This window comes from Hyperoodon ampullatus, assembly GCF_949752795.1.
Source record: "Hyperoodon ampullatus genome assembly, chromosome: 10".
NCBI classification, from domain to species: Eukaryota; Metazoa; Chordata; class Mammalia; order Artiodactyla; family Ziphiidae; genus Hyperoodon; species Hyperoodon ampullatus.
The window spans coordinates 41,163,876-41,295,015 of NC_136923.1; the positions used below are offsets into that span (position 1 = coordinate 41,163,876).

General features: G+C 46.3%; 2 protein-coding genes across 3 annotated transcripts; one reads left to right on the forward strand and one right to left on the reverse strand.

The window, feature by feature from the left end:
• Positions 1 to 29,002: 29,002 nt before the first annotated feature.
• On the forward strand, positions 29,003 to 67,858 carry SCAP (SREBF chaperone; the record flags this gene model as incomplete). 2 transcript variants are annotated; one of them, XM_079713725.1, is made up of 22 exons in its annotated part: positions 29,003 to 29,124; positions 42,761 to 42,890; positions 53,732 to 53,889; positions 54,704 to 54,924; positions 55,111 to 55,216; positions 56,049 to 56,221; positions 56,619 to 56,745; positions 58,164 to 58,276; positions 59,294 to 59,388; positions 61,253 to 61,351; positions 61,513 to 61,731; positions 62,442 to 62,818; positions 63,357 to 63,545; positions 63,629 to 63,830; positions 63,919 to 64,034; positions 64,116 to 64,641; positions 64,720 to 64,805; positions 66,369 to 66,451; positions 66,558 to 66,724; positions 66,906 to 66,986; positions 67,176 to 67,382; positions 67,465 to 67,858. In XM_079713725.1, 22 exons carry the CDS (start codon positions 29,003 to 29,005, stop codon positions 67,708 to 67,710), a joined length of 3,843 nt encoding a protein of 1,280 aa, XP_079569851.1. In that variant the 3' UTR covers positions 67,711 to 67,858. The 2 variants fall into 2 exon arrangements, with proteins under 2 accessions (XP_079569851.1, XP_079569852.1); XM_079713726.1 differs by having other exon boundaries at positions 64,119 to 64,641.
• A 322-nt stretch (positions 67,859 to 68,180) lies between these two features.
• On the reverse strand, positions 68,181 to 108,472 carry PTPN23 (protein tyrosine phosphatase non-receptor type 23; the record flags this gene model as incomplete). Its single annotated transcript, XM_079712602.1, has 25 exons — positions 68,181 to 68,888; positions 68,969 to 69,082; positions 69,170 to 69,308; positions 69,384 to 69,488; positions 69,582 to 69,766; positions 69,846 to 71,580; positions 71,678 to 71,857; positions 71,945 to 72,096; positions 72,198 to 72,352; positions 72,433 to 72,744; positions 73,054 to 73,199; positions 73,571 to 73,636; positions 73,731 to 73,845; positions 73,960 to 74,039; positions 74,221 to 74,279; positions 74,407 to 74,463; positions 74,874 to 74,921; positions 75,006 to 75,137; positions 75,233 to 75,313; positions 75,550 to 75,681; positions 75,835 to 75,884; positions 76,501 to 76,577; positions 76,819 to 76,946; positions 100,136 to 100,210; positions 108,389 to 108,472. The coding sequence occupies 25 exons, from the start codon at positions 108,470 to 108,472 to the stop codon at positions 68,409 to 68,411; spliced, it is 4,887 nt and encodes a 1,628-aa protein (XP_079568728.1). The 3' UTR covers positions 68,181 to 68,408.
• Positions 108,473 to 131,140: the final 22,668 nt, after the last annotated feature.

The window sequence follows — 131,140 nt, forward strand, 5'->3', positions numbered from 1 at the left end:
TATTTCTGTTTTGTTGATAAGTGCATTTGTACCTTTTTTTCTTTTCTTTTTTTTTTTTTTTTGTGGTATGCGGGCCTCCCACCGTTGTGGCCTCTCCCGTTGCGGAGCACAGGCTCCAGACACGCAGGCTCACTGGCCATGGCTCACGGGCCCAGCCGCTCCGCGGCATGTGGGATCCTCCTGGACCGGGGCACGAACCCGCGTCCCCTGCATTGGCAGGCGGACTCCCAACCACTGCGCCACCAGGGAAGCCCCATTTGTACCCTTTTTTTAGGTTCTACATATAAGCGATATCATGATATTTGTCTTTCTCTGTCTGACTTACTTCATTCAGTATGACAATTTCTAGGTACATCCATGTTGCTGCAGATGGCATTATTTCATTCTTTTTTATGGCTGAGTAATATTCCAATGTATATATGCACCACATCTCCTTTATCCATTCCTCTGTTGCTTCCATGTCTTGGCTATTGTAAATAGTGCTGCAGTGAACATTGGGGTACATGTATCTTTTCAAATGATGGGTTTCTGTGGATATATGCCCAGGAGTGGGATTGCTGGATCATATGATAGCTCTACTTTTAGTTTTTCAAGGAACCTCCATACTCTTCTCCATAGTGGCTGTACCAATTTACATTCCCACCCACAGTGTAGGAGGGTTCCTTTTTCTCCACACCCTCTCTAGCATTTATTGTTTGTAGATTTTTTGAAGATGGCCATTCTGACTGGTGTGAGGTGATACCTCACTGTAGTTCTTATTTGCATTTCTCTGATAATTGGTGATGTTGAGCATCTTTTCATGTGCTTTTTGGCCATCTGTATGTCTTCTTTGGAGAAATGTCTATTTAGATCTTCCACCCATTTTTTGATTAGATTGTTTGTTGTTGTGACATTGAGCTGCGTGAGCTGTTTGTATACTTTAGAGATTAATCCCTTGTCAGCTGCTTCGTTTGCAAATATTTTTTCGTATTCTGAGGGTTGTCTTTTCATTTTGTTTATGGTTTCCTGTGCTGTGCAAAAGCTTTTGAGTTTCATTAGGTCCCATTTGTTTATTTTTGTTTTTATTTTCATTACTCTAGGAGGTGGATCGAAGATCTTGCTGCGATTTATGTCAGAGTGTTCTGCCTATGTTTTCCTCTAAGGGTTTTATAGTATCTGACCTTACATTTAGGTCTTTAATTCATTTTGAGTTTATTTTTGTGTATGGTGTTAGGAAATGTTCGAATTTCATTTGTTTACATGTAGCTGTCCAGTTTTCCCAGCACCACTTATTGAAGAGATGGTAGTTTGGTTTTTAAATTCTGGGGGAACCTCCGTACTGTTTTCCATAATGGCTGTACCAATTTACATTCCCACCAACAGTGTACAAGGATTCCATTTTCTCCACATCCTTGCCAACATATGTTCTTTTTATAGAAGCCATCCTCACAGGTGTGTGATGATACCTTATTGTATTTTGATTTGCATTTCCCTGATCACTAATGATGTTGAGCATCTTTTCATGTACCTGTTGACCACTTGTATGTCTTCTTTGGAAAAATGTCTATTCTGGTCCTTTGCCCAGTTTTTAATTAAGTTACTTGTTTTTCTGTTTTGTTTGTTTTGTGTTGTTTTGCTATTGAGTGGTATATGTTTGGATATTAACCCCTTATCAGATATATGGTTTGCGAATATTTTCTCCCTTTCCATACATTGTCTTTTCATTTTGTTGATTGTTTCCTTTGCTGTGCAGAGCCTTTCAATTCAATATAGTACTTTGTGTGTGTGTGCGCGTGTGTGTTTGTGTGTGTGCTTTTTATGCCTGTGCTTTTGGTGTCATATCCAAATAGCATTGCCAAGACCAGTGTCAAGGAGCTTATTCTCTATGTTTTCTTCCAGGATTTTATGGTTTTAGATTTTACACTTAAGTCTTTAATCCATTTTAAGTTAACTTTTGTGAGTGGTGCAATATATGGATCCAGTTTTATTCTTTCGTGTGTGGATATCCTGTTTTCCTAATGCCATTTATTGAAGAGACTGTCCATTTTCCATTGCATATTCTTGGTTCCTTGTCAAAGTTTAGTTGACCCTACATGTGTGGGTTTATATCTGGGTTCACTGTCATGTTCCATTGGTCTGTGTGTTTGTTTTTATGCCAGTACCACACTGTTTCATTACTATAGATTTTGTCGTTGTTGAATTTTTGAATTTTATTTTATTTATTTTTTATACAGCAGGTTCTTATTAGTTATCCATTTAATACATTTTAGTATATATATGTTAACCCAATCTCCCAATTCATCACACCACCACCACCCCCGCCCCTTTCCCCCTTTGGTGTCCATACGTTTGTTCTCTACATCTGTGTCTCAGTTTCTGCCCTGCAAACCGATTCATCTGTACCATTTCTCTAGGTTCCACGTATATGTGTTACTTCACTCTGTATGACTGTCTGTAGATTCATCCACGTCTCTACAAATGACCCAATTTTGTTCCTTTTTATGGCCGAGTAATATTCCATTGTATATATGTACCACATCGTCTATCCATTCGTCTGTTGATGGACATTTAGGTTGCTTCCATGTCCTGGCTATTGTAAATAGTTCTGCAATGAACATTGGGGTGTATGTGTCTTTTTGAATTATGGTTTTCTCTGGGTATATGCCCAGTAGTGGGATTGCTGAATCATATGGTAATTCTATTTTTAGCTTTTTAAGGAACCTCCATACTGTTCTCTATAGTGGCTGTATCAATTTACACTCCCACCAACAATGTAAGAGGGTTCCCTTTTCTCCACACCCTCTCCAGCATTTGTTGTTTGTAGATTTTCTGATGATGCCCATTCTAACTAGTGTGAGGTGATATCTCATTGTAGTTTTGATTTGCATTTCTAATAATTAGTGATGTTGAGCAGCTTTTCATGTGCTTCTTGGCCATCTGTATGTCTTCTTTGGAGAAATGTCTATTTAGGTCTTCTGCCCAATTTTGGATTGGGTTGTTTGTTTTTTTAATACTGAGCTGCATGAGCTGTTCATATATTTTGGAGATTAATCCTTTGTCCGTTGATTTGTTTGCAAATATTTTCTCCCATTCTGAGGGTTGTCTTTTCGTCTTGTTGTAGTTTCTTTTGCTGTGCAAAAGCTTTTGTTTCATTAGGTCCCATTTGTTTGTTTTTGTTTTTATTTCCATTACTCTAGGACGTGGATCAAAAAAGATATTGCTGTGATTTATGTCAAAGAGTGTTCTTATGTTTTCTTCTAATAAGAGTTTTATAGTGTCTGGTCTTACATTTAAGTCTCTAATCCATTTTGAGTTTATTTTTGTGTATGATATTAGAGTGTTCTAATTTCATTCTTTTTTTTTTTTCCTTATTTCTGTGAAAAATGCCAATGGAATTTTGATAGAGGTTGCATTGAATCTGTAGATTGCTTTGGGTAGTATGGACATTTTAAAAGTATTAATTCTTCCAGTCTATGAACTTGGGATATTTTTCCATTTATCTGTGTCTTCCTCAGTTCCTTTCATCAGTGTCTGTTTTTTTAACTTACTAATTCATTTTTAAAAGTTTTATTTTTTATTTTTGGCTGTGTTGGATCTTCATTGCTGCATGCGGGCTTTCTCTAGTTGCGGTGAGCAGAGGGTACTCTTCATTGAGATGCACGGGCATCTCATTGCGGTGGCTTTTCTTGTGCAGCACGGGCTCCAGGTGTGTGGGCTTCAGTAGTTGCAGCATGCAGGCTCAGTAGTTGTGGCACACGGGCTCCAGGGTGTGTGGGCTTCAGTAGTTGTGGCTCATGGGCTCTAGAGCACAGGCTCAGTAGTTGTGGCCCAGGGGCCTAGTTGCTGCACTACATGTGGGATCTTCCCGGACCAGGACTCAAACCCATGTCCCCTGCATTGGCAGGCGGATTTTTAACCACTGTTCCACCAGGGAAGTCCCCATCAATATCTTATAGTCTTCACCTCCTTGGTTAAATTTATCCCTAAGTATTTTATTCTTTCTGATGCTCTTGTAAATGGGTTTGTTGTCTTATATCCTTTTCTGATAGTTTGTTGTTATTACATAAAAATGCAACTAGGGGCTTCCCGGGTGGCGCAGTGGTTGAGAGTCCGCCTGCCGATGCAGAGGATGCGGGTTCGTGCCCCGGTCTGGGAAGATCCCACATGCCGCAGAGCGGCTGGGCCCGTGAGCCATGGCCGCTGAGCCTGCGCGTCCGGGGCCTGTGCTCTGCAACGGGAGAGGCCACAGCAGTGAGAGGCCTGCGTACCGAAAAAAAAAAAAAAAAAAAAAAAAAAAAAAAAAATGCAACTAACTTTTGTATATTGATTTTATATACTGCAGCTTTACCGAATGTATCAGTTTGAGTAGTTTTTTTGGTGGAGTTTTGGACATATGATCATGTCATCTGCAAGCAGAGACAATTTTATTTCTTCCTTTCCAATTTGAATATTAAACAGATTTTTTCCCGTCTAATTGCTTTGGCTAGGATTTCCAGTCCTATGCTGAATAGGAGCAGTAACAGTGGGCATGCATGGGAATTCCCTGGCGGTCCAGTGGTTAGGACTCCGTGCTCTCACTGCTTGGAGCTTGGGTTCGATCCCAGGTGGGGGAGAACTAAAAGCCCACAAGCTGAGCAGCTCGGCCCCCCCCCCACCAAAAAAATGGAGTGGCACCCTTGTTTTGTTCTGGCTCTTAGAGGAAAAGCTCTTAGCTTTTCACCATTGCTTATGATGTTAGCTGTGGGCTTGTCATATGTGGCCTTTATTATGTTGAGATACATTCCTTCTATACCCAATTAGTTTTTTAATCATGAAAGGATGTTGAATTTTGTCATGCTTATTTTGCATCTATTGAGATGATCATAGGATTTTTATCTTTCATTCTGTTAATGTGGCATATCACACTTATTAATTCGCATGTGTCAAACCATCTTCATTCACATCCCAGGAATAAATCTGCTTGATCATAGTGTGTGATCTTTTTAATGTGCTGTTGAATTCAATTTACTAAATTTTCTTGAGGATTTCTGAATCTTTTTTCATCAGGGATATTGGTTTATAATTCTCTTGTTGTGTCCTTGTCTGGCTTTGGTATCAGGGCAATGCTGGCCTCATAAAATGAGTTTGGAAGTGTTTCCTCCTCTTCCGTTTTTTTTGAAGAGTTTGAGAAGGATTGATATTAATTCCTCTTTAAATGTTTGGTAGAATTCACCAGTAAAACCATCTAATCCTGGACTTCCGTTTGTTGGGAGGCTTTTGATTACTGATTCAGTCTCCTTACTGGTAATCAGCCTGTTCAGATTTTCTGTTTCTTCATAATTTAGTCTTGTTGCTCACATGTTTCTAGGAATCTGTTCATTTCTTCTTGTTGTCAAATTTGTTGACATCTAATTTTTCATAGTGGTCTCTGTGATCCTTTACATTTCTGTGATATCATCTCCTCTTTCATTTCTGATTTTATTTGAGTGCTCTTTCTTTTTTCTTGGTGAGTCTAGCTAAGGGTGTGTCAGTTTTGTTTGTCTTTTCAAAAAACCAGCTCTTGGTTTCATCCATCTTTTCTATTGTGTTTTTAGACTCTATTTCCAGTTTGCTCTTTACTTCCTTCCTTGTAAGTAGAAGGCTTAGTTTGTTGTTCTTTTTCTAGTTCCTTGAGGCATAAAGTTAGCTTGTCTATTTGAGATTATTCTTTTTTCTAAACATAGACCTTTATCATTAAAAACTTTCCTTTTAAAACTGCTTTTGCTGCATTCCATAATTTTTGGTATGTTGTGTTTCTATTTTAGTTTGTTTTGTAATTTTTAAAATTTCTCTTTTGATTTTTTCTTTTGTCTGTTGGTTCTTCAAGAGTATGTTGCTTAATGTACACATATTTGTGAATTTTCCAGTTTTCCTCCTGTTACTGATTCCTAGTTTCATACCATTGTGGTCAGAAAAAATACTTCATTCTTATGAAATTTGCTAATACTTGTTTTGTGACCTAACATAGGATCTATCCTGGAGAATGTTCCATGTGTGCTTGAGAAGAATGTGTATTCTGGTGCTGTTTGAATGAAATATTCTGTATATCTGTTGGGTCCATTTGGTCTAGAGTATAGTTCAAGTTCAAATGTTTCCTTATTGATTTTCTATCTGGACAATCTTTTGTTGAAAGTAGGATATTGAAGTCTCCTACTATTACTGTATTGTTGTCTGTTTCTCTCTTCAGATCTTTTAGTATTTGCTTAATATATTTAGGTGCTCTGATAATGGGTACATATATATTTACCAGTGTTAAATCCTCTTGATGAACTGCTTTATCATTATATAATGACCTTTTTTGTCTCTTAAATTTTTGACCTAAAGTCTATTTTGTCTGGTGTAAGTATAGCCACTCCTGCTCTCCTTTGGGTTTCATTTTCATGAAATACCTTTTTCCATCCCTTCACTTTGTGTCTTTTTGTGTCCTTAAAGCTGAAGTGAGTCTCTTGTGGGAAGCATATAGTTGGGTCTTTTTTTTTTTTAATACATTCAGCTACTGTATGCCTTTCGAATAAATGATTTAATGAATTTAAAGTAGTTATTGATAGGTAAGGACTACTAAAGCTATCTTATTAATTATGTTCTGGCTGTTTTGTAATTCCTTTGTTCCTTTCTTCCTCTCTTGCTGTCTTCCTTTTTGAATTGTTAATTTTCCTTAGTGGTATGTTTTGATCTTGATCTTTTGTCTATCTGCTGTAGTGTTTTACTTTGTGATTACCATGAGGGTTACATCAAACACCTTATAGTTATAACAATCTATTTTAAGCTGATAACAACTTAACTTCCATAGCATACAAAAATTGTGTGTTTTCCTCTCCCATTTTATGTTTTTGATATCACAGTTTACATATTTTTATATTGTATATTCATAAGGAAATTATTGTCACTGTAGTGATTTTTAATACTTCTGTGCTTTAGTCTTTATACTAGAGTTAAGAGATTAACATACTAGCATATTACAGTATTAAAGTCATTCTCAGTATCTGCGGGAGATTGGTTCCATGACACCCCTGCCCGCTATGTATACCAGAAACCGTGGATGCTCAAGGCCCTTGGATAAAATGGAGCAGTATTTACATATAGCCTTTAAATCCTCTCTAGATCACTTATAATACCTAATATCATGTAAATACCATGTAGATAGTTGTAAATGCTATGTAAATTGTTACCAGAGTGGGGCAAATTCAAGGTTTGCTTTTTGGAACTTTCTGAGTTCTTTTTGTTTTTTTTTTTTCTCAAATATTTTCAATCAGTTGGTTCAATCTGTGGATGTGAAATTCCTGAATAGGGAGGGCCAACTGTATTTTTTTTTTTTTTTTTTTTTTTTTTTTTTTTTTTTTAGCGGTATGCGGGCCTCTCACTGTTGTGGCCTCTCCCATTGCGGAGCACAGGCTCCGGACACGCAGGCTCAGTGGCCATGGCTCACGGGCCCAGCCGCTCCGCGGCATGTGGGATCTTCCCGGACCGGGGCACGAACCCGTGTCCCCTGCATCGGCAGGCAGACTCTCAACCACTGTGCCACCAGGGAAGGGAAGCCCCCAACTGTATTTTGAATGTGACTATATATATACTTACCTTTAGCAGTGTGTTTTATATTTCTATGTTTCTATGTTATTAGTTAGTGTACATTCATTACAGCTTGAAGAACTTTTAGCATTTCTTGTAAGGCAGGTCTAGTGATGATGAATGCTCTATACATTTGTTTGTCTGGCAAAGTTTTCTCTCTCCTTTATTTCTGAAGGACAGCTTTGCTGGGTAAAGTATTCTTGGTTGGAAGGTTTTTTTTTAATTGAAGTATAGTCAACTTACAATGTGGTGTTAGTTTCAGGTGTACAACAAAGTGATTTGTATACACACACACACTGTGCCTATACAGTAGGTCTTTGTTATTTATCTATTTTATATATAGTAATGTGTATCTGTTAATCCCAAACTCCTAATTTATCCTTCCCTCCATCTCCCACTTCCCCTTTAGTAAACCGTTGTTTGTTTTCTATGTCTGAGTTTTTTTTGTTTTTGTTTTTTAACTTTTCATTTCATATTGGAGTATAGTTGATTAACAATGTTGTGTTAGTTTCAGGTGTACAGCAGAGTGATTCAGTTATACGTATACATGTATCTATTCTTTCAGAAATTCTTTTCCCATTTAGGTTGTTACATAATATTGATCAGAGTTCTCTGTGCTGTACAGTAGGTCCTTGTTCATTATCCATTTAAAATATAGCAGTGGGGGCCTCCCTGGTGGCGCAGTGGTTGAGAGTCCGCCTGCCGATGCAGGGGATACGGGTTCGTGCCCCGGTCTGGGAGGATCCCATATGCCGCGGAGCGGCTGGGCCCGTGAGCCATGGCTGCTGGGCCTGCGCATCCGGAGCCTGTGCTCCGCAGCGGGAGAGGCCACAACAGTGAGAGGCCCGCGTACCACAAAAAAAAAAAAAAAAAAAAAAAAAAAAAAAAAAAAAAAAAAAAAAATATAGCAGTGGGACTTCCCTGGTGGCGCAGTGGTTGAGAGTCCGCCTGCCGATGCAGGGGACACGGGTTCGTGTCCCGGTCTGGGAGGATCCCACATGCCGCGGAGCGGCTGGGCCTGTGAGCCATGGCCGCTGATCCTGCACGTCCGGAGCCTGTGCTCCGCAACGGGAGAGGCCACAACAGTGAGAGGCCCGCGTACCACAAAAAAAAAAAAAAAAAAAAAAAAAAAAAAAAATATAGCAGTGGGACTTCCCTGGTGGCGCAGTGGTTGAGAGTCCGCCTGCCAATGCAGGGGACACGGGTTCGTGTCCCGGTCTGGGAGGATCCCACATGCCGCGGAGCGGCTGGGCCTGTGAGCCATGGCCGCTGATCCTGCACGTCCGGAGCCTGTGCTCCGCAACGGGAGGGGCCGCAACAGTGAGAGGCCTGCGTACCACAAAAAAAAAATAAAATAAAATATAGCAGTGTACATGTCAGTTCCAAACTCCTTAACTATCCCTCCCCCCCACCCATCCCCCCTGGTAACCATAAGTTCCTTCTCTAAGTCCGAGTCTGTTTCTGTTTTTTTAAAAATAATTTTTATTTATTTATTTTAATTTATTTTTGGCTGCATTGGGTCTTCGGGCTGTGCGTGGGCTTTCTTTTAGTTGCGGCAAGTGGGGGCTACTCTTCATTTTGGTGCGCAGGCTTCTCATTGTGGTGGCTTCGCTTGTTACAGAGCACAGTCTCTAGGCATGCAAGCTTCAGTAGTTTTGGCGCATGGGCTCAGTAGTTGTGGCTCATGGGCTCTAGAGCACAGGCTCAGTAGTTGTGGTGCACGGGCTTAGTTGCTCTGTGGCATGTGGGATATTCCCGGACCAGGGCTCAAACCCGTGTCCCCTGCATTGGCAGGTGGATTCATAACCACTGTGCCACCAGGGAAGCCCTAGTTTCTGTTTTATAAATAAGTTCATTTGTATAATTTTTTAAAGATTCTGCATGTAAGTGATGTCATATGATATTTCTGTTTCTCTGTCTGACTTCAGTCAGTATGGCAAGCTCTAGGTCCATTCATGTTGCTGTAAATGGCATTATTTTATTTTTTACTGGCTGAGTAATATTCCATTGTATATATATACCCCATTTTCTTTATCCATTCTTCTGTTGATGGACATTTAGGTTGATTCCACGTATTGGCTATTGTAAAAGGTGCTGCAGTGAACACTGAGGTGCATGTATCCTTTCGGACCATAGTTTTCTCTCGATACATGCCCAGGAGTGGGATTGCAGGATCATATGGAAGCTCTGTTTTTAGTTTCTTTATTTTAATATTTATTTATTTATTTGGCTGCGCCGGGTCTTCTTTGTGCCTTGAGGGATCTTTTAGTTGCAGCATGTGGGCTCTTAGTTGTGGCACGTGGGATCTAGTTCCCTGACCAGGGATCATACCCAGGCCTCCTGCATTGGGAGCATGGAGTCTTAAACTGCTGGACCACCAGGAAGTCCCTGTTTTTAGTTTCTTAAGGAACCTCCATACTGTTTTCCATAGTGGCTGCACCAATTTACATTCCCACCCACAGTGTAGGAGGGTCCCTTTTCTACACACCCTCTCCAGCATTTATTGTTTGTGGATTTTTGGATGATAGCCATTCTGACTGGTGTGATGTGATAGCTCATTATAGTTTTGATTTGCATTTCTCTAATAATTAGTGATACTGAACATCTTTTCATGTGACTCCTGGCCATCTGTATGTCTTCTTTGGAGAAATGTCTCTTTAGGTCTTCTGCCCATTTTTTGATTCGGTTGTTTGTTTTGATGATATTAAGCCGCATGAGCTGTTTGTAAATTTTGGAGACTTATCCCTTGTTGGTCACATATTTGCAAGTATTTTCTCCTATTCTGAGGGTTGTCTTTTCATTTTGTTCATGGTTTTCTTTGCTGCACAAAAGCTTTGAGTTTAATTAGGTCCCATTTGTTTATTTATTATTATTATTATTATTTTTGCATGGTATGCAAGCCTCTCACTGCTGTGGCCTCTCCCACTGCGGAGCACAGGTTCCGGACGCGCAGGCTCAGCGACCCTGGCTCATGGGCCCAGCCGCTCCGTGGCATGTGGGATCTTCCCGGACTGGGGCACAAACCCGTGTCCCCTGCATCGGCAGGCGGACTCTCAACCACTGCGCCACCAGGGAAGCCCCCATTTGTTTATTTTTGTTTTTATTTCCATTACTCTGGGAGATGGATTGAAAAAGATATTGCTTTAATTTATGTCAGGGAGTGTTCTGCCTATGTTTGCCTCTAGGAGCTTAATAGTGTCCCGTCTCACATTCAGGTTTTTAATCCATTTTGAGTTTATTTTTGTGCATGGTGTTAGGGAATGTTCTAATTTCATACTTTTACATGTAACTGTCCAGTTTTCCCAGCACCACTTATCGAAGAGACTGCTTTTCATCCATTGTATAGTCTTGCCTCCTTTGTCATAGATTAATTAACCATAGGTACATGGATTTATTTCTGGGCTTTTATCCTGTTCCCTTGATCTATATTTCTGTTTTTTGTGCAAGTACCATACTGTTTTGATGACTGTAGCTTTGTAGTATAGTTTGAAGTCCAGGGGCCTGATTCCTCCACCTCTGTTTTTCTTTCTCAAGATTGCTTTGGCTATTTGGGGTCTTTGGTGTCTCTGCACAAATTTTAAGATTTTTTGTTCTAGTTCTGTGAAAATTGCCATTGGTAATTTGATAGGGATTGCATTGAATCTGTAGATTGCCTTGGGTAGTATAGTCATTTTGACAGTATTGATTTTTCCAATCCAAGAACATGGTATATTTTTCCATCTGTTTCATTTTTGATTTCTTTCATCAGTGTCTTACAGTTTTAAGAGTACAGGTCTTTTGTCTCCTTAGGTAGCTTTATTCCTAGGTACAGTATTTTATTCTTTTTGATGCTGTGGTAAATGGGATTGTTTCTTGAATTTCTCTTTCTGATCTTTCGTTGTTAGTGTACAGAAATTCAACAGATTTCTGTGTATTAATTTTGTAACCTGCAAATTTATCAAATTCAGTGATGAGTTCTAGTAGTTTTCTGGTATTGTCTTTAGGATTTTCTATGTATAGTATCATTTCATCTGCAAACAGTGACAGTTTAACTTTTCTAATGTGGATTCCTTTTATTTCTTTTTCTTCTCTGATTGCTGCAGCTAGGACTTCCAAAACCATGTTGAATAAAAGTGGCGAGTGGGCATCCTTGTCTTGTTCCTAATCTTAGAGGAGATGCTTTCAGCATTTCCTCATTGAGTATGATATTAGCTGTAGGTTTGTCATATATGGCCTTTATTATGTAGAGGTATGTTCCCTCTATGCCCATTTTCTGGAGAGTTTTTTTTAATCATAAATTGGTATTGAATTTTGTCAAAAGCTTTTTCTGCATGTTTTGAGATGATCATATGGTTTTTATTCTTCAATTTGTTGTTGTGGTATATCACACTGATTGATTTGTGGATATTGAAAAATCCTTGCGTCCCTGGGATAAATCCCACTTGATCATGGTGTGTGATCCTTTTAATGGATTGTTGGATTCGGATTCCTAGTGTTTTGTTGAGGATTTTTGCGTCTGTGTTCATCAGTGATACTGGCCTGTAATTTTCTTTTTTGTGTGTGGTATCTTTGTCTGGTTTTGTTATCAGGGTGATGGTGACATCATAGAATGAGTTTGGGAGATTTCCTTCCTCTGAAGTTCTTTGGAACAGTAGCAGAAGGGTAGGTGTTAGCTCTTCTCTAAATGTTTGATAGAATTCGCCTGTGAAGCCATCTGGTCCTGTACTTTTGTTTGTTGGAAGTTTTTTAGTCATAGTTTCAATTTCAGTACTTGTGATTGGTCTGTTCATATTTTCTGTTTCTTCCTGGTTCAGTCTTGGGAGATTGTACATTTCTAAGAATTTGTTCATTTCTTCCAGTTTGTTCATTTTATTGGTATACAGTTGCTTGTAGTAGTCTCTTATGATCCTTTGTATTTCTGTGGTGTCAGTTGTAACTCCATTTTCATTTCTAGTTTTATTGAATTGAGTCCTTTTCCTTTTTTTCTTGATGAGTCTGGCTAAGGTTTATCAATTTTGTTTATCTTTTCAAAGAACCAGCTTTTAGTTTCATTGATCTTTGCTATTGTTTTCTTCATCTTTATATCATTTATTTCTTTTTATTTTATTAATTTTTATTGGAGTATAGTTGCGTTACTCTATATCATTTATTTCTGCTCTGTTCTTTATGATTTGTTTCCTTCTACTAACTATAGGTTTTGTTTGTTCTTTCTGTAGTTGCTTTAGGTATAAGGTTAGGTTGTTTGTTTGAGATTTTTTTGGTTTCCTGAGGTAAGATTGTATTGCTGTAAACTTCCATCTTAGAACTGCTTTTGCTGCATCCCATAGGTTTTGGATTGTTGTGCTTTCGTTTTCATTTGTCTCTAGGTATTTTTTGATTTCCTCTTTGATTTTTTCAGTGATCCATTGGTTGTTTAGTAGCATATTGTTTAGCCTCCATGTGTTTGCACATGGTTGTGTTTTTTACAGTTTTTTTCTTGTATTTTATTTCTAATCTCATAGCATTTGGGTCAGAAAAGATGCTTGATATGATTTCAGTTTTCTTAAATTTACTGAGACTTGCTTTGTGGTCCTGTTTTTGTTTTGTAAATAAGTTCATTCATATTATTTTTTAGTTTTCACATTTAAGTGATATCATGTAATACCTGTCATTCTGTCTGACTTACTTCACTTAGTGTGATAATCTCTAGGTCCATCCACATTGCTGCAAACATGGCCATATTTCATTCTTTTTTTAATGGCTGAGAAATATTCCATTGTGTACATATATATATACACCACATTCTCTTTATCCATTCATCTTTTGATGGACACTTAGGTTGTTTCCATGTCTTGTGTATTGTACATAGTGCTGCTAAGAACATTGGGGTGCATGTATCTTTTCAAATTAGAGGTTTCCTCTTTTCTGGATATAGGTTGGCAGTTTTTTCTTGCAGCACTTTGAATAAATCATTCCACTGTCCCCTGGCCTATAAGGTGTTTGCTGAGAAATCCACTGATAGCCTTACAGGAATTCCCTTGTATGTGAGGAATTTTTTTCTCTTGTTGATTTTAAAATTTTTTGTCTTTGGTTTTAGATGATTTCATTATAGTGTCTCTTGGAGGAGATCTTTTGGGGGACCTGTAAGCTTTTTTTCTTTAAATAAATTTTTAAAATAAATTTGGACGTCCAAATCTCTTCCCATATTGGGAAGATCTCAGCTGTTATTTCTTTAAATAAGCTTTCTGCCCCTTTCTCGCTCTCTCCTTTGGGGACTCCAGCAGTGCTTATGTTGTTTCTCTTGATGATACCTCATGATACATGAAGGCTTTCTTCACTCTTTCATTATTTTCTCTTTGTTCACCTTGATCTGGATAATTTCAAATGATCTGTCGTTGACATCATGGATTTTTTTCTTCTGCGTGATCAAGTCTGCTGTTAATACTTTCTAGTGCATTTTCATTTCATCCATTTTATTTTTTTCAGCTCTAGGATTTGTTTGGTTCTTTTTAATGATTTCTGTGTCTGTTAAATTTTTTATTTTGTTTATGTATTGTTTTTCTGACTTCACTGAATTGCCTTTGTGTGTTTTCTTGCAGCTCACTGAGGCCTTCTTTAAAACAACTATTTTGAATTTTTTATTGTGCAGATTGCAGATCTCCATTTTTTGGGGGTCAGTAACTGGAAAATTACTGTGTTCCTTTGGTGGTGCTATGTTTCATTGAGTTTTCACATTCCTTGAAGTCTTGTGTTGCTGTCTTCGCATCTGAAGCAGTCATCTTTTCCAGTCTTTACTGACTGGCTTCAGGAGAGATACACCTTTTGTCGGCCCTGCTAGGGATTCCGAGGCTTTCTCAGTAAATGAAAATTGCATTAGCAGATATTCCAATTGCTTTTTAAATGGTTATCAAGTTTTAGAATTAACCTGTAGAAAACACACGGAAGATTTTATTTTATTTTATTTTTTGGGTTGACTTAAACAACAACATTTATTTTCTCACAATTGTGGAGGCCAGAAGTCTGAGAGCAAGGTGTCCACTGGGTTCATTTCTCCTAAGACCTCTGTCCTTTGTGGAAATTTTTATAAGAGTTGAAAAAGTGAATATGAAAAACCTTGACAATGTATGAAGACATAATCATTAAAATAACTAAAATCAGAAATACATTCCAGTAGTCTTTGATAGAAATGCATGTATACCACTTTTTTTTTTTTTTTGTGGTACGCGGGCCTCCCACCGCCGTGGCCTCTCCTGCTGCGGAGCACAGGCTCCGGACGCGCAGGCTCAGCGGCCATGGCCCACGGTCCCAGCCGCTCCGCGGCACGCGGGATCCTCCCGGACTAGGGCACGAACCCGTGTCCCCTGCATCGGCAGGCGGACTCTCAACCACTGCGCCACCAGGGAAGCCCTATACCACTTTTATAAATGAAAAGTAATGACTGTTGCAGCTCATAAAGAGGAACTTTGGGGTGATACTTTTACTTCTTGATTGAGTGGTATTTAGATTAAATGGCTATGTTTACTTTCATGGAGCTGCTTGCTGTTAATTTGTATACTTTTCTGTAATATTTAATGCGAAGCTTTAAAAGTTTATTTAAAGTTAAAAACTCAGTACTCTTCACTTAAACTGTCTCTGCACGTAAGCATATCACATGAAGACCAACAACCACTATTAACATTTTCTTCCATTCTTTTGTGCATTTTTTGCCTATAATCTTTATTTAATATTTTTTTGTTTTGTGAAAGTACATGCTCTGTACTTTCACAGAGCACAGTGGATTGATGATATGATTGACGGAAAGATGCTAAGAACCATAGTATGGGAAGTTTCTTTAATGGCAGAGAATCCAGAAATTTATTAAGGTTTTTACATTAAAAATATAAGGGTTCTGATTCTGGTCAACATGTAGTAAGCACACTCTACCCTTTCTCTCCGACTAAATACAATTAAAATCCTAGGGCAGACTACATGGACCAGCTGTCTGAGTACCGTGAAAGATAAATGGTAGCAGATGGAATGGGAAATGAAATTGTTTTTGTTTTTTCTCTCCATAGAATACCTTCCAGCCTGGACTCAAAGGTAACCCAAAACCTGGAACTGGGCACTATGTGCAGACAGAAAGAAGTCTGAGGGAAGCCCTGTCTTTATAGTCTGAGGAGTGAGAAAGGGGATTCTTAAAGAGGTTGGAAGGAAGGGATGGAGGAAGAGAATTTTTTGTGTTTTGTTTGCTTTTTTTTTTTTTTTTTTTTCCATTTTGTCCTGCTCTTGTCCCCCATGAAATTCTGTGGTGGTGAAGGCAGCAATGACATTGGCAGCCAGGTGGGAGCAGAATCCTTTTATTTATAGGGATTATGGTCCTAAGAGCATGGAGATATTTGCTGATTTTGTCCTCTCAATTCTCACCACTTTACCCGGGAAGCAATCACAGTTGTGGGAGGTGCTCAGCAGAGCAGGAAAACAAAAGCCCTTCCCTTCTAGCAAGAAGACCCAGAAAAGATCCTCTAGGAGCTGGAATGTCTTGGGAGGATTGTAGAGAGGAAGGAACTCAACAAAGTGAACCCATAATACTGTGTATGAACTCCTGGGTTCTTTTCCAAAATAGCATATGTGCATCTGACTCTAAACAGCTTGCCAAAGGCTACACTACTGCCCAAGTCCTATGTTGGCCGTTGCACAATATGCATGAGACAAATCAAAATGGTACTGCAAGGGCTTTGAAAACCAAACTGACATTGGAACCACAGCCCAGGGAAATTGGATAGGAATTTGTGGATTGGACTTAATCAGGTAGATTGCTGCTAAAACAAAAATCCAACATTTTCTGTTGGATTTAAACAAGGTTCAGAGTAACATAGCGTAGTATCTAAACATTCAAAATTACTCCACATATAAAGAATCAGGAAAATCTCACCATCTCTTAAGAAGAAAAGATAGTCAACAGATGGCAACCATGACATGACATAGATGTTGGAATCATCAAAGAGTTTAAAGTGTAATTATTAATTAAAACTTTGCTCTAATAATTGAGGTTAAACCTCCTTGAAGCAAATGGAAAGTTATACATTTAAATTTAAAATTGGAAGTTTTGGGACTTCCCTGGTGGTGCAGTGGATAAGACTTTGTGCTCCCAAAGTAAGGGGTCCAAGTTTGATCCCTGGTCAGGGAACTAGATCTCATACGCATGCCGCAACTTAAAGTTTGCCTGCCACAACTAAGGAGCTCGCCTGCCGCAGCTAAGGAGCCTGCCTGCTGCAACTAAGGAGCCTATGTGCTGCAACTAAGGAGCCCACATGCCACAGATAAGGAGCTGGAGAGCTGCAACTAAGGAGCCTTGGAGCTGCAACTGAGCCTGTGAGCCACAACTAAGGAGCCCCTGCCGCAACTAAGACCTGGTGCAACCAAATAAATAAATGTATATTTTTATAAAACATAAAAAAATAAAATTGGAAGTTTTATAACTAAAAACTAAATTTAAAATTCATTGAGTGGTGTCAGTGACAGAATAGGGATATATTAAGTCAGTTAACTTGAAGGTAGAATAAAAACTATCTAGTCTGACCAACAGGGATTTAAAATAAACTGAAGAAAGATGAGGAGAGCTTCAGGGACCCATGGGACAATAACAGAAAGTTTATCTTTCATGTTATTGAAGTCCCAAAAGGAGTGGAAATGGAGTGGTGCAGAAAAAGTGTTTGTGGAAATTATAGAAAGAAAGAAAGAAATATGTTTCTATTTGCAGTTGACATGATAGTCTGCTTAGGAAATCCCAAGGAATGTACAAAAAAGACTGTGGAACTAATTAGTGAGTTCAGCACAATTGTAGGATACAAGATCAACATATTAAAATCAGTTATATTTCTTTGTACTAGCAATTAACATGGGGAAACTGAAGTTGAAAACACAACCACTCAAAAAACTATTAGGCGTAAATCTAACAAAACATGTACAGCGCTTATATGCTGAAAACTATACAATAATGATTAAAGAGGGAATTCCCTGGTGGTTCAGTGGTTAGGAGTCCACGCTTCCATTGCAGGGGGTGTGGGTTCGATACCTGGTCAGGAAACTAAGATTCCCACAAGCCATAGCTTGGCCAAAAAAAAAAGAAAAATGGTTAAAGAAATCAAAGATCTAAATAAATGGAGAAAGATATCATGTTCATAGATTGGAACACTAAACATAGTAGTGATGTCAGTTCTCCAGTTGATACATATGTTTACTGTAATTCCTATCAAAATTCTAGCAAGATTTTTTTTTTTTTTTTTTTTTTTTTTGGCGTTACACGGGCCTCTCACTGTTGTGGCCCCTCCTGTTGTGGAGCACAGGCTCCGGACGCACAGGCCCAGCGGACATGGCTCACGGGCCCAGCCGCTCCACGGCATGTGGGATCCTCCCGGACCGGGACACAAACCCACGTCCCCTGCATCGGCAGGCGGACTCTCAACCACTGTGCCACCAGGGAAGCCCTAGCAAGATTTTTTTTTTTTTTTTTTTTTTTTTGTGGTATGCGGGCCTCTCACTGTTGTGGCCTCTCCCGTTGCGGAGCACAGGCTCTGGATGCGCAGGCTCAGCAGCCATGGCTCACGGGCCCAGCCGCTCCGCGGCATATGGGATCCTCCCAGACCGGGGCACGAACCCGTATCCCCTGCATCGGCAGGCGGACTCTCAACCACTGCGCCACCAGGGAGGCCCCCTAGCAAGATTTTTGTAGACATAGACTAGATTACTCTAAAATGTATATGGAAAGCAAATAAACTAGAATGGGTAAAACAATTTTGAAGAAGAATAAAATGGAAGGAATCATTTTACTCATTTCAAGACTTTATAGCTATTGTAATCAAGACTGTAGAGTATTGGTGGAGGGCTAGACGCGTAGATCACTGAAACATTATAGAAAACCCAGAAATAGACTCAAAGTACAGCCAACTGGTTTTTTTATTTGGTTGCACTAGGTCTTTGTTGCAGCACGTGGGCTCCTTAGTTGCAGCTCGCCAGCTCCTTAGTTGCAGCATGTGAGCTCCTTAGTTGTGACATGCAAACTCTTAGTTGTGGTATGCATGTGGGATCTAGTTCCCTGACCAGGGCTAGAACCCAGGCCCTCTACATTGGGAGCATGGAGTCTTATCCACTGTGCCACCAAGGAAGTCCCCAGACACCTGCTCTTTGACTGAATGTTTGTGTCCCCCCCGCCCCAAGTTCGTATGTTGAAATCTTAACCCTTGGTGTGATTGTATTAGGGAGTTGGGGCCTTTGGGGGGTAATTAAATCGTGAGGGTGGAGTCCTCATGAATGGGATTACTGCCCTTATAAAAGAAACCCCAGAGAACTCTCACTTCCTTTTCTGCCATGTGAGGACACAGTGAGAAGATGGCCAATTATGAACCAGGAAGTGGGCCCTCACCAGAAAGTGAATCTGCCAATGCCTTGATCTTGGACTTCCTAGCCTTTAGAACAGTGAAAAGTAAATATTTGTTGTTTAAACCATCCAGTGTATGCTATTTTAATTATAGCAGCACAAAGGACTAAGACAGGTGCCAAAGCAATTCATTGGAGGAAAGGTAGTCTTCTCAACAATTGGTGCTAGAACAATTGGTTATCCATAGGGAAAAACAAAACGCAAAAATCCTAGATCTTATCTCACATTTTACAGAAAAAGTTACTCAAATGTATCATAGGTTTAAATGTAAAACTATGAAAAATTTTAGGAGAAAACCTCAGAGAAAAAATTTAGAATTCTTTTACATGACACCTAAAGCATGATCCATTCATTCCACCTAAAGGAAAAAAAAAGATAAATTAGACTTCATCAAAATTAAAAGCTTCGGCTCTATCACAGAGTCTGTGAAAAGAATTTTAAAAAGAGGTTATAGATTTGAAGAAAATATTTATGAACAACATATCTGGTAGAGACTTACATCCAGAATATATAAGGAAATCTCAACAACTCCTAAATACCAAGGGGATCAAAGAAGAAAGTACAAGAGAAGTTAGAAAATACTTTGAGGTGAAAGAAAACAGAAATCACAAATACAGAAACTATGGGATGCAGCTAAAGTAGTGTTTGGAGGGAAATTTACAGCTGTAAATGCCTGTATTAAGAAAGAAGAAAGAGTGGAGACAGCAGAAGCTAGAAGAACTACAGTCCTGCAGCCTGCGGAATGAAAACTACATTTACAGAATGATAGACAAAATGAAAAGGCAGAGGACTATGTACAGATAAAGGAACAAGATAAAACCCCAGAAAAAGAACTAAATGAAGTGGAGAAAGGCAATCTTCCAGAAAAAGAATTCAGAATAATGATGGTGAAAATGATCCAGGTCCTTGAAAAAAGAATGGAGGCAAAGATGGAGAAGATACAAGAAGTGTTTAACAAAGACCTAGAAGAATTAAACAACAGAGGTGAACAATACAATAACTGAAATGAAAAATGCACTAGAAGGAATAAATAACAGAATAACTGAGGCAGAAGGACAGATAAGTGACCTGGAAGACAGAATGGTGGAATTCACTGCTATGGAACAGAACAAAAAAAGAATGAAAAGAAATGAAGACAGCCTAAGAGACCTCTGGGACATTAAATGCACCAACACTCATGTTATAGAGGTCACAGAAGGAGAAGAGAGAGAGAAAGGACCCAAGAAAACATTTGAAGAGATTATAGTCGAAAACTTGCTTAACACGGGAAAGGAAATAGCCATCCAGGTCCAGGAAGCACAGAGAGTCCCAGGCAGGATAAGCCCAAGGAGAAACACGCCAAGACACATAGTAATCAAAATGACAAAAATTAAAGACAAAGAAAAATTATTAAAAGCAACAAGGGGAAAATGACAAATAACATACAGGGAACTCCCATAAGGTTAACAGCGGATTTCTCAGCAAAACTCTACAAGCCAAAAGGGAGTGGCATGATATATTTAAAGAGATGAAAGAGAAGCACCTACAATGAAGATTACTCTATGTGGCAAGGATCTCATTCAGATTCGATGGAGAAATCAAAAGCTTTACAGAGAAGCAAAAGCTAAGAGAATTCAGCACCACCAAACCAGCTCTACAACAAATGCTAAAGGAACTTCTGTAAGTGGGAAACACAAGAGAAGAAAAGGACCTACAAAAAACAAACCCAAAACAATTAAGAAAACTCATAAGAACTCACATATCGATAATTACCTTAAATGTGAATGGATTAAATGCTCCAACCAAAAGCCACAGGCTCGCTGAATGATACAAAAACAAGACCCGTATATATGCTGTGTACAAGAGACCCACTTCAGACCTAGGGACACATACAGACTGAAACTGAGGGAATAGTGAAAGATATTCTATGCAAATGGAAATCAAAAGAAAGCTGGAGTAGTGATACTCATATCAGATAAAATAGACTTTATGTTTTAATAAATTTATTTATTATTTTAGTTTTGGCTGTTTTGGCTCTTCATTGCTGTACACGGGCTTTGTCTAGTTGTGGTGAGCGGGCGCTACTCTTTGTTGCGATGCAAGGGCTTCTCATTGCGGTGGCTTCTCTTGTTTCAGAGCACTGGCTCTAGGTGCGTGGGCTTCAGTAGTTGTGGCTCACAACTCTAGAACACAGTCTCAGTAGTTGTGGTGCACAGGCTTAGTTGCTCCGCGGCATGTGGGATCTTCCCAGACCAGGGCTCGAACCTGTGTCCCCTGCATTGGCCGGCAGATTCTTAACCACTGTGCCACCAGGAAAGCCCAAAATAGACTTTAAAATAAAGACTGTTACAAGAGAGAAGGAAGGACACTACATAATGATCAAAGGATCAATCCAAGAAGAAGATACAAGAATTATAAATATATATGCGCCCAACATAGGAGCACCTCAATACATGAGGCAAATGCTAAGAGCTATAAAAGAGGAAATCGACAGTAACACAATAATAGTGGGGACTTTAACACCTCACTTAACACCAATGGACAGATCATCCAGACAGAAAATTAATAAGGAAACACCAGCTTTAAGTGAGACAGTAGACCAGATAGATTTAATTGATATTTATAGGACATTCCATCCAAAAACAACTGATTACACTTTCTTCTCAAGTGCACATGGAACATTCTCCAGGGTAGATCACAACTTGGGTCACAAATCAAGCCTTGGTAAATTTAAGAAAATTGAAATCATATTAAGCATCTTTTCTAACCACAATGCTATGAGATTAGAAATCAATTACAGGGAAAAAAATGTAAAAAACACAAACACATGGAGGCTAAACAATACATTGCTAAATAACCAAGAAATCACTGAAGAAATCAAAGAGGTAATCAAAAAATACCTAGAGACAAATGACAATGAAAACACGACGATCCAAAATCTATGGGATGCAGCAAAAGCAGTTCTAAGAGGAAGTTTATAGCAATACAGTCCTACTTCAAGAAACAAGAAAAATCTCAAATAAACAATCTAACCTTACACCTAAAGGAACTTGAGAAAGAAGAACAAACAAAACCCAAAGTTAGTAGAAGGAAAGAAATCATAAAGATCAGAGCAGAAATAAATGAAGTAGAAACAAAGAAAACAATAGCAAAGATCAATAAAACTAAAAGCTGGTTGTTTGAGAAGATAAACAAAATTGATAAACCTTTAGCCAGACTCATCAAGAAAAAGAGGGAGAGGACTCAAATCAATAAAATTGGAAGTGAAAAAGGAGAAGTTATAGTGGACACCTCAGAAATACAGAGCATCCTAAGAGACTACTACAAGCAACTCTATGCCAATAAAATGGACAACCTGGAAGAAATGGACAAATTCTTAGAAAGGTATAGCCTTCCAAGACTGAACCAGGAAGAAATAGAAAATATGAATAGACCAATCACAAGTAATGAAATTGAAACTGCGATTAAAAGTCTTCCAACAAACAAAAGTCCAGGACCATATGGCTTCACAGGTGAATTCTATCAAACGTTTAGAGAAGAGCTAACACCCACCCCTCTCAAACTCTTCCAGAAAATTTCAGAGGAAGGAACACTCCCAAACTCATTGTATGAGGCCACCATCACCCTGATACCGAAAGCAAAGAAAGATACTACAAAAAAAGAAAATTACAGACCAGTATCACTGATGAATATAGATGTTAAAATCCTCAACGAAATACTACCAAACAGAATCCAGCAACACATTAAAAGGATCATACACCATGATCAAGTGGGATTTATCCTACGGGTGCAGGGATTCTTCAGTATATGCAAATTAATCAATGTGATACACCATATTAAAAAACTGAAGAATAAAAACCATATGATCATCTCAATAGATGCAGAGATAGCTTTTGACAAGATTCAACACCCATTTATGATAAAAACTCTCCAGAAAGTGGGCATAGAGGGAACCTACGTCAAGATAATAAAGGCCATATTTGACAAACCCACAGCAAACATCGTTGTCAGTGGTGAAAAACTGAAAGCATTTCCTCTAAGATCAGGAACAAGACAAGGATGTCCACTCTCGCCACTCTTATTCAACATAGTTTTGGAAGTCTTAGCCACAGTAATCAGAGAAGAAAAAGAAATAAAAGGAATCCAAATTGGAAAAGAAGTAAAACTGTCACTGTTTTCAGATGCCATGATACTATACATAGATAATCCTAAAGATGCCACCAGAAAACTCTAGAGCTAATCAATGAATTTGGTAAAGGTGAAGGATAAAAAATTAATGCACAAAAATCTTTTGCATTCCTATAACAACGAAAGATCAGAAAGAGAAATTAAGGAAACAATCTCATTCACCATTGCAACAAAAAGAATAAAATACCTAGGAATAAATCTACCTAAGGAGGTAAAAGACCTGTACTCAGGAAACTATAAGTCACTGATGAAAGAAATCAAAGATGACAGATACAGATGGAGAGATATACATACCATGTTCTTGGATTGGAAGAATCAATATTGTGAAAATGACTATACTACTCAAAGCAATCTACAGATTCAATGCAATCCCCATCAAATTACCAATGGCATTTTTTACAAAACTGGAAGAAAAAATCTTAAAATTTGTATGTAGACATAAAAGATCCAGAACAGCCAAAGCAATCTTGAGGGAAAAAAACAGAGCTGGAGAAATGAGACTCCCTGTCTTCAGACTATACTACAAAACTACAATAATCAACACAATATGGTACTGGCACAAAAACAGAAATATAGATCAATGGAACAGGATAGAAAACCGAAAGATAAACCCATGCACTGGTGGTCAACTAATCTATGACAAAGGAGGCAAGGATATACAATGGAGAAAAGGCAATCTCTTCAATAAGTGGTGCTGGGAAAACTGGACAGCTGCATGTAAAAGAATGGAATTAGAACACTCCCTAACACCATGTACAAAAATAAACTCAAAATGGATTAAAGACCTAAATGAAAGACCAGACACTATAAAACTATTAGAGGAACACATAGGAAGAACACTCTGACATAAATCACAGCAAGATCTTTTTTGATCCATCTCCTAGAGTAATGGAAATAAAAACAAAAATAAACAAATGGGAACTAATGAAACTTAAAAGCTTTTGCACAGCAAAGGAAACTACAAACAAGACGAAAAGACAGCTCTCAGAGTGGGAGAAAATATTTGCAAATGAATCAACAGACAAAGGATTAATCTCCAGAATATATAAACAGCTCATGCAGCTGAGTATTAAAAAAAACAAACAACCCAATCCAAAAATGGGCAGAAGACCTAAATAGGCATTTCTCCAAAGAAGACACACAGATGGCCAAGAGGCACATGAAAAGCTGCTCAACGTCACTAATTATTAGAGAAATGCAAATCAAAACTATGATGAGATATCACCTCACACCAGTTAGAATGGGCATCATCAGAAAATCTACAAACAACAAATGCTGGAGAGGGTGTGGAGAAAAGGGAACCCTCTTGCACTGTTGCTGGGAATGTAAATTGATACAGCTACTATGGAGAACAGTATGGAGGTTCCTTAAAAAACTAAAAATAGAATTACCATATGACCCAGCAATCCCACTACTGGGTATATACCCAGAGAAAACCATGATTCAAAAAGACACATGCACTCCAATGTTCACTGCAGCACTATTTACAATAGTCAGGACATGGAAGCAACCTAAATGCCCATCGACAGACGAATGGATAAAGAAGATGTGGTACGTATATACAATGGAATATTACCCAGCCATAAAAAGGAACGAAATTGGGTCATTTGTAGAGACATGGAAGTAAGAAAGAGAAAAACAAATATTGCATATTAACGCATATATGTGGAATCTAGAAAAATGGTACAGATGAACCGTTTTGCAAGGCAGAAATAAAGACACAGATTAGAAAAAAAACTTATGGACACCAAGGGGGAAAACGGGGTGGTGGTCGTGGTGGTGGGATGAATTGGGAGATTGGGATTGACATATATACACTAATATGTATAAAACAGATAAACTAATAAGAATCTGCTGTATAAAAAAATAAATAAGAAAGAAGAGCTCAAATCAGTAACTTTAAGAAACTAGAGCAAGAAGAAAAAGAAGAGCAAAATAAACCCAAAGCAAACAGAAGGAAGAAAATAATAAAGGCTAGAGTGGAAACAAATGAATAGAGACTAGGAAAATAATAGAGTAAATAAAAGCAAGAGTTTGCTCTTTTAAAAGATCAACAACTGAGAAAAAAAGAGGAGACTCAAACAGCTAGAATCATTAATGAAAGTGGGGACGTTAACACCAAACTTTTAGAAATGAAAATGATTTATAATACTTTGAACAGCAAATATTATGCCAATAAATTAGATAGCCTAGGTGAAAATGGGCAAATTCCTAGAAACACACAAACTAACAAAATTTACTCAAGAAGAAATAGAAAATCTGAATAGATGTAACAAGTAAAGAGGTTAATAGTTTATAAACTTCCCACACAGAAAAAAAAAGCCCAAGGACTTCCCTGGTGGCACAGTAGTTAAGAATCCACCTGCCAATGCAGGGGACATGGGTTCGAGCCCTGGTCTAGGAAGATCCCACATGCTGCAGAGCAACTAAGCCCATGTGCCACAACTACTGAGCCTGTGCTCTAGAGCCTGCAAGCCACAACTACAGAGCTCGCATGCCACAGCTACTGAGCCTGCGTGCCTAGAGCCCGTGCTCTGCAGCAAGAGAAGCCACCACAGTGAGAAGCATGCACACCACAACGAAGAGTAGCCCCCTGCTCTCTGCAACTAGAGAAAGCCGGCACACAGCAACAAAGACCCAATGCAGCCAGAAATAAATAAATAAAATAAATAAATTAAACAAAAAAAAGCCCAAGATCAGATGGCTTCACTAGTAAATTCTACCAGATGTTTAAATCATGAACTGTTATATAAAAGTACAAAGGAGCACTTTCCAAGTTATTCTACAAGGCCAGCATTACCCTAATGCCAAAGCCAGACAAAGACATAAAAAAAGAAAGCTACACACCAGTATCCCTTATGAATATAGATGCAGAAGTTCTCAATATTATTAAACAGAGTCTAGCAAAATTTAAAGGGATTATACCCAGGAATGCAAAGTTGGTTCAATACGAGAAAAAAAATCAATCAGTGTAATACACCTTATTAGTAGGATAAATAGAAAACCACATGATCATCTCAAAAGACACAAAGCATAATACACTATCATGATTAAAAAAACAAAACACTCAACAAACTATGAATAGATGGGGACTCCCTCAACTTGATAAAGGGCTTATATGAAAAACTCCCATGTAATACCATACTTAAGGTGAAAGACTGAATGCTCCTTTCCTAAGATCAGGAATAAGATGCATTCTGACCACTGCAATTCAACATTGTAACAGAAGTTCTAGCCACAACAATTTTACAAGAAAAACAAAAGGCATCCAGATTGAAAAAGAAGTTAAACTATCTCTATTTGCAAATTACATGATCTCATATATATAACGTCTTAAGGAATACACACACAGACACATGCACACATGCACAGGTTCAGTGTCACTAGCCATTAGGGAAATGCAAATTAAGATCCAATAAGATACTAATATATTCTTATTAGTACAGCTAAAATAAAGAGTAGTGACAATACCAAATGCTGGTGAGGATGATAAGAAATGAAGTCTCATGCTGCTGGTGAAAATGTAAAATGGTATGGGCACTCTGGAAAATATTTTGGCAGTTTCTTAGGATAAATTTTGCTTTGGAAAAGCTTTGTGTTAAAATGAATACAGTGGAGTAAAGATGAATAATTCCCCTCTTGCTCGGTTCAGGTAGGTGGGCTGTGTAATGAAGTAGAATTTGGATTTCTTTTTTTTTTTTTTTAATTTTGTTTTCCTGGTGCTGTGAAAATTAGCAATTAGTATAACTAATAAGGATTAATGGAAACTGGAAACGACTAAGGTCATGTCAGAAAGATTTGTATTTGCTGCAGAATTGAAGTGGGATGGTTTTTTTCTCATATTAGTAGTTCCATGTATAAGAGAACCCACCCACACCCCTGCCCCCTGCTTCTTGTGTTACCGATTTGTGTGCGAAGAGGCCTGAGAAGGAGATTAGGATTAGTAGGATCGCAATTTCCTGGAGGGCTTGGTTTTGGGACACTTAAGGGAAGAGATGTGGGGCTTGGCAGAGGACTGAGGTTGGAAAAGCTACAACTTGTTTATGGCCATCAGTCTTCAGGGATCCTCTTGACAGCGTCTTTCCACAGGCATATATCTCATTAGTGTTGTTTTTCCCCTTGAAGTAGAACGGAGGGTTGGGGACACAGGAGCAGAAACGTTGCTTCCCTTGAGTCCTTGTTTATGCTGGGTGGTGAGCACTGTTGCTGGTGCCCTGCTGCAGGTCTACTGCTTGAGACCTTTCTGAGCTGTTCTGTTCCAGGTGAGCCTTGTGAATGGTTGAGCTGTTGTCAGCACCTCTGCTCCTCGGGTCAGCGTCTGTCACCTGCCCATTCCTCTATCTGTTGCCTTCTGAATTGACCCACAGAGGGTTCTTTGTACTATTTCCTTGGATGGTTCTTGGACTGGAAAATTGCATGTGCGCCTGAGACTTGTGCTTCCAGGAAGGTGGATGGAGTGGTAGCCATTCCTTCTTGTGAATTGGCTGTGGTGTGACTCCTTTTGCTTCTCCCTTCTGGTCTCAACACTTCTGAGGAATCATCTCCTTGGCCTGGGTTTTCATCAGTGAGCTGAATCAAGCCAAGATACATGTCTGGGCAGGTTCCCTGCAGCACACACCAAAGAAAACAGCAACATGGAACAGGAGAAGTGGATTTAAACTTGAATTTCATCGGCGAGCTCAGTAAGGAAAGGAATTCTAGATTCTTGGGCCCTTCTGCTAGAGTTTTCTATTCTGATTTTATTTGTTTAAGTTTCTCTACTTGGAAGCAACAGAAATTAACTGGCTCACACAAGCAAAAAGAGTATTTATTGGAAGGATATGGGGTGGCTCACAGACTGGAAAGAAGAGCTGATGAGCTCGTCTTCAGAAAGGGCTGGAGCCAGAGCAGCCCGTGATCTGGGGAGCAGGAACCTCTTGGGGAAGAATAAACACCACCGTATCCAGTTTTGCTTCTTTCTGCTCAGAAGGCAAAGGCCAGGGAGAGAGGCCTAACCAGCCTGGCGGGGGTCAGGGAGGGGCACCTTAACTGGCTGTTATGTCCAGGCCAAATCCTGTGGAGAAAGGTGGTTCTCAGAGCCACACTGGACTGCTGTTACTCCAAGGAGGAGACAGCTGCTGGGCAGGCAGAAATAGGAGGGGCCCTTTGCCCTCACCCTCCCAGGAACAACTGGGGAACCAGGAGCAGAGATGTCTACCCAATACCACTGTCACAGTGAATTTTGTTTTATGTCAGGGGCCTAGGCTTTTTGGTGTTTTTGTGTTGAGGGCTGACCCCACTGGACTTTCTTTATCAGTGAATCACTGTTTGTGTGAGAATGTTTTTTGAGGGATCAGACCTTGTATAAAGGTTTTTCCCAAGGATTTCTCTCGGTCTGGCCTGTGCACAGAGAATGGAGGGGGGCGGTTTCCAGAATGTCCATTTGGCCAAGAGCAGCTGAAGGTGCTGTCTGTTACACAGGAGTGCTTTCCTGTGCCACGTGTGAGAAAAATGCCCTCTAGGGAGTGGCCTTTTAGAAGTGCCTAATATGGAAGAGGATTGAGAGTTTATTACCAGAGCTAGAGAGGCAGTTTTTTTGTTTCTTTGGTTAGACTTACTTAGACACTACCCACAGTCACTAGGAGCCGACCAAGATTGTGTGTGTATGTGTGTGTGTGTGTGTTTTGGGATTGATGTCTCCAGATCTTGCATGTAGGCCTCCTGATTCCCTGTCCACGTCCCTGCCACCTCCCCCAGCAGCCCTAGTGTTGAGAGCCAAGTACTCTTTGTTAATTGGCTTTTCTCCTTTCTTGCCAGGTGCCTGCCTGCAGATGGTGTCCATTGTCAGTGCTGTCCAACGTGTGCCAGGCTGATCCATGGTCACTTTCCGGGATGGCAGCAAGGTGACTTCAGCTGAGGATGACCCTGACTGAAAGGCTGCGTGAGAAGATATCTCAGGCCTTCTACAACCATGGGCTGTTCTGTGCGTCCTACCCCATCCCCATCATTCTCTTCACGGGGCTCTGCATCTTAGCCTGCTGGTATGTTTCCAAGTTGCCCTGGATATGGTGGGCCAGTGCCTTGGCACAATAGATTTCCTAACCCTGACTGTTCAGTAGCCCTTACACCGTGTGCTTTTTACACAATGGAACTTGAGGCTCATTGGATCTGTCGAGTGGAAAGCTCTAGTCCTGGGGTGTTTAGCCACGACAGTAAAACAGTCCAGGCTGGCCCTGACTTGGTGAGTCACCAGATTTGTTCACATTGCTGGTAATCTGTCTCAAAATAACGTTTAGATGTTTCTGAGAAACTGCAAGATAATTGAAAGCATGATCTTTTAATTTTCCTTCTCAACAGTGGCAGCTTCCTTTTGGTACCTGGTTAAGAGCAGGAGCCTTGGAATGTTGCAAGGCAAAGTCCATTTGAACAGTTCCTTGGACACTGTCTTGTAGGCTAACCCCAGAGACTTGGTTTTCTACTCTCTAGTCATTTTCTTGTGTTCATGTGGACCCTCCTTCTGACCTCTGGTTGATATTTGGGGCCTGCTGTGCTCATCAAGGACTGTTGTGACTGTCATTCTGTCATAGGGCCCCATAGAGCCCTGAAGAGTGTGGCTGATGAGGACATTGTGAAAGGAGACGCTTGATGTAAGATGATATCCAATGGTCCCCTTGGCTCTCAAACAGTGACAGTCATGAAAAGAGCCTAACTGATTATCTTTGTCTTTGGAAAGAATTATGGTTTCCAGATTCATTGTACATCTAACGTTTATAGATGTTTTCAGTGCTGTGCTGGAAGAAGGATGGTTCAGGACTGAACTCGTTATTCAGTTGTTAATGATCACAAGTTCTTCCCTAATTAGGACAAGGAAAGATGAGCATATTCATTGAGAATTTCCTGCTGGGTGCTGTGTTGGTGCTTCAGGTATCTAATTAAATGTCTCGTTAATCCTCATAAAAACCTTGGGAAGTGATCCAGTTATATTTCCATTTAACCAGTGGGGGATGGAGGATTAGAGGCTTGCCTGGTCTACACAACTAATAAGTAGGGAAACTGGGGTTCAAATCCAGCTTTAAAGGGATTCTGGTGCCTGCACCTGTGGCACTCTGTTCCCCCTGACTCTTCTCACTCTGGCTCAGTGTATTTGTACTGATGTTTAAACTTTGTTAATTTGTGTTGTACAAGATTAGACACTTGTGGCTATGTCCTGTAACTGATGAATTAGGAGTGTTCTGAGAACCCAGCTCTTGGATTTGCTTGGGTTTTTTTCCTGTAGGTTAATTGACCCATCTGTCTCTTTCAAAATCATACTTTTCTAGGCCTGGCCCATATGCTAGGGCAGTGGTTCTTAAACCTGAGCTAGCATCAGAATTACCTGGAGGGCATGTTAAACAAGATTGCTGGGCCCTACCCCAGTTTCTCATTCATCAGATCTGGATAAACCCAAGAATGTGCATCTCTAAACAAGCTCCCAGGCCTGGGGACTACATGCTGAGAACCACTAGGCTGTGTGTCTTTCTTGAAAATTTCTCTGAAGTTCTACCGTGTCTCAGCTGAAAGTATTTTCTCTTTTATTCTAACTTCTAGAGCAGCAGTTTGTGGTGACACTTATGGTTATCATTACGCATGTTGCCTTCTGTTAGAGGTGGGTGGGGTCCTGCTCCCCTTCATACATTCTCAGTTGATAGCTTCTTTATATGTGTATGTGTATGGTAAGTAAATACATAATGGATGAATACATTGAATTAAACTTGTGTTCTCTATGGCAGGGGTCCCCAACCCCTGGGCCACGGACCAGTACGGCCTGTTAGGAGCCGGGCCACGCAGCAGGAGGTGAGCGGCAGGTGAGCGAGCAAAGCTTCCTCTGCGCTCGCCATCGCTCGCATTACCGCCTGAACCACCCCCACCCACCCCCACACCGGTCCATGGAAAAATTGTCTTCCACGAAACTGGTCCCTGGTGCCAAAACGGTTGGGGACCTCTGCTCTATGGGCAGTGTAAGTTGAGGAGGTGGTTGTGATTCCTCTTCCACAAAGATGGCTCTAGCTACCGGAAAAGGGAAGGATGTTTCCTCTTTGCCATTCATCTTCTGAGGATTGGATTTGGCCAGCTGGGACCAGGCAGCTTCCTGGACAGGGAAAGTAGGCTATGTGTAGCAGCTGCAGTTGTAGCTGGGTGCAATTGGCCTTTATCTTTGAATGAATAATTTGATATCACACAAGTGTTTCAAAACAGATTGTCCTTGGATTTATGACTTGGGGGCCTCTGGTATGAAAACTTTATGAGATGGCTAAGGTCTCAAGCGTGGAAGACTCCTTCTCGACTCTGGGTGAATTAGAATGGGATGGAGGATGGGGGAAGAGGCAAATGTGATAATAACAATATTTAACAACCAGTACAGCCCCAATGCAGCCAAGCTGGGCAGACACCTGTCTTATATCCCACAGGTGTCTTGGCTGAACATCAGTCCTGAGAAGGGAGTGGGTGAGCCTCAGTGTAGGATTGGGCTGATAGGAGGGAAAGGAAAACTAATCTTCACTGAGCACTGGCTTTGTGGTCAGGTGCTTCCACACACAGTGTTTCATTTGGTCGCCTAACATCCTTGGAGGAGGTGGTTATTCCCTAGTTCTTTTGCTGATGATGAAACTAATGTGGAGAGATAGTAAGTGGTATGTGCTGCAACTGGCCGGTCTGTGTGGCAGATCCAAATCTGTACTTTCTCCACTTCGCTGTGGCGACATGAACTTTATGAAGAACACTGTTTGGTGCTGATACCTTTCATTGCAGGGAGTCTGCTCCTTGAACGAGAAGCCTCAGAAAGAGAATCTCAGTTGCAGTGGGCCAGGGACAGGGCCTGGCGGGATCTGCCTAGACAGAGGATAGAGAGGCTTTTTGAAGCAGTGGCCCTACATAACAGAAGTTGAGGAGAGAGCATAAAATTGGGTTTTACAGCCACCTCAATAAAGATTGCTATAATATATGCCAAGAACTGTGCCAGACCAGTGATGCAGAACACAGTCCCTCCCACAGTCTCAGCCTGAGAGAGCTAACTTCAGTGCCATTGGGTATTGTGCATAGCACATTTGACCTAACCTTGGTGCAAAGGGAGACAGCGTTACGGAGGCTTCCAGGGAGGAGAACACCTGAGCCGAGCCCTACAGGAAGAATAGGTGGCATCTTCCTTGCCTCCTTTCCTGTTTATGGTTGTGTTCATTCAGCTCGCCGCTCTCCCAACAAAAGCACAGGGAGGCTACTACCCTGGCGCACCCTTCTGAACCTGCTGCCTCTTTTGGTCCCATTCTCTAAGGGCACTATGGTTTCCTCTTATCTTTACAGTCACTCTGTACTGGGGTGTACCGTCACATTCTTAATGCTGTGCACTTATTTTTTCAAACCAGCATCTTTGTTATGTGATTGTAAAGGAATTTAAAATTTTTCTTAAAATCTGATTGGCTTAGGAGAAAATTTCTAAGGCTAGATGAAGTCCCTCAGCCTCCAAAGATGATAAAGGTTGTATCAGAAAATCCAGAGATTCTGGGCCTTTATGGACAGGAGACCAGATATTGTGGACCCAGGGCACAAGCCTCGCTATCCTCTTCTGTATGGGAAGCTTTTCTATCCAGAGCATCTCCCCTTCTGCCAGAGCTTCAGGTTGCCTGCAGAAAATAAAGTGTGGTTAATAGATAGGTTTTTTTTTCATATTCTGTAATTTTTTTAAAATTGAAGGGTAGTTGATTTACAGTGTTGTGTTAGTTTCTGGTGTACAGCAAAGTGATTCAGTTTTATATATATATATATATATATATACACAAATTCTTTTTCATATTCTCTTCCATTATGGTTTATTATAGGATATGGAATGTAGTTCCCTGTGCTCTACGGTAGGACCTTGTTTTGTCTATTTCATATATAGTAGTGTGTATTGTCTAATCCCAGACTCCTTACTTGTCCCTCCCTGACCCCCCTTCCCCTTTTGTAACCATAAGTTTGTTTTCTATGTCTGAGTCTGTCTCTGTTTCATACATAAGGTCACATTTGTGTCATATTTTAGATTCCACATATAAGTGATATCATAAAGTATTTGTCTTTCTCTTGCTGACGTCACTTCGTATGATCATCTCTAGGTCCATCCATGTTGCTGCAAATGGCATTATTTCATTCTTTTTTTATGAGTAGTATTCCATTGTATATATGTACCACATCTTCTTTATCCATTCATCTGTCAAGACATTTAGGTTGTTTCCATGTCTTGGCTATTGTAAATAGTGCTGCTGTGAACATAGGGGTGCATGTATCTTTTTGAATTTTGGTTTTCTCCGGGTATATGCCCAGGAGTGGGATTGCTGGATCACATGGCAACTCTATTTTTGTTTTTTTAAGGAACCTCCGTACTGTTTTCTGTAGTGGCTGTACCAATTTACATTCCCACCAAGAGTGTAGGAGGGTTCCCTTCTCTCCACACCCTCTCTGGCATTTATTGTTGGTGGATTTTTTGATGATAGCCATTCTGACTGGTTTGAGATGGTACCTCATTGTAGTTTTGATTTGCATTTCTCTAATAATGTTGAGCAGCTTTTCATGTGCTTATTGGCCATCTGTATGTCTTCTTTGGAGAAATGAGTGGACAGCTTTTAGTAGTTTTATTAGATACTCAGATTCCATTTAACTGCTTACCTTTATTGTACCTGGAATGAGAGAGTTGTTCAGCTTGAACCGAAAGGACTGCTGCTCTTGCTACCTCTGTCTGGATCTAGCAGCTGCCTGGGCTGTGGACCTGTTCATCCCACTGGATCACCCTGGGAGCCATAAATGCTCTTTCCTCTGGGAAAATCTGATGAAACTTGTAGCAAGTAGGCACTGTGGCAAGAGGTATCTGTTTACATTTCCTAGAAGTTAGGCCACCAGGACCAGAGGTGTGGCTCAGCAGCAGTCCAGCAAGGCAGAGGGTGCTGTTTCTTGGGACCTGTCCTGGGAAGTGGTAGGTGTGCCATGGAATGAAGGAAGAGTGTCTGGGTGCCAGGCCAGCTTAATTGCCCTATGTGTGGGTCAGAGGTTAATGTGAGGAGTCATCAGGTCACCTGTGATTCCATAACCTGCCTGGTCATGGTTAGAGAGGGTGGATTTTAACTTGGAGAGCAAGTTGGAATCATGATGAGACCATTCCAGACCTCCTGAAGGAGGATAATCGTACAACCTGTGTGGGTATCTGAGAGCAGACTTGACCCCTTCCTCCTTCTTTTTCTCTGGAGGAAAGCAGCACCTTCAGGCTGAGGCTGGACATCTCAGTTGTGGTGGCCTCCGCTCTCAACCTCTCTCCCTTGTCTGCCTACAGCTCAGGTTTCCCCACGATCATCGTGACCCCTTTGTGGGTGGGCACACAGGAGACTATGGAACAGGCTCCCTCTTTTTGTACCTATGTGGCCACTCTCTGGACACATTTATATTCCATTTAATGAACAAGAAAGAAATCTGAGTAACTGAAGCCCTGTCTGCACCTGTGCTTTGGAGAGCTGGGCTGGATAGCTGAGAACAAAGTCCCAGAGCACCACTGACCTCTGCCCCAAAGCCTAGACTCAAGAGCCCAGGGGACCAGCTCCAGCAGCTGCTCCTGGGTCTTGTTCAACATTCCAAAGCCAGAGCCTCCCTCCAAGCAGAAGTTACCCCTGACCTCACACACGAGCTCTGGAAAAGCTCTGAAAGGCTTGTAGGAGATCAAATACTGCTTTATCACCCCAAATTTCCTCCAACCCCAAATTTCCTCCAACAGAAGAGAGATCAGGAGATCTCAGAAATTTCCCTTTATAGTCTTTCACTACCCCACCCCTAGTCCTGTATTGTTCTCCCCTGAGAAGGGAAGAGAGAAAACATGTCCCACTCCTGATGTCTCCAGAGAGGTGTCCTGTGCCACATCTCTTGAGTGTCATTTTTCTGGTTGCTCTTCCTGTATGTCTTCAGTGTCTCCTGAGCTCCCATCACAGATGACTAGGAGTGAGAATGGGAGGAGATGTAGAGCCAACATCATCATTTGTGGGACCCAGTGCAACGTGAAAATGCAGAGCTGCTGCTTCAGAAAGCAGGGGAAACGTACTGTTAAACGTACTAAAATATGCTCGGATGGGAGTGAATGAAAGAATTCCTCCTGCCAAAATGCCCATCAGATTGCTGTGGTGCAGCCAGCCTGGGATAGGCGATGGCCAGTGCCTCAGCCTGCTCCAGGACACTGCGGGGTATGCACTTCTGAACAGCCCTCCATGTTTTGGTCAGGTGCCGGCAGGGGGCAGCAGCAAATGGATACCTGGACAGGGAGGGGAAGGCCAGATCCTAGGATGCAAGTTAGCAGTGGAGCTGGTGGTCAAGCACCTGTCTCGGGGAGGAGGGACCACCTGTGAACCTACACTCCAAATCCTCAGCACATGCTCCATTGTGATGGACTTCATTTACAAAACACAAGTTGAAATGTAGATTTATTAAGAATTTCCACATATGGTGAGAATGTAAATTGATACAGCCACTATGGAAAACAGTATGGAGGTTCCTTAAAAAACTAAAAATAGAACTACCATACGACCCAGCAATCCCACTACTGGGCATATACCCAGAGAAATCCATAATTCAAAAAGACACATGCACCCCAATGTTCATAGCAACATTATTTACAATAGCCAAGTCATGGAAGCAACCTAAATATCCATCAACAGAGGAATGGATAAAGAAGATGTGGTACATATATACAATGGAATATTACTCAGCCGTAAAAAGGAACGAAATTGGGTCATTTGTAGAGACATGGATGGACCTAGAGGGTGTCATACAGAGTGAAGTAAGTCAGAAAGAGAAAAACAAATATCATATATTAACACATATATGTAGAATCTAGAAAAATGGTATAGATGATCTTACTTGCAAAGCAGAAATAGAGATACAGATGTAGAGAACAAATGTATGGATACCAAGGGGGAAAGGGATGGGGTGGGAGGAATTGGGAGATTGGGATTGACACATATACACTATTGATACTATGTATAAAATAGATAACTAATGAGAACCTACTGTATAGCACAGGGAACTCTACTTAATGCACTGTGGTGACCTAAATGGGAAGGAAATCCAAAAAAGAGGGGATATATGTATACGTATAGCTGATTCACTTTGTAGTACAGTAGAAACTAACACAACATTGTAAAGCAGTTATACTCCAATAAGAACTTTAAAAAAAGAAACCTTGCATTTTGCTTTTTTTTTTTTTTTGCGGTATGCAGGCCTCTCACTGTGTGGCCTCTCACTGTGTGGCCTCTCCCGTCACGGAGCACAGGCTCCGGATGCGCAAGCTCAGCGGCCATGGCTCTCGGGCCCAGCCGCTCCGTGGCGTGTGGGATCTTCCCAGACTAGGACACGAACCCATGTCCCCTGCATCGGCAGGCAGACTCTCAACCACTGCGCCACCAGGGAAGCCCTGCACCACCAGGGAAGCCTGCATTTTGCATTTTTGTAGAATCTTTTCCTTGGTGTTTTTCTTGAGCTTCTATTAAAAGGAATTTATGATGGTTTAAATTTTTAAACAAAACAGAAATGTAATACAAGAGTATACTGTGATGTTAAGAGGGTGGACTCTGGGGCCAGACTGCCTGTGTTCACATACTGGTTCTGTCAGTTTCTTGGGGGCTAGAGGGGATATAGCTTCTGCGTGCCTTGTTGGGTTGTGGTGAGGCTTTTTTTTGTTTTGTTTTGTTTTAATATTTATTTATTTATTTATTTTGGCTGCGCCGGGTCTTAGTTGCAGCACATGGGATCTTCATTGTGGCATGCGGGCTTCTTAGTTGCAGCATGTGGACTTCTTAGCTGTGGCACACACGTGGGATCTAGTTCCCCAACCAAGGAACAAACCCAGGCCCCCTGCATTGGGAGCGCAGAGTCTTACCCACTGGGCAACCAGGGAAGTCCCTGTGGTGAGGCTTAAATGAGAAAAAAGATGGAAGGCACCTGGCACACAGTAGGTACTCAGTGAGAGTTAGAAACCATCATCATTGTTATAGAGACAGAAATGGGCAGGTTCACCATCAGTGATAAGAACCGTGTTGGGGTGAGTACGGGGCATTTTGGCAGCAAATAGGAGGAGGGGCCTTAACTCAGACTTTGGGGAAAGGGGAGAGACTTCCTAGGCAAATGATACTGTAGTTGAGGCCTTGAAGCTGAGTTATCTAAGAGAAGAATGAGCAAGAGTGTTCCAGCAAGTACAGAGCCTCAGAAGCAAGAGGGGAGTTGTGTGGCTCCAGGGCAAGATTGGAGAATGACTGTAAGCCACTTTAAGCATTTCAAGGCCTGTGGACATTTCCTAAGAGACTTTATCCTAAGAAAGTGGATGCTCTGGAGTGTGCTGCCCTTCTTTCTCTTCCTGCTGGAATGTTTAGACTCCTGGAATTCACAGATATTTTACATATTTCAAATCTTGAGAAACAGGCTGCCTTTAGTCAGTATGTTTTGAGCAGCTACTGTATGGAAAGTGAATGTAGATAAATAAAATGTACTGCCTGCCTTCATCTTGTAGTAGAGCTAGAGCTTCAGCAGTCTTAGCTCTGGGCCCCAGGACTCCTCTCTGCACCCAGAGCTCAGGGGTCAGCCCAGGCATTGTGCAGAGCTTTCCCCAGCAAAACCTTAGCTAAGTCCAGAGACAGCCCTTGACACCTCCCTCCAAACAGTTGAACCTTAGCTTTTTGGAAGGAGCAAAAGAGAAGCAACTCTTCACATAAAAGGGATTCTCGATGGATTAATAGCTGATTTCTTCTCAGAAACCATGGAGGCCAGAAGGCAGTGGGATCACATATTTAAAGTGCTGAAAGGAAAAAAAATCAAGAGTTCTAAATTCTATAAAACTATACTTCAGGGACTTCCCTGGCGATCCAGTGGTTAAGACTGCGCTTCCAACACAGGCGGCACCGGTTTTTGTTTTGTATTTTTAAATATTTTAAATTTTTATTTATTTATTTTTGACTGTGTTGGGTCTTCATTGCTGCATGTGGGCTTTCTCTAGTTGTGGCGAGCGGGGACTACTCTTCATTGCAGTGCACGGGCTTCTCATTGCAGTGGCTTCTCTTGTTGCGGAGCACGGGCTCTAGGCACACGGGCTTCAGTAGTTGTGGCGCATGGGCTCATTAGTTGTGGCTCGTGAGCTCTAGAGCACAGGCTTGGTAGTTGTAGCGCATGGGCTTAGTTGCTCTGCAGCATGTGGGATCTTCCCGGACCAGGGCTCAAATCCGTGTCCCCTGTGTTGGCAGGCAGGTTCTTAACCACTGCGCCACCAGGGAAGCCTGGGGGCACAGGTTTGATCTCTGGTCAGGGAACTAAGATACTGTATGTGGCAGGGTGTGGGCCAAAAAAAAAAAAAAATTAAACAGTGACTCTTTCAAATTGAAAAAAACAACAACAAAAAACTATACTTCAGTAATGAAAGAGAAATTAAGACATTTCCAGATAAACAAAAGCTGAGGGAAATTGTTACCAGTGCACCTACCCTGCAATTTGAAGCCATAAGAAAAAATAAACACTAGTAAAGATAATCAGTATTGTTGGTTTGGTTTGTAATTTCTTTCTTTGTCTTCTGTGATTTAAAGGGCAAGTGTATTAAACAATAATTTAAAATCTACATTAAAGAGATTAAATGTAAAGTGTAATCTTTGACAATATAAAAGGGGAGAGACAAGGATGTATAGACAGAGTGTGTGTATCCTGTTGAAGCTAAGCTGCTCAGACTGCATGATTTCAGTTGTCTTATTTTCATGATTGCTGATCCTTTCTTTGCTCAGATTTGCCGTTGAACCCCTCTATTCAACCTATATAAGTTGTTAATAATAGAATTCCCAAGGTGACCACTAAGAAAATAACTTTTTTTTTTTTTTTTTTTTTGCGATACGCAGGCCTCTCACTGTTGTGGCCTCTCCCGTTGCGGAGCACAGGCTCCGGACGCGCAGGCTCAGTGGCCATGGCTCACGGGCCTAAGCGCTCCTTGGCATGTGGGATCTTCCAGGACTGGGGCACGAATCCACGTCCGCTGCATCGGCAGGCGGACTCTCAACCACTGCGCCACCAGGGAAGCCCAGAAAATAACTTTTTAAATATGTAGAACAGGAAAGTAGAAGGGAATCAAAAGTGGCACACTACAAAAAATCAATACCCCCCCCCTTAAAAAAAGGGCAGCAATGGAGGAACTGAGGAACAAAAATCATATAAGACAGACAAAACAAATAGCTAAATGGCATAAATAAATCCTTCCTTGTCAGTAATCACATTAAATGTAAGTGGATCAAACTCTCCTATTAAAAGAGTGGCCAATTTGATTTTACAAAGACTTTATCTACATGCTGTCTACAAGACACTTTAGATATATACTACGCTTTTTTTTTAACTTTTTTTTTTTTGGCTGCACCCCACAGCATGTGGAATCTCAGTTCCCTGACCAGGGATTGAACCCATACCCCCTACACTGGAAGCATGGAGTCTTAACCACCTGGACCACCAGGGAGGTCCTTAGATATACACTACACTTTAGATATAAGAACACAAAGAGGTTGAAAGTAAAAGGATGGAAAATGATATTCCATGCTAAACAGTACCCAAAAGAGAGCTGAAGTGGCTATATTATTATCAGACAACATTAAAAAATTTATTAGAGACAAAGAAGGACATTATATATTGATAAATGCTTCAATACAACAAGAGGATATAACCATTATAAACATATAACACCTAACAACATATCCCTAAAATATATGAAGCAAAAATTGACAGAATTGAAAGGAGAAATACACAGTTCTCCAGTAATAGTTGAAGTCTTCAATACTCCACTTTCAATGATGGCTACAAGCAGACAAGATTAATATGGAAATGGAGGACTTGAGCAACACTGAAACCAGCTAGGCCAATACATATTCTTCTCAAGTGAACATAAACATTCTCCAGGATAGACCATATGTTAGGCCACAAACAAGTCTCAGTAAATTTAAAAAGATCGAAATCATACAGAGGATCTTTTCCAATAACAGCAGAATGAAACTAAAAATCAATAATAGAAGGAAGGCTTCCCTGGCAGTGCAGTGGTTGAGAATCCGCCAGCCAATGCAGGGGACACGGGTTCGAGCCCTGGTCCAGGAAGATCCCACATGCCGCGGAGCAACTAAGCCTGTGCGCCACAGCTACTGAGCCTGTGCTCTAGAGCCCATGTGCCACAACTATTGAAGCCTGCGCGCCTAGAGCCCGTGCTCTGCAACAAGAGAAGCCACTGTGATGAGAAGCCCGTGCACCTCAATGAAGAGTAGCCCCCACTCGCTGCAACTAGAAAAAGCCTGTGCATAGCAACAAAGACCCAACGCAGCCAAAAATAAATAAGTAAAATAAATAAACTTAATTAAAAAAATAATAGAAGGAAAATTCACAAATACATGGAAATTAAACAGTATATTCTAAAACAACCAGTGGGTCGAAGAAGAAATCAGAAAGGAAAATAGAAAATACCTTGAGATGATGAAAACAAAAACACAATATACCAAAACTTATGGGATGCAGCGAAAGTAGAACTAAGAGGGAAATTCATAGCTGTATAAAGGACTGTGGACTCCTATCTAGAATATATAAAGACGACTCAATTAAAAACAGTTAAAGAGTTGAAGAGTTGCTTCACAAAAGAGGATTTATCCAAATGGCTAATAAGCACGTGAAAGAGTTTTCGACACTATTTGCTGTATATTAAAACCACAGAGAGATACCACCACCTCCTCCTCTAAATGGTTAAAATTAATTGGACTGACAATATCAAGAGGTGACAAGGATTTGAAGCAGTTGAAACTCCTATCACACTGCTGGTGGGAACATAAATTTAAATAACTACTTTGGAAAACTGGTGTTACGTACAAAGCTAAATATACGTATACTCCACAACCCAGAAATTTCATTCTATGAATATACCCAACAGAAATGAATGCTTACATAAAAATGAGTGTATACGTAAAAATTACCACAGTAGCTCTATTATTAATAGCTTCAGCTGGGAACAGCCAGATGTTCCTCAACACTGGAATAGATAGATGCACTGTAATATGTTCATTCAGCAGAATAGTACATATGGAAAAGAATGATCTGCTACATGTGCCACTGTGGATGACTCTAGTAGATGTAATTTAAGAGAAAACAGCCAGTCACAAAAGAATACACAGTGGAATGGATGATTTCAGTTATATGCCATCAGAAACAGGCAAAACTAATTTATGGTGATAGGAATTCTAATAGCGGTTTATGGTAGTGGATACTCTTCACTGGGCCAGGGCACAAGGACACCTTCTGAGGTTCCGGAGATATTTTATAGCTTGATCTAGGTAGTGGTTACACAGGTGTAGGCATATGTAAAAATTCATTGCACTATATACTTAAGATTCTTTTTAAATTTATATTTTATTTTTGGCTGCGTTGGGTCTTTGTTGCTGCATGCGGGCTTTTCTCTAGTTGCAGAGAGCGGGGGCTACTCTTCGTTGCAGTGCGTGGGCTTCCCATTGTGGTGGCTTCTCTTGTTGCAGAGCACGGGTTCTAAGCATGCAGGCTTCAGTAGTTGTGGCATGTGGGCTCAGTAGTTGTGGCTCTCAGGCTCTAGAGCACAGGCTCAGTAGTTGTGGCGCACGGGCTTAGTTGCTACGTGGCATGAGGGATCTTCCCGGACCAGGGCTCGAACCTATGTCGCCTGCATTGGCATGCGGATTCTTAACCTCTGTACCACCAGGGAAGTCCCTATACTTAAGATTTGTGCATTGTACTACATAAAAGTTAATTCTCAGTTTTATTTAAAACTGAGAATTAACTTTTATGTAGTACAATTTTTTTTTTTTTCCGCACCGCGCCACATGCGGAACTTCCCCGACCAGGGATCAAAACTGCCACCCCTGCAGTGGAAGCGTGGAGTCTTAACCACTGGACCACCAGGGAAGTCCTGAAGAAAAAGTTTTAAAAGAAGTGAAACCTGAAACAAAAGCACATCCATCTGCCAACTTTTTGATGTTAGGCCAAGCTTTTTCCTTTGCGTGTGGTAGGTCCATTGACTTCTGTTCAGCCTGATCTAGTGTAAACCACACCCTCAATGTGTTTTGCACAGTTTCCATGGTCTGTCCCTTTAAATTAGAGCAATTTGCTCAGCAGTCTGAATCAGGATCCTTCTGGATTTTTGTTTACCCAGTTTTTTTTTTTTTTTTGGCTGTACCACGCAGCATGTAGAACTTCCCAACCAGGGATCGAACCCATGCCCCCTGCAGTGGAAGCACGGAGTCTTAACCACTGGACCACCAGGGAAGTCCCTCCCCAGTTTTTTCTTGTTGTCTTACTTATGTCTAATTTGACCAGAAGTTTGTGTAGCATCTGGCCTTTATTACATCTCCAAAAATATTCAACCAGTAAACTACTTCATAAAGTAGTTTATGCATTGGGCTTCCTGTGACTAAAAGGGAGTTTGAAAAATTCTGATCTAGAGGCTTCTGAGTTTTCTCCTAGCTCTGAAGTTTTATGACTAATATTTTGTACATTTGTACAGTTCTCCTAGCATGGAGAATTTAGTGCAACTGCAGTGGTTCCTGTGTCACTGTTACCTCAGCACAGCTTCTACCTGCCATCGTGTCCTAACTCTTCTCTCCTTTTTGTTCATCCCAGCTACCCACTGCTGAAACTCCCCTTGCCAGGAACAGGACCCGTGGAATTCACCACTCCTGTGAAGGATTACTCGCCCCCGCCTGTGGCCTCTGACCACAAGCCAGAAGAGCCTAATGAGCAGCCAGAGTGGGTAGGTGCTCAGTGTATCGCTGAGGAGAGCCCTGGGCCTTGGGTGCAGACTGGCCGAGGCAGGGGTTCTGTGAGCGAGTGAGGGTGGTCAGCTTCTGATGTGTGAATACATATACTTGAATAGCTTTATAAAGGCACAGAAAATATTCAGTTATACATTTAATATATCTAGTTATACACTCCTGTTTTGAAAGGAAACACCAAACTACATAGAAAGAAGTGTGTCTGTCCGAGAAAAGCTGGGGATTGTGGTTGCCGTAGCTGTGGACAGCTGGGTCTGGGTTCATATGTAGGCTGCTCACACACCATGCACAGGTGCCAGGCAGTGCCCTGGCAAACTGGCCATCTCCTTCTTGCGCAAGGTCGTTATGGGAACCACTGAGCATCCGTAGAGAATGTTTTATCATCAGAGTCCCAACACCATTTAATATTTGCAGTGTGCACCTAATTTTTTCAAATCTGCTAGGTCCTGTTTTATCCTCACAATCCAGTCAGGTAAAACATGCAGGTTTTGTTTATCTCTTTTGCAATTAAGGAAGCTGGGGCCCAGAGTGATGATGTACCTCAGTTTAAATTTAGTTTTCTTGGGGTCAACACTGGATTAGAACTCCAGATCTCCTGACCTGAAGCCCACTGCTTCTTCTTGAATCATACTGTTCTCAGCTGACTGTCTCTGAGCTGAGCACTAACGTAAACAAGGAAGAAACAATCTTTCCAGTTGAGCGTCTGAGGTGCAGGACTTAACCCACCAGAACTCTGGACTCATTATTTGGAAATCTTCTAAGAGTGATTAGTTCGTCTCTAAAACTTTTACCTGCCAGGTATGGATGAAGTGTTCTTCCCTCATGTATTGTGCTCTGGTCCCATGGATTGGTGCTGGGCTTGCTGAGTCTGTTGTTGAGGAACAAAACCAAGCTCAGGGCACAGAGCTTTTCCTCTCCTACCTTCTCTCTGACAGTGATTACACATTCTTTCCCATTTCCTTTTTGGGTAATATAGCAGCCAGGTAACTTGTTATAAACTGTGCTCTAATGTTGCTGAAATAGAGATATATCTGGTAAGATAGGTATGTGTTACAACTACACATGGTGTCAAGAGGAAGTACACAATCCAGGCTCAATGGTACTCTGCGCATGAAGGTCAGATGTGGCAGAAACCAGTTCTGTTGCTTCATGTCTCAGCTTGACCCTTGGCTCACTATGGAACCTTACTGGATCAAGCCTTTTGCCTCCATTAACCTCTTCATGCAGTTTTACCACATAATGGAGCTGATGGTTCCCGGTCACAACAGGGTTGTCTGTGTTTGTGAATGTTTTGTGACTAGTAGAGTTCAGTGGACCGGATGGTACAGAATAGATGTTTCATGGTACAGCTGTTAGGGGTTTACTTGTTTGTGAACCCTTTAAACTTCCTTAGTGTTCTGTCTTTGGCCTGGGATGGTGATAGTAAGCAAGTGTACAAAATAACTTGAGGGTTCAGGAATTAGAAGATTGTCCCTTTTTTCTCTTTCTGATTGGGGTCCCCAGCCCCTGAAAGGTTGAGAAGGAGACCCAGGCCCTGGTGCAGTCACCTGGTGTCATGCAGCTCAGTGGTCAGTTATCTCACCTCCATTGACTGTTTCATCATAAAAATAAAGGTCAACACTATAGGAATTCTAAGGGTTGCTTTAATTATAAGGAACAGGAAACACAACCCAAACCAGAGTAAGTGAAAAGGGCATTTTTTGAGTCATATAATTCACAGCCACAGGCAGGGCTTACTCAAGGGCAGCATGGTTTAGGCCTCAGAAGGAGTCCACCTTTCAGCTCTGCCCTGTCTGGATCGCTCACTGTTGTCTCCCTAACAGTGGCTGCAGCAGATTCAGTCCCATGTTCTTGCAATATCCAATCCAGTGGAGGATGAGAGGGTGCCCACTTGGCTCTGAATGGGGTTACCTGCCTGTCCCCACGCCAAACCCTGTGGCCGAGGGAGGTGCTTTGTTGACTGACTTCATCACCTGATTGTCTTCATCACCAGGCTGGGGTTGAGAGAGGATGGTTTCCCAAGGAAAATTAGGACGCTCGGGCACTGGGCGTCTACTGCTCACACCAAGGAACCAAAATGTCCTTCATTCCTCTGTTCATTTCTTTATTCAGCACATGTTTATTGCACGTGTGCAGTGTGCCTGGCAGAATGATCTTGAGCCTCACTGCTCTGGAGGAGATCTAGTGTGCTTGGGAGGAGAAGACAAAGATATCAGTTTAAAATAAATTCAGCATATGTCAAAGGGAAACAGGAGCCAACTGAAAGAGCTCCAAATGGCCAATGCTGGAAAATAAAATACATTTTGCAACAAAATAAGTAAAGTAGTATTGGATTATAACCCACAGTGTAAAATAAATATCTGAGTCCATATGATTGAATAAATCAGTGAAGGAAAATAGACAAATCTGGGCAAAAATTCTAAATTTGTGTAGCTTGGCTTCCCCAGTGGTGCAGTGGTTAAGAATCCGCCTGCCAATGCAGGGGACACAGGTTCGAGCCCCGGTCCAGGAAGATCCCACATGCCGTGGAGCAGCTAAGCCCGTGCGCCACAACTACTGAGCCTGCGCTCTAGAGCTCATGAGCCACAACTACTGAGCCCGTACGCCTAGAGCCTGTGCTCCGCAGCAAGAGAAGCCACCATAATGAGAAGCCTGCGCACCATAACGAAGAGTAAGCCCCGCTCGCCGCAACTAGAGAAAGCCCGTGCGCAGCAACAAAGACCCAATGCAGCCAAAAATAAATAAAATAGAATAAATTAATTTTTTAAAATGCAGTAAAAAGTAATCATTGTATTAAAAAATATATATATATAGGTAGCTACTCTGCCCTCAGGGAGGTGGAATATAATCCCTCTTCCTTAATTGTGGACTGTGCATAGTGGCTTTCTTCCAAAGAGTACCGTGTGGAGAGGGGAGAAAAGCGTCTCTTTACAGTGGAGAACCTGAGCAAGGTGATGAGGGTCAACATTAACAGTGATAAATCAGGTTGATGATATGTACCCTTGATGTGTGACAAGAAGGGTGCTTTACCTCCGTGGTCTTCCTCCCAAAACCCCATAAATCCAGTCTAATCATGAGAAAAACTTCAGACGAGTCCCGATTGAGGGATGGTCTACACAGGTCCTGACTAGCGCTCCTCAAGACTGTCAAAGTCATCAAAAAAAAGAGTCTGAGCACTTCCCTAGTGGTGCAGTGGTTAAGAATCTGCCTGCCAATGCAGGGGACACGGGTTCTAGCCCTGGTCCAGGAAGATCCCACATGCAGCAGAGCAAATAAGTCCATGCGCCACAACTACTGAGCCTGTGCTGTAGAGCCCAAGAACCACAACTACTGAGCCCACATGCTGCAACTACTGAAGCCTGTGCACCTAGAGCCTGTGCTCCACAACAAGAGAAGCCACTGCAATGAGGTGCCTGTGTACAGCGAAGAGTAACCCCCACTCGCTGCAAGTAGAGAAAGCCCGTGTGCAACAACAAACACCCAATGCAGCCAAAAAAAAAGTCTGAGAAACTGTCACAGCCAAGAGAAGCCTCAAGAGACAGGACAACTAAATATAACATGGTATCTTGGATGGGATCTTGGGAGAGAAAAAGGACATAGGTACAAGCTAAGGAAATCTGGTTTCCTTACTTTTCCTTAGTGATAGTTTCTCAGACTTTCCTTGTTCTTAATGACCTGGACAGTTTTTTTTTGTAAATAAGTATTTTATTTTATATTATATTTAATTAATTAATTAATTAATTATTACTTTTGGCTGCGTCAGGTCTTCATTGTGGCATGCAGGATCTTTTTGTTGTTGTTGGGTTGTGTGGGCTTCTCTCTGGTTGTGGTGTGCGGGTTTTCTCTCTCTAGTTGTGGCACTTGGGCTCCAGAGCATGTGGGCTCTGTAGTTCGTGGCACGCAGGCTCTTTATTTATTTACTTATTTTAAAATTTTATTATTTTTTGGCTGTGTTGGGTCTTCGTTGCTGTGTGAGGGCTTTCTCTCGTTGTGGTGAGTGGGGGGCTACTCTTCATTGCGGTGCATGGGCTTCTCATTGAGGTGTCTTCTCTTGTCGTGGAGCACGGGTTGTAGGTGCACGGGCTTCAGTAGTTGTGGCACGTGGGCTTAGTAGTTGTGGCACATGGGCTTCAGTAGTTGTGGTGCTGGCTCAGTAGTTATGGCTCACGGGCTCTAGAGTGCAGGCTCAGTAGATGTGGCGCATGGGCTTAGTTGCTCCGCGGCATGTGGGATCTTCCCAGACCAGGGCTCGAACCCGTGTCCCCTGCATTGGCAGGCGGATTCTTAACCACTGTGCTACCAGGGAAGTCCCACAGGCCCTTTAGTTGAGGCGCGCAAGCTCAGTAGCCCTGCAGCATGTGGGATCTTAGTTCCCCAACCAGGGCTTGAACCCATGTCTCCTGCATTGGAAGGCAGATTCTCAGCCACTGGACCACCAGGGAAGTCCCGATCTGGACAGTTTTGAGGAGTGTTCCTCAAGTAAGATTTGCTTACTTTTCTCTAGATTAGAGTGGGGTTATGGGTTTTGGGAAGGAACACTACAGAGGTAAAGTGTCATTCTTTTCACATCTGTCAGCCTCCTAAATTATTTTTTAAATTTCCATACATTAAAGTTCAGTCTTTGTGCTGTAAAGTTCTTGGTACTGTCAGGTTTGTTTGGGTTTTCTTTAAGCCTTTCTAATAGAAGTATGGAACAATCTAGATATGTTTTTAATTTGCATTTTCCGGATGACTACTGTCAAGTGCTTATTGTATTTGCATACCTTCCTTTGTGAAGTGTTTCAGTGTTCTGCCCGTTTTGAATTGAGCTGTTTGGATTTCGTTTTATTGAACTGTAATTCTTTCTGTATGCTGGAGGTGTCTCTTTCTATATAGTATATAGTCCTCTTTCTCCCCTTTTGCTGAAGTGTTCCCCCGCAGTGGGGTGGTGTCTGCACCCTGCAGTTGGGCTTTTCTGTGTCCTCCAGAAAGGACTCTAATCAACTCTACTGGGTCCTTGTGCTCTGAGTTAGGTCTGCCCTGTGTTGGAGTCACTGATCAGTTGTCTTGTGGGTAGGGGAGGACAGTTCCCTCTGGAAGGAGGGATGTTTTTACCAGAGGAAGACCAGAGCAAAGCAGAAAGGTGAAGACTTTCCATTTCACAAGCATGTGACCTTGGGTAGGTTATGTAACACCTGTGTACCTTAGTTTCCACATTCGTAAAGTGGGGATAATAATTATACCTGCATTATACATTGTCATAGGATTAAGTGAAAGAATGCAAAAGTTAGGTCAGTGCCTGGCCCATCATTTGCATTCGATAAATGTTTCTGGCTGTCATTGTCATTGATTAGATCTGGTCGGAGCAGAGGGCAGAAGAACAGAGGTTCACATGCTTGCACTGCCCTCTGAGTGCACCGGGCATGCACTCCTTATCTTTTACTCCTTAGTTCACATCACGCTCTCCAGGAAGCCTTCCCCCGCTGTCTTGCAGATGTGTGCTCTGTTTCTCCTTGTGAACTGTAGTGTGACCTAGTTGCAGTCATGTTTCATTCAAATTTGTCCAACCTTTTGCACATAATATATGCTTAAGAAAGGTTTTTTTTTTTTGAATGATTTGTTGAATAAGCGTGGCTTATTTAGGAGACAGAGAGTCTGAAGTGAGGCATTTTTCTTGGAGCTTGATAGGTGATAAGTTAGGTGGGACCAAGTTAAATCTTGGGCTCTGGAGTTTAAATGAATTCTCTGGGCAGTAGAAAGCCATTCCCTTAGAGGCAGTGACATGATGAAAGTGGTGGTAAAAAGGTCAATCTAAATGAACTTAGAGAAACTTGGAGACTGAGTTGACCGTGCCTAGGAGGGAGGGTGAGGGGACAAGAAAGGGGAGGAGAGATTGATTTTAAAGGGATGCCAAACCAATTTTAAGAGTTTTAAGACATAATGATACAACTAGATATCACCAACATGTATTTGGCCAGACACCTTACTAAATGGTTTCTTTTGTTTGGTCCTCACAGTGATCTGCTGAGGTCTGAGAGTTTATTCCCGTTTCCCTCAGTAAGTAAGGGACTGAGGCTTGGAGAGTGTAGAGACCCTTGTCCAAGGCACACAGCCAGGGGTGGAGCTAGAATTTAACCCTGGCGTGTCCCCTGAGCCTGCCCTTCCCACCACACCCCCACCCCCTCGCCTGTCCAGGGCTGGAGAACAAGGAGCCGGAGCCCTGTTTTCCAGAAGAGCTGAGTAATGGGAGTCCTCTGTATGGTGTTGTAAAGGGAGCCCCTGGGTGTGTCAGTGTAAAGGTGAAATACCTGGAGCTCTAGCTTGCTTTCTCTAAATGTGAAGGAAGGATTGTGGTTAAAACAGCAAACTTGAGGTGTCCTGCACTGGCCTGGCTCCCCTAGACCAGGTCACCATGGAAACCTGAACCTCACACCAAGACCTACCTGCCGTGTCCACAGAGGTGGCTGGGCTTCCGGCCCAGCACTGCAGTGTTTGGTGGTAGCCTGAGCCTGAATGCAAGGTTTCCAAGGAGCCCTGGTCAGGGACCCCACAGGTCCTCAGGACCTCAGCTCCCCCTCCTGCACTGCTTGTGCTGGGCCTTTCCATCTATGTCCTGTTCTCCATGGGAACTCACATAGTTCAGAACTACCCAGGCAGGTAGAATATACCAGCTTGGGAATTAGGCGGCCCTGGGCTGTAATCCTGGTCTGCTGCCTATCAGCTGTGTGTCCTTGGGCATATCCTATTTATCTCTCTGAGACTTGGTTTTCTTATCTGGGTCCTCTAGCTCAGGGTCTCTTACAAACTGCAATCAAGGTGTCAGCCAAGGCTGCAGTTATCTCAAAGCCTGACTGGAGAGAATCTGCTTCCAAGCTCACTCAGAGAGTGAGCTGGAAGCAGGTTTCTTGCAGGCTGTTGAACTGAGGGACTCTTGTCCCTCATTGGGTGTTGACTGAAAGCCCCTCAGTTCCTTGACACATGGACCTTTCTGGAGCAACTCATGATATGGCTGACTTCATCAGAGTGGTGGCTCTAAAGGAGGGGGGCAGAGGAGGACTCGTCTGCTTTTTCCTTCCATTAAAAAAAAATTGTGGCAAAATACACACAACATAAAATTTACTCTCTTAACTGTTTTGTTTTGTTTTGTTTTTTTGGCTGTGCCATGTGGCTTGTGGGATCTTAGTTCCCCGACCAGAGATTGAACCCAGGCCCCAGCAGTGAAAGCGCTGAGTCCTAACCACAGGACCATCAGGGAATTCCCTCTCTTAACCATTTTCAAGTGTGCAGTTCAGTGGTATTAAATACATTCACGTTATTGTACAGCCATTATCACCATCCGTCTTCATAACTCTTCGTCTTGTAAAACAGAAACTCTGCACCCATTAAACAGTAACTCCGCATTCCCCTTTTCCCAGCCCCTGGTAACCACCATTCTGCTTTCTGACACTATGAATTTGACAACTTTAGGTACCTCATATAAGTGGAATCATATGGTATTTGTCTTTTCGTGCCTGGTTTATTTCACTTAGCATAATGGCCTTAAGGGTCATACACTTTTGTAACCTAATCTCAGAAATAAGAGCTCATCACTTTTGCTTTATTCTGTTTGTCAGAAGCAAGTCACTAGGTCCAGCCCACTCTCAAGGGGGATTATACTTGGGCATGAGTGCCAGGAGGTAGGGATTACTGGGGCCATGTTAGAAGCCTCCATCTAGTGAGCACTCCTCACTCTGTACCCAGGGGCATCTGTACTCCACTGGCCCTTACGCTTTCTCCATCACCCACTTAGGATACCTCGTGTTGTCTCGTGTTTCCATGTCTGTTTCTTACTTGAGTATCAAGTAGGGATTATGATAGGGCCCAGCACAGTGAGTGGTAGGCCCTGCCCACATCTCCTGCTACCATTTTCGTGCCTGCCTGCTTTCCAGCCACCAGTATCCGCATCTCATTTGTCAAAGGATCTCTGGTACAGAAGGCCTGAGGTGCTGGAGAATTCGCACCCCCTAGGAGCAGCCCTCAACCAATAACTGTAGGAGTTGGTCTGTAACCTCAGCTGTCTTCCTTTATGTGGGATAACTCCGCTAAATCCAGTTATCCACAGAGGATGCTTGCTCAGTAGCACACGCTTTGTGGGCTGCCTTCCCTTCCCTGCTCCTGTACCTACTCCCCTCCCTGTGTTTCCTCCACCTCCCAAGGAAACTACTTGTCTAAGGGCCTGCTGCTGGGGGAACCCAAACTAAGATAGTGAATGACAAGAGTTAGGCTCATGCCTGTAAATAAACCACCATAAGAAAATTTTGATGCTCAGAAGAGGGAGTTTGAGGGTACATGTATTGGACGATGAGTTTGATACAGTCATATTAAATGACTAACCCAAGATCTTGAAAAGAGCTGGACAGGTGTGGAATAGCTGCTTGGAAAGTTCAGTTGGAAATCTGGGAGGTGAATAAGAGCCGGCCAGCAGAGGGAGGTCCAGCCAAGGCCGGAGAGCGTGGCTGTGCCGTAGGCTCTCTTCTACGTGGTTTTTGTCTGGTAAGGCTTACCAGCTGAGGAGTGAAAACAAATGAGCAGTGGATTTTACCCGGGGCTGGTGGAAGGTCAAAGGAAAAAGAGGTGTCTAGGGCATAGGGGTTACATATTCTTATGAAAATCTGATGAAAACCATGGATCCTCTCCCCTAAAAATGATGACAGTGATAATAATAGATACACTTTTCAGAAGAAATATGAGTTAAGCAGGGTGCTCATAGAACTCCTGGAGCCATCCCTAGAGCCCAGAATGAGAGCTCTGGTTCTGAAGTATGTTCATTGTTACTTTGTTGAAATGGTGGCCTGGATGGTCCTGGGTGGGAAGGGGGCTGGATTTGGACTGGAGGGCCAAGGAGCTGTCCTGCCTGGAAACCAAAGGTTCAGTTGCACAGGCTCAGTGGGCCTAAGGGTGGGGGTGGAGTGTGTGACGAGGGCCGTGGGCAGAGGAGATGGTACGTGCGGAGTCACAGCCTTGTGCCCAGTGGGAACAGACCTGGATCTGGAGGCTCCACGGTGCCAGCTCTACCTGGGTGATGTGCTGTGTCCTTCACAGAGTTTGAGGATGATCCCCTGGGTATCGCTCTCCTTGTAGAGCTGTGGGTCTCTGGGCAGCTCCGTCCATACTCAGGCCTGTGTGGTGTGTTGAGTTGATGAGCTGCTGTTTGGGTCAGGACCTGTGGCAGTCAGTTCTGTCTAGGTACCTCTCTACCTCCTGGCAGCTTCTAGTGGGCTGAGTCTGCTGCAGAAGACTAAGTGGGTGAGGACTTCTGTCCCCAGAGCCTTTCATAAATACACACTTCACAAAGGCTCAGATGGGTACCTGGGGTTGTTCCTTTGCGCCCAGGGGCTCAGGGGCCCAGGAGATGTTAACTTGCTGTGTGTGCTCAGCATCTTAACCCTAGCTCGTGCCACAGCCTGGAGTACGGCATCACTGAGTGGCTAGGTGGCCTGCCTTTCATCTACACACCTGCCCTTCAGAGTTCCTGATTGCGGCACGGGCTTCAGGACAGTCCCCTCGTCCCTCGGCTCCTCCAGCCTGCTCTTGACAGTGCCTCACGCCTGTGGGCGCAAAGTCCCTGTCTCTAGGTGGGTTGCCCCTCCCTCTCAGAGATAGTCAGGGGCTTTTGTTTGTCAACTGGTTAAAATCCAGACGGCTCAGTCAGGTGTCATCCTGGCCACCTCTCATTCTTACTGTGATTTCCATTATTACCCGCCAGGACCCCTCTGTGCTGTCCAGGCTGCTCCTCAGAGGCCCTCACTGCCCCTCTTCCACCAACCCTTCCCCGCCTCCAGTCAGCTCCTCTCCAGCCACAACTCCGCTGCAGCTAGTCCAGTACCTCGTTTTGGGGGTGCTCCTTGACACATCCGTCGCTGGAAGTCATTCCTCGCCTATTACATGTGTGTCACTTTTGTCACTTAAGTGCATATTAGCTCTTTAAGGATAGATGGCAGGTTCTAGTGAGAAAAGTGTGGTGTTCAACGAGGAGACCTGGGTTTGAATCCTCACACCATCCTTCTTGAGTCCTGAAACCCTAGCGAGTCACTTTGCTTCTCATAGGACTGTTTTGGGGGTCAGTGAGACGATGTGCCACACCTGTTATTGCTAGTGTTTCCATCGGCACTTAAGTCTCTGCATGTGCTGTTTATGTGTGTGTGTGCACGTGCGTGTGCTTGTGTGCAAATCGTAGTGATGCTGCAGGGTGAATGTCATTATCTCCCTTTCACTGAGGAAATTGAAATCCAGAGAAGTCAAAAACATTTCCAAGGCCATACAGTTGGAGAGTAGAGATTTAGAACTGGGTCTATTGAGCTTCAAAAACCAGCGACCTGCAAGTGGCCAAACCAGGATCGGCAAGATAGGCTACACCCTTTGGGGAGCTTATGGCCTATTGCAGGGTCAGCAGGCATTTTGCATCAAGGGCTAGATAGTACAGGTTTTGTTTAGGTTTTGTGGGTCATGCCACCTGTCGTGAACACTCACCTCTCATTGTTGCATGAAAGCGGAACAGTGCAGAAGGGGTGGGTATGGCTGTGTTCCAGGAAAACTTTATTTAGAAAAACAGGTGCCAGGCTCAATTTATGGCCTGTGGCCATAGTTTGGCAACCCCTATTCTATTGGAAAATGTGTAGGAAAGTGGTCCATTAAGTGGTAAGAGGTTCCTTTGGACATCTTCATTTTTGAAGGCCTGTCCTGTTGGCCCCGCATTGCTTTGCCCGTAGTAGGTGCTCAGTAAATGCTTCCTGAGTACAGGCCATGTTTCTCCCTCTTGTGCTGAGCTGACCTTTCTAACCCTCCCCCATTTCTTCTGCAGTATGTGGGTGCCCCGGTGGCTTATATCCAACAGATATTTGTGAAGTCTTCAGTATCTCCCTGGCACAAGAACCTCCTGGCAGTAGATGTGTTCCGCTCACCTCTGTCCCGGGCATTCCAGCTGGTGGAGGAGATCCGGAACCATGTGCTGAGAGACAGGTATCCCTCCCTGGGACCGCAGCCTCCCTGATCCAGCTCTGTATTGAAGGGAGGGAGCAGCCCTCAGTGTAAGTCCATTGAGCCAGCCAGCTCTGTGGAAGGTGAACAAGTGAGAAAGAGGTGGGTGGGCTCACTTTGCTTTTCTCAGGACGCTTGTGGGTACACTGTGGCTGTGTTCCCCTTGGACCTGTGCAGATGGCACAGGTAGAGCCCTGAGCTTCATCGCCAGGTCTCAGACAGACTAGGTATCCACTGGGCCAACCCTGTGACAAGCTGAGGTCTGTTTGACTCGTGACCCAGAGGGCTCACTGCCTAGGGGTTGTGAGATGTGAATCTAATGGTGGTGGCCATTCTGACAAGAAGCAAGCTGTCCCTGGGGGTACACTTCTGAAATCCCAGCCCACCAGTGATTCTCTGGAGTGTGCTGACTTTGTAAGCTGCCTCACTGCTGGGTTTTAGTTAGCTGAGGGCTTTGACAGGCATTTTGGTGAACAAGACAAAGCCCTTGATTTTCACCCTATCCCCTCTGCCTGCTGAACTGGCCAAGGTATTCTAGTGAGTGGGGCTGTGCACACTCCCAGATCTTGCTTCTCCTCGGAGGTGATGGGCTTTTGGGGTCCACATGCACTTTGAAGGTCAGACAGCCACATGGTTTGGTTGTTGACCACCTGGAAGAACCTCTCCTGCTGCCCTGGTCCTCAGGCTCTTTGAGATACCAGGCATCTGGGAGCCTGATGACGGAGACCTCGTAAGCGCAGTGGGCCTATCCTGTGCTGGCAGACACAGCAGGTGCCTCGTCCTGTCTCCCGCACAGCTCCGGGACCAGGAGCCTGGAGGAGGTATGCCTGCAGGTGACCGACCTGCTGCCAGGCCTCAGGAAGCTCCGGAACCTCCTCCCTGAGCATGGATGCCTGCTGCTGTCCCCTGGGAACTTCTGGCAGAATGACCGGGAACACTTCCATGCTGATCCTGACATCATCGGAACCATCCATCAGCACGAACCTAAAACCCTGCAGACCTCAGCCACGCTCAAAGGTACCCCCAGGGCAGGTTCCTTGAGAACCCGCCAGAGGGCCTGTTGGTCACCATGTCCTCTTTGATGGCTTGCTCTAGCAGATCAGGGGTTACCGCTAGTTTCCAAAGATGGGGGTGGAGAGGGGTCCTGGTGTCTCTACAGTAGCTGCCGTTCCTTTGTCAGCACCTGCTGTGTTCTGCCTGCAGACTTGCTGTTCGGTGTCCCTGGAAAGTACAGCGGAGTGAGCCTTTACACCAGGAAGAGGCTGGTCTCGTATACCATCACCCTGGTCTTCCAGCACTATGATGCCAAGTAAGGCCATCAACGCTCAGGGCTCCTGACGGGGCTGTGGAATGACAGGAGGCTTTGACTAGTCCTTGTTCTGGTTAAAGTGTCCAGAATGCCCCCTGGGAACTTGGAGTTCTCAGGCCTCCTATAGAAATGTTTATATCCCTTAGGCTGAAGGGTGCTGTCTGCTGACACTTGAGTGGGATGACCTGACAGCTGGTTAAGAATACGGGGCGATGAAAAAAAAAAAAAATAGAATAAGGGACTCTGGGACTTCCCTGGCGGTCCAGTGGTTAAGACTCCGCACTCCCAATTCCAGGGGCGGGGGTGGCGTGGGTTTGATCCCTGGTCGGGGAACTAAGATCCTGCATTCTGCACTGCATGGCCAAAAAAATTAAAAAAAAGAATAAGGGACGAAGGCAGGGCTGGCACATTCAGTGTCCTGGTGCCTCCAGTGGTCTCTCTTGAGCCTAGGGCAGGGGTCCCCAGCTGGTTACTACTGAGCCCCATGTGACCTCAGAACCTTCCCAGCAGACCGCTGCAGATAGCTCCCAGCAAGGGCCCGTAGGATGCTGCTGATCGGCTGTCCTGGGCCTTTGGCAGTCGGAGCGGGGTGATAGGTTGGGAATGGGGTGCTGAGGGGGAGGTCCTGAGACACCTTTGCCAACTTTTTAATTCTTCCAACCCCCCACTCCCACCCCATGCTGGAGACTGGAGGGAAGGTTAGACACCACAGAGAAGCTCCCTCCAACACAGGGGGAGGAAGGAAGCCCCGACAGACCTTCCTTTCAGGGACTGTCTGTGTCCCCTGGACCAAGAGGTACAGTCCATCTACCCCACCCCACTCCATGACCAGGTTTCTGGGCAGCCTGCGGGCCCGCCTGATGCTCCTGCACCCCAGCCCCAACTGCAGCCTTCGGGCAGAGAGCCTGGTCCACGTGCACTTCAAGGAGGAGATTGGCATCGCTGAGCTCATCCCCCTTGTGACCACCTACATCATCTTGTTTGCCTACATCTACTTCTCCACGCGTAGGTCCATGGCAAGGAGGCTGGGGCTTTCTCTGAGCTAATATGGGCATTTCCAGATCACCCCCTTCCCTGCCTGTGCAGGTGGCCCAGGCAGAGATGTAGAACGTGCTTGGTGGTTACAAAAGCTGGGGCTTCACCACCCCCACAGAGTCTCAGGGGCTTGGGTGGGTCCAGGGCGCCTCTTACTTCTCAAGAGAAGTCCCTTCTTGGGTAAGGGTTCCCAAAGGGCACGCTACGCCCCTGAGACTGGGAAGTGTACACCTTCTTTGGTCAAACCGGGGCCTTCCCTTCCTCAACTGTCAGGGCACGCTCCCCTCCTAGGAGCTCAGTTTAGAAGGGCCTGTGTGTGCCAGGCTCTGGGGAGATGCTATCCTGACGTGCCTTCTCTGCCCTCCAGGCAAGATCGACATGGTCAAGTCCAAGTGGGGGCTGGCGCTGGCCGCCGTGGTCACAGTACTCAGCTCGCTGCTCATGTCGGTGGGGCTCTGCACGCTCTTCGGCCTGACGCCCACCCTCAACGGCGGGTAGGTCCCGAGCAGGCTCCACTGGGTGGCAGGGTGGGACCGCAGGCAGGAGGACCTTGCACCTCTGGGCACTTGGCCTCCCCTGCACTGGACACTTGCTGTTACCCCATATTCTCACATGGTTATTTTGACATTTAAGAGGTACATTTTTTTCCTCTTTAAGTTACCTGATTTGTGTTCATACATATGTATGTACATAGTATATCTATATTTACATATAATACACATATAGTTATGTGCATGTATGTACGTTCATGTGTAGATTTCTGTGTGTGTATATGGGGTAGGTATTTATATATGCATATATGTATGTTTATGCATATATATGGGTATGTATTGTATGTGTGTATAGGGTATATGGGGGTGTATGTGTGTATTTGTATATTATGTATACACGTGCAAATTGCTTCTTGATGGCTTAAGCCATAGATGGGTGTGACAGAGAAGGTACATTTCTTCCTTTCTTACTATTAAAACATTTAAATGCCTAATAAAATAGGTAACGTTAGAGTGAGCTTTTTAAAAGACATAGGACATAAACACATTCTAATTTGTCACCTTTCCACGGTTTGCTTTCCCTGCCATTTCTCTCTGAAACTTGGTCTGAAAACCCTTCCCTGGGTGTGTCCTTGGGCTTCAGTCTCCTCAGCTTTGCTGGGCCCCACTTGCCTGTCCGTTAGCGAGTACTGCCAGTTGGCCTGTGCCCTGCCTTGGCTTGTCAGACTGGTCTCAGGAACAGCGATTTTGTGTTTTCTGTTACCTTCCTTGCTCAGAGAACTGCTTCCTTTCCTAAAGGTGATGGTGCTAAACACCCCCTCCCGCCAGAGCTGTCTGCTGTGCCCTCAGAGCCCCCCACTTCCACTGCTCTCCAGTGGAGACCCCAGTGAGGTTTGCCTCGGCTGGTGTTCTTTGTGCCTAGACTTCCCTCATAGACCGTTACTGGTAGTGGGAGCCTCTAGTCTCAGAGAGCTATAGGAGAATTTTCTTTAGAAACAATTGCTCGTCTCCAAACACAGCTTCTCCACAGAGGCGAGTAGGGCTTTAGGCTGGTCTCCTTCCCCTTCCATTTTGTCCTGATGGCTTGTCTGGGTGGTCTCTGGCCAGTGTGGGAGTCTGGTGTGGGGAGGCCCCGAGAGCTGTGCTCTGGCAGCTGGGCAGCCCAGGGGCCTCTCTCCGCTGTGCTGGATGGATGGAGATGGGGGTGGTCGCTCTCTCCCCGCACAGCTTCGAAGCTGAGAGCTGTGCAGACAGAGGCCCTCCTGGGATGGGGGTCGGTCTTGTGCTGTGCAAGTCGCTCAGCAGCCCCCACTGTAGGGTGCCAACCCCACAGCCCCCCGGGACCCAAACCCGTTGAGAACCAGCTGTGTGTCGGGGGCCCTCCTCAGTGCACTGCTCACCCTGTCCCTCTCTGTCCCCAGTGAGATTTTCCCCTACCTTGTGGTGGTCATTGGGCTCGAGAACGTGTTGGTGCTCACCAAGTCAGTGGTCTCCACCCCAGTGGACCTCGAGGTGAAGCTGCGCATCGCCCAAGGTAACAGGTGGGGAGTGCGGGGTGCACTAGGGCAGGGGAGGGGGGCTGTGCTACGTCTTCCGGCTGAGGAAACGGGGAGCCCAGGAGCCTCCCTTGCTGTGGCCTCCAGCGTCCCATGGCAGCTTGTTAGCATGAACCCTGAGGAACCGTGGAGTCACCAGGCCATGCTTCGTCCTGGTTCATGTGTCAGTCAGAAAGCAGACCAGACTCTGCTGCGGGGCTCATATGTTTGACCCTTCGTCAGGCTGGCACCTGGTCTTTCCTCCTGCCTCACTCCATCACATGAGGCCCAGGCCCCTGAAGCTGGTCACCTCAGAGACGCTGCCTCCACAGCTGTCAGGAAAGCCCCCCGTGGCCTCCATGGCAGGAGCTGGGGATCTGGGGTTCTGGCGAAAGCGAGAAAAGAGCCTGGAGGTCTGAACTCTTGCACCTCCTTGTCCTTCTCACCCCCTATCTGTGGGAGCAGGGCTGGGGGCAGGCTGTTCACTCAGCAAACCTCTGTGAGCTTCTGTGAGAGGCCAGGCTCTGCACTAGATGTAGGGTTCTGAGGAGACTAGGGGAAATGGCCGCTGTCCACTAGACGCTCAGAGCTTTAAACGTGAGACTGTGTGATAGCCTGGGGCCCAGGGAGGGGCTGAGGTAGAACACAGCGACCTCCTCTGTCCCTCGAGCCATTCTCCCACGTGCAGACAGACCACGCACACCCGACGAGGACAGCATGTGAGGCTGGATGTGCCAGCTTTGGGGTCACTTGGCTCTCTTCTTGGGTTTGCTCAACTCACACCTTGCTTCTCCCTTCCTCTGATGGTTGTAGCTCTCCCCTGGACCCTCCAAACCCTCCTTCCCTGCAGCAGCTGTGACAGCAGCACCTTGGAGCCCGGGCACTGGCAGGGTCCTGAGGGTTGGGGCGCTTTGGTGGAATGGCTGCCTCAGAAGGCTCCCCATGTGGTTGTGTGCAGACACGTAGTGGACAGCGGTCACGTGCTGGCCCCATGGTCCTGTTGTCGTCCTCTGCAGGCCTAAGCAATGAGAGCTGGTCCATCATGAAGAACATGGCCACAGAGCTGGGCATCATTCTCATTGGCTACTTTACCCTTGTGCCTGCCATCCAGGTAAGGCCCCCTCCAGGGCTGTAGCTTAGGTGAGCATGGAGCGACTGCTGTTTCCCCAGCTGTGTGGGGCACTCCCCCTCTACAATGCCACCCTCACCTATGAGGTGGGCCCTCTGCTGGCAAGATGGCTGTCACCATGCACAGGGTGGTCCTGGCGTAGCTGGTTCAGGAGGAGGACTCAGTGAGCCGAGGCTGGGCCATGGGATTGAGCTCCCAGCCTGGCAGCCTCTGCCTTTGACCCTGTCCTTGCCCCTCGCTGCCTGTCTCTCATTCACCCAAGTGGCAGGAGGGGGCTTGGTGGGTGCAGCAGAGGCTGGCTGCCCGCTGTGCAGTCCAGCCAGACCTCGTTTCCCAGTTCTCAGGCAGAACACGGTGGGGCCCCTGAACTGGGCCCTTCCTGCCTTTCCTGACCCGAGCCCTGACCCACCCTTGCAGCCTCTGAACACATGGCCCGCACCCTGGGAGGGCCACCAGCCATTGCCCAGAGCCCTGGCCCAGCCGTGGGGCTGTGAGCAGAGGTGGGGGTGGACCCACGCTGAGTCAGAAGCCCAGACTGTTGCTGCCGGTTCCAGGACGAGGTTTGCGAAGGGAGTGAAGAGCCATCCCCTCCCCGTCCTTCCCCACAGCATGCAGGCCTGCTGAAGTTTGGGGATGAGCTGAGACCACAGGGGTCCCAGGCTCCCACCCCGCCAGAGGGCGTCTGCAGGACGCGGGCAGTCTTGGGACATTAGAGCTGACATGACCATGGTGCCACCATGTGCTCCATCCTTCATCTTACCCCACATTTGAGTAGAAGCCATGGTGATGTGCCAGAGGTTGCAACAAGGGCAGGGGAGAAAAACTTAAATCTGAGAAAATTCCATCTATCCACAGGGCTTGGGGAGCCGAGAGACCACCCCTTTTCAGTTTCAGGGCAGAATTAATTCCCCCCCGAGCTCTTCCCTTCCTTTCATTGGTCCAGTGTGGTCACTGGCCAGGAATATTTCTTTTTTTCTTTCTTTTTTTTTTTTTTTGCGGTATGTGGGCCTCTCACTGTTGTGGCCTCTCCCGTTGCGGAGCACAGGCTCCGGACGCGCAGGCTCAGCGGCCATGGCTCACGGGCCCAGCCGCTTCACGGCATATGGGATCTTCCCGGACCGGGGCACGAACCCGTGTCCCCTGCATCGGCAGGCGGACTCTCAACCACTGCGCCACCAGGGAAGCCCTGCCAGGAATATTTCTGAGAGCCCCCCAAACCAGGCCAGGCTTGGGCTCTAGGTAGGTGTTGGTCCGTGGCACGTGAGCAGGGCCAGGGGCTCAGTCAGGGAGGGCTTTTTGGGTAGCAGGCCGGTGGGGCTCAGAACTTTCCAAGTTGGGGCTTCCCTGGTGGCACAGTGGTTGAGAGTCCGCCTGCCGACGCAGGGGACACGGGTTCGTGCCCCGGTCCGGGAGGATCCCGCGTGCCGCGGAGCGGCTGGGCCCGTGAGCCATGGCCGCTGAGCCTGCACGTCTGGAGCCTGTGCTCCGCGGCGGGAGGGGCCACAGCAGTGAGAGGCCCGCGTACTGCAGAAAAAAAAAAAAAAAGAACTTTCCAAGTTGGGTCAAGGCACCTCACCTCCAAGTTCAGGCATCAGCCTTCTCTGGGTAAAGGGGTGTGTGTGTTGGGGGGGGGTCTCTGCTGCCCCCTTGTGGGGAGGGAGGGAGCTGCTGCATTTTCCTCTTCGGCTGCTCCCAGATTTCAGAACTACCAGCATCTCTTTTCTTTCTCTCTGCTGTGCCTTGCCTGAAACTGCCCTACAGATTCCGAGGTGCCTGCAGGCACGGAACTGGTTCTCTAGGTGCTGGACCGTGAGGTCATGGTGTCCCCTCATCTGCTTAATTCCAGGAGTTCTGTCTTTTTGCTGTCGTGGGCCTGGTGTCTGACTTCTTCCTTCAGATGCTGTTTTTCACCACTGTCCTGTCCATTGACATTCGCCGGATGGAGGTAGGACTGGGCTGAGCCCTGCCCACCCACCTCCTCCGCATCCCTGGCTGTGCTCAGGGGATCTCTGGGTGAGACAGGGGCAGGCCTCGGGGAGGGCAGCAGCCCAGTGCGGGCAGCCTCTGGACAGCAGCTTTGGGCCCTGACCACTGCACCCCCAACAGCTAGCGGACCTGAACAAGCGGCTGCCTCCTGAGGCCTGCCTGCCCCCAGCTAAGCCGGCGGGGCGGCCAGCACGCTTCGAGCGGCAGCTGGCTGTGCGGCCGTCCACACCCCACACCATCACACTGCAACCGTCCTCCTTCCGAAACCTGCGGCTCCCCAAGAGGCTGCGTGTCGTCTACTTCCTGGCCCGAACCCGCCTGGCACAGCGCCTCATCATGGTACCTGCCACCCCTGCCCGAGGGCCAGCGCTCAAGTCCCTCTTGCATTTTGCATTTGTCTTGGAGGTGGGGGGTGCCCCTCAGGCCTTCCTGACTTTGGGAAGCCACCCACTCTACCCTCCTGCCCAGACCCTGGTGGTTTCTGAGGTGATAAGCCTATCTTTGGAGAGGTAGCCAAGGTTATTAGGGAGAGGAGTCGTCTCCCCAGGGTGACCCAGGACGGGGTGCCCTGGGATGGAGCCACCACGGTTGCCCGAGTCAGGGTTCACTGTGCAGGCATCAGAAAATGCTGGGCTGGGCAGAGGGGAGAAGGAGCAGGGCTGGCCGCTGGTCAGTGGGCCTCTCCTAAGGAGTTGAAGTGAGATGGCAGCGAGGCTGAGGCCCTCTGAGGACTAGGACCCGTGGTGTCTATGGAGCAGGTCATGCAGCTGGTCCCTCTGGCCATGCTGACCATGGGAAAGGTAGCAGCTTTCTGGCCCAAGCTGAGATGGGGTTTGGGGATGGGAAAGTTCTGTAACAAACCTAAGGGTGCACCTCTGTTTCCAGGCCAGGAGTCCCAAACCCTGACCATGGAAAGGGAACTAGGTCCCTCTGGGGGGCAGTTGGCCCCCAGTCATAGTGGGAGGACTTGGGGAGGCAGGAGGGAAGGACAGGTTGGGGCTGCCCGTTCCTCCCAGAGGTCCTGCTGAGCACCCGATGCCCCACTGCAGGCTGGCACCGTTGTCTGGATTGGCATCCTGGTGTACACAGACCCAGCAGGGCTGCGCACATACCTCACTGCCCAGGTGACAGAGCAGAGCCCTCTGGGTGAGGGTGCCCTGGCTTCCATGCCTGTGCCTAGTGGTGTGCTGCCTGCCAGCCACCCGGACCCCGCCTTCTCCATCTTCCCACCGGGCACCTCTAAGTTACCCGAGAACCAGACATTGCCAGGGGAGCTGCCCGAGCCTGGGGCTCCGGCTGAGGGCGTCCATGACAGCCCAGCCCCAGAGGTAACCTGGGGGACTGAGGATGAGGAACTTTGGAGGAAGTTGTCCTTCCGCCACTGGCCAACGCTCTTCAGCTACTACAACATCACGCTGGCCAAGAGGTGAGTTGGGCTGTGCCAGGTCCCACCTCCCCACCTGGCGATGTCAGCTCGCTGTCCCCAGAGCATCCCTTCCCTTTAGGAGGGAGATCCTCTGGTTTGAATTCTGCATTTCCTTTCAAATAAACACCCCTAAGGTTGTGAAGTAGGAGCCAGGGCTCCAAGCATCCACAACCTAAGAGTAGCCCGGGGCCCTGCTCTGGGGAGTCATAGGTTGCTGTCAGCCACTTGGCCAGAATGAGATCCACCTCACTCACTTCCACCCACTCTGAGCCAGAATGGGTGACAGACATGGCAGTGATGGCTTGGCTGCCGGTTTCTGTGACAGAGCAAGGTTGGGGTGCCAGAGCTGGGCTGGGGAGGGACGTTACCTCTGCTGCCCCAACCCATGCTGGGAAGACTGTCCTGAGAGGGTGTTCTTGGAGCCTGGCAGGTTGAGCTGAGTCCCGTGTGAAGAGCAGAGAGGGGGACTGGGGCAGCAGCAGGAGGGGGGTCCCTTCCGAGGGCATCTCTGCTGAGGCTGCCCGCTGCCCGGCCCCAGGTACATCAGCCTGCTGCCTGTCATCCCGGTCACGCTCCGCCTGAACCCGAGGGAGGCCCTGGAGGGGCGGCACCCTCAGGACGGCCGCAGTGCCTGGCCCCCGCCGCGGCCTGGGCAGGGTGGGCTCTGGGAGGCCGGCCCCAAGGGGCCAGGCACAGCACAGGCGCACAGAGACATCACCCTGTACAAGTAAGGCCCACGAGGGAGGGGGGCAGCTGGCAGGGACGGGGTGGGGGGATGGGGCACGCCTCACCAGGCTCCGCCCGGTGCAGGGTGGCAGCACTCGGCTTGGCCTCGGGCATCGTTCTCGTGCTGCTGCTGCTCTGCCTATACCGCGTGCTCTGCCCTCGCAACTACGGGCAACCCGGCTCGGGTCCTGGGCGGCGGCGGCGTGGGGAGCTGCCCTGCGATGACTACGGCTATGCGCCACCCGAGACAGAGATTGTGCCCCTGGTGCTGCGTGGGCACCTCATGGTGAGCGCGGGTGGGAGCTGGGGGCACCTGAGGCCTGGGCCGCTCAGACACCAGTGCCTGTGCCCATGTCCATGCTGTGCCCCCACAGGACATCGAGTGCCTGGCCAGTGACGGGATGCTGCTGGTGAGCTGTTGCCTGGCAGGCCACGTGTGTGTGTGGGACGCGCAGACTGGAGACTGCCTCACTCGCATCCCACACCCGGGGTAAGTACCCCCCACCTCCCACCCACGCCCTGCCCTGCATCTGTGCCCCACTGTCCTCACCCCACCCTCCCCGCCCCCCAGCAGGCAGCGCCAGGACAGTGGTGGTGGCAGCGTGTTGGAGGCTCAGGAGAGCTGGGAACGGCTGTCGGACGGTGGGAAGGGTGGCCCAGAGGAGCCTGGGGACAGTCCTCCGCTACGGCATCGTCCCCGGGGCCCTCCTCCAGCTTCCCTCTTCGGGGACCAGCCGGACCTCACCTGCTTGATCGATACCAACTTCTCAGCGCAGCCACAGCTCCTAGAGCCCGCTCAGCCCGAGCCCCGGTACCGGGCGGGCTGCCGCCGTGCTCAGGCCTCCCCAGGCTATGACTTCAGCCACCTGGTGCAGCGACTGTACCAGGAGGAGGGAATGGCTCCTGTCCACACACCAGCCCTGCGCCCACCCTCGCCTGGGCCCACGCTGCCCCAGGCCCCTGAGGACGAGGGGGGCTTTCCTCCCGAGAAGGGCTCCCCTTCCCTCGCCTGGGCCCCCAGCGCAGATGGCTCCATCTGGAGCCTGGAGCTGCAGGGCAGCCTCATCGTGGTGGGGCGGAGCAGTGGCCGGCTGGAGGTGGGCAGAGGGGACGTCTGTGCAGGGGGTTTGTGGGCCCTCCCAGCTCGCAGGTGCTCACAGCCTCTGGGCCTGCAGGTGTGGGACGCCATCGAGGGCACTCTGCGCTGCAGCAGCGAGGAGGTCTCCTCGGGCATCACGGCCCTCGTCTTCCTGGACAAAAGGTGTGCGTGCTAGGATGCCTGCCTCAACCCTAGACAGCCCAGCCCAGCACACTCTGAGGTTTGAGCCCTGCTTCCCCTTCACTGGTGTGTGACTTGACTTCCCTACTCTGTGCCAAGCCCCACACCTGTGAACAGCAGGTAGTCCACCTCAGTGGGAGGGTGACAGCTCAAAGAGTTAACAGGTAGGAAACACTTAGAATAGGGCCTGGCACATGGAGAGTGAGCAGTTCTCCTCACCCTTCTGAAGTCAAAGTTGCTCTAGGTAGCCTGTCAATACTGGCCTTTCTAGGTTTCCTGGGTTTTCAGTTCCAGAAAAATGCATTTTCAGAAGAACCGTCTTTTCTTCCCCTTTGATGCTGGACACTGTCCTCGCCTCCCTCCTCAGCACGGCTGTTGGCTGGGTGTTCCCGGGGCTCGATCACACACTCCCTGGGAGAGGAGGATTCCCGGCTTCTCAGGCTTGAGCTCCCACCTCTGGGCTGAAAAACCTGGGCCTCACCCATGACTAGGTGCCTTTGCTGAACGCTTCACCTGCCTGACCCATGCTGGCTCTTCCTTGCAGGGTCGCTGACTGTGGCCTCACCATCTGAGCTAAAGCTGGAGCCTCATTTTCTTGGGGTGGGGATACCCCTTGCTCTTACCTCTTAGTTTCTGTTGGCTGCTGCTGTCATTCCTGCCATTGCCAGGCTTCTTGCTCAGGCCTTATTTAGCTAACATCCTACCCTGCGGTCTGGCCAAGTTCACTGGGTTCTCCACGCTTGGAAATTCTCCCCTGCTACTGTTTTTTTTTTTTTTTTTTTTTGAATTTTAGGGGAAGCCCACATGTCTCAGCTCAACCCCCAAAGTTCCATGGTCTCTCCCTCCCACCCCTGTGCTGTGCCTTCCCCATCTCTGTCATAGATCCTTCAGATTATGGGCAGAGGTGAAGATGTGCATTGCCCTTTGCTGGAGTAAGATTTTGAACTCCACTCACTTCAAAGCTTTGGGGCCACAGGGCTAATGTCTCCATCTCTGCCTGTCAACCTGTGCCTAGGAATCAGGGGCGGTGGAGAATAATCCTTATTTCTTTGTGGAAAAAGGAAATGGAGCAGGTGGTGCTTGGGTCGAAGCTGCTTTTCTGTGATGGAGACAGCAACACCTTCTGTGGCTCTAGAACATAGCCCCACCTTAGGTCCTATTTCTCCTCCCCTGAAGCCTTTCCTTTAGCTCCAGGCTGTGGAGGGGGACTGCCCATCCCCCTTGTTTGTTTTTGTTTTTAATTTCCAATCTTACATGATGTTCCCCAGGTACCACTTTACACATACTAGCTCATTTACTCCTCATGACCACGCTGTGAGGTGGGTACAGTTGTTCCCATTTCACAAATGAAGACTGAGGCACAGAGGTTAATAATTGGAGTTGCAACCTGGTCCCCAGCACCTGTGCTTCCCTCTTGGCCACGGTCCCTCATGGCTCCACTGTTCCCACAGCCAGTGGGAAGGGCCTATGAAGGGCCCGCGGTGCTCAGCCCCAAGGCTGGGGCCTCTGAGGGAGAGCCACCTGGCAGCCGCTCTTCTCTTCCAGGATTGTGGCTGCCCGGCTCAACGGTTCCCTTGATTTCTTCTCCTTGGAGACTCACACTGCCCTCAGCCCCCTGCAGTTCCGAGGTCAGGGGACCTGGACTGGGCTGCTGCCTGCACCTGGTGGGTGGAGCGGAGGGGCTGCCTGCAGGGTGTCTTCTCGGAGACCTCTCACCTGGCCTGTTGTCCCCAGGGGCCCCGGGGCGGGGCAGTTCCCCCACGTCCCCTATGTACAGCAGCAGTGACGCAGTGGCTTGTCACCTGACCCACACAGTGCCCTGTGCACACCAGAAGCCCATCACAGCCCTGAAGGCAGCTGCCGGGCGCCTCGTGACTGGGAGCCAGGACCACACACTGAGAGTAAGTGTTGGCACCATCTCTTGGGTGCTGGGGTGGCCCAGCACAGGGGGTGGGGAGCACATGGGGTCAGTCAGGGAGTGGCTGGAGGTGTCCTGGATGAACTGTGGAAGGGAGTTCCTGGCCAAAGTGTGATTTGGAAAATCCCAGAGAGACCAGAATCTGATACCTGTTCTTGCCCCAGGTGTACCGTCTGGAGGACTCATGCTGCCTCTTCACCCTGCAAGGCCACTCAGGGGCCATCACGACTGTGTACATTGACCAGGTGAGGGCCGTGGCTGGGGTGCAGGGTATCAAGCCAGGCCCATGGCCCTTGTTTCTAACTCCTGGGAGCTGGTCCCCAAGGGCCTCTGTGAAGCAGAGTGAGGGCTCCCACCCACCAGGGCACTAAGCCACCCTTGTGGACAGAGGTGTTTCACCACAGTGACCAGCTCCCCTGTGCCTGTTCCCTTAGACCATGGTGCTGGCCAGTGGAGGACAAGATGGGGCCATCTGCCTGTGGGATGTGCTGACTGGCAGCCGGGTCAGCCACATGTTCGCTCACCGTGGGGATGTCACCTCCCTCACCTGTACCACCTCCTGTGTCATCAGTAGTGGCCTAGATGACCTCATCAGCATCTGGGACCGCAGCACAGGCATCAGGCTGTACTCCATTCAGCAGGTAGGCATGTTGGGGGCCACGGGATTCTCGGTGTTTTAGGGAAGGATTCAAGACACCGAGCCTGTCCTGTCCTTGCCTCCAGGACCTGGGCTGTGGTGCAAGCTTGGGTGTCATCTCAGACAACCTGCTGGTGACCGGCGGCCAGGGCTGTGTTTCCTTTTGGGACCTAAACTACGGGGACCTGTTACAGACAGTCTACCTGGGGAAGAACAGCGAGGCCCAGCCGGCCCGCCAGATCCTGGTGCTGGACAATGCTGCCATTGTCTGCAACTTTGGCAGCGAGCTCAGCCTAGTGTACGTGCCCTCTGTGCTGGAGAAGCTGGACTGAGGGTGGGCCTCCCTGCCCGTCTGGCTGGGGTGCTCTTTGGGGCAGTGTGCTGGACCTGGACTGGGGAAAGAGCTGAATCTTTGGGAAGCTGCCTCTGAACTGTCCTGTCCTGCCTCATGACTGTAATATTAAATTTTTTAAAAAATCACATCAGCCAGGGGCTTTGTGAGCCACTTGCGTCTTCCCCTGGGTGAGCTCTGGCATCATTTACACCCTCCCGGTGCCTGAAGTGCAGCACTTGGTTAGACAGTTCTCAGCTCAGAGCAGCTCCTGCCAGAAGCCATACAAGTCAGAGGAACAGTTTACAGGCTGGGGAAGTTTAGCAAGCCAGCACTAGAGGCCTTCTTGCATAACCACTTCAGAGGTGTGGAAACCAAGGTGACCCCCTCCACCTCCACACTCGCTAAATAAAGGTGGTGCTGCTGGGGCCCAGCCCCCCACCTCCCGGGGAGCAACGCAGAGACACTGGCCACAGAACAGGTTTGTTTATTCAACAGCAAAGAGCTGAAAATGTCAGGTCCCACAAAGGAGCAGAACCTGACCCAAGACCCGTGGTGTATCTCTATCCCATAGAGCTGTGGGCTGGGCCAGGCAGGGCTGAAGGCAGCAGGAATGGGAGTAAGACTAGGCCCCACCTCAAGAGGGGCAGACTGGCATGGGAGACAATGTAGTGCAAGGACCAGGCAGGCAAACCCTGTTCAGGTCTTGTTGAGTGTCCAGAGTGGATCCAGAAGGCTGAGGGGGTCGTCAGTGGGCCCGGCAGCCCGCAGACCCTGCCCGTTATGGGCTTGCAGAAAGTTCTGCTTGCTCATCCGCTGCTTTCCCCTCAAGGAGCTGTCCAGAGAGAAGGCCTCAGGAGTTAGGGAGGCCAGCAGCTCCAGGGAGGAGGAGGGGGGCCCCAGGCTGGGGACCTCAGGTACCGGCTGCTCCTCCTCAGGCGGGGGGGCCTCAGGCAGGGGTGAAGAGAGAGGGGGTGGGGAGGAGGATGGGAGCTGGGTGGACTCTGGGAGGCTGGGTGGCGGCAGGCCTGGGGGCTCTACAGGGCCTGGCAGGCCGGCAGCCGGGGAATCCAAGCCCCCAGGAGGCCGGATGCTGAGCTTGGCGATCGTGGCCTGGATGGAGCTGATGGGCACATCCCCACCGAGAACCAGGTCCTGGGAGTCCTGAGGAAGGTGATTCTGAGGAGACAAGAGTGGGTGAAGACGGAGTCCACGAGGCAGTGTCAGTCCCAGCAGCCCCCAGGGGCTCCCTCCCTCACCTTCTGGGTGACACTGGTGCCAGCTGAGGGCTTGCACGGAAGGGGCACGCCGTGGCGCTGCAGGACCTGCTCCACGTGTTTCACCACCGCCTCATGGCAGAACCTGAGATGCAGCTGCAGGGGCGCATTGGGCCTGGTCAGCCAGGCGGGGCCTGTCACCCAGGATGGAGGGCCCATCCCAGCTCCCGCCCGGGCCCTCACCTTCTCCTGCAGCATGTGTTTCCTCTGCTGCCGCATGCGCCGCACCAGCTGAGGCAGCTCAGGGATTCCACTCCCAGCCTCCACCTCCTGCACAGCCGCGTAGAGCAGCGCGAAGGCTCCCGTGCGGCCCACCCCGGAGCTGCGGCAGGAAGGGGCTGTGAGGCCAGCCCAGGAGCCCCCAGAGGAGGGCCGCTTGGGAGCTACCCACACCTACCTGCAGTGGACGACGACGGGCGTGTGCAGGGGGCGCTGATGCAGGTAATGAGCGTGCACCTCCTGGATGAAGTGCAGCAGGTTGCTGGGGCTGTCCGGCAGGCCTCTGCGGGGTGGGGCGGTGTCTCTAAGCCAGACCTGCTCGAAGGCCGCACCACCCTCCCAGCCCCCCAGCCACCGCCCAGGGGAGCAGACGCACAACTCCGGCCACGTGGGGAAGTGAAGGTGCACGAGCGAGCGCTTGAGGCTCTGGTCCCGGAACTGCAGGCTCAGCACCCGCTCCACGTGGGTCTCGGTGGTGCGGACACTGCTCAGGGCCAAGCTCAGGGCACCGTGCACCATGGGCTGGCCCCTCTCGGTAGGGAAGTAGCGAGCCACCTTTTGCTGAAGGACAAACAGGGCAGTTAGTGCTGGTTTTCCAGTTTCCCTGCTGGGCACCCACCAACCAACCTCTCCCTCTCACCTTTTCCATCTCGGCCTCCGACACGAGCATGACAATGACTGACACTTTCTGCTCATGCACCATGAGCCAGAAGTCGGCAGCTGTGCCAGGCAGGGGGGCCTGGGTGGCCACCAAAGGTGGGCAGTACGGTGAGAGCCCCTCCACGCGGCTGGCGTTGATGTAGTCGTCCTTGCCCGAGCGCAGCACCACACGGTTGCTGTCGTAGGGCATGACGTCCTGGTGCCGGTTCTTCAGTGAGTAGCAGCGGGCGATGGCGATGGAACGGCCACGGGCATCGTGCTCCTGTGCGTCTTGCAGCTCCCGCCAGACAGCGTCCAGAGCCCCTGCATCGCCCAGCTGGCCCCGAAAGGCCTCCAGCTCCCGCTGCAACTGCTGCAGCCTCTCTGGGTGCTCGTAGGGGTCCTGCTCGATCAGCCGCAGGGCCTGTGGCCGCCGGCCCTCAGCCGCATCCACCTTAGTAGGCTGCAGCAGGGGCTGCCCACCCCCAGGAGGCTGAGCGCCTCCATGCTGACTCTCAGGGCTGGAGGAGAGCAGATCTGCACTCGCAGCACCTCGGCGCAGACACACGGCTGGCTCTGCTGCAGGGGGCCGAGGAGGGACGGGGCCGGGCCCCGGTGATGGGGCAGGTGAAGGCACCAGGTGGGGAGTGGGGGCAGGCTGGCTGGCAGGCGGAGGGCCTCGAATGGAGAGTGGGGGAGCCTGGGGGCCCAGGGGCCTGGGGGAAGGGGCAGGACCATATGCCAGGGTGGGATGGGGAGGCTGAGGGGGCCCAGGGCTGGGGAAAGGCAGCACCCCTGAATGGGGGGGCAGGGGGTCCTGAGAGGGGCCTGGGTAGAGCTGGGTGTGCAGGGTGGGCGGTGGCTGCCCCAGGACACCAGGCTGAGGGGCAAAGGGATAGGGAGTCTGTGGGGGTACCAGTCCTGAAGCCTGGGGTGGGAAGAGGTGCGGATGCTGGAGTGGAAGGGGCTGCTGGGGAGGCTGGGGCCCAAACACCGCTCGTGTGGGATGAGGCTGGGGCCCAGTCCTCGGGGCTGAAAAACCTGTGGGCATCCCAGGAGAAAAGTGGTGCTGGGCTGGGGGAGCTGCGAGGGGTGGCTTAGCCCCCATCGGGTAGGTGTAGGGCACGGGCAGTGGCTGGGGGGGCGGCCCCGGGAAGCGGGGCCGGGGAGGAGCAGGGGCAGGGTTTGGCCGTGGTGCCGTGTGGCTGGAGATGGGGGCCTGGACGCTATCTACTGTGGTGGTGGCTGGCCGAATCCCCACGGCCAACTCAGGGCCCGAGAACTGGGGAGGTGGGGCTGAGGGCAGGCCTGCAGCTGGTGGGGTGGGCCCCACCCCCCCATAGGGACTGCTCACCATGCCATGCTGTGGCGAGGATCGTGGCATGAGGCCCAGCTCTGGTGTGTAGGCCCCGGGTGTGTAGAGAGCAGGTCCAGGTGCCATGGCCACCACAGGGTGCCCTAGGGCCTGGGGGGCCCTGGGCTGCAACATCTGGGCGGGGCCTGAGTAGGTACCAGGCGGTAAGGTGCCTGAGAGATAGTGGGGTCCTGGGCCTGCAGAGCTGGGGAAGGGGCCGGGGGGGAAGTGGAGTGGGGCAGCGGCCCCCAGGAAGGTGTCGGGGGGCAGGCTGCGCAGCTCCTCAGGCAGGTCCCCGGCCTCCACTGCCTCGCCCTCCTCCCTGCGGGGCAGCAGCGGCTTTGGGGCCGTGGGCCGTGGCGGCGGCTTCTTTTTCAGCTCCCTGTAGGATGAGGTAGGGAAGAAGTGGAGCCACACACCCCCTCAGCCTGACCTCGGTCTGGGCTGCAGCCACACCCCGGCCCCGGGGCCACACTCACCTGTCCAGGAGCTGCTGGCGGGCTGCCTCGCGGGCCTGGCAGGTGGACTGTGCCCGTTCCAGGAGAGCAGCCACCTTGCTCTCCAGGTCTGCATAGAAGTCCTTGCCCTCCTGGGACTTCTTCATCAGGTCCTCATAGGCTTCATAGGAGGCCACCAGGGTCTGCAGCGTGGAGTTCCACCTGGCAGGCAGAAGGGCCGGCAGGAGGTGAGTAACTGGAGCCCAGCTCTGGGCAGGACTGGGTAGACGCACAGGGCTAGACACTGACTTTTGGTCCAGTTCACTGAGCACCCGCCGCACAGATGCGTACTGCACGTTGGCCTCTGTCAGTGCCCGGAGAATGTTGTCCTGGGCGGCCAGGTTCTGCTCCAGGTACACCCTCAGCTGGTCATACTTCTTCAGCTGCTCCTCAAACAGCTTCTGAGGGAGTGTGTTGGGGGGTGGAGGACAGACACTCAGGGCCTCACCACCTAAGGGTGGCGCCCAGAGTCAGCCCCTGCACACTGCTCACCCAGCCCCACCTTTATCTCTGAGTGGTCTGTGGTAACCAGTGACGCCGTGATGTCATCCTTCTGGATGAGCTCACGCAGCTGCTGCTCCAGGGACACACGCTGGTCCCGCATCTCCTGCACCTTGGCCAGGATGCGCTTCAGGTTCTGCAGCACTGCCTTGTCCTCTGGGAGCGGCAGTGGTCAGTGAGGCCAGAGAAAACCCCAGCACCAAGCCTCTCCCCATGGGGACAGGAAGGGGGCTCACCTGGGGTGAGGGCTGGCGTGGGCAGGGCGGCCCGGACCTGGTCCAGAGGCCCACTGAGCAGGCGCAGGTTGCCAACATGCAGATTCATGGCGCGGTGCAGCTCGCTGTTGGTGAAGGAGGCCTTCTCGTGGACCTCCATGTACTTGGCCCATTCTCGCCTCACCTCTGCCAGCTCGGCCTTGGAGACAGCTGTGCTGGCCCCTGCCTGGCTCACTGCCTCCTGCATCTTCTGTTCTAGCAGCTCATCCTCCTCCAGCAGGTCCCTGATGTCCTTCAGGGAGGCCTCCACATCCGTGAACACACCTGACAGTACTGGGGGCATGTTTAGAGGAGGTGGGGTCAGCTCCTGTGGCAGGCAGACCAGGCATCCAATCTGGCCCATCCCCCAGGAGACAGAACTGCCCCCTCCGTCAGGCTTGTGTGCAGCCCAGTGCTGGCTGAGCAGTGCAGACAGAGGGCACACAGGGTGCGGTGGTTCACCGAAGTGTGCAGTCGGTGCTGTGACAGGGGCTGGGAGGGGTGAAAACCTCCATCCTCGGTCAACAAGGGACACAGAGAAGGCTGCAGCAGATGACTCCCACGTTCCTGCCCTCCACCTGCTTGCTTTTCCTCCTTACTCACCTTGCATGGACTGGACGAGGTTCCTGACAGTGTCGGGCCGGACGCTGAGAGCCGCACACTTCTCCATGAGCTGGGGTGGGATGTGGCTGTAGGCATCAAGGTTGTCCACTGTCTCGGGATCCAGCTGCATTGAATCCATGAACTGGCTGTTGAGGGGCAACAGGACCAGGTGGGTGCTGGCTCAACCCCTCAGCTACACAAGGAGCCCACTAGGGCAAGCCCCCACCACTGAAGCAAGGTCTGAGGTCCTAGCAGACAACAAATCAGCATCTCAACTGCCACCACAGAACATGCCCAGGGCACTGCTGAAAACAATGGGACATCCTCCTCTCAAGATGCGTGACTCTCAACTTACAAATCTAGCATACAAGACCCTGGGCAGGGAGGGCGCAGCCAGGAGGCCTGCTGGTGCCAAAAGACCTTTCATTTACTCCTCTCCCTGTCGCAGGCAGCACTGGGGACCCCACAGAGGTCTGGTGTGTACCCTCCATGCCTCCCACCCGAGCCCTGCACTCACTCCAGGACCTCATTCTTGTCCTCAATCTTGGCCATCATCTCCCGAAGCAGCTTGGCCTTCTCCTCACTGCAGGAGAAGTGACAGCAATTTGCTGGAAGCCCATGTCTGTTGAGATATCCCAACCCGACCTGGGCTAATAGGGCCTGCCTGTCCCGCCCACCTGTACAGCGACGAGGCTTCATGGGCAGCCATGGGTACCAGTTTGGTGAAGATGTCAGGGCCCGTAACAGCTGGGTCTGTGGGGTTCACTGGTAAGGGCTTCACCAAGGGGGCACCTGGGAGGGGTGAGGAAGAATCGTGGAGACCAGGCCCACTCGAACCTCGACTGCCTCTCTCCTGTCCCATCTTCAGCCCCTACCCCGATCCTCGGCCTCCCTTCAGCTTCAGACCTTTTACAGGCTGAAGGGTGTCCAGTGCTGGGACAGCCTCGTGGTAGATGAAATCATTGTCCTTCTTGGCAGAATTGTATCTGGGGGTCAGGAGAAGAAGGAATGGGGAGTCTTGAGTGATCAGCAGGGATCCAGGACCTAGCCTCCCACGTGGGCCACTACTCTCTGGCCCTGGTGGCTTCCTCCCAACGATGCAGGCAAAAGGCCAAGACCCTTCCTAACAAGAAGGAACCAGAGCCACCCCGAACCCCAGAAACTCACTTTCCCCCAATGACGTCCATAGTGAAGCGAAGTGCGTCTTGCACAGTGTCAGGCTGGCCCTGTAGGGTAGGGATGGGGTTGCTCAGTGCCAACCACAGCCAGTGCCAGGACACCCCTCAGCCCTACCAGGCTTGCTCCTTGTCTTCTCAGGCTCCGAGGGGCAGCCAGGCTCTTCCTCATCTTTACCTTGGCCAGCTTGATGGCTTCATTGAGCTTGTCCAGGGCACTCTGGAAGTACGCGACCTGCGGGGGACAGAGACCAGTCCGTCCTTCCCTGCTTGGACCCTACTCCTTCCGCCACCCCAACCCCCACCGAGCCTGTCTGGCCATCAGGTGACCCATCAGAAGACAAGGAGCTGAGGAGGTAGCCACGCGCCAGCCCAGCCAACAGCACGACGCTTAGCGTCTACCTTCCAGCTCCACCCCACAGCCTGCATCTCCCACCAGCCATCCCGAGGGGAGCCTGCTGCGCCTCCTCTGTCCCCTGGGGATGAAGGCTGCACACTTGGGACAACACATGAGAAACACCAGGTCTACGGCGGTGGTGGGGGGCAGCCAGGGATGTGGGGGTGAGAGAAGAAGGGTCCCCACGAGGATCTGACCAACAAGGCTGGGACCAGTCCAGAGTCCCCTCCTTGCCACAGCTCGCTCACCCGCTCTCCGAACTTCTGCTGCTCCTCAGCCTGCTTCCCCATGTGCAACTGAGAAAGAAGAGATGTCACTACTTACTTCCTGAGCTACGGCAACTCAGCCCAGCCCAGCCCTGGTGGCCACAGTGCCCTCACATGAGCCACAGCCGCAAAGTAGTAGATCTTCATCTGTACCAGCTTCTTCCAGTCCTTCTGGATCCGGCCCAGCAGTGAGGCGGTATCGGGGTTCTCCAAGGCCCGGCACGCCTCCTTGTAGTAATCCACCACCTAGAAGCCAGGACAGCGCTATAAGTTGGGGATCGGAAGTAAACCAAAAGCCTGGCATCAGTCCCTTGTGAGCCACCGTCTATCCCTGTCCCTACCTGTGCACTGATGCGAGCCACCAGAAAGCTCTTCCTGTTGTCCAACATGGACTTCTCCAGAAGACACTCCTGAGCCTGGCCCTGGAAGAGCAGATGGAGATGCACTCCATTCCTCACCGGCACAGACCACATGGATGCCCTCTCCGCCCAGCCTCCCGCACTCCAAGCAGCACAGCCCTGCTCCTGATCCAGCTGGGGCTCAAAAGATCAAAGCCTCTGATCGTCCCTCACTGCCATGTGCACAGGACCTCTAGGATCCAGCCCTAACCATGCCTGCCCCTGGGTTCAACTCGGCCCCAACAAGGGCATCTCCTCACCAGCATGAGGTTGACATTGAGAGTGAGGATCTGCCGGCTCATGTCAACGCTGTAGGCTTGAGGGAAGTGCTCACGCAGGTAGGCAAAGGCACCTGCTGCGCACTGGAAGTGAGTGCAGGAGACCTTCATGCCCTGGGAGAGAACAGGGGAGGATGCCAGAAGCAGAGCCACAGAGCTGCCTGTGTCCTCTCCACGGGGCAGGATTCACACTCTGGAGGCTGACAATACTCAGCACCCCTCCCTGGTTCTGTCCTACGACCCACCCACTGCCCCTATCCTCCTCACCTCCTCAGACATGCGCTTGTCCATGGCCCCCAGCATGGAGTGCAGCGCCCCTGGGGAGGCACAGAACACGGGGTCAGGGCTAGCCTGGGACTGCTGGTGTCACCCATGATCAGGACAACAGGGGTCTGGGGCAGTTGGACCAAGGGCACCAAAGCTGGAGTAAATGGAGTCTCGGTCTCTGGCTCTGCACCAGGTAGGGATGGGGTGGAAGGGAAGGGGCTCCTGCCGTCCACAGCCCTCAGCCTACAAGTCCAGTCTCAGTGCCTCAGGGATGACTACATAGGACTTGGGGCTCCCCAGGCTGAGGCTGAGCCATCAGGGTTGACGGCAAGGCAAGTCTAGGCCAGCCTTGTTCTCCTCCTGTTGGAAGCAACCCAAAGCCACACAGGGAGCTGGGATCTGTCCAGTCAGAAAAGAGAGGCCACCCCTCTGGGCCGGAGCACACTAGCAACACCATGTGGCAGCCAGCCTAGTAGAGCCTCTCCCCAGCAGGGTGGCTCCCTATGGGCCAGAAGAGAGGCACCAGCAGAGCTGTGGGAAGGCAGTGGGAGGGTCAGAATCCAGGTGTCTTCCATCAGCCCACTGCCCTTGTGGCCTCCTGCTGAGCTGAGATGGGGTGGGCAGGGCTGGGAGGTAGGGCCATGGGGAAGGGGTTAGGTAGCTCACCAAGGTTGTAGAGAATGCAGGCCTGCTCATACTTGATGTCTTCATGGGCCACAGACTTGCCTGAGAAGATCTCAGTCCTGTAGACAGGCCACCCCAGTCATCTCGAGTGAAGGAGCTGGTGAAGCAACCCGCCACCCCCAGTGTGGCACAGGATGGGAGGGAGGCCTGGGGAGACCACACCAAGCCACTCCCCATGCTGTGCAGCAAGGAAAAGAAAGCGGTGAGGGCGGGGGGGGGAGAGGGGCATCCCCACCGCCCAGACACCCCTGGGCTGTCCCAGGCAACCTCCAGGCTCCCCCCAGCCCTGCCAGCTCTCACCAGGTGACAGAAACAGCGGCCTCCTGGCCTGCGCCCATGGGGACCCGACTCTGCAGGTAGTGGAGCTGGCCCAGGTACTTGCGGAGGACACTGCAGCCCTCAAAGTCCCGTGGGACACGAACAGCATTCTGGGGGATGGATGGAAGAAGCAGGCCTACTGTCATTTGGAGTAGAAGACAGGCAGGGCTGTCCACCCACAAATGCCCAGGAAATAATCGGAGCTGGGGGACTGCACAGTCTAAGGGACCCAAAGAAAGCCCGCAGCTACCTGTAGTCATTCAACAACCATCCTACCAGCCAGGACTGTTGGACTGAATCATTCCCACTTTTCCAGGAGGCAGTTTAAAACATGCATTAAAAATTTTAATGTACTTAATGTTTGACCCACAGTTCTGTATCTAAAAATATACAGTAAGAAATCCAGAAAAGCAAATGCTTGGATGAGCATGCAAGGATATTTATCACAACATTAACAGGGCCAAATACTGGATGCCACCAAAACTTCCATTAAAGAGGATTAAATAAATTACGTCAAGGCTACCCAAAAAAGAGAATACTCTGCAGCCATGAAAACTGAAGACAAGGATCTCTACTGATATGTTAAGACGTCCATAACACATTTATTGTTGGGGGGAAAAAAGCATGTAACAGATGAGCAACATAATTTCATTTTTATAAAATCATATGGAGGGCTTCCCTGGTGGCGCAGTGGTTGAGAGTCCGCCTGCCAATGCAGGGGACACGGGTTCGTGCCCCGGTCGGGGAAGATCCCACATGCCGCGGAGCAGCTGGGCCCGTGAGCCATGGCCACTGAGCCTGCGCTCCGCAATGGGAGAGACCACAACAGTGAGAGGCCCACGTACCACAAAAAAAAAAAAAAAAAAAAAAATCATATGGAAATTGATATCAACTAGGTATATAAACAGAGAGAAAAAAATCTAGACAGTTAAGTGATTATCCCTGGATAGTAGGGTTTAAGTGATTTATCTTATTCTATACATGCATATAGAGACATATTTGATTCTTTATATTGCTTATGTATTCTTTTATACGAACAATTTTCAATTTTTATAGTAAGCAATAAATCTAGTCCCATTTGGGGAAAAAAACAAAACAAAGTGAACCCTCTGCTCAAACAAACAGAAGAAGAGACAGTATGCCCTCCAAGAAGCAGGTGCACAAAGAGTGGAGGGGCTAGAATCACTGTGCAGACCCTAACCCCACCTGCTGGAGCGACCAGAGATCACCACACCAGGGTTCCAGCAGCCAAGGGGCCCAGTAGAGAGCTGCTGGGCACCAGCTAGAAGAAATCCTCTAGGGGACTTCCCTGGTGGTACAGTGGTTCAGACTCCGCGCTCCCAATGCAGGGGTGGGGGGCACAGGTTCGATCCCTGGTGGGGGAACTAAGATCCTGCATGCTGTATGGCGCACCGTCCCCCCCACCAAAAAAAAAAAAATCCTCTAGGACAAGACACTCCAGAGCTGGGCTCTGAGCCTTCTGTCTGGGATGCTCAGAAGGGATGTGGATACCCTGTGGAACATCAGAGGAGGAAGAGTCCAGCACCAGTCCACTCAACACCACTTCCCAGCAGTGTCTTGGGGGACCATCTCCCCTCTGGGCCTCAGTCTCCTCTTTCAACAGGAATGCTAAGCTCCCTCTCTGCCCTCTAGAACGCCCACTGCAAGGATAAGGTGTGTCACAGCCATACTGCTGAGGTGCCACCTCGAGGGGCCTATCCCACAGGCCAAGGCTTCTCATATAGTCATTCTTATCACTCCCCTCCCCATCATACTTCCACCATAATGAAATGGCACTTAACGTTTTCCATTTTTTAAAGTGGAGCCACATCCTAAGCAGTTAACATCTCTAAGATAACAGGTATGATGTGCTAGCTACACATTTTTAAAATACTAAAGAATATACAAAAAGATTAAAAAATGTTTGTCTTTGTACTTCCTAAAACCATCTTTGGGAAACAATGGAAGCAACCCTCCCTCCAGGTCATGGAGATTCACCTGCATCCTTTAATCCAACCAAGAATGCAGCTGCCTCTTGTCCCACCCTGGTCTATCACACTCTGAGGAACTGCATGTGGTAGGAGTAGAACAGAACAGGGGAGTCTGAAAGCAAGCCCAGCCGCCACACCACACCCACTCCCCCACCCTCCAACAACCCCCTCCCCACCCCTGTCAGTTTTATTCCCTGTGATCACAGAACCAAAAATTTACTCCAGAGTAACTGAAAAGTCTTCTTAAAGAATTACTTCAGGGCTTCCCTGGTGGTGCAGTGGTTAAGAATCCGCCTGCCAATGTAGGGCACACGGATTCGAGCCCTGCTCTGGGAAGATCCCACATGCCACGGAGCAACTAAGCCCGTGTGCCACATCTCCTGAGTGTGCGCTCTAGAGCCCGCGAGCCGCAACTACTGAGCCCATGTGCCACAACTACTGAAGCCCACGTGCCTAGAGCCCATGCTCCGCAACAAGAGAAGCCACCGCAATGAGAAGCCCGCACACCGCAACGAAGAGTAGCCCCCACTCACTGTAACTAGAGAAAGCCAGCGCGCAGCAACAAAGACCCAACTCAGCCAAAAATTCAATATAGAAATAGATAAATAAATAAAATTTTAAAAAAGAATTACTTCAGGCCCAGTTTTACAGATGAGGAAACTGAGGCCCAGATCAGGAAAAGAGAATTGCCTACAGATTTCCAGATTATATCCACCTTCCATTTCCACTGCAAATCAATGAGTTATGGTAAAAGGTTAACTTGACTTATGCTGTCTCTGCTTTCTACATCTCTGTGCTTTCATAAATTTCCTGTAATTCACTAAAAACTGGACCAGTGTTCTAAAACTTCTGTAATAGTTCATTTAGTTACTCTATTTTATTTTCACTTTATACACTGCTGAATCTGGGAGTTTTCTTGATCTGATAATTTTTTTTTCACTGAAATAATTATTATCACCGTTCTATGTAAGAAAGTTTGTTCTGTGGTTTCACTGAAGAAACACTGATCTAGTCCAACTCCCACACTCTTTCAATCAGTAACTCAAGCCCCAGGAAGGGGAAAGTGACTATCCTGATGTCCTTCTGTGTGAGCTGTCTGTGCTGGGAATAGCCTCAGATCTGGAGCATTCTTGGGGTTGGCTCTCTCCAGCCCACCGCTCTGTGCAGGCTGCCTGCCCTACACCATAAAGGACCTGCCTCAGACGAGGCTTTGGAGCTGGGTGACAATGCTCCCTCAAGGGTGTTTTGTGTGCATGTGCACCTGTGTGCACAAAACAATGGTAGTCTGAGGGGTTAAGATTATCTCATTAGTTTTCAAACTCTTCAAACAAATTTTTTTTTTAATTTAATTTATGCAGAGTATTCTGGGAAGGTAGCAGAGTAGGAAGCACCAGAAATCTGTCTCCCCACATAGACAACAAATGCACTGGCAGAGTCTGTCTGATGTAACTGTTCCAGAACTCCTGGAGTCTACTGAGGACTTGCAGATGTGCAGAGGAATGTTTGGATAAATTTTGGTGAATCTCAGCCCTTAGCACAATCACAGCTACCCAGTGCCCATCCCTGTGCAGGCAGCCTTGCATGTGTTTCTGGAGCAGCTTGCATACACAGCCTGTGGGCGCCAGGGTGGGCAATGAGGACGCTGTCCTCCAAATATCAGGGATCTGCTCTGATCAGGGCTGATCGCGCTGCTTCTGATCTCAGAGGTGCAAAGAGGAGGCAGACACTGTTGTTACACCTGCCCCTGCTGTTGCACTCCCCCTCTGGCTGAAGTGACTTCAAGGGGATTTAAAGCACCAGTGCTTCTCCCCCCATATCCCTTCATTTTTCTCTTTTTCTCCTTTTGGGAGCCAGATATTGAGGACTATTGGATTCAAAAGCAGCCACGTATTCAGAGGAAGTTAGACAGTCATCATGCACACCCAGGGGAAGGCAAAGGCTCAGAAAAAACCCGAGAAGACTTCAAGTCCACACCTCAGACTGATTCTTGGCACAGAGACAGCCTACAACACTCCAAACAAACAAACAGCAAACCCTGGGAAAAGGGATGATTCTGATTTCCAGAGTCACCACATCATTAGATTCAAATGTCCGGTTTTCAACAACAAAAATAAAAGACATATATAAAGAAATAGGAAAATATGACTCATTCAAAGGGACAAACAAACAAACAAACTGTTCCTGAAAAAGATGTGATGACAGCTCTACTAGATAAACAACTGTCTTAAAGATACTCAAAGAACTAAAGGAAGATGTGGAAAAAAGTCAAGAAAACGACATAGGGAACAAAATGGAAATATCAACGAGACAGAAAACTTAAAAAGGAACCAAAAAGAAATTCTGAAGCTGAAAAGTACAATAACTGAGTTGAAAAATTCACTAGAGGGCTTCCCTGGTGGCGCAGTGGTTGACAGTCCGCCTGCCGATGCAGGGGACACGGGTTCGTGCCCCGGTCCGGGAAGATCCCACATGCCACGGAGCAGCTGGGCCCATGAGCCATGGCCACTGAGCCTGCGCGTCCAGAGCCTGTGCTCCGCAACGGGAGAGGCCACAACAGTGAGAGGCCCACATACTGCAAAAAAAAAAAAAAAAAAAGAAAAAAAAAGAAAAATTCACTAGAGTGATTCAAAGGCAGATTTGAGTAGGTAGATGAAACCATCAGTGAAATCAAAGCTAGGACAATTGAGGGGACTTCCCTGGTGGTCCAGTAGGTAAGACTCTGTGCTCTCAATGCCGGGGGCCTGGGTTTGATCCCTGGTCGGGGAACTAGATTCTGCATGCAAGCCACAACTAAGAGTTCACATGCCACAACTAAGAAGTCCACATGCCGCAACTAAGAGTCTGCATGCCGCAACTAAGACCTGGCACAGCCTAAATAAATAAATATTTTTTAAAAAAAGTCTAGGACAACTGAAATGATCAAGTCTAAGGAACAGAAAGAAAAATTATTGAAGTGAACAGAGCCTAAGGGACCTGTGAGACACCATCAAACAGATAAACATACACATTGTGGAAGTCCCAGAAGAAGAGAGAAAGGGGCAGAGAGAATATGTGAAGAAATAATGGCAAAAAAATTTCCAAATTTGACTGAAGACATGAATATAAACATCCAAGACGCTTAATGAACTTCAAGTAAAATGAACTCAGAGACCCACACCAAGAAAAATTATAATCAAACTGTTGAAAGACAAAGAGAACCTGGAAAGCAGCACAAGAGAAGTGACTCATCAAATACAAGGAATCCTCAATGGGATTATCAGCAGATTTCTCATCAGAAACTTTGGAGAACTGAAGGCAGTACGTTGATATATTCCAAGTGCTAAAAGAAAAACACTGTCAACCAAAAATCCTATATCTGGCAAAACTGAGGAGAAATGCTTCAAAACTGAGGAGAAATCAAAAGACATTCCCAGCTAAACAAAAATTGAGGGAATTCACCACCACTAGATCTGCCCTACAAGAAATGCTAAAAGGAGTCCTATAGACTGAAATAAAAGGACACTTGATAGTAACTTGAAGCCATATGAAGAAATAAAGATCCCAGTAAAGGTATGCTGTACATGGGCAATTATATAAGCTAATATTATTATAACACTGGTGTGTGACTCCACCTTTTGTTTTCTACATAAGAGACTAATAGTTTTAAAAAATTCAATTTACACACAGTAGTCTTTAAAGAATATATCTTTAGCATATATAAACATACCAATTAATTATTCCTGCTTTGGGGGGAAGATACAATCTCCTACACTTTGAAATTATAAATAAAAATTTTATTTAAATCCTCTTTTGTTATTCAAATAGAAACAGTTGTTTTTAACTACTTTCAAACAGAGTAGCAAATGAGATAATTCACCTTTCTGACAATTTTTTCTTCCTCTTAAGAACAGTGTCACCTTCTTTAAAAGGCAGGTAAGTTCCTCTACTTCAACATAATAAAGGCTATATATGAAAAGCCCTTGGCTAACATCATACTAAGTTAGTAAAAGACTGAAAACTTTTCCTCTCACACAAGAAACAAGATGACAAGGATGCCCACATCAACCACTTGTATTATCACAGTACTGGAAGTTCCAGCCAGAGCAATCAGGCAAGAAAAGGCATCCAAATTAGAAAGGAAAAAGCAAAATTATCTCTTTTCACAGACATGAACTCATATGTAAAAATACCCTTATAGATTGCACCAAAAAAATCTGTTAGAATTAATCAATGAATTCAGTGAAGTTGCAGGATACAGAGTCAATGCACAAAAATCAGTTGTTTCTAAACAATCACAATTAAATTTTTTTTGAATTTCAATTCCAATAGCATCAAAAAGAATAAATTACTTAGAAGTAAAATTAACCAAGAAGGCCAAAGACTTGCGTAGAGAAAACTACAAAACATTGCTGAAAGAAATTAAAGACATAAATAAATGGAAAGACGTCCGATACTCATGTATTAAAAGACTTAATATTGTTAAGGTGGCAAGCCTCCCTAAAGTGATACAGTTTTTGGATTTTACTTTTTTACGGATTCAGTGCAATCCACATCAAAATCCCAATGGCATTTTTTGCAGAAATAGAAAAATCCATCCTAAAAATTCATATGGAATCTCAAGGGACCCACCCCCCACAAATAGCCAAAACGATCTTGAAAAAGAAGAATAAAACTGGAGATCCCACAATTCCTCATTTCAAAACCTATTACAAAGCTATAATAATCAAAACAGTTTGGTACTGGCATAAAGACACATGGACCAGTGGAGTAAGAGAGTGCCCAGAAATAAACCCTCAAATATATGGTGTTATGGACTGAATAATGCCCCCCCTCACCAATTCATACTAAAGTCCTAACTCCCAATATCTCCGAATGTGACTGTATTTTAGGAGGTAGAGCCTTAAAGAGGTAATTACAGTGAAATGAGGTCCTAGAGGTGGGCCCTAATCCAATATGACTGTTGTCCTTCTACAGATATATGTAGAGGGACAACCATGTGAAGATACAGGGAGAAGATGGTCATCCACAAGTCAAAGAAAGAATCCTTAGAAGAAGTCAGCTTTGCCAACACCTTGATCTCAGACTACTAGCCTCTACAACTGTGAGAAAATAAATTTCTGTTGTTTAAGCCAGCAGTCTGGGGTACTTGGTTATGGCGGCCAGAGCAAACTAATACACATAGTGAAATGATTTTTGACAGGGGTGCCAAGACCATTCAATGGGGGACAGTCTTTTCAATTTATGGTGCTGGGAAAACTAAATATCGACATGCAGAAGAGTGAAGCTGGAACCTTACTTTACACCATTTACAAAAATAAACTCAAAATGGAGCAAAGACCTAAATATAAGAGCTGAAACTATAAAACTCTTAGAAGAAACAAAAGGGAAAATCTTCGTGGCATTGAATTTGGCAATGATTTCTTGGATGTGACTTGAAGAGCACAAGCAACAAAAAAAAAAATTGTAAACTGGACTACATCAAAATTTAAAACTTCTGAGCATCAAAAGGACATAACCAACAAAGTAAAAAGGCAACCCATGGAATGGAAGAAAATATTTGCAAATCATATATCTGATAAGTGGTTAATATCCAGAATATATGAAGAACTCCTACACCTTAACAACAGAAACTCGATTCAAAAATGGATAAAGAGGGACTTCCCTGGTGGCACAGTGGTTAAGAATCTGCCTGCCAATGCAGGGGACACGGGTTCAATCCCTGGTCTGGGAAGATCCCACATGCCGCGGAGCAACCAAGCCCGTGCACCACAACTACAGAGCCTGTGCTCTAGAGCCCGAGAGCCACAACTACTGAGCCCACGTGCCACAACTACTGAAGCCCACGCGCCTGGAGCCCATGTTCCGCAACAAGAGAAGCCACTGCAATGAGAAGCCCACGCACCACAACGAAGAGCAGCCCCTGCTCACCACAACTAGAGAAAGTCCGCACACAGCTACGAAGACTCAACACAGCCAAAAAATAAATGGATAAAGGGGATCAGAATCAAGATGGTGGAGTAGTAGGACGTGGAACATATTTCTTCCCACAAATACATCAAGAATACATTTACAGATGGAACAATTCTCACACAACACCTACTGAACACTAGCAGAAGACCTCAAACACCTGAAAGGACAAGAAAGATTGCCATGTAACTGGGTAAGACAAAAGGAAAAAAAATAAAGAGGAAGCAGATGGGTCCTGCACCCTAGGAGGGAGCTGAAGGAGAGAGGTTCCCACACCCTGGGAAGTCCCCTCACCAGCGGAAAGATCAGCCAGGACAGAAAAGAAGCTTCCAAGGCTCAGAGAGAGCAACAACCAGTTAGTGGCAGGCAGGACAGCCAGAGATTACACAGATGGGCCGTGCCACTGCCCTGTGCATCCCAGCCTTAGAAGCACCTTTGCTGGTATGGGCAGGGGCTGGGTGCTGGAACGTGGGGTTTAGAGGACAGACCCGGGGAGAGGACTGCTGTTGGCTGCATGGAGACAGCCTAAAGGGGCTGGAGTGTGGGGCACAGCAACTAGGAGTGTTCATGGAAGAAGCCCAGGCTGCTACAGAAGCGAAGTGCCATTAAGTGGCACAGGAAGGTAGAGGTGGGGCCACCACTGCAGCCTCTTTCCCCACCCACCAGCTCCTACCTCCATAGGCTCTGGCCGCTGCCCCAGCTCCCTTCTGCCTGGGCAGGCCCAGGCACTCCAGCTGCCACTTTGGTTCCCTCCCACCTGGGCAGGCTCACAAGTTCCAGCCACTGCTTCAGCAGCCCTGGGCGCAGACACCAGTGGGTTGCCCACACACAGAGGTGGGGCTGAAATCACAGCTGAGCCCCAGGGGCCGCGTGACTTAGGAAGCAGAGCTGAAATCTCTCCCTGTGGCTGAACGAACCACAGATTTACACCTCCGCTGCTAGCTTCGTAAATTCAGTGCCTGCAGAATATCTGAACAGAAAACTGGTGCTCCCATGGCTGGGACAGGTCTGGCCTTAGCAGCTGTGCGCATTGTGGGCGTGTACACCAGGCGGCTGGGCTGAGCCAGGGTCTGAGCTGCCTCCATAGCGCCCACAGAAGGTCCAGGTGCACGAGTATTGCAGTCTTGGGACCTGACTTCTGTGGATCTGTGCTGGTGGCATTGTGAAAACAAAGCCTGAGAGGTACCAGGGAGAGCTGCCAGCATACCTATGGTTGAGGTGGGGCTGAGGGCAGTGCCAATAACAGTACTCTGAGAGTTTGCACAATAGGTGAAAGGTGACACAATGGAGCACACTCACACGTGAACAGCTCAGGAGGAGGAGGAGTACTCAATGGCTCCTCTCCCAGTGGGCGCACCCCAATCCAACCTACCTTGCACCACATACCAGAAATGCAACTCAGAAACGGATCTGGGGGCTTCTACTCCAACAACTGGGGAGCACACCCTGCCCCGGACAAGGCAGTGAAAACCACAGAGCAAAGAGGAGGCCCTGCTTAATATCCAGTGCTGGCTCTGGTCAGCACATCAGTCACACCTCCTATCAAGGGGATGATAGCCAGCATACAGTGAGGAAAGAGGTGGCAGGCATCCATACTAAAAACAGCCCTCACACCCAAAAATATTAAGCCCACACAGGCTACACAGGAATGTTACCACATAAAAATAGCCCTCCAAGACCACAGTAGATAATTGTTTCTCCTCAACTCATACAGCAAGAAAATATAAGTAAAATGAAGAAGCAGAGGAACCACTCCCAGTGAAAAGATCAAGAGAATTCCCCTGAAGAACAAACAATGAAGCAGACCTCTTCAGTCTGATAGACACCAAATTCAAAAAAGAGATAATGAGGGACTTCTTTGGTGGCTCAGTGCTTAAGAATCTGCCTGCCAATGCAGGGGACACAGGGAAAATTCCACATGCCGCAGAGTAGCTAAGCCTGTGCACCACAACTACTGAGCCTGCATTCTAGAGCCCGTGCACCACAACTACTGAGCCCGTGCACCACAACTACTGAAGCTGATGCACCTAGAGCCCATGCTCCGCAACAAGAGAAGCCACTGCAATGAGAAGCCCGCACACCGCAATGAAGAGTAGCCCCCACTCGCCACAACTAGAGAAAGCCCACGCAGCAACAAAGACCCAATGCAGCCAAGACTAAACAAAAATAAAAAAGGAGATAATGAAAACACTGAAGGAACTGAGAAAAGCTATCGACAGAAATGCAGACTACTGTAAAAAGGAACTAGAAATTATAAGGAAGAGCCAAGAAAAATTAGTGAATTCATTTGAAGAGATGAAAGCTGGACTAAAGGCTATGAACAGAGGAATGAATAATGCAGAACAAATAAGTGATCTAGAAGACAAAATAATGGAAATCACCCAATTAGAACAGCAGACAGAAACCCAAATAACAAAAAATGAAAGCAATATGAGACCTATGGCATAACATAAAGTGGGCCAATCTATGCATAATAGGGATCCAAGAAGGAGAAGAAAGAGAAAAAGGTAATGAAACTGCGTTTGAAGAAATTATGGTTGAAAACTTCCCAAACCTAAAGAAGGAAACATATCCAGATACAGGAAGCACAGAGGGTCCTGAACAAGATAAACCTAAACAGACCTACACCAAGACCATTAAAAAAAGTTAAAGATAAAGAGAGGATTCTAAAGGCAACAAGAGAAAAACAAAAAATTAATTACAAGGGAACCACCATAAGGTTATCAGCTGATTTCTCTACAGAAATGCTGCAGGCCAGAAGGGAGTGGCAAGATATATTCAAAGTCCCAAAAGGGAAAAATCTGCAACCCAGGACACTCTACCCAGCAAGATTATCATTTAGAATAGAAAGAGAGATAAAGAATTTCTTAAACAGCAAAAACTAAAAGAATACAGCAATACTAAACCTATCCTAAAGGAAATATTGAAAGGTCTCCTCTAAGTAGAAAAATAGAGGGAATTCCCTGGCAGTCTAGTGGTTAGGACTCTGTGCTGCCACTGCAGGGGGCCTGGGTTTGATCCAGGTCAGGAAAGTAAGATCCCACAGGCCACATGGCACAGCCAAAAAATAAATAAATAAGAAAAGCAGTAAGAATCTACAGGAAAGAGAAAATCATAATTGGAAAGTAAATCATTTAAACAAGAAAGTACACAGATTTTTAAAATAATAAAAAAAAATTTGTGAAAGCAATGATAACCACAATGAATGGCAAAAGGATAAACATGAAGATGCAAAAGAGGGCATCAAAATCATTAAATGTGGGAGAGGAGAGTAAGAAAATGTAGATTTTTTTTTCTAGAAGGTGTCTGAGCCTATTTGACTACCAGTCTAAAGCAAGTAGATACAGGAAGGAGTTAACATACTTGAAAAACAGGGCAACCACATAAAACAGATTCACAAAAAAACAAAAAGAAGAGAAGATAAGCGTAATACAAAAGAAAATCATCAAACCACAAAAGAAAAAAGAAAAAGAAAGGGACAAAGAAGAAATATAAAATCAACGGGAGTGCTCGCTTCAGCAGCCATATACTAAAATTGGAACAATACAGAGAAGATTAGCGTGGCCCATGCACAAGGATGACATGCAAATTCATGAAGCGTTCTATTTTTTTTTTGATACAGCCACTATGGAGAACAGTATGGAGGTTCCTTAAAAAACAAAAAATAGAACTACCATACGACCCAGCAATCCCACTACTGCGCATATATCCTGAGAAAACCGTAATTCAAAAAGAGTCATGTACCACAATGTTCACTGCAGCTTTATTTACAATAGCCAGGACATGGAAGCAACCTAAGTGTCCATCAACAGATGAATGGATAAAGAAGATGTGGCACATATATACAATGGAATATTACTCAGCTGTAAAAAGAAACGAAATTGAGTTATTTGTAGTGAGGTGGATGGACCTAGAGTCTGTCATACAGAGTGAAGTAAATCAGAAAGAGAAAAACAAATACCACATGCTAACACGTATATATGGAATTTACAAAAAAGTTATGAAGAACCTAGGGGCAGGACAGGAATAAAGACGCAGACATAGAGAATGGACTTGAGGACACAGGGAGGAGGAAGGGTAAGTTGGGACGAAGTGAGAGAGTGGCATGGACTTATATATGCCACCAAATGTAAAATAGATGGCTAGTGGGAAGCAGTGGCATAGCACAGGGAGATCAGCTCGGTGCCCTGTGACTACCTAGAGGGATGGGATAGGGAGGGTGGGAGGGAGATGCAAGAGGGAGGAGATATGAGGATGTATGTGTATGTATAGCTGATTCACTTTGTTATAAAGCAGAAACTAACACACCATTGTAAAGCAATTACGTTCCAATAAAGATGTAAAAAATAATAATAAAAATAGAAATAAAAAAATAAAATCAATGGGAAAACAAGGTTTAAAATGGCAATAAATACATACTTTCCAATAATTACCTTAAATGTCAATGGACTAAATGCTCCAATCAAAAGATACAGAGTGGCAGACTGGATTAAAAGAATAAGCACCTACAATATGCTGCCTACAAGAGACCCACTTTGGGGCAAAGGACACACATAGATTAAAAGTGAGGGGATGGAAAAAGGTATTTCATGCAAATGGAAATGACAAGAAAGCAGGGGTCACAATACACATGTCAGACAAAATAGACTTTAAAACAAAGTCTATAAAGAAAGATAAAGAAGGACACTGTACAGTGATAAAAAGATCAACACAAGGAGAGGATATTACACTTGTCAACATATATGCACCCAATACAGGAACACCCAAATAAATAAAACAAATACTAACAGACATAAAGGGAGAAACTAACAAGAATACATTAACAGTAGGAGACTTTGATACCCCACTCACATCAATGGACAGATCTTTGAGACAGAAAATCAATGAGGCAACAAAGATCTTAAATAATACAATAGAAAAGTTAAACTTAATTGATATCTTCAGAACATTACATCCAAAAAAACCCAGAATACACGTTCTTTTCAAGTGCACATGGAACATTCTGTAGGACTGACCACATACTATGGCACAAAACAAGCCTCAACAAATTTAATAGTATAGAAACTATTTCAAGCATCTTTTCTGACCACAACAGCATGAAACTAGAAATCAACCACAGAGAAAGAAACAAGAAAAAACCAATTACATGGAGACTAAACAACATACTACTAAAAAAACCAATGGGTCAACAAGGAAAATCAAAGAAATTAAAAAATACCTTGAGGCAAATGACAATGAAAACACAACCATAAATACCTCTGGGATGCAGGAAAAGCAGTTCTTAGAGGAAAGTTCATAGCAATACAGCTTGTCCTTAAGAAACAGGAAAAATCTCAAATAAACAACCTAGCTCACCACCTAAAAGAATTAGAAAAAGAAGTACACACAAAACCGAAAGTCAGCAGAAGGAAGGAGATAATAAAGATCAGAGAGGAAATAAATAAAATAGAGATAAAAAAACAAGACAAAAAAATCAATAAAACCAAGAGCTGGTTTTTTGAAAGGGTAAACAAAATTGACAAACCTCTAGCCAGGCTCACCAAGAAGAAAAGAGAGAAGACACAAACAAAATAAGAAATGAAAGAGGAGAAATCACAACAGATACTGCAGAAATACAAAAAAACATGAGAGAATACTATGAATAATTATAGGCCAATGAACTTGACAACCTCAAAGAAATGGACAACTTTCTAGAAACATACAGCCCATCAAAACTGAATGAATGGGCTTCCCTGGTGGCAAAGTGGTTGAGAATCTGCCTGCCAATGCAGGAGACATGGGTTTGAGCCCTGGTCTGGGAAGATCCCACATGCCGCGGAGCAACTAGGCCCGTGAGCCACAACTACTGAGCCTGCGCGTCTGTAGCCTGTGCTCCGCAACAAGAGAGGCCACGACAGTGAGAGGCCCGCGCACCGCAATGAAGAGTGGCCCCCGCTCGCTGCAACTAGAGAAAGCCCACGCACAGAAACGAAGACCCAACATACCCAAAAAAAAAAAAAAACTGAATGAATAAGAAATAGATAACTTGAAGAGACCAATCCCTAGAAATGAAACAGAATGTGTAATTAAAAAAAAACCCTCCATACAAACAGAAGTCCAGGACCAGATGGCTTCACTGGGGAATTTTACTAAACATACAAAGAACTTATACCAATCCTTCCCAAACTCTTCCAAAAGACTGAAAAGGAAGGAACACTCCCAATGACATGCTATGAAGCCACCATCACCCTGATACCAAAACCAAAGACACTACCAAGAAAGAAAATTACAGGTCAATATCTTTGATGAATATAGACACAAAAATTCTCAAACCAAATCCAACAATACATAAAAAAGGTCATACACCACTATCAAGTTGGATTCATCCCAGGGTCACAATGATGGTTCAACATACACAAGTCAATCAATGTGATACACCACATTAACAAAAGAAAGGACAGAAACCAGGACTTCCCTGGTGGCCCAGTGGTTAAGACTCCATGCTTCCACTGCAGGGGGCATGGGTACAATCCCTGGTCAGGGACCTAAGATCCCATGTGCCACATGGTGTGGCCAAAAAAAAAAACCCGGGGGGGTGAGGGGCAGAAATGACAGAAGCTACATGATCATCTCAACAGATACAGAAAAAGAATTTTATAAAATTCAACATCCATTCATGATAAAAACCCTTACAAAAGTGGGTATAGAGGGAATATATCTCGACATAATAAAAGCTATTTATGGACTTCCCTGGTGGTGCAGTGATTAAGAATCCGCCTGCCAAAGCAGGGAACATGGGTTTGAACCCTGGTCGTGGAAGATCCCACATGCCACAGAGCAACTAAGCCTGTGCGCCACAACTACTGAGCCTCGCTCTAGAGCCCGCAAGCCACAACTACTGAGACTACTGAAGCCTGAGGGCCCAGAGCCCGTGCTCTGCAACAAAAGAAGCCACCGCAATGAGAAGCCTGTTTGCTGCAACTAGAGAAAGCCGGCATGCAGCAAGGAAGACCCAACGCAGCCAAAAATTTTTAAAAATAAAATAAATTTATTTAAAAAAAAAACACCTCGTGGTAACTGCAAACTGAAAATCTATAATAGATACACACACACAAAAAAGAAAAAGGAATCCAAACAAAACACTACAGTCAGTCATCAAATCACAAGAGAAGAGAACAAAAGGGTAGAAAAAAGACTTACAAAAACAAATCAAAGGGGCTTCCCTGGTGGCACAGTGGTTAAGAATCCACCTGCCAATGCAGGCAACACGGGATCGAGCCCTGGCCTGGCAAGATCCCACATGCCGTGGAGTAACTAAGCCCGTGTGCCACAACTACTGGGCCTGAGCTCTAGAGCTCGCAAGCCACAACTACTGAGCCCACATGCCACAACTACTGAAGCCTGCGCGCTTAGAGCCCATGCTCCGCAACAAGAGAAGCCACGACAATAAGAAGCCCATGCACAGCAGTGAAGAGTAGCCCCCGCTCACCACAACTAGGGAAAACCGCGCACAACAAAGACCCAAAACAGCCAAAAATTAATTAACTTAAAAAAAACAAAACAATTAACAAAATGGCAATAAGAACATACATATCGATAATTACCTTAAACATAAACAGATTAAACACTCCAACCAAAAGACACAGACTGGTTGAATGGATACAAAAACAAGACCCATTTATATGCTGTCTACAAGAGACCCACTTCAGATCTAGGGACACATACAGACTGAAAATGATGGGATAGAAAAAGGTATTCCATGCAAATGGAAATCAAAAGAAAGCTGGAGTAGCGATACAGTAAGTCCCCTACATACAAACCTTCAAGTTGCACACTTTCAAAGATGTGAACGTGCATTCTCATGTCTAATCATGTAAATCAGTTCATGTGTTTGGCATATATTGTCACATGCGTGCATCCTCTATGAGTGGCTGTGTTTTTGTGTACTTTACTGTACAGTAGTGTACAGAGTACAGTAGTATAGTATCTTTATTTCAAGCCCAGGATGTCCGGAAGCAAGCATAAATGCAGCGGTGGTGTAGCTGGTACAGTACTACCCAAACATCACTGGAACATTTTTTTCAAGAGGGTAGATGGAATTTAATCCAGCAAGGAAGCAGAACCTGTGCCATCAACTTCAGGCGTGAGTGAAACTGCAGCTTGCCCTCCATCTCCTATTGCTGACGATCCATCAGCCCTACCATCTCCCATCTCCTCTCCCTCCTCCAGGCAGTAACTCTTCTTGCCTGTTCACTCGATACCAGCCCCTATATGCAGCTGTTGTACTGTATTACTGTATTTTTCAAGGTACTATATTGTAAGATTAAAAATGTTTTATTTTTATTTTATTTTATTTTTTTTTTTGCGGTACGCAGGCCTCTCACTGCTGTGGCCTCTCTCTGGAGCACAGGCTCCAGACGTGCAGGCCCAGCGGCCATGGCTCACGGGCCCAGCCGCTCCGTGGCATGTGGGATCCTCCCGGACCGGGGCACGAACCCACATCCCCTGCGTCGGCAGACGGACTCTCAACCACTGCGCCACCAGGGAAGCCCCAAAAATGTTTTCTTTATTTTTTGTGGGTTTTTTTAAATGTATTATTTGTGTGAAAAGTATTATAAACCTAATACAGTACAGTACTATATAGCTGACTGTGTTAGTTGGGTACCTAGGCAAACTCCGTTGGACTTACAAACAAAACGGGACTTACGAACACACTCTTGGAACAGAACTCGTTCGTATGTAGGGGACTTACTATACTCATATCAGATAAAATAGACTTTAAAATAAAGAGTGTTACAAGAGACAAAGAAGGACACTACATAATGATCAAGGGATCAATCCAAAAAGAAGATATAACAGTTGTAAATATATATGCACCCAACACAGGAGCACATCAATATATAAGGCAAATACTAACAGCCATAGAAGGAGAAAGCAACAGTAACACAGTAATAGTGGGGGACTTTAACACCCCACTTTCATCAAGGGACAGATCATCCAGACAGAAAGTCAATAAGGAAACACAGTCCTTAAGACACATCAGACCAGATGAACTTAATTGATATTTATAGTGCATTCCATCCAGCAGCAGAATACAGATTCTTTTCAAGTACACATGGAACATTCTCCAAGACTGATCACATGCTGGGCCACAAAGCAAGCCTTAGTAAATTTAAGAAAATTAAATCATATCAAGCACCTTTTCTGGCCACAAGACTGAGATTAGAAATCAACTACAAGGAAAAAATGATAAAAAACACGAACATGTGGAGGCAAACAATATGGTACTAAACAGTCAAGGGATCACTGAATAAATCAAAGAGGAAATCAAAAAATACCTAGAGAAAAAAGAAAATGAAAGCACAATGATCCAAAACCTATGGGACACAGCAAAAGCAATTCTAAGAGGGAAGTTTATAGCAATACAATCTTACCTCAGGAAACAAGAAAAATCTCAAACAAACCATCCTTACACCTAAAGCAATTAGAGAAAGAAGAACAAACAAAACCAGAAGTTAGTAGAAGGAATGAAATCATAAAGACCACAGCAGAAATAGATAAAATAGAGATGAAGAAAACAATAGAAAAGATCAATGTAACTAAAAGCTGGTTCTTTGAAAAGATAAACAATATTGATAAACCTTTAGCCAGTCTCATCAAGAAAAAAAGGGACAGGGCTCAAATCAATAAAATTAGAAACGAAAACTAAGTTACAACTGACAGCACAGAAATATTGGGTTGCCCAAAAAATTTGTTCGGTTTTAAGTAAAAATAAAAGACACATTTTTCATTTTCACCAAGAACTGTACTGAACAATGTATTCGGTAACCAAACGAACTTTTTGGCCAACCCAATACAAAGAATCACAAGAGACTACTACAAGCAACTATATGCCAATAAAATGGAAACATAGAAGAAATGGACAAATTCTTAGAAAGGTACAATCTTCCAAGAATGAACCAGGAAGAAAGAGAAAATATGAACAGACCAATCACAAGTACTGAAATTGAAACTGTGATTAAAAAACTCCCAACAAACAAAAGTCCAGGACCAGATGGCTTCACAGGCGAATTCTATCAAACATCTAGAGAAAAGAGTTAATACCTGTCCTTCTAAAACTATTCCAAAAAATTTCAGAGGAAGGAACACTCCCAATCTCATTCAATAAGGCCACCATCCAGAAAGTGTCCAGAAAGTGGACATACAGGGAACACACCTCAACATAATAAAGGCCATATATGACAAATCTATACCTAACATCAAACTCAACGGTGAAAAGCTGAAAACATTTCCTCTAAGATCAGGAACAAGACATGGATGTCCACTCTTGCCATTTTTATTCAATATAGTTTTGGAAGTGCTAGCCATGGTGATCAGAGAAGAAGAAATAAAAGGAATCCAAATTGGAAAAGAAGAAGTAAAACTGTCAACTGTTTGTAGATGACATGATACTATACACAGAAAATCCTAAAGATGTCACCAGAAAACTACTAGAGGTCATCAATGAATTCGTAAAATTGCAGGATACAAAATTAATACACAGAAATCTGTTGCATTTCTATATACTAACAACAAAAGATCAGAAAGATTAATCAAGGAAACGATCCCATTTACCATCACAACAAAAAGAACAAAATACCTAGGAATGAACCTACCTAAGGAGGCAAAAGACCTGTACTCAGAAAACGATAAGATACTGATGAAAGAAATTAAACATGACACAAACAGATGGAGAGATATACCATGTTCTTGGATTGGAAAAATCAATATTGTGAAAATGACTATACTACCCAAAACAATCTACAGATTTAATGCAATCCCTATCAAATTACCAATGGCATTTTTCACAGAATTAGAAAAAAAATTTTTTTTAAGTTTTTTTTTTGATGTGGACCATTTTTAAAGTCTTTATAAAATTTGTTACAATATTGCTTCTGTTTTATGTCTTTGGTTTTATTGGCTGCGAGGCAGGTGGGATCCTAGCTCCCCAACTGGGGATCGAACCCACACCCCCTGCATTGGAAGGCGAAGTCTTAACCACTGGACTGTGAGGGAAGTCCCTAGAACAAAAAAATTTTTAATTTGTATGGAAACACAAAAGACCCCAAATACCCAAAGCAATCTTGAGAAAGAAAAACAGAGCTGGAGGAATCAGGCTCCCTGACTTCAGACTATACTACAAAGCTACAGTAATCAAAACAGTATGGTACTGACACAAAAACAGAAATACAGATCAATGGAACAGGATAGAAAGCCCAGTGATAAACCCACACACCTATGGTCACCTAATCTATGACAAAGGAGGCAAAAATATACAATGGAGAAAAGACAGTCTCTTCAATAAATGTGTGGGAACTGCTGGGAAAACTGGACAGCTACACGCAAAAGAATAAAATTAGAACACTCCCTAACACCATACACAAAAATAAACTCAAAATGTATTAAAGGGGCTTCCCTGGTGGTGCAGTGGTTAAGAACCCGCCTGCCAATGCAGGGGACACGGGTCTGGGAAGATTCCACATGCCATGGAGCAACTAAGCCCATGCACCACAACTACTGAGCCTGCACTCTAGAGCTCACGAGCCATAACTACTGAAGCCCGCGTGCCTACATCCCGTGCTCTGCCACAAGAGAAGCCACCGCAATGAGAAGCCTGCGCACCACAACAAAGAGTAGCCCCTGCTCGCCGCAACTAGAGAAAGCCCGCACGCAGCAACAAAGACCTGATGCAGCCAAAAATTAATTAATTAATTTAAAAAAATGTATTAAAGACCTAAATGTAAGGCCGGACACTATAAAACTCTTAGAGGAAAACATAGGCAGAACACTTTTTGACATAAATCACAGCAAGATCTTTTTCTATCCATCTCCTAGAGTAATGGAAATAAAAACAAACATAAACAAGTGCAACCTGATTAAACTTAAAAACTTTTGCACAGCAAAGGAAACCATAAATAAAACAAAGACAACCCTCAGAATGGGAGAAAATATTTGCAAATGAAGCAACTGACAAGGAATTAATCTCCAAAATATACAAACAGCTCATGCAGCTCAATATCAAAAAAACAAATAACCTAATCAAAAATGGGCAGAAGATCTAAATAGACATTTCTCCAAAGAAGACATACAGATGGCCAAAAAGCACATGAAAAGATGCTCAACATCACTAATTATCAGAGAAATGCAAATCAGAACTACAATGAGGTTATCACCTCACACCGGTCAGAATGGCCATCATCAAAAAATCTACAGGGCTTCCCTGGTGGCTCAGTGGTTGAGACTCCGCCTGCCGATGCAGGGGACACGGGTTCGTGCCCCGGCCTGGGAAGATACCACATGCCGCGGAGCGGCTGGACCCGTGAGCCATGGCTGCTGAGCCTGCGCGTCCCGAGTCTGTGATCCGCAACGGGAGAGGCCACAGGAGTGAGAGGCCCGTGTACCGCAAAAAAAAAAAATCTACAAACAATAAATGCTGGAGAGGGTGTGGAGAAAAAGCAACCCTTCTACACTGTTGGTGGGAATGTAAATTGGTACAGCCACTATTGAGAACAGTACGGAGGTTCCTTAAAAAACTAAAAACAGAGCTACCATATGATCCAGCAATCCCACTCCTGGGCATATACCCAGAGAGAACCATTGTTTGAAAGGATACATGCACCCCAATGCTCACTGCAGCACTATTTAAAATAGCCAAGACATGGAAGCAACCAAAATGTCCATCGACAAATGAATGGCTAAAGAAGATGTGGTGTGTGTGTGTGTGTGTATATATATATATATATAAATACACACATACACACACACACACATATATATATATAATGGAATATTACTCAGCCATATAAAATTATGCCATTTGCAGCAACATGGATGGACCTAGAGATGATCATACCAAGTGAAATCAGACAGAGGAAGACAAATATCATGTTATCACTTATAGGTAGATATGAAAAACTGATACAAATGAACTAATTTACAAAACAGAAACAGACTCACAGACTTAGAAAACAAACTTATGGGCTTCCCTGGTGGCGCAGTGGTTGAGAGTCCGCCTGCCGATGCAGGGGACGCGGGTTCATGCCCCGGTCCGGGAAGATCCCACATGCCGCGGAGTGGCTGGGCCCGTGAGCCATGGCCCTGGGCCTGCGCGTCCGGAGCCTGTGCTCCGCAACGGGAGAGGCCACAACAGTGAGAGGCCCGCGTACCGCAAAAAAAGAAAAGAAAACAAACTTATGATTACCGAAGAGGAAAGGTGGGGGAGGAGGAATATATTAGGAGGTTGAGATTAACCTGTACACACTAATATATATAAAATAGATAATCAGCAAGGACCTACTGTATAGCACAGGCAGCTCTACTCAACACTCTGTAATAACCTACATGGGAAAAGAATCCGAAAAAGAATAGATATATGTATATGTATTACTGGATCGGGTTGCTGTACACCTAAAACAAACAAAACGTGGTAAATCAACTATACTCCAACATAAAATAAAAATTTTTTTAAAAAGAAGAGAAAAAAAGAAATGCCTACTCTATTCCCCTCAGGCCTCGGTGACCTTGGCTGGTGTCACATCCCTAAAGCCTGAGCAGGCTTGGGTCCCGAGGCTGGACTGTCATGGGGCTGAGGGAGCTGGGGAGGATATGCCGGCAAACGAGCCCCCCCTCCACCCCCGCAGACATATAGTGCCTGGTCCCTCTGCACGAAACCACAATCTCCAGATCCAGGTGGGCCCTCCTACAGTTAAACCAAGCCTAGTGTACCAAAAGGATGTTGGACCCTCTGGGCTGAAACAGCTTTGAAAAGTCAGCTGGCCTCTAAGTCTCCTGGTGGGGGGATTCCCACCTCCAGCCTCCTTCCTTAGAGTTACCCCACCTATGTACACCACCACCCTCAGCACAGCAGTTTGGCAGGGGTTGGGATTTGTCTTGGGGGTGAAAGGTAAGGGAGAAGAAGTAATGGAACAGAAGCCTGAAAGGTTCAAAAGGATACATGCACCCCAATGTTCACTGCAGTGCTGTTTACAATAGCCAAGACATGGAAGCAACCTAAATGTCCACCGACAGATGAACAGATAAAGAAGATGTGGTACAGGACTTTCCCTGGTGGCACAGTGGTTAAAAATCCACCTGCCAATGCAGGGGACACAGGTTCAATCCCTTGTCCGGGAAGATCCCACATGCTGTGGAGCAACTAGGCCCATGTGCCACAACTTCTGAGACTGCGCTCTAGAGCCCACGAGCCACAACTACTGAGCCAACGCACTGCAACTACTGAAGTCTGTGCACTCTAGGGCCTGTGTACCACAACTACTGAGCCTGCGTGCTGCAACTACTGAAGCCCACACGCCTACAGCCCACACTCCATAAGAGAAGCCACCACAATGAGAGGCCCGTGCACCGCAATAAAGAGTAGTCCCCGTATGCTGCAACTAGAGAAAGCCCGCGCACAGCAACAAAGACCCAATACAGCCAAAAATAAATAATTTTTTTTAAAAAATGTGCTACATATATACAATGGAATATTACTCAGCCATTAAAAAGAATGAAATAATGTCATGTGCAGCAACATGGATGAACCAGGAGATTATCACACTAAGTGAAGTAAGTCAGACAGAGACAAATATCATATGATATCACTTCTGTGTGGAATCTTTAAAAAATGATACATATGAACTTATCTATAAAACAGAAAAAAAACTCACAGACTTATAAAACAAACTTATGGTTACCAAAGGGGAAAGGTGGTGGGAGAAGGATAAACTGGGAGTTTGGGATTGACATATACACACTACTATATTTAAAATAGATAATCAACAAGGACATACTGTATAGCACAGGGAACTCTACTCAATATTGTATAATAACCTAAATGGGAAGAGAATTTGAAAAAGAACAGATATCTGTATATGTATAACTGAATTACTTTACTGTACACCTGAAACTAACACAACATTGTAAATCAACTATACTCCAATATAAAATAAAACTTAAAGCAAAATTATTAGATAAACCAAGAAAAAAAAATACCACTGCTGTATGCTCACTGATACAGAAATATATCCACAGTATGTTATGTGAAAAAGGCAGGCTACATAGGCAGTATAGGTGGGTACATGGTCCTATTGTGGTTTTCTATAGTATATATAAATAACATTAAAAAAATATATATATATATATATATATACACACAAAAAATTGTGAAAAGGGTTTTTTCTTTTGCTTTTTGATTTTAGTATTTTCAAATTTTTCTATCATTAATTTTGCTGCTTTTACAGAGGAAAAACTACTAAATTAAAATAAGAAGACAGTTCTAGGTGGTTTCTTTACTTCCCTATCAAACCAATTCTGTTCACACCTGCATAAAAACAGTATCCTCCTACCTGTCTGAGCAACTCCAGCTTCTTCAGTTCCTCATTGTAGGCTTCTGGATTCTCTCCATAATTCTTCTGGACAAACTAGGGAGAGAGAGAGAAGACTGTAAACCAGGGATAGAGCATACTGCCCTGCTCCGGCTCCTGCCCTCTGAGTCCTCGGCAATCACCAGTCAGGGCTCAGGATGGAGTCCAGTCCCACAACCACGAGCTCATCTCCTGGGCCGCTAGAAACTCGACCTCAATAACGGGACAGCACCAAGATGCTGACTGCGGGAGCCTCCTCCATTGAACAAAATGAAAAAGAAGACTGGACAACCTGACTGGAACACCCTGGCTGGCCCTCATCATGCTGCAGCCCTCTCTATGAAGCCCAGGACTCTGCCAGCTCAGGAAGCTGGGGAACTCAGCTGGCTGAAATGGGATCCTACTGAGCATCCCAAAATGGGCCACAAATTCAAGCCTCCCTCAAGTACTGGTCCCTGGTGTGTCCTGGGGTCACAATCATAATCCTGACCCAACAGCAAATGTAGTAGGAAGAAGAACCAAAGAAGAGTGGGAGCACAAAGCCTTCTTCACCAGCCCGCCTCCCTGCGGAAAGGGCACCACAGAAGTAAGTGACCTCATTGGTGAGGAAAGGCCTGTGGATGTGTGATGGGAATGACCCAGACAGGGGGAGGGGAGAGAAGGGGGCCCGTATCAGAGAAGGGGCTGGCATGCCTGCCCACAACAGCCTCACCACCTCTTGGACAGTGAGCACACTCACCAGCCTGGAGGCATGGCCTGGACCAAAGGGCCCCTTGTTCACCTAAGATCAACAGACTAAGGCAGCTGGAACTACTCCTGTTGCAGGAGGTCCCATGGGACAGAGGCCGAAGGGATTGGAGGGATATCTGAGAGTCCTAGAAACAAGGCTTCACCTGACATCGCTGAGAACATCTGTCCCTGTAGTCACACAATGGTAAAGGGGAGAGAGATGCTGCTGCCTCCGCTCCCAGCAAACTGCCCCTAGAGGAAACCTTCTACCTGTCTCATTCCTCCTCCAAGACCAGCAGCAAACACCTACTGAGCTCCTACCCACAGGCCAGACACTGTGCCAAGTGCCTAATAAGTCACTCAATCCTAACAACAACCCAAAGAAGCAGACATCATCATCGTCACCATTTTACAGATGAGGAAATGAGGAAACTGAGGCTCAGAAGTTAAGGCATTTGCCGAGGTCACACAGCACCAATAACTGATGGGGCAGTGACTGAAATCCAGGCATTTGGGCTCCAGAGCCCATATTCTTAACCACACATCAAACCAATCCATTTCTATTTTTTAAACATGGTTCTCATAAAACAAAAATGGGAAGCGAAAATCAATCTCCAGCCACACAGTGAGTCAGTGGAGCAGACAGGTTATTGTTTAAATTCTGATAAAAATCCTCCATGGCTTGATCACTCCCCCTACTGACCAGAGGAAAGAGGCGGCTGAAGGTTCTAGAGTAAAGGACAGAGACCATCTCTCAGTCAGTCTCTCTATAGCTCACACCTCCGCACAGCTCAGAACAAGGTCTGGTCAGGACTTGAAGGTCACGGCAGAGTCTGAGAAGGAAGGCCCAGCAGCAGGTAGAGCCTGGGCCTTCGCACCCCAGATCAAGAGTAAGATACTAGAAGGCACTGAGAGGACCCCAGCACACCTACAAAACTAACAGCTGGTGGGGGTTGGGAGGATCAGGGAACCTCCAGAGCCCAGCCAGGCTTTGGAGTAGCTGGGTATCCTTTTCTGAGGGAACAATAAGACCTATGAACAGTTGTATGTTGAAAGCATGTCCAGGGTTCAGAGCCACGGCAGGGGGCAAAAAGGCGAGGAAGGAGTTATAAGTGAAAATAATAAAACAGAATGAAAAGACCACTTCCAGAGAGAAATACCAAGACTGAGTAAGTCCTGGTTGTGCCCCTGGGTTGCTTTGAGATCTGGGCTTGGTTTTTCACCTGTAAAATGGAGTTAACATTATCTGCTATGAGGCTTCCCTGGTGGCTCAGTGTTTTAAGAATCCACCTGCCAATGCAGGGGACACGGGTTCGATCTCTGGTCCGGGAAGATGCCACATGCCATGGAGCAACTAAGCCCGTGCGCCACAACTACTGAGCCTGTGCTCTAGAGCCACAACTACTGAGCCCACGCACAACTACTGAGGCCCACAGGCCTAGAGCCCATGCTCCACAACAAGAGAAGCCACTGCAATGAGAAGCCCGTGCACTGCAACGAAGAGTAGCCCCCACTTGCCGCAACTAGAGAAAGACTGCGCATAGCAACAAAGACCCAATGCAGTCAAAAATAAATAAATAAAATTTAAAAAAATTTTTTAATTATTTTTAAAAATTACCTGCTATGTCTAACTCACAGAGCTGTCATAGGACTTGAGCTATTCACTAAACAGAGAAAGAGGATGTTAAGTTGAAAATACTGTTTACAATATGCCAAGACCTGTACTAGGGACTCACATGCATTAATTCTTGATTCCCACAAGCTTATAAGGTATATTATTAGTCCATGTTACCGGTGAGAAAAATGAGGCCCAGGTTAGTGATGTAATCATTTGTAGCAGCTGAAGGTCACCAACTATTAAGTTGTAAAGGTGGGACCTAAGGCAAGGTCTGTCTGATTCCAACGTCTATACTATTTCCATGACGGTACTCTGCTCTTTTAACGAGCAACAAACGGCCCAGAATTCTGCAGGTAAATTGAGATCACTGGAAACATCCATCCTGGGTCCTGCCATTCTTTTGCAGAGATGAGCAATCGCAGTGCTAGCACTCTGGGCCAAACTTCCTGATTCTTGACCCAGGGATATTCCTTTTGTGTCACCTTCTCTGGTACTATCACAGTCTCATTCTTCTGTGCATGCTCTTTTTTTTTCCTGGATGATGGGGATGTTTAGCTTCTGCTTTTAATTTGATATAACACCTTAGAATTTCATGGTGCTAATTAAAGCAATAACCCAAGAAGAAAAGGCAATAAAAGGCATCACACCTGTTGGCATTGTATTCATTCACCATGCACATTATATTTCTTTTTTTCTTCATTTGCAGGATTGACTCAAATATGGGGAATGCCTTGGGCTATTCCACACAAAATTAAGTCCCACTTACAGTGTTGTTAATGAATACAATATACGTTTTGCTACTGAATTTCAAGTGAGATTAATTTTATTCAGAGAAGGAAGTATTATTGCCAAGGGAAATCTTCAGCCCCTTGGTATCAGCAAGCCTAAGACCAAATTACAGGCCAAGAGCATCAGGGGGCTTCCCTGGTGGCGCAGTGGTTGAGAGTCCGCCTGCCGATGCAGGGGACATGGGTTCGTGCCCCGGTCCGGGAAGATCCCACATGCCGCGGAGGGGCTGGGCCCGTGAGCCATGGCCGCTGAGCCTGCGCGTCCGGAGCCTGTGCTCCGCAACGGGAGAGTCCACAACAGTGAGAGGTCCGCGTACCGCAACAAAAAAAAAAAAAAAAAAAAAAAAAGAGCATCAGGGATGAGAACAGGCATTCATCCTCACCTAGTCTAACCCCTACATAAGACTCAAGGCTTCTCTCCTACATCTCTTCTGACCGGCCCCTCCAACTGCCTGGATAACACTAGTGAGGACAACTCAAGTTACCTCCCCTGGAGGGTGCTAGAACTAGACTAGGTCGCTCAACCTAAGCACTCTCTACATACAAGTATTTATTACTTCCCAAGTAAAGAAGCTGGTGTGAAAGGGATATACGGCTTTTATGTATGAGATTAAAGTCAGAGAAGAATGAACTAAACAATCCAGGTCACCTGCACCTGGAGCCATTCTGCAGTAAACTCGAGTGGGCAGATGGGCTCAAGCAGACCAGCTCAGTGACTCCAAATCTGTGATAAGAGATAAGACAGGTCACCACCAAAGGCAACTGGCAACATCCTGTGCTCCTCACTGCTGAGGAGCCAGGCACTTTTAGGCCTCTGGTCATCTCATTTCCCCATCTATGTGTGGGATAAGATTTTCAAGAGTGAGCTATCCCATAAGAAATCTGGAAGGGGAAAAAAACTCCACAAACCTGAAAACCAGACTCTACCTACATGAGAATAAGATGAACAGTAAGAAAAGGCAACAAGAGTGGACACTCTGTGGCACAGGTCAACCGAGTGAGGGGAGCGGTAAGATCTGTCTGAACTTGAAGGAGGGTGGTACAACTGCCGGCAGCTAAAGGGACCCCGAGAAAGTACGGTTCAACCTGGGTGATGAAGAGGAGGAAAGGAATTCCAGTAAGGACCGGAACAAGGACAACGACCAGGAAAAGAGGCTGAAAGTTCCTGTGGGAGGCCTGGTAAGACTGAAGTGTGAAAGGCAGGCTGAAGCGAAGTGGTGGCAGGCCTTGAACAGCAGACAGTTTCTCTGGAGTAACCTGGTGGGAAAGTGGAGACTTAGAGAGATCAACCCAGCCAGCAAGGGAAGAGGGGAGAGGCCAAGAAGCCACTTGGTTGCTAGGGTGGCTACCTATGGTACATGTGTCCTTGAGGATGGTTTACTATGTGGATCACTAGAAGGTAAGCTCCATGAGGGCAGAGATTTTTGTCATCACATACAGCCCTGAATTCTCAGGGCTGGCACATAATAGTCACTCAATAACTATTTGTTCAATGAATGAATCAGGGATGGATGTAGCACCTGAGTCCAAGTGAGCTTGACCTGAGCTCAAGTGCAGTTGGTTAAGGGCAGGTGTTTGGGACCACAGGAGGAAAGAACTTCAAACATGAACATGTGTGGCCAAATCGCTCACTGATGAAGAGCACAGAGTCATCCTTCATCAGTTTCCAGTGAGTTAGCACTCTGGGCTCCAAAACACAGGTACGGTACAGGGCTAGCAGCATTTCCCCACTAAAAAGTTATGTGGGTCCAGGTATCCCAACCTAAAACTTGGCACTGCCGTTCAAAACCAGCTTGCTGTTCTCCTGGCTCTTATTTCACATTATTCCATAATTGAAGGCATATCCATCAGGAATGAAAACCAGTACTAACCATTATGAAAGGTTTTTTTCAAAGGCCCAGCTCTCACAAATAAAGAAACCCTTTACCTTCTTGAAAAACTCCTATTCATTCTTCAAAACCCACCTCCTTGGCAAGCCTCCCCTGATGGGCCCTCCTTAGGCTGGTACTTCTGTACACACTGCACACATTTCTATTCTTCCACTGATGTCACAATCTAATTTTTAAATCTCCTCTACCAAACTATGTATTCCATGAAAAAAAGGACTCTTATTCATCTGTATTTCAGGACTCCGCATGGTGCTCAACAGACTGACCTCAACAGAACCATTTTCATTCTACTATCCTAAATTAAATTCTACTCCTAAGCTCTAAGTCATTGGTGAAGGTTCCTGCAGGTCAGAGCAAGGGTAGGAAAGGACAAGGGTACCAGTGGCAGAAGGTTAAGCGTGGGTTCTAGGGTTGGGGACAGGAGTCCTGGTCAGGGAGAGTTCCCAGCTGCAGTGGCTACTGTAGTCTCCTCTGCAGGAAGACAGTTCCAGAGTACCTGAAGCAGTTGGCCACCCACAAGATTGCTATTCCTTTTCAGTGGGTTCATGTAAACCATGCAACAATTTTAACCTAGCAAATAAATGGTGTATCTTTCCCCAACCACAACATAAGGAAACAAAGAAAAAGAGCAGATGTCTAGGAAATGAATTTTTCCTCAGCATCTGATACCACCTTAGTAAATGGCTGAGTAACTCCTCCCATGGAGGCCCAGGGGCTCCCAGGAGATCACTGCTCACATAATACCTTGTGGGCTAGGTGTAAGTGACAAGAGCATCAGAGGCTAAGTTCAAACAAAAAGATCTCCAAGGAGTTCCTGGACTAAGATTTTATCCACTGGATTTCCATAAATTTATGGTCACCATCTCTTAATTCCCTCTCAACTGTCAGTCATCTGAGAAACATTTTCCTGCATGCCAACTATGAAAAAGGGACCCTGCTAGGTTCTGAGGAGCAGGGAGATGCCTCTCAGGTTACTTACAATAGAACAGCGGGGTTAAAACATAGCGCACGTGGGCTTCCCTGGTGGCGCAGTGGTTGAGAGCCCGCCTGCCGGTGCAGGGGCCACGGGTTCGTGCCCCGGTCCAGGAAGATCCCACATGCCACGGAGCGGCTGGGCCCGTAAGCCATGGTCGCTGAGCCTGCGCGTCTGGAGCCTGTGCTCCACAACGGGAGAGACCACAACAGTGAGAGGCCCGCGTACCGCAAAAAAAAAAACAAAAAACAAAAAAAACCATAGCGCACGTAACCGTCACTAGGAAAAGGATAAAAAGAGTGAGGAATTCAGAGAAGGGAAAGATTAATCCAGATGAAAGAAGGCTTGTGGATGAGACACAGCTTAAACTGGGCCTTGAAAGACTGACAGAACCAATAAAGAGAGATTAAAGAAGAGCCCCATCGGGACTTCTCTGGTGGTCCAGTGGTTGAGACTTCGCCTTCCAATGCAGAGGGGGGCAGGTTCGATCCCTGGTCGGGGAGCTGAGATCCTGCGTGCCTCGGGGCCAGGGGGCCAAGACGTGAAGCATAGGCAATACTGTGACAAATTCAATAAAGACTTTAGAAGTGGTTCACGTCAAAAAAAAATAAAAATAAAAAAAAAAGAAGAGCCCCATCCCCACCCCAGAGGGCAAAGATGTGAGCTCTTCTGGGTGGGAGGAATTCCACAACCAAAGGCACAGAAGAGCAAACATACAGAGAATGTTAAGGGAACAGCAAGTAGCTGTGAACAGAATCTGGGATACTTGTATCAGAAGCACGTAGATCAAGCACATACTGAGTCCTGAAAAAATGATGAAAGAACTGGGGTAGGTCAGAGAGTACTCTGAATGGGTTACAGTTGAACTAGAAAACAAAGTTTTGTTGTTTTAGAAAAATTCACCTAATTGAATTAAAAGAGCAGATGGAAGATAAACCCAGTGGATAAAATCTTAGCCCAGGAACTCCTTGGAGATCTTTTTGTTTAAACTTAGCCTCTGATGCTCTTGTCACCTACACCTAGCCCACAAGGTATTATGTGAGCAGTGATCTCCCTGGGAGCCCCTGGGCCTCCATGAGAGGAGTTACCAAACTCTGGGAAGGAGGTAACAAAATTTTGGAATTTTAGATCAATTAATCTAATTTCCTGGTTTTACAAATGAGGGAAAAGATGCCCAAAGAGATTAAATGATGGACTCAAAGGGATACAAACTGTTAGTGTCTGAATTGAGGCAGTGGCAGTGTCAAGAGAGAATGGGAGAGCTTCTTCGGAAACTACTTCTCAATCTATTTTCTTTGTCCTATTTTTTTTCTCAAAGCACCTTACTGAATGGTACTAAAACCACAAGGATGTCAACCTGCAAGAGCCTCCTGGTTGTTCCTTTTCACTTCTGCTCTGACCCCCAATGCTACCAGGTGGTCATTCCCAAGGCAGCAGATGTCTCAGAGGGCATCTGATGCTCAGTCGACACACCTGGCCACGCTTTGTACCAGCCACACCTGATCACGCCACAGCGATCCCTTGCCTCCATCAGCGCCAAACCTGCCAGTCTCTTCCGTCCAACTGAAGGTTCAACAAATGACTCCTAAAGTCTCTCCGGAAGCTACAACACTGTTTATCCCCTCTGGGCAGTCGTGAAAGGCAGTAACCCTTCCCCAAATGACACGGAACTGTATCTTCTGGTCCAAAGGGTCTCCAGATTAGGGTTCTTCTGAGGAGACCAAACAAAATGGCACCAAGTGTCAGAGAGACTCCAATCGCAGAGGTCAGGCATTCCTGAGGCTCACGGAGCTCCCGTCTTAAAACACATCCTGAGCCATCCTCAGCGTCCGTCCCAGTCCGGTCGTGGACAGACAGCGCACCGAGGGCCGGGCACAGCCTTTCCACCCAGCCGTTCAGGGAAGGCCGCCCACCGCTCCCCGCAGGGCGGTCCTGGCGTGGATTAGGGGCGGAGCAGAACGAGGTCCACAGCGTCACACCGAGGAAGTGAGGTGCCTGGATGGGAATCTTGGATGGCCGAGGAGACAGCGGGTGCTACCCGCGGCCTGCGGGCGCGCAGGGGTGGGCTGGGGTGAGATGGGGGTGGGCCAAGCTAAGGAAAGCCAGCGGAGGCCCCTCCTGGCCTCACCCGACGTCGCGACAGGGCCTGGGGAGATGATGGACGCACAGGGGGCGTCCCGCGCCGGCAGACGACAGAGATACGCGGGAGAAGGGGGGGCGGGGAGGAGGCGCACTCACCTTCTTCACGGCCGGCTGAAAGTGGAAGTCACCGGCCTCTTTCAGGTCCAGCCAAATCATAGGCATGCGGGGCACAGCCTCCATGGCGGCTGCCGCCCGCCGGCCACTCGGCCGCTCCCCTAGCTTTTCCAGGTACTAGCTCAGCTGTATGCACCGCGCCGCCCCTCCACGCCGGAAGTCCCTGGTCACGCTGGGATAAAAGAATGCCCCCACGGCCTGCTGGGAGATGCGGTCCCCGCCCGCACAGCCTTTCGCGCAGGCTCATCTTCCATTGCGCATGCTCAGCCTCCTCCACTGGGCGTGTGTAGAGGGCAAATCTCCAGCCCGAGGCGAAAGGGTTTCTGGGAGTAGTAGTCTACCTGCACTTAAATGCCAGGCAGGGTGGTAACTGGTTTCTTCCTCCTGGGCGAAGTAAACCTGCTGGATTAACTCTGGCCCGAGGTGCTCCCCACTCAGGGAAAGGGCGTAAAAGAACGTAACCGTGAACTTGTAGACTTAAGTAGTGTCGAGGGCCTTGGTAGATGGGGTTAGGTGCGGTGGTAGAGATAACGTGGCGGCAGGCCACCCAGAAGAGGTGACTTAAAAACTGAGCCTTGGGGTAGGGGCCTCCAGGCCAAGAGGGAGACAGGGCTAGGAAGAGAGCAAGAGGTTTCATTCCAGGTGTCGAGCTTTGGAACAGAGGAGTGACTGGTTGGAGACTGGCACACTCGGTCCAGCCTGTAAGGCCGGGCACTGCCTAAGAGACGGGCAGGTCCGTTTGTGATGATGAGATAAGAAGGCGTAGATGGTGTGTAAAGAGGAAAAAAAAAAAAAAAGAGGCCTAGAGCAATGTGGGTAGATGGGGGTGGGGATGAATATATACGGCCACGGGAGTACCTTTCAGACTGTCTGGAAGGGGACCAGGGAGAAGAGAACAGCTATTGCCTCTGAAGAGGTAACCTGTAGAGAAGGGATTTAAAACTCATGTATATATTACCTAGCTTTAAAAACAAAGAAGATGTAGAATGGTTTGTTAGATAGGGCAAAAGTGGAAGCAAGGAAATCAGTGAGGAGCCTTTTGTAGTCTTGCAGGAGACAAATGATGTCAGGTTGGGGCAAAGGGAGATGAAACGTGGGCAGATTTGAGAAATGTTTTGGAAAAAAGTATCAGAACTTGGGGTGAATGGATGTAGGGGGTTGAGAATATAAAAGATTATTGCCAAGTTTCTAGTTGGTATAGCTGGGTGGCTCCACGACTGTTTACCGACATGGGAAAACGCGGAGAGGAACAGGTTTGGAAGGGAAGAGCAAAGGTTCAGGGCTGTTTCTGTTAAGCAGGAATATAGATGCCCTTATGTTGTTCAAGAGAAGATGTGGAGGGCTACCCTGGTGGCGCAGTGGTTGAGAGTCCGTCTGCCGATGCAGGGGACACAGGTTTGTGCCCCGGTCCGGGAGGATCCCACATGCCGCACAGCAGCTAGGCCCGTGAGCCATGGCCACTGAGCCTGCGCGTCCGGAGCCTGTGCTCCGCAACGGGAGAGGCCACAACAGTGAGAGGCCTGTGTATTGCAAAAAAAAAAAAAGAGAAGATGTGGAGGAGACCACGGGATGTGTGATCTGGGCTCAGAAGAGGGTGCTCATCCATAATCAAGGGCCCAGTTCCCCTTTGCAATCAAGGACCTTCATGCCAGTTGGAGTTAGAGCAAAAGAAAATGCAAGTACACCAATGTTCACAGCAGCATTATTTACAATAGCCAGAAGGTGGAAATAAACCAAATGTCCATCAACAAATGAATGGATAAACAAAATGTAGTATAACATACACTGAACTATTTTATTCAGCCTTAGAAAGGAAGGAAATTTGGATATTGGGTTGGCCAAAAAGTTTGTTCAGGTTTTTCTGTAACATCTTAGGGAAAAACCCGAACAAACTTTTTGGCTAACCCAGTACATGCCACAACATAACTGAACCTTGAACACATGATGCTAAGTGAAATAAGTCAGATACAAAATGGCAAATATTGTTTGATTCCACTTAAATCAGTTAACTATAAGTAGTCAAATTTGTAAAAAATAAAAAGTAGAATGGTGATTGCTCAGGGACTGGGAGGAAGAGGGAATGGGGAATTAGTATTCAGTGGGTACAGGGTTTCAGAATGGGATGATGAAAAAGTTCTGGAGATGGATGGTGGTGATGGTTGCACAACAATGTGAATGTACTTAGTGCCACTGAACTGTACACTTAAAAATGGCTAAAATGGTAAACTTTATGTTAGGTATATTTTACCACAATAAAAACTTTAAAAAAAATCCAAGACCTGGGACTTCTCTGGTGGTCCAATGGGTAAGACTCCACGCTCCCAATGCAGGGGGTCCGGGTTTGGTGCCTGGTCAGGGAACTAGATCCCACATGCTGCAACTAAGAGTTCGCATGCCACAACAAAGATCCTGCATGCCTCAACGAAGACCTGGCACAGCCAAAAATAAATAAATACTTTTAAAAAACGCAAGACCTGGGCTTCCCTGGTGGTGCAGTGGTTGAGAGTCCGCCTGCCGATGCAGGGGACACGGGTTCGTGCCCCGGTCTGGGAGGATCCCACATGCCACGTGAGCAGCTGGGCCCGTGAGCCATGGCCGCTGAGCCTGCGCGTCCGGAGCCTGTGCTCCGCAATGGGAGAGGCCACAACAGTGAGAGGCCCACGTACGGCAAAAAAAAAAAAAAAAAAACGCAAGACCTTACAGATAATTTTTTTAAGGAAAAAGAAAAATTTACCAGCATCTTAGAAGAGCTCGTATCTGGAGGACCTTCTTGGGGTCACCTGCTCAGAGGTGGAAGAATTGAGGATAAGACCACAAGTCTGAGGTTAAGGTGTCAGCAGGGTTAGTTTATTCTGAGGCCTTGCTTCTTGGTTTGTAGGTGGATGTCTTCTGCCCACGTCTTCACGTGGTCTTCCTTCTGTGAACGTCTCTGTCCTAATGTCTTCTTATAAGGACACCAGTCATATTGGATTAGGGCCCACCCTCATGACCTCATGTTAACTTAATTACTTCTTTATAGATTCCATCTCCAAATAGTCACACTCTGAGGTACTGGGGGTTATTACTTCAACATATGAATTTTGGAGGACACAATTCAGCCTGTAACATATGGTCTCAGTGACATGAGGGCAACTGGCATGAGAGGCATCAAAGACCAAGAGGTCCTGTGAGGGAGCCTTGAATCCTGAGGCAATGGAATGAAGATGGGCCGGTGGAGGTGAGACAGCAGAAAGGATGTCTCTGGGTTAAGGGGTGCCCTCCTTATGCACATATTTCCTCACATAGATGGGCAGAGTTGGGAGTTTGGGGAGATCTAAGACTCACTAGTACTGGGGAAGGGTAGGCCCTGTCACAAGGGGGCAGCAAATACCCCATTCAGCCAGGTCAGTACACCACTTTCTCAAGACAACCCTCCTGTCAGAATTGGAATGACCTCAAAGACACACAGACATCCTCCCTCATTTAATCGATGTGGATCCATTTTACTGATGTGGAAACTGAGGCCTGCATTGAGGAGTGGACCACTCAAGTCTCCCAGCAAGTGGATAAAGAGTCCAGGCTGGGCCTGGGTCTCCTCCCTTCTAGTTCATTTATTCAATTAATATTTATTCAACACCCATTGCGCCCTATGTGCTGTTCTAGGCACTGTTGAATAAAACAGGCAAAGATCTCTGCCCTCATGAGGTTACAATCTAATGAGGCGAGATAGATATTAACACAATAAAAAATATACAGTGTATGAGATGGCAGAAACTGCTATGGTAAAAAGAAAATGCGGAGAAAGGGTGGGAATATGAGAAGGAGGACTTTTACAATTTTATATCTTTTATATTGGGTGGTCACAGAAGGCTTCACTGAAAAGATACTATTTGAGCAAAGATCTGAAGGACGTGAAGGAGCAAGCCAGGGGCATAGCTAGGGGAAGAGTGTTCTAGAAAGAGAGAATAGCAAATGCAAAGTCCCTGAGCCAAGACTGTCCCTGCCATGCCTGAAGGACAGCAAGGAGGCCAGAGTGGCTGAGGTAGAGTGAGTGTGGAAAAGAGCAGTAAATGGGGTCAGAGAGGTAATGGGTAGGGGTTGCAGATGGCGTAGAGTCTCTCAAAAACTGTAATGAGGATTTGGGCTTTTCCTTGGATGACCTGGGGAACCATGGGAGGATTTGGAACGGAGGAGGGATAAATCTGATGTAAGTTTAAGGGTTCTACTGGCTGCTGTATTGATCGACTGTGGAAGGGAGTGGTGACTAGGAGGAAGGGCCCTTAACTGGGGTTGTGGATTCCCAGGACACTATTCTAGGCCCTAGAGAGGGGAGGGCGGAGACAGGAAAACTGCACCACTCAGATCCTCCTTCAGGGTCTTTTTAGGGGGGTCTGGAATACAGACACATACAGGAAGCATGTGAGGGGGGCTTGAAAAAGAAATATACCACAGGGGCAGCATTGGGGTGGGGTTTGTTGGGCTTAGGCCAGCCAAAGAGGCCAAATTACCTCTATAGAATAGGGTGGGGCGAGTGTGAACCGAGAGGGGCAGAGAGCCTCATGGGGTTGGTAAGGAGTGAAGGCTTCCTGGGAGAAGAGAGGTGACCCATAGGCTCAGTGCAATTCCTGTCAAGTTCCCAATGTTTTGGTGTGTGGAAGTTGTGTGGAAGTTGACAAGCTGTTTCTCAAATTTATATGGAAAAGCAAAGGCCTAAGAAGTCTTAAAGAGGAGAAACAAAATGAGAAGCCCTGTTCCACCAGATGTGTAGTCCTGTTAGAAAGCTGAGTAGGGCTTCCCTGGTGGTGCGGTGGTTGAGAATCTGCCTGCCAGTGCAGGGGACATAGGTTCGAGCCCTGGTCTGGGAAGATCCCACATGCCGCGGAGCAACTAAGCCCGTGCACCACAACTACTGAGCCTGCACTCTAGAGCCCACAAGCCACAACTACTGAGCCTGCGTGCCACAACTACTGAAGCCTGTGCGCCTAGAGCCCGTGCTCTGCAACAAAGAGAAGCCACCGCAATGAGAAGCCTGTGCACTGCAACTAAGAGTAGCCCCCGCTCGCCACAACTAAAGAAAGCCCGCACCTAGCAATGAAGACCCAACGCTGCCAAAAATAAATAAATAAATAAATTTATATTAAAAAAAAAAAGAAAGCTGAGTAATTGGAACAATGTGGGTATTTGCTCAAGAACACAACATTAGACCATCAGAGAACCCAGAAACAGAACCCACGTCCACTTAATGGACTCTAGAGTTGGTATTGCAAGCCAGTGAGGAAAGGAGGTACTAGTGAATACATGATGCAGGTCAGTTGGTCATCCAGAGGAAAAAAATTAAATTGGAGTCTGTTATGGGTGGAATTGTATCCCCCCCCAACCAAAAGCTATGTTGAAGTCCTAACCCCTAGGGATCTGTGAATGTGACCTTATTTGGAAATAGGGTCTTTGCAGATATAATCAAATTAAGATGAGATAATACTGGATTAGGGTGGGCCCTAATCCAATGACTGGTGTCCTTAACAGAAGAAATTCTGCTTCAAGATGCCCATATCAACTCATGCCTGAGTCTCTGACCTGCTGGCCTGTCCTACAAATTTTGGACTTGCCAAACCCCACAATCACCTGAGCCAATTCCTTAAAAATAACTCTGTCTGTCTATCTATGTGTCTGTCTATCTATCAACTATGTCTCCTATTGGTTCTGTTTTTCTGGAAAACCCTGACTGATAGAGAGCCTACTCCACACCATATTTCCAGTGGTATTTGAAGTCAGGAGAGTGGTCATCCTTGTGGGCTGGGGGAGAGAAGTGACTGGAAGTGGGGGACACAAGAAGAGCTTGTGGGATCTTATGAATATTCTGTCGATCAATCAGGATGCTAGTTATAGGAGTTTGTTTACTTACTCCTGTAAGAGGTAAATAAACCAAGCTGTACATTTCTCTTTTGTGCATTTTTTGTATATATGTTACAGTTTAATAAAAAAAATGTTAACATAAGAAGATAATTCCAGGTATATTAAGGACCGAAATGAGAAAGACAAATATCTCTAACTTTTAAAAAGTAGATACAGGAGAATATCTTTACAAAGTTGACTAGGGGAGAATTTCTTAAACAAGCAATAAAAAGCACTAGCCATGAAGGAAGATCAATAAATTAAATTTCACTTAAGAACTTCTGTTGAGCAAAAGACATCATAAAACACAGGAACCAACTTAAGAGGCTTCCCCTGCCAAATCTGAGACAATTTGAGCATCAAAATAAAATAAGGATAGTAAGAGATTATAACCCATCAAATAAAATAATACATGAACTTACACAGGTTTAAATAAATAATTGGGGGAGAGGACAAAAGCTCTTCTCTACAGTAGAAAGCCAACTACTTGATGTACAAGGAAGGATGAAATTAGAAAACCACTATTCAGCAACCACAATATTAATAATTCAGGGAAAACCATCAATGGATGTAAAACTAATGGACTTGAGAAGTAAAGTAACAGGATAATTACAAAGTCCCACAGTATCTCCCCACATATACTTATTATTACAAAGGGAAAAATAGTAACTTTATATGGAGAACCTTGAAAGACCTCACCCTAACCTAAGGGATGAAATTTACTATCACCAGCAATGGGATAAACACACATCATGTACCTCCTGGTATGATGCACTGGGAAGGACACAGCATCAAAAATTACCCTAATATAATAGTGAATAAACACTAGACAAACATAAGCCGAGGAACGGTCCAAAAATGTTATGAAACACAATGATATATTGTTCTAGACTAAAGGACACTAAAGAGACCTAACAACTGAAAATAACACATGATACGGGATTTTCTTTTGCTCTAAAGGGCATTACTAACACAAATGATGAAATCTGAATAAGGTCTGTACGTCAGATAATGGTAGTGTATCAGTGTTAATTGCCTGATTCTGAGATTTGTTCAGTGGTTATGATTACATATAAGAGAATGTTCTTGTTTTTAGGAAATATACACTGAAGTATTTAGGCATAAAAAGGCATCATTCTGCCGCTACCCTTTACTCTCAAGTGTCTTGTGGGGAGGGGAGGGGAGAAGGGAGAATATGCGTGTGTGTATTTTATATATAACATATATATATATATATATATATATATGAAAAAGAGAGAGAAGAAGGGAGGGAGGGAGAGAGAAAAGGAAAACAGGAAGATGGAAATGTGGTAAAATGTTAACATTTGGGGAATTTGAATAAAGTATATGAAGGAATTCTTTGCACTACTTTTGCAACTTTTCTGTGTAAGTCCAAAATCATGGCAAAAGAAAAAAGTTAAAAGAAAAACACATAAAGTGGAAAGATAAGACCAAATTGGGAGAGGATATTTGTGAGACATAAGCAAGAAAAGTTTACCATCTAGAATATGTAAAAACTCTCAAGAGTTCTCAAGAAAGACAAACAACTCAATAGAAAAATGGCAACTTGTATGGCAACTTACAGAAACAGCCAAAAATGTATGGAAAGGTGTCAAACCTCATCAGTAACCAGAAAAATGCAAACCCAAACCACAATGAAAGTTCACTTTGTACTCATGGGATGAATGAGTATACATTAGTCAAAAATAAGTGTTGGTGAGGACATGGAGCAACAGGAACTCTCATCCCCTGCAGATGGGATGTAAATTGGTGCCACCACTTTGGAAAACTGGCATTATTTAGTCGTGTTGACACTGTGAACAAAGAATGTCACCTGCCAATTCAGTAAACAAAGGATGTTGTGGCCATAAAGCCATCAGCCACTGCAGCCCCCGACTGTGTGCCCTGAGGGGATTCAGGATGGAGAAAAACAGGATACTGGCCCTGGAAAATTAAGGTGCCTATCAAAGGAATGATTTCAATAAGCCCAGACTTTTGCATCTTCCCATACATAGAGAAGCCCTGAAATCATTAACTTGAGATGTGTTTTTGTGACTAGCAGTAATCCTTGGATGTCCTACTGCATGTTTTTTCCTCAGCAAAAACTCCTATGTATTCTGGCTTCTCTTTGGAACAGTCCCTCAGAACTGAGAGGCTGTATCCCAGGCATAAGTCCTCAGTAAGTCTGCTGAATAAAACATAATTCTCAACTTTTAGGTTGTGCTTTTTTTCCTTTCAGTCGGCAACTCTATACGTCCTTTGTGTCCCAGCAATTCCATTGCTGGGTGTCTGTATAGCCTGGAAAGACTCCTGCCCACAAACACCAGGAGGCATGTCCAGAAAGAAGGGTCATAGCCACCCAAACAGGAAACATGGAGCTCTCTCCTGCTGCCACCTTTCTGGGATGTGAATCCAGAATCACTGCATTACAGGTGGGGAAACTGAGGCATGGAGAGGGAAAAGAGGCTGCCCCAAACGCCATGTAGCCTCTGAGGGAAGGTCAGAGGAGAGGTCTGGTGTGGCCGGGGAAGGGAGTTGGGGAGAAGAGTAAAGGGTAAGAGGGGAACTCACCTGGTCTCAGACCTGGTCAGCTGGAGGCCAGAGCCGGAAGAATTCCACTGTATCCCTTCCATCTCAGCCAACATCCATGTTCCTGGAGCTTGGGGAGGGAACTCTGGGGTGGCCCCCCTCCCGTGGTTCAGAAAGAGGCTTCTATGGGAGCAGCAAAGAAGCAGCTGCTCCTCCCTCCAGAGGGTCCTGGGCCCTCCAGGAACCCTTGGAGCATTGCTTACTTTCTCCCTAGAAAAGGCTCCAACAAGACAGGTTCGCAAATATGAAGAAGGTTGGGGATCTCTGAGGCCCATTCACAAAACCAGCACCCCTCCCTAGCTCCCAAGTCACTTGGCCAGCAGATGGCACCAAGGCCACAGGGTTGTCACAGCACGGCTGTGATCCTGGGGGTCATTGGCTGCACAAAAGCCCAGCAGATTTGAAATTATGTGGTTTTTTTTTTTTTTTTTTTTTTGCTCAGAACCAGGTTTAATTCTTGGGGGAAGGGGGCCCTCCTGTCCCAGTGTCTGTGAGCGGAAAGAGAGCAACGGGGGATTTATTCCTCCCCTGCCTAGGACAGACACCCTCATTCAGGCCTTGATAGGGAGGGCCTCCAGGGTAAATGGTGCCTTTGAGATTTCCCAAATACACCCTCCTGATTGCATGGTGCCAGGAAGTGAGCAGTAGCACAGCCATATATGGCAGAACTTTGAGACGTTCTGGCCTTTGCAGTGAAAGCCTGGAGGCTGGGTAGCACCCCTAGTTGGGGGTGGGGTGGTGACAAACTTGATGGGTCAGGGCTGAGGTCAGCTTGTAGGAATTTCTGAGGCCAGGGCCTTCCCAGCTGAGGTCTCTGTGTCTGTGGGTAGTGTGGGCAACTTGTGTCCACACTGCTGGCTCTGGAACATTAGGTGTGTGTCCCCAGGGGACCAATATGGCCCACAGCCACTTTCTCCACACCCTCCTTGACTTGCACAGGCCACTTGGGCAAGGGGCTAAGGGTTTCTGAAATCTGTGCCCCCCCTCCTGACCACCCCATTACAGCAAGGAGGAAGCCAAGGCCCGAGAAGGGCAGAGCTTGCCCAAGGGCCCACCAGGCTTCTTTCTTCATCATTCTCCAGACCTTGTGAAAGCTTTTTGTTCCAACCATGTTTTCAAGGAGGTGTGGGAGCCGTGGGAGAAGTCAAGGGCCCCAGCTGCCTGGGGTGCTGGCTGAGCAGGTAACTGCAGAGTGGAAATGCTCACATGAATGGGATCTCTTGCCTCCTGCAAGACATGTCCCTGGAGTGTCCACTTCCTGCTCCTCTACCCCCCAGCCACCCTCCGGAGCCTCACCCACACCCTGCTCCAACCTCAGGCCCCAGGGTCGAGTCACAGGCTGGGTGGAGAAACCTCCTGCTGGACACCTGGAATCCTGCCCTCACCCTCTGCAGCTCAGCTCCCAGCAGCCGGGGGCCCAGACACAGCCCCCACGCTGAAGGCAAAGCAGCACAGTGGATGACGCTACCTTGGGCTGGAATCCCAGAACCTCCACTTACCAGCTCTGGGTTGGGGCCCAGTTCATAACATCCCAGTGCCTGAGTCTCCTCATCTGCAAAATCAGGTCTCCCGGTCAGAGCCTGGAGGGGTAAGAGCTCTGTGCTTCCTAATCGTCTCAGCTGCATCTCTGAGCCATCACTGCCCTAAATAAAAGCCACCACACCTGAGCTTCCTCCACCCACATTAGCTTTAATTCTCTCACCTTGCTTATAAGGTAAGGATTGTTATCTCCGATTTACAGATGAGGCACACAGAATCCCAGAGAGACTGGCCAAGAACCAGTGGGGAAGTGGCAGCGGTGGGATTTGAACCCAGGTCTGTGGAACCCTGAAGCTGAGGCAGGGCTCACAGAACTGTATTCTGAAGATGCTCTGGGTCAATTATCAAGCACAAGTTATTGAAGGATTTTTATGTGGCTATAACAGAGTTTGACCTTTGGAACTCATACTCTGTAAGGTCCACCTGTCAAAAAAAAAAAAATCCCACCAGAGCCCCCAACCCAAGTTCCCGGGCCTGATTACTGCCATCCAACCTCAAACCTTTGGACATGTCATAGAGTCTTATGGTTTGATGAGATTATAAAGGCTACATAGTCTGTCCCCACACCTTTCTATTGGATGCCTGAACCCTACATTTGTTGCAATATCATGTTGCAAGTAACAGAAAAGCCCATTCAAACTAGCTTAAATAGTAACATCCAGAGGCCCTCCACCTTCAGGCAAGGTGTGACCCAGAAGCTCAGTGATGTCATAAGGATCTGTTTTTCTCTTTCCTCTCTGCCTTCTGTGGTGCTGATCTCATCCTAAGGGGCCCACCTCACAACCTAAGATGTTTTCTCTGTCACATCTAGCCATGCTTCCTTGTTTACTTCCAGGAGGAAGGAAAGTGCCTAGTATTCCCACCAAAAGTTCTGAGATGTATTCTAAGTGGACCAGCTTAATCAATCACCAATGGTGGTGGAGAGATGGAAGGCATTGCTTGACTTAGACCAAGTTGAGTTTTCCTCTCCCGGAGCCATGCAGATCCTCAAAGGGGAACTGGGGCCTCATTGGAAGGGAGAAGGGGTAGGGCAAATGGATGCTGGAGAAGCCAGGCATCAAATGGCCCCTATAGTCTCCTACAATTTCCCTGCCAAGTGATCCTCTAGACTCAGTTCAGTGTCTCCCAGGCCACCTCTGCCATGCTGGACTCCAGCTATTATCAAGAGACCTTTCTTGGTTTTGTTTGTTCGTTTTGTTTTGTTTTGAGAACTTTCTTGTTGACATGCCTCCCCCTGGGAAGAACAATCTGGTCCTCTTGTTCGTGGCAGCCTTTCGGAGACAGAGCAGGGAATCAAGGTCTCCTTGTCAGTACTCTCCTCCAGGGAAAGCTTCCCAGTTTCCCACCATTCTACACAGGACTTAGCTGTGTAACTTGGACACACTTCCTAACTTTTCCAGGCCTCATTTTCCTCATCTATCAATGCTGGGGACAACCTGAGCTTCTCAAACTGATGGGGAGCCATGTGATGGGGGTCTACAAAGTCCCTGAAAAACTGCTTTACACATCTAAAGCCTTGATTTTACTGGAGGCTTTTTTTCCTCCAATGGAAATCTAAAACATTTTGATGTTAAAACAGTGTGTACAACTCAACAATATAAGGACAAATAACCCAATTAAAAATTGTACAAAGGACTTGAATAGACATTTCTCCAAAGAAGATATACAAATGGACAATAAGCACATGGAAAGATACTCAACATCACTAGCTCTTAGGGAAATACAAATCAAAACCACAATGAAATATCACCTCATACCCGCTAGGATGACTATAATAAAAAAGAGAGACAATAAAAATCATTAAGATGTGGAATACCATAGGTTGCTGGTGGGAATGTAAAATGGTACAGGCTCTTTGGAAAATACTTTGGCAATTCCTCACAAAATTTAAAACACAGAGTTACCATATGACCCAGAAATTCCATTCCTAGGTATAAGCCCAAGGTAACTGAAAATATATGTCCACATAAAAACTTGTATGTGAATATTCATAGTGGTATGATTCATAATAGCAAAAACGTGAAAACAAACCAAATGACTATCAACTGATGAATGGATAAACAAATGTGATATATCCATATGATGAAATCTTATTCAGTCATAAAAAGGAATTAATCCACAACATGGATGAACATGGAAACATCATGCTAAGTGAACAAAGCCAGACACCAAAGACCACATATTGTATGATTCCATTTATATGAATATCCAGAATAGCAGACCCATAAAGACAGAAAGTAGATTATTGGTTGCCAGGGGCAAAGGGGAGGGGAAAATGGGGAGTGACTGCTAATTGGCACAAGGTTTATTTTTGCGATGATGAAAATGTTGCGAATTGTACACTTTGAAAGGGTAAATTTTATATGTGAATTTTATCTCAATAAGAGTTCCATTGAACTTAAAAAAATAGTTGCAGATGTGGAATAAAATGTAGACTCCATGTGGGTATTTAAAAAATATTTTTGTGGGCTTCCCTGGTGGCGCAGTGATTGAAAGTCCACCTGCCGATGCAGGGGATACGGGTTCGTGCCCCAGTCCGGGAAGATCCCACATGCCGCGAAGCGGCTGGGCCCGTGAGCCACGGCTGCTGGGCCTGTGCGTCCGGAGCCTGTGCTCCGCAACGGGAGAGAGGCCACAACAGTGAGAGGCCCGCGTGCCGCAAAAAATATATATATATATATTTTTTGCTGTTTTTGTAAAACAAAGTTGTTTATTGTAATTTTTTTTTCAAATAATAAAGAAAAGTTGAAAGAAGGAATCAAAGTCCTTTGCCAGCTCCATACAGAGAGAAACTGTATGGATATTTATTATTCATTAATATTTTAATGAACATCTTTTCAGACACCTTGCTAGTGATACTGTTATGGGTATTGATCAGTGTATAATTTTCTGTACAAGGAATCCAACCTTACACTGCAGGCTGCATTGGTGAGTTTTCTTTGGTCTGTGCAAGCCCCCTCTCTGCTTTTTTTTTTTTTTTTTCCAATCTCATTTCCTGCCCTCTCAACCATCATTCATTCTTACCTGCGCCTTGTGGGTGTTATGTTTATCAATTTGAAGGATGTATTCTGATGTATTCTCCATACATATATATGGAGAGAGAGAGAGAGGGAGGGAGAGTTGTTACACATCTCATTGTTTCTTTCCTTTGTTATCAAGCACCATGTGTTTAAGATTGATCCATCTGGTTGCTCTGTCACAGGACTTCTCAACCTCAGCACTAGTGCATTGTAGGGTGATTATCAGCATCCAGTGGCCTTTATCCAGTAGATGTCAGTTGCGCCCTCTCCCCAGCTGTGACAATCAACACTGTCTCCAGACATTGACAATTGTCCTGGGGGGTCAAGGGGCAAAGTCACCCCAGTGGAGAACCACTGCTTAACTGCTGCATAGAATTCCTTATTCACACTTCCTGTGATGGACACAAGACCAGCTGCAGCAGAACCCTCATTCTTCAGCTAAGAACCTGTGATGAACATAATGACCCACCAATAACTGCACCTGTATTCCAATAAGTAGTAGCAGTATTCCATAGGTGGACATATCACAACTGCTCTTAACAATCTGCTCTTGAAGCACATTTATTTATTTATTTTTATTTTTTGCTGGGTTGGGTTTTCGTTGCTGCGTGTGGGCTTTCTCTAGTTGCAGAGAGCAGGGGCTACTCTTTGTTGCGGTGCGCAGGCTTCTCACTGCGGTGGCTTCTCTTGTTGCAGAGCATGGGCTCTAGGCGTGCGGGCTTCAGTAGTTGTGGCTTGTGGGCTCTAGAGTGCAGGTTCAGTAGTTGTGGCGCATAGGCTTAGTTGCTCCGCAGCATGTGGAATCTTCCCGGACCAGGGCTCAACCCGTGTCCCCTGCACTGGCAGGCAGATTCTTAACCACTGCACCACCAGGGAAATCCCTTGAAGCACGTTTAGATTTTTTCTAATTTTTCACCATTATATGCCATGGCTGCATGGATTTTATGATGAGACTTGGGCCTTTGAAGACCTGTTGGGCCTGTGAGGACTGTTCTGTGCTCTGCCTTCTTTCCTCACTTCTGGCTCTGACCTTCTCAGCTCTACCCTTAGCTTTTGGGGGAAGTCATGATCTGCTCTGTGCCTTGGTTTCCCCACTGGGGGGCTTCAGTGGAAACACTCAGTAGTTGCTCTCCTCCTCCCCAGTTTCTGAGTCTCCTGCAGAACAGGAGCCCCGCAGCCAAGGAAGGGCTGGGAAGTTAACATGCAGACCCCAGTAACTGAGGGAGTCAAGGAAAATGGGAGCCCTCGGAGGAAGGGGAGGCCCTTGCTCTTCCTCTTGTGAGCTGCTGCCTGGGGTTGGCCATGTCAGCAGCCAGGAATCCCTGCCCTGTTCCTGTTGGGGACAGCCTCCCTGCTTTGCCAGCAGGGAAAGGCCTGGGGGAAATGGACAGCGAGGCTTTCCCTGGAGAAGTTGCTGACATCACATCCATGAGGGGCTGTGAACCATGCATTGTCAGATCTTGTGATTTCCTCCTCTGGAAACCGGGCCGATCGAGCCCTTCTAAACGCAAGTTGTCGGGAGGTGAAAGGCTTGTGGAGTGTGAGGCGTGGTTGGACCTTGATGACTGCTAGTCGTTTGGCAGGAGGGGAGGGGAGGAGAGACTGGTGGTCGAGGCTAAGGGGCGTCCTGGGGCTGAGAGGGAGCTCAGACTTCTCAGGACACTGGCTCTGCTCTGGCCCTGAGCTCTGGGAACCCTCCTCCACATCCCACATTTGGAAAAACTGAAGCCAGAGGTGCAGCCTCCTAGCAAGTGAGTGGAATAGCCAGAGTGGAAGTGAGTGGCAGAGTCCAGGCCTTCCCAAGCCCTCTGGGCTCCGAGGGGAAGGGCCTCACTGGGGACCACCTCCAGCCCCATCACCAACGTCACTGCTGGTGCCTCACACTCATCCCCACCTGGAGAGAGGGGCCACAGGCAGGACAGGAAAGGAGGCCAATCAATGAGGGTGATCGTGTCTGCATCACTTCTGCAGGTCCGCCGGGTGAGGCGTTCTGCTGGGTCCCCTGGAGCGGACACTCCAGGAACTGAGAGCTCCCAACTGCCACCTGCAGTCAGGGACCTGTACGAGAAAGCCAAGTACGACATAATCACCAACATACTGAGGAATTTCTAGGGCTGCGGAAGGGAAGGGATGCCCTGCAACCCCACCACAACCTCTTATTCCCACCCATTCTCTTCCTCTGCTGCCCTCAGCACTCCCTTTCCTGCAGTCTGAGCCCACCCATACTCTGCATTCGCATACCTGCGTCCCTCTGTCTGGAATTCCTGCCCATCCTGTGTCTGTAAAGCCTGCTCATCTTTTAAGGCACAGCTCCAAAGTCACCTCCTCCAGGAAGCCTCTCTGCTCTTCCCTGGGCAGCATAAGTGTCCTTCCCTCATCTGTGCATTCATGATCCTCAAACCATCACCTGGCATTACCTGCTGTGTCCCAGGCTACGTAGCACTGTATTTACTCGCAGCTGAGCCCTCCTCAGCCAGCTGCAGGTGGCTCAGCAAAGTGCTCCTGAATCCTGGGAGGGCAGTGCCTTCTGTGCAGGACCCTGAGTGCCCCTGTTCCCTGCCCAGTCACTGTGACAACTAAATGTCCCTTCATATATCCAGGTACCTCCAAGAGGGGGTCAGTCCACTCTCTGGTGAGAGCCACAGGAGAGAAACTCAATAAAACGTTTCTAAAATAAATGATTACATGAATGTGAATGAATAAGGTGTTAGAGCTGGGCCAGCTGGACTTGGGGTGAGGAGACAAATGAGACAGGTCCTGGGGGTGATTCCACTGTGCATCATGGGAACACAGACTCCCTGAGGTCAGGGCAGGGACAATGAAAAGAAACACGGGTTGGGGGGGCATCCGAGGGCTGCCCTGGAAGCTCAAGAAGGCAGAGTAATCTGCCCCCAGCCTCCTCAACCACCTTTCATTCTTTTATGCTTCCTTCTTTATCTAAGCTCCAGCCAGAACCTCTCCCTGAACCCCAGACTTGCATTTCAGATTGCCTCCTGGACGCCTCCCCATGGATGTCCAAGGTGTGCCACACACTCAGTATCTTCCCTCCAAACCACCCTTCCTACAGCCCAACCCAGACCAGCTGATGGCAGCCTCCATCCAAGCACCTGAGCATCTGGCTCTCTGCTGTCTTTCACAGCCACATCTGGTCCACCAGCAAACCTTGGCCTTGGTTCTTGATGCATCCAGCCCTGAGAACAGGGCCTGACACACTGTAGTTGCTCAGTAGATACTTGTTGAATGGATGAATGCCCTTTTCTGCTCACTAGTAGGCTCCTTTTTCGAGAGTCTTTGCTACAGAAATATCTGTGGGAAACTCTCATTTGAGGGGCCATAGTGCAGAGCCCCTGGGGAAATGGGTTTTTTAGTAATTATCCCAGGAAAGCCAAGGACTCCTCTCCATCAATGATAATAATAACCATGATTTATAATGCCACTTCCCATACAGTGAATGGGAATACACTTCTCAGGTCTCAGAACTGCGTTGCAAGCTGCATGCACCACCTGCAACTTTTAGTGAGAAAACTAAGGCTCAAGGAAATTGGTTAACTTGCCCATAGTCCACACTCCAACTCCCTTGCCACCTAAATCTCAGGTAGCCCCACTGGTGGGCAAGAGGGGGTGGGGGATGCTGCAGGGAGCGACCCTGGGGTGGGAAATGGGCAGGTTTGGGCTGAGCAGGATAAACTAGACCCCAGACCCTCTCCCCATGGTGGGACAATGATGTTCAGCTGGAGAAGGCCACTTCTAGCTCCTGCAGAGAGCAGAAGGCGCCAGCACCGCAGGCACACCACCACACATCACTCCCTTGCCTGACCCCCACCCCGAAAGAGTACTTCCAGGTCTCATCCAGGTCTTCTGGGGGGTCCTGGACACTAATGGGCTGAGCAACTTCTCCCAGGAAGCTCAAGGCTCATCTATGGTAGTCAATGCCACATTACACAAGGCCCATCATGCTATACCCCTCAAGAGAGGCAGGCCTATAGGATCAGCCACAGGCTCTGCTGGGGCCACTCTGCTGTATTCTCATAGCCCAGACACTATCAGGCCCTGAGATAGTATCAAGGCTCCAAATACAGCTCAGCCTCTTGGCCTTGGCAGCTTCTGAAAGTCTTCAGGCCCATAGAAGCAAGACTGAGAAGGAAAAATTCACTGGGGGTTGGGGGTGGGAACACAATGGGTGAATAGACCTCTAGGGCAACATCTAAATGGCTGTAGGAATCAAATTTCATTCCTCATACATACAGGTACAATGTGAGTTTTATTTTTAAAAGAAAAAATGACTTTAGAGTCATTTTATGGCCCATTTTACAACCAGCTTATTCTCATTTAACCTGTCAGCTAACACACTTCAGTCACTATTGACTCACCCCATGTTTTTTTTCTGTCTAATTCTCCATTGGGTGGTTAGACCTCCATTTATTTAAGTCACTCCTGCTGTCGAAGTTGTTTCCATTTTGTTTTGCTTTGAAATTGTTGTAAACAATGCTGAGATGAAAATAAGTTCCTAGAATGGAAATGGCATCAAAGTGTATGACCATATTAAGAATTTAGGGGCTTCCCTGGTGGCCCAGTGGTTAAGAATCTGCCTGTCAATGCAGGGGACACGGGTTCAAGCCCTGGTCCGGGAAGATCCCACATGCCATGAAGCAACTAAGCCCATGTGCCACAACTACTGAGTCTGCGCTCTAGAGCCTGCGAGCCACAACTACTGAGCCCGTGTGCCACAACTACTGAAGCCCGTGAGCCTAGAGCCCGTGCTCCGCAACAGGAGAAGCCACCGCAATGAGAAGCCCATGCACTGCAACGAAGAGTAGCCCCCGCTCACCACAACTAGAGAAAGCCCGTGTGCAGCAACGAAGACCCAAGTCAGCCAAAAATTAATTAATTAATAAATTAAAAAAAAAGAATTTAACATATTGCTAAATTACTATCTAGAATTATAGACAGTAGTTTAGCAATACTGCTCTTCTGGCAGTTTTATTTATGCTGCTGGGAAATAGGGAATTGCCTGAGTACCCAATAGGGGAATGGTTAAGTAATTTGTATTATATTCACTGGATTGAATATGTACAGGTTTTAAGATAAATTTGAAGACAATGTTATATCAAAGAAAATGCTTGTGTTAGACTGCAGAAAGCCTGATTAAAGAAAACAGGGACAGAAGGCAAAAAGAGCTCAAGTTACATGAAAGGGGATAGCCATAGATACAGGAGTGACAGGATTTAAGAGCTTAGGACTACTTACACCCACAGAGAATATGAAAACCTGGAGGAAACGAATGCTTTCTTAGCTAAACATGATTTATCAACATTGACTCAGGACCTGAAGGGGAATATGTGAAAAGGCCAATTTTCTCACAAGAGTCTGGAGAGGTGATTAGAGCTCCAGGACCAGACGGTCCACAGCTGAGATTTATCTAGTCTTTAGAGTGGGGCTTCTCAATGTACATAACAGTCATCTGAGGAGTGTCATTAAACTATAGACTCCAGACCAGTAGGCCTGGGGTGGGCCCCAGGAATCTGTTTTTGTAACTACCTTCCAGGTGATGCTGACACTGCTGATCCATGAACCACATTTGGAGTAGGGAGGCTTTGAAGGACATATAATTCCAAAGTTATTTAAACTTTGTTAATAGTTTATATAAAATACACATAAAATTATATATCTATGTATAAATTATTTAATTCAAAATCAAGGAAAAAGATGGAAAGCTCCTCAATTCATTTTCTTTCTCTCAGAATACACTTAATAGTAGAACCTAAAGATAGTATAGGGGGTGTGGCCAAGATGGTAGCTTAGGAAGAACCTGAGCTCACCTCCTCCCACAGGCGCAACCAAAACTACAACCATTTATAGAACAGCTATCTATGAGAATGTCCTGAAGACCAGCAGAAAATGTTTTCCACAACTAAAGATACAAAGAAGGAACCACAATGAGATGGGGAGGAGGGGTGGAGATGTGATATAAGTCAAGACCCACACCCTCGGATAGGCAACAAACAGGAGGATAATCACCACTGCAAAGTTACTCCCCAAGAAGCAAGGGGTCTAAGCCCCACATCAGGCTCCTGAGCCTAGGGGTCCTGCACCAGAAAGGTGAGCCCCCAAAACATCTGGCTTCGAAGGCCAGCAGGGCTTGCATTCAGAAGAGCTGGGGGGCTGTAGGAAACAGACTCTGTTCTTAAAGGGCATGTGCAAAATCTCACATGATCCAGTGTAGAGGCAGTAATTTGAAAGGAGCCTGAGTCAGACCTACTTGCTACTTGCTCATCTTTTTTTTTTTTTGGCCATGCCACGCAGCTTGCAGGGATCTTACTTCCCCAACAAGGGATCGAACCCAGGCCCTCGGCAGTGAAAGCATGGAATCCTAACCACTAGACCACCAGGGAATTCCCACTTGCTTATCTTAGAAAGTCTCCTGGAGAGGCAGGAGGCAACTGGGACTCCCCCTGGGGACACAGATGCTGGCTGGAACCATTTTTGGGAGCTCATTTTTGGGAGCTCATTTGGGAGCTCAACAAGCTCATACCATGAGAACACTGGTGCTGGCAAGTACCATTTTGGAGTCCTCCCTCTAGTTTACTAGTGCCAGGGCTAACCTGCCCACCAGTAGGCTGGGACCAGCCCCAGGTTCCCCTGGGCTATGCAGCCAGCCACACCAGGACCTGGCCTTGTCCACCAAAGATTGGTAGCCACCACACAAGGCAAGGTCTGGCAGCCAGTGGGGGTAGGGGCCAGCCTGACCTACCAGCATGCTCACAGTAGTCAGGTCAACCACAACAGAACAGCCCACATAGGGGGCATCCCTAGAGTATACAGCTCTGGTGACCAAAGGGAAGTGTGTTGCTGGGCCCCTTAGGATGTCTCCTACACAAGGCCACTTCTTCAAGATCAAAAACAAAACCAACCTACCTAATACACAGAAATAAATACGAAGAATTCGGCAAAATGAGGAGACAGAGGAATATATTCCAAATGAAGGAAAAAGACAAAACTCCAGAAGAAAAACACAGTGAAGAAGAGTTCAAGGTAATGATCATAAAGATGCAGAATGTACTCGGGAGAAGAATGGATGAACACAGTGAGAAGTTTAGTAAAGAGTTAGAAAATATAGAGAAGAACCAAACAGAGCTGAAGAATATAATAACTGAAATAAAAAATACACTAGAAGGAATCAACAGTAAATTAGATGATACAGAGGAATGAATCATTTAACTGGAAGACAGAGTAGTGGAAATCACCCAAGCTAAACAGAAAAAAGGAAAAAAGATTTAAAAAAATGAGGATAGTTTAAGAGACTTCTGGGACAACATCAAGCATACTAACATTTGCATTATAGGGGTCCTGGAAGGAGAAAAGAGAAAGGGGCAGAGAACTTATTTGAAGAAATAATAGCTGAAAACTTCCCTAACCTGGGGGAAAAAAAAGACATCCAAGTCAAGGAAGCACAGAGAGTCCCAAACAAGATGAACTGAAAGAGGTCCACACCAAGCACATTATAATTAAAATTGCAAAAATTGAAGACAGAGAATCTTAAAAGCAGCAAGGGAAAAGCAACTAGTTACCTACAAGGGAACTCCCATAAGACTATGAGCTGACATTTCAGCAGAAACTTTGCAGGCCAGAGGTAGTGGCATGATATATTCAAAGCAATGAAAGGAAAAAAACCTACAACCACTCTACTCAACAAGGCTATCATTCACATTTGAGAGATACAGAGTTTTACAGAGAAGCAAAAGCCAAAAGAATTCAGCACCACTAAACAGGCTTTACAAGAAATGTTAAAAGGACTTTGCTAAATGGAAAAGACCACAGCTAGAAATATGAAAATTAGGAAAGGAAAAATCTTATTGGTAAAGGCAAACATACAGTAAAGGTAGTAGATCAACCACTCATAAAGCTAGTAGGAAGCTTGAAAGACAAAAGTAGTAAAATCATCTATATGTGCAATGAACAGTTAAGGGATACACAAAAATATGTAAAATATGATGTCAAAAACATTAATGTGTGGGGTGGGTAGTAAAAATTGCATTTTTAGGTTGTTAGAATGCATTTGAACTTAAGAGATCATCAATTTAAAATAGCTATATATATATAAAATAACCACATATACATATAAAATAACCACATATACATATAAAATAACCACATATAAAATAACCATATATATGTTGTTACATATGAACCTCATGGTAACCACAAACCAAAATTTATAATAAATACACACATACAAAAAGAGAAAGGAATCCAAACGTAACACTAAAGACAGTCATCTAATCACAAGGGAAGAGAGCAAAAGAAGAAGAAAAGAAACAAAAAGAACTACAAAAGCAACCAGAAAACAGTGAACAAATTGCAGTTAAGTACATGCCTATCAATAATTACTTTAGGGCTTCCCTGGTGGCGCAGTGGTTGAGAGTCTGCCTGCCGATGCAGGGGATGCGGGTTCGTGCCCCGGTCTGGGAAGATCCCACATGCCGCGGAGCGGCTGGGCCCATGAGCCATGGCCGTTGAGCCTGTGTGTCTGGAGCCTGTGCCCCGCAACGGGAGAGGCCACAACAGTGAGAGGCCCACATACCGCAAAAAAAAAAAAAATTACTTTATATGGCATGTATGGCCTTCAATAAATAAATGCAAATGATGTAATTGAAAAAAAATTACTATAAATGTAAATGAACTAAATGCTCCAATCAAAAGACAAACAGTGGCTGAATGGATACAAAAACAAGACCCATATATATGCTGCCTACAAGGGACTCATTTCAGATTTAAAGACACACATAGACTGAAATTTAGAGGACAGAAAAAGGTATTTTATGTAAATGGAAATCAAAAGAAAGCCTGGGTAGCAATACTTATATCAGACAAAATAGACTTTAAAACAAAGACTGTAACAAGAGATAAAGGACATTATATAATGATAAAGAAATTGATCCAACAAGAAGATATAACAATTAGAAATATATATGCACCCAATCAAGGAACACCTAAATACATAAAGCAAATATTAACATAAAGGGTGAAACTGACATTAATACAATAATAGTAGGGAACTTTAATACCCCATTTACATCAATGGACAGATCATCCAGATGGGAAATCAATAAGGAAATACTGCCCTTAAATGACGCAACAGATCAGGTGAACTTGATAGACATATATAGAATATTCCACCAAAAGCAGCAGAATACACATGCTTTTCAAGTGCACATGGAACACTCTCCAGGACAGATCACATGCAAGGCCACAAAACAAGTCTAAATAAATTTAAGAAGATTGAAATCATATCAAGCATCTTTCCCGATCACAACAGTATGAGGCTAGAAATAACTACAAGAAAAAAACTGCAAAAAACACAAAAACGTGGAGGCTAACCAATATGCTATTAAACAACCAATGCATCACTGAAGAAATCAAAGAGGAAATTTAAAAAAGTACCTGGAGACAAATGAAAATGGAAACACATGATCTACAATCTGTGGGATGCAGCAAAAGAAGTTCTAAGAAGGAAGTTTAATAGCAATACAAGCCTACTTCAGGAAACAAGAAAAATCTCAAATAAACAATCTAACCTTACACCTAAAGGAACTATAAAAAGAAGAACAAACAAAACCCAAAGTTAGTAGAAGGAAAGAACTAATAAATATCAGACCAGAAATAAATGAAATAGAGACTGAAGAAAACAATAGAAAAGATCAATGAAACTAAGAGC